The 144,179-nt window shown below is 42.2% G+C and overlaps 7 protein-coding genes across 13 annotated transcripts; 3 read left to right on the top strand and 4 right to left on the bottom strand.

Annotated features, from left to right (window-relative positions):
• The first annotated feature begins 32,025 nt into the window (after nt 1-32,025).
• On the top strand, nt 32,026-39,450 carry ufl1 (UFM1-specific ligase 1). Of its 2 annotated transcripts, none has more exons than XM_070925789.1 (19): nt 32,026-32,165; nt 32,352-32,497; nt 32,639-32,667; nt 32,794-32,891; nt 33,182-33,296; nt 33,418-33,548; nt 33,813-33,871; nt 34,411-34,557; nt 34,855-35,030; nt 35,131-35,310; nt 35,437-35,563; nt 36,181-36,303; nt 36,526-36,646; nt 36,732-36,898; nt 37,541-37,671; nt 37,866-37,946; nt 38,039-38,124; nt 38,230-38,410; nt 38,984-39,450. In XM_070925789.1, exons 1-19 carry the CDS (start codon nt 32,089-32,091, stop codon nt 39,194-39,196), a joined length of 2,388 nt encoding a protein of 795 aa, XP_070781890.1. In that variant the 5' UTR covers nt 32,026-32,088; the 3' UTR covers nt 39,197-39,450. The 2 variants fall into 2 exon arrangements, with proteins under 2 accessions (XP_070781890.1, XP_070781891.1); XM_070925790.1 differs by having other exon boundaries at nt 36,181-36,330; nt 36,547-36,646.
• A 9,083-nt stretch (nt 39,451-48,533) lies between these two features.
• gpr63 (G protein-coupled receptor 63) lies at nt 48,534-49,766 on the bottom strand. The gene has a single exon (XM_070926235.1). The coding sequence runs from the start codon at nt 49,764-49,766 to the stop codon at nt 48,534-48,536; it is 1,233 nt and encodes a 410-aa protein (XP_070782336.1).
• A 7,031-nt stretch (nt 49,767-56,797) lies between these two features.
• On the bottom strand, nt 56,798-58,403 carry ndufaf4 (NADH:ubiquinone oxidoreductase complex assembly factor 4). Of its 2 annotated transcripts, none has more exons than XM_070926244.1 (3): nt 58,241-58,403; nt 58,021-58,118; nt 56,798-57,291 (listed from the first exon to the last, which is right to left on the bottom strand). In XM_070926244.1, the coding sequence occupies exons 1-3, from the start codon at nt 58,401-58,403 to the stop codon at nt 56,995-56,997; spliced, it is 558 nt and encodes a 185-aa protein (XP_070782345.1). In that variant the 3' UTR covers nt 56,798-56,994. The 2 variants fall into 2 exon arrangements, with proteins under 2 accessions (XP_070782345.1, XP_070782344.1); XM_070926243.1 differs by having other exon boundaries at nt 56,798-57,300; nt 58,021-58,127; nt 58,268-58,403.
• A 4,004-nt stretch (nt 58,404-62,407) lies between these two features.
• Nucleotides 62,408-80,055, bottom strand: dse (dermatan sulfate epimerase). Of its 4 annotated transcripts, XM_070926022.1 has the most exons (6): nt 79,951-80,055; nt 77,197-77,677; nt 72,269-72,522; nt 67,192-67,431; nt 65,072-65,279; nt 62,408-64,297 (listed from the first exon to the last, which is right to left on the bottom strand). In XM_070926022.1, the coding sequence occupies exons 2-6, from the start codon at nt 77,631-77,633 to the stop codon at nt 62,551-62,553; spliced, it is 2,886 nt and encodes a 961-aa protein (XP_070782123.1). In that variant the 5' UTR covers nt 77,634-77,677; nt 79,951-80,055; the 3' UTR covers nt 62,408-62,550. The 4 variants fall into 4 exon arrangements, with proteins under 4 accessions (XP_070782123.1, XP_070782126.1, XP_070782125.1 ...); XM_070926025.1 differs by lacking the exons at nt 77,197-77,677; nt 79,951-80,055 and adding an exon at nt 70,658-70,661 and having other exon boundaries at nt 67,192-67,420; nt 72,265-72,479; XM_070926024.1 differs by lacking the exons at nt 77,197-77,677; nt 79,951-80,055 and adding an exon at nt 71,582-71,595 and having other exon boundaries at nt 67,192-67,420; nt 72,269-72,479.
• Nucleotides 80,056-83,117: 3,062 nt separating this feature from the next.
• On the bottom strand, nt 83,118-131,908 carry nt5dc1 (5'-nucleotidase domain containing 1). The gene is made up of 12 exons (XM_070925697.1): nt 131,816-131,908; nt 130,451-130,542; nt 129,733-129,804; nt 129,525-129,634; nt 129,345-129,424; nt 129,170-129,239; nt 104,010-104,184; nt 101,247-101,344; nt 94,791-94,912; nt 88,396-88,569; nt 86,223-86,385; nt 83,118-83,341 (listed from the first exon to the last, which is right to left on the bottom strand). Exons 1-12 carry the CDS (start codon nt 131,906-131,908, stop codon nt 83,229-83,231), a joined length of 1,362 nt encoding a protein of 453 aa, XP_070781798.1. The 3' UTR covers nt 83,118-83,228.
• col10a1b (collagen, type X, alpha 1b) lies at nt 123,033-129,043 on the top strand. The gene is made up of 3 exons (XM_070925696.1): nt 123,033-123,135; nt 123,587-123,719; nt 126,557-129,043. The coding sequence occupies exons 2-3, from the start codon at nt 123,602-123,604 to the stop codon at nt 128,410-128,412; spliced, it is 1,974 nt and encodes a 657-aa protein (XP_070781797.1). The 5' UTR covers nt 123,033-123,135; nt 123,587-123,601; the 3' UTR covers nt 128,413-129,043.
• Nucleotides 131,909-134,301: 2,393 nt separating the features above from the next.
• frk (fyn-related Src family tyrosine kinase) lies at nt 134,302-142,621 on the top strand. 2 transcript variants are annotated; one of them, XM_070926440.1, is made up of 8 exons: nt 134,302-134,863; nt 136,403-136,524; nt 138,165-138,328; nt 138,455-138,623; nt 139,580-139,738; nt 140,586-140,767; nt 141,176-141,341; nt 141,550-142,621. In XM_070926440.1, exons 1-8 carry the CDS (start codon nt 134,466-134,468, stop codon nt 141,756-141,758), a joined length of 1,569 nt encoding a protein of 522 aa, XP_070782541.1. In that variant the 5' UTR covers nt 134,302-134,465; the 3' UTR covers nt 141,759-142,621. The 2 variants fall into 2 exon arrangements, with proteins under 2 accessions (XP_070782541.1, XP_070782542.1); XM_070926441.1 differs by having other exon boundaries at nt 140,586-140,771; nt 141,180-141,341.
• The last annotated feature ends 1,558 nt before the right edge of the window (nt 142,622-144,179 follow it).

Genomic DNA, 144,179 nt, shown 5'->3' with positions numbered 1-144,179 from the left:
TGTCAATAAACTGCTTCTATAAACAACTTCTTCAAGCCAAAGATTACAGTGGCCAGCTGCTTTAGGAGACTTTTTTAAAAATGAAACTATTTATTTGGAGAGTTTCCCACCTGCAGTGTCCCACTAGTCTAAAAGACTACCGCCCTGTGACACTCACCTCCATTCTGATACAGTACTTTTAGAAACTGGTTCTCCAGCACATTGAAGACAACATCCCAGCTAGACTGGACCCTCACCAGTTTGCATACAGAACCAACAGATCCACAGGATGCCATCTATTGTTGTTTGTTGATTTCAGTTCAGATTGACGTTCACACCTCGTCCACTCTAGTGCTGAACACCGGGGGCCCCCCAGGGCTGTGTGCTCAACCCCCTCCTGTTCACGCTCTACACCCACGACTGACACCACAATCATCGGCCGGATCATTTACGACACCCCCCCCCTGTCTACATCAGGGGAGCTGAGGTGGAGCAGGTAAACAGTTTTAGGTTCCTGGGCATCAACATCTCAGAGAACCTGTCACTGACATCTCACATCTCCACGCTGGTAAAGAAAGCTCAGAAACATATTTCTTAAGGAAGCTTAAGAAGGCAAAATTCCTGCGCCAAGTTCTTGTTAACTTTTACAGAGGAGCAATAGAAAGCATCCTGACTGGAAACATTACAAACTGGCATGAGATGTGCACGGCCCGGGACAGGAGGGCTCTGCAGCGGGTGATTAAAACCACCCAGAGCATCATAGGTACCCATCAACTGAGCATCAGTGATATCGGAGAGGTGAGGTGTCTGCACAGAGCTCAAAGGATACTAAGAGACAATACCCACCCCGGCCACGGCCTGTTCACCCTTCTGCCGTCTGGCAAGCGATGCAGAAGTATCCCCTGCCGTACCACCAGACTCCAGAGCAGCTTCTTTCCTCAGGCTGTGAGACTCCTCACCTCATCCTCTGCAGTCCACCATCATTTTCTGTTCAGTGTTTTTCTGTGTGTGGCGTGAAGGGACTACAGCTTGCATTTCGTTGTACAACCCTGATAAATAATGATAATGATAAATAAATTAACTGTTTTTAGAGATTTACGATTTACAGGGTAGGGAAGTCAGATTGAACACATTGTTGGTTTTAGGCTTTTCATTGGATTTGTATGGATGTCTGTTGGTTGTTGATTTGTTCTTGTAACATTCTTGATATTTATTAAAGTTTCTTTTCCAAATCTATTTGCGTGGCATGTCTCTCCTCTCGCCTCACCTCGGACCATATTGGCCTATTTGCATCACATACAAAATGTGATATTTTGCCTTTCAGCTCCATGGTTAAGATCATTTGAGACAGTGACTGTTTGACAACCACAAGAAGCATGAAACATGCACCGTCTTTTGGTGTGGTAGGAAAGTGGCACAAATGCAGCGAGAACATGCAAACCCCCCACTTACAGCACCAGGGCCAAGATTCAAACAAAGGGACCTTGCTGTGAGGAGGCAGCACTAACCACTCAGGCACCATGCTGCCTGTGATCACTGTGTTTAGCAGTGCAAAAGGAGTGTTATATTTTCAAATCTCTTGATCTCTTTATGATTAAAGAAAAGACGACAATAAGTACAGACACCAACTGGCAAATGTTCGTAAATTTGTTCTATTTGCAAGGAAAACTGCATCAACACAACATGAAAGATATTATATATTCGTATATACTCTCTCTGCTATAGAGACATGCTTCACTTCTACACAGCTTAACCACTTGATTTTGGTTGTACTTCGTGGAACAGTAGTGCTATTCATGCTTGTTAATTTTTTTTGTTAATGTTAGTGCTGTGGCTCTAGTGATGGTAATGTTGTCAGTGAAATATCTAAAAAATATTGAACGGGTTGCTATGAAATACGGTGCTGACAGTCATGGTCCCTGGAGGATGAATCCTAATGGTTTTGGTGATCCCCTGATTTTTGGTCTAGCGCCATCAGACTGGTTTACATTTGAAGTTTTAAGTGAAATGTCTCAATAACCGTGGTCGCTCTCCCAGTAGAGCGCGGGTCCCACCTTTCCCTTCAGCCACAGCTGTACTTTGTGTTTAGTGATTTTCATTTAAAATAATGTAGATGTTGGAAGTGGTTTTTGCTCCCCTTTAAAATAATTAAAATTGCTCGCTCTTTACACTCACCATTTGTAACGCGTGTGCATGATTGCATGTGTATCTATTTGTGTATTTAAATGAATGATGGCATGTGCAAGTTTGAGCATTTTATCAGTGTAAATAAATTAATGGCCTTCAGAGCTATTAAAAGGCTGGCTGCCCACGTCAGTCTGGGAGTGTCTGTAATCTCCCGACACCATGCACAGCAAACAGATTCATGCTCCGACAAATCAGCTTCAGGAAATGGCTGTGTCGCCACAATCTGATTGCTCCAACTTCAGCAGCCAAACAGCCACTCGAGTGGCTGATATCAGCTAATGGAAGTGAGTAGCTGTTACTATCAATATGCTGCCGCGCGTCTGAGATCCTACTCACATTATAGGGATGTGGGTGGCTGTGCGGCTTGATAACAATCCCGAACTGACATGCCGCTACACTGTGCAGCAGCACCGGAGATCACTCCCGGTCAGCTACTGGCTGCAGGTACAGTGCTGCCTCCATCATGCCGACAGCAGAGCCGATGCAGACAGTAGTGTCCTAAGATGCAGTATCACTCATAGGCCCTTTCCCAAACACAGACACACCACATGAAAGGGGAGGACCTTGATAAACAAATAAACTGTGGCTACACTCAGGAAACACCTGTCACCACGCTTACCAATAGACCCCTTACCTGTTGAGCTGTCGAGTTACCATATATTTTGTGCGATCAATCAGTATGCTATAACATTAATCATTAACATTAAACATTATTGCTATGGACAAAATGGTGGTTCCTTATATTTTACTTTTTTTAAAGCTACCTCAAAAAACATTGTTATGTGCATGTGCATGACCAAAATAATATTTGCAACGTAGCAAAATGGAGTTTCAAGTGGTGGTTTTATAATAACAATGGCTTAGATAGCTATGTGTAATGTGAAAGGGGTCGCTCGCAGTGATCAACCCACAGAATTATCACCCAACTCTACAGTGACAGCTAGCTATACAGCCAGAGAGCGATTAGCATTTAAAGTTAAAGAACCATATTTTTCTCAGGAGTTGGTGGATCAAAATAGAAAGTGAGTGAGTATTGGACTCACAGGTGTCCAGAAACACAACTCCAAATGAATGCTAATGTTGCTCGGTGTAACACATTAGCCATAACAACTTTATAAGGTGATAATATGTCAATGTTGTGTTTACAGCTTCGCCTAAGTGGCAAAAAAATAAAATTCAGCTCGAGTACCAGCAGCAGGCAGTAAACTCAAAAAGACAACTGTAAACTAGAGAAGAAGTAGAAATGATCGCTTTGCTGATTTGAACATTTTCAGTGCAAAAATTCATAGTCAGTGTTCACAGTGACGATATGCGATTGCATATTTGGTGAAGAGCACATCACTATGCACACCAGGAAGTGATCTGTGACGATAGGATGCTGCTTCTGACAGTCTTCTTTCAGTATTGGATTCTAAGAAAGTTCAGTCTGTTGCCGGTTCCTTCACTTCAGTACGATGCAGGCCTACATAAGCACTGTTTTTAAGGTTAATAGCTCAGCACCCACCTATCTTCTTCAGATTTATTGAGACTGTCCTCCCAAGAAGAACAGTTGTTTCAGCAAGTGCCCCAAAATGTCTGCCAGTCACTAGCGAGTGCAGCTACTGATTTGATCAATGATACCAATTATTTAGTACCCTCAGTTCTGCTTAAGGCTTCTGTGTTATACTGAACACCTAAATTATAAACATCTCTGCAGAAACCTATGGGCAACATCACCAACGCTTTACAGCGTGTTTTTTAAATGCTTGGTGTATCACATTCTTTCTTCAGCTTTCTCGGCTACATGCAAATCAGGGTTGGCCCTCCTCCAGTAGTGAAGGAGGTGGTAATGCTCCTGAAGCTGTTTGGTAACTGCCAAAAACACCGGAAGAAGAATAACTTCTGCACTTTAGCAGTTTAGTTACTACAATAACAACTGTCCAACACAAACACATGAATGAACTGTATTTATGAACTACCGCTCCCTCCCCCATACGGATCATTCAGTGGATGATCTGATCAGGGATCAGATTAACTCTACTGCAGCTCGGTGCGCCTTGTATTTGATCATATATGTTGCTTTTTGCTTTAATGAGACAGAGAACAACGGCTAATTTCTGTTTCATTTTAGCGTAAATTTGGTTGCTGTTATGACAATGACAGAGGAGACAGACCACGGATGTATTAAGAAAACCCACAGACTGTTTACTGACATATAGTCGCACTATGGGAGGAGTAAAGGTTACGTATGTGCTTACACCTTTTCAACCTCTGTCTCAGAATCAGATTTCAATCCATCTTGAATGCTTCTTGGATGCATTTAAACTTAGCTTTCACTTAAACTTGGAGTTATCAGCTAGCTAAATTATTAAGAGTAAATGGGGTCATAGTGTCAGATAAATTGTCAGTTACAGATTGAACAACAGGATCAAATATTATATTGTTACTGTATAAAAATACTGACAATATTAATTTCACGTCTCGTGGTGTGAGGGGTTTTGTAACTTGCAACAACTGAGCGTCAGTAACACGTCATTAGCTTTGACAGTTATATTCCTCCGTTGCTGAATTTATTTGACGGAGTCACCCTTATGTGCATTATGAATCGACTGCATCCAGACTTCATGAATCTCATAACAAAGCGCAAACAAAACCCCACTTGTGTTTATCCACTCTGGATGCTTTATTTGCTTCCTGCTGTGGCTGGTTTCTATACTCCACCAATAAAGAATAAAACCAGAATCAAACTGTCACATTGTCAGGTACTTGATCACAGTGCAGAGACTCACTCCCCTCCTGCTGCCACTTCTCTCTTTAAGTACAGCCCGGCTACAAAAACAAAAGAATTGATTCTTTCCACCAGCTTTTCTCAAAATGACCACAAGCAAGGACACCCAGACAGGATCCCTGGCACACTAAAGTGAATATTAAGTCAAATAATTGGATTTGCTTCCTAAGCCATCGCCACCGAGGAACTGACAATAAGGGAGAGTAATGGAGGATCTCTGTATCTCTGGGCCTCAGTGGGATTAAAAGAGGAGAAATTAATTGAATTCAAATTATATGTGTGTTAATCTTACTCCGAGAAAGGCTGCAACCTTGAATGCAAAAATTGTCTGTGAGTACTTCACAATGAAGTGTGAATTGCTCTAAATGATAATCTGCCAAGTCTAATATGGATCTAGTGATAGAAGTAGCGTTGCCTATTGATGGAAGGAGTGGAGAGAGTGTCTGAAATGTCAATCTGATCGTCAGTATGATTATCTCGTTAAAGCAAAGCTCCCTGGGATAGTCTTGGGTAAGTGAGCAGCAGGGCTTGCATAATGCTGAGAGAGATTAGTGCAGAAATTGAAACCAAAGATAGTCCAGTGTGGGAGGGTGTGAGTTACTTGCAGCGATGTAAAACTGACAGGGAATATTACCTGCATGGTGTCACAGCAGGTAGTGCTTCATCAAGTTATGCCTAAGAGATTATTCTATGGCTATGCATACTAATGTGATGGCCATAGAGACTAAGGGAGAAGAAGTGCTGAGATATCCTTCAGGACACACCTGGCAGGTTCACTTACATTTTGGTGGTCAGTTTTATCCAAAGTGTCTATGTGGCCAGCCTCTGTGGGACTGAAACCCCCCCTAACTTATCGTCATTGAAGAAGTATATCTTAATAAAACTGTGTGCCAATTCCAAGTATTTACTACAATACTACAGTAGTAGTAGTTGTATACATTGAATAAATGAAGTCAGCTGCTGAAATACGCCTACTTCACCACAAACTCTCATCACTACAACACGTAAGTTGCTGCGTTTTGGGTTTTACCGCTTCCGCTCAGAATGACCTACCAACGCGATGTGCGCATGTGCAGTGCGTTTCAGAGGCGAAACAGATATTCCAGAGGACGCGCATCATGCTAGATGATTACCAGTACCAGTGGCAGTGGACCACAAATACCTGGAATCCCTGGAAATCAAAAAACGAACTAAGAGGTTAGAGACTAATTTGCATTTGCGAATTGGTCTGGCGATGCCAGGCTAGACAATTCCATCCGCAACAGCAGACTTTGAGAGGGGCTTCGATGTAATGAAGATGGAGGTCGAGGCTGGGTATGAACACATTGTCTGACCTTCTTCTGGTATAGCTCACATACCCAGACCCTTGTCCTGCAGTCCAACTGTGGCACTCTGACTGCCTCAGAAGTTGGAGATCTAATTTCATGGTCTGAGAGAGAGGTTGTATCTGAAGACGATGAGATTTAAGTCATAGTCGGTTGTGTGGATGATATGCACACAACCATAATATTGAGCATTTTGGAGTTGTTTGCAGAGTGTGTGTGTGTGTGTGTGTGAGTTGTAAGATATAATATCAATTAAAATTTTAAAATGAATGTTGAGTCTCCGTCTGAAATGTTTATTATTATAGTTTCTTTTTAAATGGCCAATCGATGGGTAACTTGTAATTACATTGTTTTTAATGAAATCATAACTTTTTATGGCCGGTTGAAAAATATTTAGGCACAGAAAATCCACCGGTTTTGGCATCAGGTGATGTTGCAAACGTAACGTCACCCAAATTCATCCGTTCCACTGTTTGTCGAGTGTTGCTGTAAACATAATACTTTCAGGGAATGAGGCACAATATGTGCACATCAATACGACAGAAAGCAAAATCTTTCGTTGTCTTCTGAGATCTCTCTGGAGCTTTCTCATCACCACTTCCAATTTATTTTAATGCTGTTGCAGTGAACAGCTCCTTGATTTCCTTTGTGCACATGCACTGTGGGACAATAGGATCCACTGACCGCACACTGAAAAATCAGCTGTGTTTTAGTATGCATATTAAGTTTTCACAAATAATAACGCTGATTAGAATTAGTATGTGGTTTGGAGGTTGGACTCTCTGGTTTAAAGCACAAGTTATGCTTTGTGCATCTGTGTAACCATTAATTTACCTCATTGACCAAACTGATGCACAGTGGTGCTAGATGGAAAAGTCACCAGAATTATTAGGAATAATTCTCTGAGGACCATGAATATCCACCTCTGAACCAATGTGCTTGACTGCCAGCCTGAACAACATTGCTATCTTTTGGACAAACGTTACAGTCTAACCACATTACATAACCACTTTCATCAGGTCAGCAGCATTGTGCTTAAAAAAAAAAGTTGACTTTCATAAGCCAACGCTGTCAGGCTGGAGCTGCATCCTGGAAGACGGAGTCAGGGAAAGTTGAGAAGCACCATCTTCCTCCCTTAGCTCAATTCTCATTAATGTCAATTTCATAGTGCTGGTCCCGGGGCAATGCTCTAGTAAAATGTGTGTCAGGAATATAGTCGCATTTTGAATTCACTTCCAGACATCAAAAGAGTTCTTAGATAAGGCTGTTTTTATAAACTTGTGGCTGTGTTGATTTGCTGAACTTTTACCCTCGCGCCCTTTTGACCTCAAACGTGCGGCGACCCCCGAGATGACAGGGCTGGAGTGTTTGTTAAATCGGAGCGAGAACGTTTAAGATATGACAGGAATTTACAGTAAAAGAACACAGTGGATGGAAATAGCACTAAAATAGGAGTTTACAGATGAGGAGAAAGTTGCTTAGTAACTTTTTAAACCGCTGATATGTGTCACATCAGTAGGCACATATGGATTTGTCACAGAAGGAATAATTCTGCAGTGGGAAATATTTCAAGGGGTGAAATTCAGGTCATCAGTCGTGTGTTTGTGTGTATAAGTGTGTGTGAGTGTGTTCGTCAGCCCCCACACACTCTGGCTGTGGAATGAAAGAAGTCTTCAGCTGCATTATTCTTCCACTTTCCTGCTCAGTGTTGTTCTCTCTCTCTCTCTGCCTGTCCTTTTCCAGTCCACATTTTGACAGCAAACCCTGCTGTGCTCTCTCTAACTTGGTTGCCATGGTCACAGTGAAGTTTTGGTTTTTGCTTGTTGCACTTTGGAGCTGCCATTTATCCTGTCAGAGATGGATATGACTAACTTGCGGGGTGTTTTTTTCTGGAGCGGCGGCTCGGCGGGGGATGAGCTGTGTTGATGGGCTAACCCCTCGGAGCAGCACCCATCCAGGAGACAAAACAGATTTACACCCAGCGGACTCCAGAATCAAGCAGATTGCAGCTTTAAGGGCTTTTTAGACAAGACACGACAGCCGCCTGGTAATCATTCATTTTCAATGAGAGACGGGCAGGGAGGCACAGCACGCAGGAGCTGGCAATCTGGCTGACGAAGCAGCAAGGAGGCTCAGTCCCTGCCCACCCGTCTGCACAGCCAGAGCTGAAGTACATGTATACTGAACCTTGACTCTGTGACATGGAGTTTAACCATACAATTGACCAATCAGTGGATGTTAAGTTGACTGACCAATGAAATTAGTGTCCTGTCAAAGAGTGCTGTCGCAGAGTTTGGAGAATGGTGGAAAATCTAATTATGGTCTGGAAAAAATTAGCTGTGGGCCACTATTGACCCCCCATTTTCACACTCCCTGTGCAATGCGTACGTATTAGTCAGTATTACTTATTTGGTAATTCAATTAATAACACATTTATTTGTGAATGTGCACCATGTAAGAAAAAATAAAAACTTAAAACTGCATTTTAAAAAGGGACCCTTAAGCTCCCTACCATTTCAGTGCATGCAGTGTTTTATTTATTATTAACAAACACATTTAAGGCATCTTAAAAATGATATTCTTTGCTTGTTGTGTCCTATATTATATTATGATAAGCAAATCAGATGTGCATGGGCCATGTCTGTTGTGTCAAAGTACATATAAAGAGCGTCAACATGTTATCGTGTCCTTAAACTTAACAATTCCAGTATAGACGTCCCAGGTCCCAGTTCACATCCCAGACAGCCACAGATCAGGTGTGAGCCCAGCACATCCAGGTCTCTCCAATCACATGAAGACAATCAGATCACACAAGTGGCCAAACCAATTTCTAATCTTACTGGAAGTGTCTAATATCAGATGACTCGTGTAAATCGTTACCTCCTACCTCAACAGATCAACGGGGATCAAACCCCCAACCCACTCTACCTCACGATGAAGTGTTGTGTCAGTCACTATTAAAAGACCGGCCTCGGATCATCAAAGGTTTACAGGCTTACCTCAACATTTGACAGTTTACTCTATTACGCACAAAGACTTACCTCTATTGCTCTCAAATGTGGCCATGAAACTCGCTCATTCTTACATATTTACCCGGGCTGTATCTTGTGACAATGCGAAAGAAGCTTATTTGGTGTTTCTTGTAATCCTTTTCCATTTGATAATGCTAGTTTCAGCATAATTTCACATCTGACTTGCAAGGTGAGAAACTCATTCCAACAGGATATGTGGCATATTGTAGCCCATTTCTAAGGTTTTCAAGTGGTTCTTTTTGGATTTCATCATGACGGATTGGAAGGGAAGCACTCTAGAATAGGTTGCAAGGCATGTAATGGTAGTTATTGCAGTCTGCACGTTGATTGATGTGAAGAAAAACTCTTGACATCCCAATAGGGGTGGAAGTGAGAGCAAAGACATGGATATTGAGACAGAGAACAGAGATGCATGCTGATTATGGGCTTGAACAAACGTAGAGTTCTTTCTGTAGCTCTGCTTTATGTCTGTTGAGCTACAGTTTCACTGCTGCAAAACAAACATGTACATGTCTCTGTTTAAACATATAAAATCCAGACATTGAGGAAAGTCAGTGGGTAAAGCTATGTTTTGTACAGACAGGCTGTGTTTCTAAAAGATTCAAAATAAGAACAGTTGATTGAACAGTGACTAGCTGCTCATTTCACTTCCACTCACCATGTGATTTATTTTGGGGATTCATGGTCTGGTGAAACTTCACGCACCACTGATCAGAATAGGAGAAATGTGCTTTAGGATTTAATGTAAAGTAGCTGGACTTTTTGCAGTTTGCAGTAACATAACAGAACTACCTTTTAAACAGATTTGCACCTAAAGAAAAAAAATCACCAATGGAAAACATGTTTGATATGTTCACATGAATGTCACCCCATGTTCTTAATGAGGACTAACGAGATGAGGATGTCACCTACCACAGCCTCTGGACTTGGATGTCCAGTCCACTATATACATTATTTTCTTTGCGTGGCCTTAATCATAAAAATGATCAGACGGCTGCTGTTCTAAGTGCTCAAAGATGTTCCACATCACTAGTTACAAGCGTCTGCCAAATAAGAAACTGAAGTGTACGTGGCCAACATATGATAAAAGTTTTCCTGCATCAGAGATACCTAAAGGACTATCACTTAAGTAAAGCAACGCTATTAGTGAGTCAATTGGCTTCAATATAGAAGAACATGTAAGACAACGTCTGGTAACGTCACTGCTTCAACCAGCTCCGTGACGTTCCTCAGAGAAAGACCTCTGAAAGGCGACTTGGATTGAGAGATCGCCAGAATTTATACTTCAGTACCTTTTATCCATGCCCCCCTTCTGAATTCTTCACATTTCCTGACCCTCATTTCTTGAGTTTGCAGCTATGATTAGGGTTCCCAGTGGAATATCTTCAGATGCAGACAGACTGCAGTTGGCCAACAAGGCTCTCTGGTTTACAGTGCTCCTCTGAGCCAGCCGATCCCCTTTGGATGTAGAAATAGAAATCTCAATCTGCTTCTAATTGTAGCTGCTCAAAGGCCTGCCCATGCCACGGGCATGCAGGCAGAGAATCAGTGGAGCTATCCAAAGCTCTGACAAACCTTACTGATTAAAAGATAATTACTACGTGACTGCAATATTTTTACATTGTTGCAGAAAAAAAGATGAGTCTTAGACTTGCTATTTTCTGTAATTCAAAAAACATTTCTTACGTTTCTAATGCTAAAGTGCAACTAAAGCTAGATGCTGCATTCGAATGCTTCCCTGAATCGAAATAGCCTACACAACTGACGACATAGCAGAGATGGCTGTATTATGTCTAAAAATACCATGTATCATATAGAACATATAGCATTTGAAATCATCATTATGTCTTCATGAGGCCATAATATATCAAATGTGTGTCATTTATAAGCTTGTTGTGGAGTTCTGCCCCCTAGAGGCCAAAACAACAACAGCAACAACAACAAAAAGGGATTAATGCAGCTTTAAGTAAAAATGTTTACCGAACAAGTTTGATACTTTATACTTCTATATCACTCATTACTTAACAGCTATAGTTATATATATATATAGTACTTTGCAGACCAAGATTGTTACTTACTTATCGAATACGTTTATCTATTGGTTTCCATTTATTTTATTGCGAAACGTTAACCACATTCTAGAAAACTGAAACTTACTTGACCTAGATAATCCATCACAATGAATGTGTACTTTTATATTCATGTCAAAATGAACTTTATGTGGCTTCGCAAGCGCAGACTCTTTTGCAAAGTGTTCTCCTGACCTATGCTGCATTCATGTGCTGGTAAGAGGCTCTGAAATCTGAGAATCATGAGAGTTGGCTGCTGAACAGAGTTCTATTGACAAGCTCTTGTGGGAGAATCAAACCCAGCAGACACACAATAAGCAAACATGGACGTGATGAAAATGTGAATAAAGCAGTATGCGGTTCAGTGCTGCACTGTACGACAAAAGCGGCATTATTTTACTTATTTAACGAACCATTTTTAAAATAGTGTTTTCAACAGTCCTTCCATCTGCAGCCATGCTCACACCTCACATGAAATTTAAGATTCAAGCAATTTTTTTGGATTCCGACACCTTGAAAATACTGTAGTCCCATGAAATATATATGTTGTAGAGAAGATAAAGTTCACCCCCCCTGTGCACTCTTACCCAGAATGATCTTAAAGATTTTGAGATGCACTTTTTGGAAAGCAGGAGAACTGTCCACATAGTGTCCGTACTGTATGTACAGTGTTTGCTTTTTGATTTTCTTTTTTTTTTCTCACTAATATGTATAAATGACAAAACACCCTAAAAAGATATTACTGTGGTCTTTTACTTGCTTTTAAACTAATTATGTTTAGCCTTAACTTTCACAGAGACTATTTTTACATCACGGGAAGTGGTCAATTAAACCTCAGACCCCCCCAGACTTAAGAGACTTGGGGGGAAATGTCCTTCACTTGGATTTGATGAATGGCTGCTCGCAGCAGCTCTCATTTCACACTGAAGGTCAATTATTTTCTATGATATCATAGGCATAAATTAAAGCCTTGTTCATTTTGTTCACACACATGTAAGAAGGAGAGCAACCATCCTCTTGATTTAGAACAGGTTGGTACAAATCCACTGAGCAAAGACAATGTTATTATATGTAATAAATGTGTTAAGAGAAAATCACTTCCTGGATAGTCCTTTAGTGTTTGAGCATTTTATCCCAGACTGCCCCCTTAACACCTTCAGGTATCAATAGCAGGCTAAGTCAATGTCCGTTAGGTTTGTACAAGGTGAAAAATGACCAGATAGTGTTTATCGTGCAGATAATTAGCTAGGTCATTAGCAATGATACACAGCTCTTGGTGCATTAAAGCCTGTGAGTGTTCCCGGCCAGTCAAGCACTCAAACGCCTGAAGCCAAACAGCTGTAATGAAAAAAAGGAACAGAAATCAATACGATATTACCACAATTAAACTTCCATAACTTGCACCCCTTGCTCCAGGTGCATACCTTGAGGTGCAGCACACTGGGCCCAAGGTGAAAACAGCTCTTTTTTCAGCTTTTGAGAGATGAAACAATATGTTCAATTTAGCATTTAGACCCCTAACAACTAATCAGAAACAGATGAAACAAAACACCTCTGGTTGTAAAGAAAATACTGTGACTGATCCAAGATGATCATTAGATTCTAAATTAAATCCGTGTTTTGAGTTGAGTGTGGCAATTGTCCTCACTATATGATATTTAAAAACAGGACAAACTGAATAAAAATGTAGTTCCCTGCAATACACTGTATGCCAGGCTTACCTTTTTAAGCCCAAATTAAAATTCATTCTGTTCTGGGGACCCAAACTAATGAACGCATTATCAAACACCATGATATCTAAATTAGTCTACTATCAATACATTCAAAAATGTTAATTAAAATGTGTATAATTTTATAAATCTTCAGTAAACCATCTCACGTCACAAACCTTGTTTTACATTTTTGAGCAAACACTGCCTGTTAGACAGGGAGTCCACTATCAAACCAACTGCAAGAGTGAAAATGGAAAATCTTGCGGGAATTAAAATACATCTGGAGAAAACGGCAATGCCTGCAAAACACACTGACATTAATGCAAGTCAATAGGTTGTCCATAACACGACAAAAGCTGTGTACATTAATCAGGGGCTCATAAAATGAATTAAAACGGCACACTCTCAACAAGACATCACGGAGGCTTGAGTTAGTGGGGGAAAACTGCACTGTTTGCCTGTAACAAGAGCCTTGCAGGGCACAGACTGCCAGATCAGGCAGCTGCAGTGTGGACATAAAGGTTCGTTCTGTGCATTCCACTTTGAATTTTCTGTTCTCTTTTGTAACTTTTATTTTCTTTGCAAACTCGGACAAAAACATCTTGCTGCTGGACTAGCAATAATGTTCACACGTCACTGACCCATAGCGACGACTTGTTGCTTGTTAGTACCAACAAGTTCTCCAAACGAAACGGCAAAATGCGTAGTTTGTCCACACCTCCTAGAATGGCACATAGAAGCATTTTGCCCTCAAATCTGTAAAGGTACAATCCTTTTTTTGGTATACAGCACCTGAATAGCTGCTTCCCAGTGCCTGTGCTTGTATAAGGGACTGATTACTGACCTACTAAGCTACAACAACCAACAAAAAGTGTCCGCATATTGGAGTACATTTATCACTGCGATGTAAAGAAAATAATTAATTTAGCTTCATGATGACATTTAAAATCGAACCCCTATGAGACACAGAAAAAAATGAGAAACAATTAGCTATGAATTTACCATTAACGTTTCCAGCAATGAGGAAAATGAGTTAGCTTTGCATAAAAGAATACAGCTCTCTCTTTAAAGTTAATTGCAGCTGATTAATGAGCATGATTAATGACCAGACTGTAATAATTTTCCGGCGAGTCATCCAAGGCCCATCTATTTTTCTAAATATATGTGCATTAGGAAAGGCTTCAGTCGAACTTCACTCCTCACCTGATATTTGTCGATTTGACAATACTGTTCATCCTACAACAGTGCATGATGAATGGGCAATCTGCGGTAATGATACATGCTAGAGATTGCTTTGCCTACAAACACAGCAGAAGTATTACTTTTTAATTTGATTTATTGCGCTTTACTCTGAGCATATGTGAGGGCTAAAAGAATCCACACCCACACAGAGGAGCACCTGGCACATACAGTTTTTTCATATAATTGTATACATACACACAAACACACACACACACCACAAATATGTACAAATAAACTGGTAAACAGAGCTAGCAGGATTATATTTCATGCCCCATGTGGTAGTCAAACAGCGTCAATCATTTTCCTGAATATGTTCTAAATATTTTGACATGCTAGCTGCTGCAGAGAAACACCATGTTGCGTACAGTATGGGAAACCAGCAAGCCAGTTGGTCTGTTCCTGCTGTCTTTCTCATGCAGGGCAGAAGTGCCTCGGCAGCAGTTTTCCTCCACAGTACGGCGTGGACAGAGCAGCTCCTCTTTTATGGAGAAACATCTTCCTCAACACGTCCACTGTCATGCTCACTTCAGCTATTGCTTGTCAGCATGATATCCTCCGAGGAGATAAGGGAGGGGTGCCCCATAGAATGACAGTCTGTCAGGCTTGCAGGCAGGAGAGCGGTCGAGCTGACCAGTGGGGAAGAAAAGAGCTCTCTCGCTGCCTCCATCTGCCTTTGATAAAAGTAGTGACGGAGCTTGTAACGAGCCGCATTTGAATATTTGAAAGAGGGCATCCATGACTTTTGATGTACAGACCTTTATGCAAATTAAGTAGAAGAAACAGGTCCCAGCAGGGACCGCATCCCTTTATTCTTCATGCTGGATTTAAAAAAAAAAAAAAAAAAAAATCGAAATGAACTCTTCACACTCCCTTTGAGACCACCCCCCCCCCTCCGAGTGTGGAGTCAAACTCCTCTGCCTCCCACATGTGTGTGAGTGTGTAAGCTTAGTAGTACGTGTGGTCCAAATATACCGACAAGAAAAGAAATCACAGGGATAATTGTGCATGTTGTGTGAGGGTTAACAGTGAAAAGCAGTCGAATTAGACTTCGGTTACAGGTAAGGTCCCGCTGCTCTGGAGGCAGGGAGCATCTCAGCTGAACATTTAAATTTGCAAACTGTGATTTCTTAAATAATGTAGCTTTTCAGACTACTTTATTTATCCCCGGGGGGGAAATTATACAGTGTTTCATGCAGTAACAGTTATGTAATGCCGCGTCTCAAACTAGGAAAAGCCATGTAGGTGGCCTTCGCAAGCTAACGTTAGCAAATCAAGTCTTGAAAATATTAACCATCAAAACATTAACAACCAGGACATAAACTACATCTGCCAGTCTTCTGACTCCTCCCAGCAGACCACGTGGCGGAGCGAATCTGTTTCTATGTACGAGAAGGTTGGTGTGCAGGTGTTAAAGTAAACACTCACTTACTTAGAGACTGTTTTCCTCCTTTCTTCTGGTCAGTGTCTACATCCCACTTCAGGTCTGTGTTAGTGAGGCTCAAACATCCAGTTTTGGGATCTTTAAGAGAACAAATGTCACAAACTGCCAAAATGCAGACAGCACATTAAGTGTCCCACCAGGGATAAAAACACACCTGACCATTGCAAACTGAAATCTGCTGAGACTGTGAGGAGACGGACCAACGAGGCAGAGCAGGAATTACAGGATTGGAGTGTTTTTGAGGTTGCAGCTAGAGACCGAGATGAACTCACTGACACTGTGACACCTTATATCAGCTTTTGTGTGGATTGCTTTTGAAAGGAGGAGGCCAGAAGTGGGCCAAAGAGAAGCTACACAGAGAAGCTGAAAAACAGGTTTCAGCCAATCAATCAATCAATCAATCAACCAACATCCCTGCATCGGTATGGAGAGGCCTGCAGAACATCACCAGCTACAGGAAACCACAGTGTGGAGAACATGAATGAATGAATGAACAGAATAACTTGAAAGATGCTATAGTCACGTAAAAATTCTACATATATATGAAGTCACAGAGCTGCCGTGAGACTCCAAACTCTTCAATTATATATGTGACTATAAGAAGATCTTCATCATAGAGGTAAACAGAGGTGTTCAGAGACTTCAACAACACAAAATCGATGACTTACTTCAGCCTCTCCTCCTTTTCTGTTGTTTGCTTTTCAGCGGCTCCTGGAAGTTCTCAGCAGTCAGCTTGTTTGGGACAGTCTGCACTCACAGAAGAGCTCTTCAGTTTGGTCTGGTCAAGGTCTTCCTCCTCCTCTCCTCAGGGCAGCATTTCAGAGTGTAGAGGCAGCCTTGTGTCTTATTTAAGGAGACTGACCTCTCTGAAAAAATGATTATCTCCCCTCCGACTTCTCAATCCGTCTCATCGTGGATCTTTTTGCTTTTTGTTTTGTTAAGAGATGGAGTTCAGGGCCATAACCTGTAAATGCTTGATCTCCTTTAGTGTAAAGTAACATTATGTAACAGCTGTAGCTTAAAAAAACAGCTTCAGTTTCATTTGGATGGTACATTGATTTCCATTCCCACTCTGCACCCTGAATGCCTGTTCCTGCTCTATGGTACCTGGTTGAACTGGTAATCTCCTGCGAGAAGGGTCTATCGCTTTATGGTACTACGTCACATCACGACATCATGGTAGAGGCGAAGAGACCAAAGAGGACGTTGATGGAGAAAAAGTACACCAAGCAAGAGTAAATCTGGAACCGTCTTTTAGTCGCTGGTGAGAGCTCCATGAAATAAAAGGCTGCAGGACGGATGGCCTTCTTGCCGTTGGACTAGTAAGTAGTATCAGCTGGCTTGTGTCTTGTGTTGTTGCACTTGCTTGATACGTTTGGCTGTGTTGGCAAGTTGTCGCTCGTTTTTGATCATAAGCCGAGTCAGCCCGCCAAATCCAATTTCCCATGCTGGAAATAAGATTGATGATAGTGACGTTTGCGGGCCAATAAACCAAAACAATGAGCTAAAAGAGGCTAAATAGCTCCGTAAAGCTGAGGGGAATTCTCCGTGGGTCCGTCCCTACACATGATTCCTTCTTTTGATAGGTGGTTAACATAGAAAATATTGATGAGTGTGGTTTTAAAAATCTGTTGAGGTTAGGCTTCTTTAAACCTGTATTAATAGATTTTTTTTTTGAGGCCACTTCAGGGCAGCATGACAAGCTGTAAACACAACACTGACGTATTTAGTTGTTATGACGAATGTGCGGATAATGAGCAACATTAGCATTCGTGTTTCTGTCCACCCGATGAATGTAAGTCTACTTTTAGCTCTGTTTTGTCTCCAGTAACCTCTGAGTGTTGGGACCTCAGGGTTGTGTAGTCTCATTGTGTTTGTAGATGTGTATAATGTGTGGATCTCTTTCTCTGCTGTGGGTCTGTGTCTAACGGGCTGCAGATGTAGGTGAGTGTGTAGGTTGTTCCATGAAGCTCATCGGTTCTAATACTGGTATGTGACGCCAGCCTATCTTCCACGGGCTCTTCTCTCTCCACTTCCAGCCCTCCAGCATGCTGTTGTCCACATTTGTAAAATATTGTAAAAGAAAAAAGTATTTTGCAGAATGTAGCAGCTCTGGGATCCACAGGGATGTGTTGTGTTATCATCTGATCTATCTTCATTCCTGTTTGTGTCTTAGGAGTTTAGTGTTCTGAGTCGGTAATTATGTGTTGAAATGATTTAGTTCTGTTTTTGTTTGTTATTTTGCTGTTAGCCCACCCTGAAGCGTAAGTGTCCCAAACATTGTGAGTAATAAATACTTTGAGGGTTGAAATCTCGTGGTGGTTCTTGGGGGCTGAGAAGAGGGGGGGGGGGGGGGGGGGGTCTAATTTTTCATGCTACGCTAGGTTTCCCCTATAGGCCGGAGCATGACATGAGAAAAATATCTGCCTCTTTAGCTGCTAAATGCTCCACTATGTTCACAAGCTAGTCGCTAACACTGTCATTTTGCGCTGGGCAGGTAGTGTCCAGTGGGTTTACTACAGCTGAAAACAGCTGCGTGTGGAGAGCGAAGTTTGTGGGCAGGAAAACCAAAAAGGTCCATAGCTCTGAGAGGAACTCTCTGAGAGTTGGGGGATAACTCAGTATGGTTGTGCCATTACGAGTGAAAACCGTCACATTACTTTTAAATAATTCAGTCATTTTAAAAATAGTGATTAGTGCAACTTTAAAAAATGAGGTTGAGCCATGTTTGATTCTTAAGTGCCACGGAGCTCTTTGTAAATTTCCACTGGGCACAAAAAATTACATTTAACAGCCAGTGAAGTTCTGCTCCTCTGAAAATGAATGTATAATCCTCCAGATACTATCCAAAAGATTTCCATAATCGTCCACCTCACGTAATCCTTACACCGAAGACAGTGATTCTCAATAAGCTCCTGTATTTCACAATAAATGACAGATCCATTGCCAGTCTATCCCCTGATGTAACAGCTATGAAAAATAGATACAGGCTGAGTGGACGACCAAAGATAATGGGTTTAATGTGAATCAGGTGTACTGGCAAGACATTTCATTTAGCTCAACATTCTTTTTGGGTTCATCGACTTCCACCAGTCCTCCCGCACAGGATGGCCAAGAGTCTATTTACGGACGCTTGAACCGCAAGCTTTTCTCGCCATGCAAAAAAGATCTTAGCTAAGGCGCAGTCATGCATAAACATGAAGCCTGAAAGTATTGCCACATTTTATGTATTGATACAAGGGTTGTGAAGAAACAAAGTGCTTCTGAGAGCTGCCCCTTCCATCTCTGATTGTTAGCCTGCAGCTCCACATGTCAAATATACTGTAAGTTAGCATGGAGAGGGCTTGACGTGAATGTGTTCTTTTCCCTAGACCTTGAGGGGGAAGGGTCCTCTAAGTGTAACCCACTCAATCTGAACATTGTGACCTTAGAGTCACATTTACATAAGTGAGTAAAAGTTCAGATGTCACAACTTCACAGGGAAAATATTATTACAGCCGATTCAAAATAATCCTGAAATGCTACACATTCCTGTCTGTATTTCATTATCAGTCCAACATGGCGCAAAACAAGAGCTTGAAAGGACTCAAAAATGCTTCCTTTTGACCTATGCTGGTTTTCTATTGATTACCTGTCAGTTGTTTTTTTTTACAGAATGTAAATGATTCACGCAGTAATCATGTAGTGTTATTTTTCTCTTTTTAGAGAAAGAGAGTCGAATCTTGGATCTTGAACCCCCGGGCACAGACATGTAAAAGACACCCAGATTGAAAGAGACAAGAAACGACTAGTCGTTGTGGTGTCTCTTTGTACTTGTTTTGTGTCTCTACGTCATTATTTTGCATCTCTTTGTAGTCATTTTTGCATCTTTTTGTGGTTGTTGTGCATCTGAGATTGTAGTTGTTTGACTTTACAACAAGAAATGTTCATACAGAGGGTCAGGTCCAGGGTCCCCCCCTGACGTCTTGGGCCTCTGGGCCCCATTCAGTAGTTCCTTCATGCTCTCAAGCCAGGGAACCAAATAAATGACATGAAGAGTCTCCCTGGCTGTCCACATGGCCAGTCAAGAGAATCCTTCAACATGTAGCTATAGAACAGCAATGACATGCAGGGACGCATGAGTGCTGTCACCCGGGATGTCAGTGGAACATATGAAAGGTCTTGTCCTCAATAAATTGCCACAAAAACTGGATTCCTGTGGCTGTGGTCCATGGTGCATATCTACCCAGTTCAAGTAGTGAAATTCTAAAACTTTGAGGCTCTAAAGCCAGAAGCCAACATGTTGTATCTTGCAAGAAACACACTCTAGTCTTGATTATGTTGCACTGCTCTTGGAATTCAGAATATGACGGCGCTTTAAAGGCAGTGTGGAAAAAAAGAAAAATCTCTGGGAGTCTATCTCGTTCTATAAAAGGTAAAATTAACTAAAAAATACAAACAATCTGGGGACTACAAACAAGGTTACGAGGAGCCCTGCTGTCCTCAGGAACGCGATCGATGAGCCACAGTGCCCAAATTCATTCCCAGCGCTGCAGTTAATTGTGCACCAATAAAAAGTGTGTGTCACTGTGCCCGCAGCCAGCCATCGGACCAGCTATCCTCCAGAGACTCAGGAGTTTGTGATGGGTGAAACCTCAGAACATGGGGTTTCGTTCTCTCCTGTCAGCATATGAAAGGATAAGTAGCATTGCAGAGTTCTGCCTGTGTGGGAAAACACCTTAGTGTCAGTTCACGCTCTGCTTTTCCCCAAAGACAGAATGACAGCTCACCCTAGAGGTGATGAACAAATTAATTAGTGTGCTGGATTGGTGGAAAATCATGCATTTTTATTGTAAAATAAAAAGTGGCATGCTGTTACTAGAGAGCTCAGGAAATACTGGAAAGCCTGTCAGCAAACCAGGTCAAGGCTTTTGACGAAATGGTTTCCAGGCGGATTTTTCTTTTGTAGAAAAGAGGGTCAAATAACTGTTCACACTGTGAGACTGACTAAATGTACCCATTAATAACAATATATGTAAGACATTTTAATTGATTATTATTCATTTATCTATTATTGAAAATTAATAAATAAATGAATGGATTGTATTATATTCAGGTTTGCAGTTTTTAAGGGGTAAAAAAACCCTCAAAAGTTGACCAATTATACTAATATGAAAGCCATCCCTTAATATGTACCCTAAAAGGTATTCCATTCATTCATTTCTTTAATTAAGCAAATATTCACAGATGGGTTTCATGCTATTTGTTCAATTTTAAAAGGTTATTACCCCTAAAGAACATATTAAACTGTGGAGATAATCCATTAAAACCCTTAATGTACCTGCAATGTTATTTTGTCAATTTCTAGGTTATTTTTACCTCTTCCTCCCTAGAAAAGCCCATTAAATACTCCTTAATATATTACAAGCACTAATGTATCCATTCATTTACCCCACATCTGGGGTAAACCTATAAATACCTGAATACTGAATAAGAATCTCTTAAAATATTGTTCATTAGCTAATGTAAACCAAAATCCCAGCAACCCTTTAACATCCCTAACAACCTAAACTGATAATGGATATTCCAAATGACTGAAAAGTAAAAGGGAAAGTTGCCTTCCTCTTAAAATGCACTTCGTCTTTTCAAATTAGTGGACGCGTGGAGGTTTACGTAGGGGGTCATCTTTCACTCAGGTGTAATTGTTGGAGAATGTGTGAGATGACACGAAACAATTTGACTGTTCCAACTGCTCAGACATTAGTCTATTTCGAAAGCCGTATTATGAGACTTTTGATTTAAAAAAAGAAGTTCTCAGAGTAAACATAACACTTGCTCATACACAAAACCCCTTAACCAATCTAGCCACGAGCTAATGTTGCTTCCTAGCAGGTAATAATGATGAATGTATTAACACAATACACACATGCATGTATTATTGTGTGCAACAACTGCACAATGGCTTCTTTTTACAAGGTTTGGAAGGGTCCGAAGAAAAATCAGTCCCTATATTACTTGCTAACTAGCTAGTATTAGGAAAGTCGCTTTAGAAATTAGCCTGTATGCTAACGCTTCAAGTATTGGTGTTGGATATTGTAATTGATTTGTGTCCCTAGAGGAAAATTACACCAGGATTTACATGACAGAACCTGAAAAACCAATATGACCATATACTCACTGGTAAATGAATCATGGTCAACCTGTCTCTGAGGTGGTTTACTGCTGAAAACCACGCCACAGCTTTCCTTGGTTGGAAGGTACTGAATCTCGTGGGACTTTGTATTCGTATAAACCTCTACAGAAAGAGATCATTTGAGGTGCTTAAGTTGGTGTTTTCCCATGAATGGCTAATTTATTAAACCAACCTTTCTTAACCTGGTGTTATTGAGGCAATGTAAATGTGGAGTTTCTCCAAATAATGAGAGAGGTTGATCAGTTCTCTGAGATAAGAGATAATTAATCCTGGAGAGGAAGATCAATGGTTACAGCAGCACAGGGAACAGGCAAGAAGAGGTCGATCTAGATCGCTTTCGGCTATAATTCCAAACTATCATCACCAGAAGGAAACGGAGGTGTTAAAATCAACAGCTATGCCTTAGTGTGCTGCAGACACACAGTACAGAACATGCAAAACTGTTAATGAGTTTGTATGAGCAGTGAAAGGTGCCCGAATACAATATTAAGTATATATAGTATATACTAATGAACAAAACACGTATAAAGGAGGAGAGACATCAGCCAATGTCTATTCCATCCCCATCTCCAAAGTCTCAAAAGAGTCTCACCTGTTTCAAGACAAATTAAACGCCATAAAAAAAGCTTTTGTTGCTTTCTAGAACAATGGTCATGTAGTTTACTCTAAGAGGTTTTGTATGCACCCTCCTCCAGACAGTCAGTCACTGTTTAATTCAGCAGTTCAAATCCCACATACAGTAGTAGAAAGTACTTCATTCCGCATATACATTCATTAACATTTAAGTGTATCGTGGTACCAACAGGACAGCTAGCTAATCTGTACCATGGTTGCTTGTAGGGAGCTTGAGGGCTAACACGCTGAACCAAAACAGCAGTAAAAAAAAACTTGATTCCATGATGCTTAAAAAGTCATATTTCAACAAACACAACTAGCTTTTAGGTCTTGTTGCTCAAGAGCTACGTAGAAAAATGCACTGAACTCATTGATATTCAGATATTCAGTCTTGAAATGTAGATTTCAAAGGACGTAGAATTGGGACAGAACAGTCCGTTCAATTCCTTGTTTCAAAGGTGGAGCTTTCTAGTCAGTATATTCTCCGAATATGCACCACAATAATGTTGGTTTTTGTGCAGTTTTGGCAGGTAGCACACATTACTGATGTATAATTTTCTGCTCACATGATGAGAGGCGTGGGCCAACAGACATCAGTCAAGCTGAGACTTGCTAAGGGCAGTTAAAGATTTGCAGATATGCATTACTGATGGCAGAGAGAGGCCATGACCTCAGTATCTCTAAAATCCTGGCTGTGGCCCAAAATGTGTTTCTTGACTAGCTTGTGTTTTATTTGTTTGCAGATTGTCTTTATTGCTGCCTACATGTTGTCAAAGTGATGAACATGTTTTGTCCATTTGCTTTTCAGTTGCAGAGCTCTCTTTGCCGCCAAATGAATTGCATTAAATATGTTAGTTTTCTTTTTCCTTTCTGAACTGCTACCAGAGCCACTGGTCCCTGATTAGCTCCTGGACTCCGGATGCATCTATATTCTGCGTTACTGCACCATTTCTTCTCTATCTTTGCTGTCATTTTAATCCTGTCCTGCTCCCCTTTAAAACAAACACAAGACAGTTCACAGAGCTATCCTTCTGATGTTGCTCGTGTTGTTGTAAGTCATTCTGGAAAGAGTGTGTGGGCTGGATGCCTTACTTTTTGACTAACATAGAACATGCAGCTGATTCTATCTGAACAGCACCAAGACGGTGCTTTGGGGATTTGCGAGGGTAAAAAGTCAATTATGCATTTATTTATAATACAGCCCAATTTGTTTCTTAAGGATTTGTTGATCAACTCCTATTTAGCCCAGGCGTTCAATTGATATTGAATATGATGTAATAATCCAACCTGGTGGTCAGCAGAGGGCACGTTCCTCGTTGTCGGGGTAGTTTATCACCATTGATTTGCAGTAGATTGTTGAGAGCAAATGTTTCACTTTGATTTTGGCTTTTGACTTTCTAGTGGGCCGTATGTGCAGCAGTATAATATGTAACCATCATCCAAGGTCCCTAACCCACAACAGTACCATGACATCTGCTGATGGAATTTGTCTCTTGCCCAGTTTGACAGATCCAAGCAATCTGGAGCCCAAGGACATGGGACGTAGACCATGCCAAAGGAGGATGATAGACTCATCCTCTCATGAACTGAGACTGAACCGGCAAATCACATCTCAAAACCTTTCCTTCCTTTGGCTTTCCTCTCCATACTTACCCTTTCCTTACTCTTACTTCAGTTGCCTTGCCTTTGCCTGTCCTTTCCTTCCATTTGTATTCCATATGTTCCATACCTTCCTTTTCTTTCTTTTACATACGTTTCCTTTCCTTCATCCCTCCCTACCCCCTGCTTTCAGTTCCTTCACTTTCCCCCTTTTTCCTTTCCTTTCTTTTCCTTCCCTTTCCTTAGATAATTTACTGTAGAATAGTGATGGGAGGGAATCTGAATAGCTTCAAAAGAATGGGTTTCTAAGATTGTAAAAAAAACATATCTCTACAATGTTGGGAATTGAAAGTCCAACCTATAATGTGTCTTCAGAGTCTGGTGTCTAGGAGGAGCGCCACAAAAATGCAGCGTGAAGCTCCAAAATCTCCCACAGAAATGTTATCCAAAACTTCATAGGTCAGGGTTTTCAGCTGAGATGACGTCAGCAGCTCGTCGGTGAGATGACGGAAAGCTGTTTCTTTATATGACATCTTCAAATGAGCGGGTATTTTTAGTCGATTGTCTGAAATGATCTTTTGAGAAGCACTTGTGTGATGTGTTATGGGGTCAGGGGAGTGTTCCCCAACAGGACGAAGTTTAGTGAAATTATTGAAGCCTGTGTGTGTGTGTGTGGATTCGTGGTCATTGTGTTGCACCCTCATTACACTTGGCAGCAGCGTGTACACCCATAACCTCTCCAGCTATAGCAGCACTTGGACAGCTGACACGTTCTCCCTGTTCCCCTCTCTCAGATTGTCTGCCTCGCTCCCACTTGCTGCTTCTCTCGCCAGCTACCGCCGCCGCTCTGTCTGATTCGGAGGATACGCTACACAGATTGAAATACTGCTAAATTAGCTAAGTATACAGTAAAATGTCTCCTCTAAAAGAGCTGTTTGTATATGCTGTGACCTCAACACACCTTTTTATATTGCAATCAGTGAAGTTAGCCCACGGCTAAAGGCACTCTGATGCTTTTCTTTTTAAATTCTGACCTAACTGGGGCTCTTAGCCGTGGGGCAGCAAACATTTTGCACTGCTGTCTTTTGAAGTGGGTATGAAAGGACCTAAATTTAACTTGGGTGAGCTCAGTCTTTCATGAAAATATACTTTGAAAGAAACACACTAAAATGTGTTTTCTACTTGTTTGTTTCAGCACATTTTTCAGAGCTGAATTCAGTTTGAGTCTGTTCTGCAATAGACTGACTGTTTGGCCTGAATATATAAGTTCCACCTACGTGTGGGCACCACCACCGACCGCTATAATCACCGTCAGAGAGCTACCACCACCCACCTTCACCACGAGGAATCAGAGAGAGATGAGAACTGAAGTGTCAACGCCATTGGGAGGCAGGGGAAGTCAAAGAATCCACCTGGAGCTGCCTGGTGTCAGTATCAGGCCTCATGCTAGCTCTGCTTCTGTACCTGCTGTATTTTTAGCCTAAAACGATGGGGCGCAAGACTGAGTCAGATTCGAGTTGGATGAACTTTCATAACTCGAATAAACAACAACACACAATGAAAGTCTGTGTGTTTCCATGAACTCCAAGAAAACTACGGGTTATTACAACTTGGGTTTCATTTCTGTGTCTCCATTGGTTCTATCAGTCTAATATTTACTCTTTTTAGCTCTCTTTTGGTCTCCACCAACTCCCGAGGAAATGACCTGGCTCTTTATCTGCTAAATGCTCTACTATGTTCTTGTCAGAGCTTTTTAGCTTAAAACAGCTGCTGCTGGAAACGACACTGATGAGAACGGTGAGACTTTCTGTGGGTTCGTCACTACAAGCAACCTCTTTCACATTACACATTATTTATTTGATGTGTTGTTAGCACAAAAATGTTGTTTAATGCAGCTTTATACATCAGGTATATGAAAAACCTGGCTTCCATATTACTAATAAACTAATATCCCCAACTATATTTCTCCAGGAAAAAGCTGAATCTCTGCCATGTGTATGCACAACCAGGTTTCTAATCTGCTTTTTACATGTGTGCATGTGGACAACAAAGGCTTGTGGGAAAGGGAATGTATCTGTGTGATCTGTGTGCAATGCAGCAGCAGCCCCTGAGGCTAATTTGTGATACGTGATATTGGGCTCTATGAATAAAATTGACTTGACTTGACAGGATGAAAAGAAAGATCATTAACAATGCATCCTGATATTAGAAATAATCGAATTCAAACTTTGACTAAAACTGAAATTCTATGCATGGCTGTGCTTCAAACAAAGCGCTCGTCGGAACATCAAACAGCGTCTGAATCCCTCCGCTCGCCACTCCACCATTCTGACATCGGATGTGAGGGGTCGCGTCCAACAATCACGCCCACTTGAAACAACGATTGGCCAGATGTGCAGAGGTGAGAAAGTAGGCAGGATTTGAACGCCATTATACCGCCACTATTTCAATGCGCACGAGCGAGTGCAACGCCATGAATGCCTTCGAGGAGAGGCCGACTGGAAGTGCACGCCGTTGGTAACATCGAGCCTTCAGAGAGGGACACAGTGTCTTTTATCACCAGAACGCTCTTGAAATAAGCAAGCCATGGTTTCAAAATAAAGTCAGGGGTAGGAGAGAAATAGTATTACTGATCTGCTGTATGTATACATGGATTGCACAGGTAATTATAGTGCATCCTGCATTTTCCAACATGCCTTGTTGAGTGTAAACCGTAGACTATATACTATATAAAGATGGACGACGCGTCTCCACTTCCTCCCAAAAATGAAGCGCTGGTGATTTTGGAGCCAGAGTCTGTGAAGTAGAGATCAGGGGTGGAGGTATCGAGGTCCCGCATTCAATCGTGACGTTTCAGCCCATTTTTATAGCATCAAATAACTAACTATAAACCAAAAACAGTATATATACTCTCAGTCATCACTTAATATGCACTAGAAGCGTGTGGCGGTGTCTGTATCTGAATGTCGACAAATCCTACTCATTCTGCCTTTTAGAAAACAAAAAGGATCAATATTAACAAGCATCTTGCTTTTTGTTCAGTGGCATCTTCAAAGCAAATTTCCCACAAAATCAACAGCACAGTATCTTAAGTTCAGCAGTTTGAAGTCACAGGAGAGACGTGTTCGCCGCTGCTGAGACAAAAGTGTTTACTTACGGACCTCAACTTGATTACAATTCAAAGAGGCAGTCTCACAATGCTTATTCACTGTGGAAATATGACCTAAATTTTGTCAGGGAAGCTATGCTTTGAAGTTTGAAATTAGACTGGGGAACTTTTATTCTAACTGTTAGAAGAAGGCAGCTTATCAAACACTTTTTTTTTTTTTTTCATTTAATTCTTAATATCAAAGCTTTTGAAGACTCAATTAGCCACATCTCTGGTCTTGTCATAAAGCTACTTTAGACTTTAGATTTAATAGGGGGTTGTAGAGAACTGAATGGTAGACGGGGCAGCGATACGAACAGGCTGTTAGAGCTGTTTCTGGCCGCTGTGTCACAGGATGCACAGCAGTCTGTTTCAGGAATGGAGCGTGTTTATAAAGCGTTACGGCTCTGTGAATGACATCATTCAGGATTCCCGGGCCATCACACAACAACATAAACCGTGGAGCATCTGGTTGTTGGATGTATGCATAAATCCAATCTGTTAAAGAGAGCATTCTGGTTACTCTGCTGCAAACCAGCGTGACGGAGAGAGAGAGATGTATGGTTCACATGGTAAACAGGATGAAAGAACGACCAAAGAAATCACATTAAATACTGAAAAGTCAATAGTTCCACGTATTATTTGCGCAAATACTGAATTCAGAAGTCTGTAGACGTCTTTACAACATCAAAGAATCATGTAGAATAGGACTACAATTATGACCATTTTGTAAAAGTATATTTAAGTACAGTTGTGTTTAGGCTGAGCATGACCAGCCCTCACCATAAGCAGAGTCACCAGAGGGTAAGTTAAAAGTTTTATACTTTAGGGATAAAGTACTAAACTGTACTAAACAGGTAACCTGGTTGATTTCTGTCTCACAGAGACTTTAATTGCAGTTTAATGTTTTGCACAAAGTTAATTTTAAAACTGATAATTCACTTCACTGAGATATCCATCCATATCCCTGAGATACGATTGAAATGATGGAGGATAAAAATGTAATAAAGCGAAAAATTTACTTCCTTGGTGGTCCTCGTTGGAAAGGTTAAATGGCAGAATGGCAGCACTTTAAGTCAGTCAAGAAAGGGTGTGAAATGTAACCGAGTACATTAACTCGAGTACTGTACTTAAGTACAATTTAGAGGTATTTTGTGCTAATTGTTGTACTTGTATGTGAATGATTGTACTTCTGACTCCGCTGTATTTATTTGACAGCTGTAGTTACTAAGCTTTTACATTTGATCATCTTATGTGATACATTGCTGTAGAAAATACTGACACATTCATCAGTAATCATAATCAAATTACAGAATATGTAATAATATAACACTCACAGCTGCTACCTTTCTACATATATATGTCCCTTGACTTAAGGTACATTAACGCTTATGTACTTTTACTTTAATTTTGAATACAACAGACATTTTGCATGTCTACTTTGACTTTAAAGTAAAGTAAGTAAGTAAAGGGCCTGAATACTTCTTCCTCCACTGGTAACTGTGTAAAAACAGGAAACTGAGTTGATTTACAGCCATTTTAATTGCATTTAAATTGGTCTGCACCTTTCCACATTTGTTTTATTTCATGTATATTTTTATTCAGGCGCAGCAACACAGAGCTCATTTGCAATGCCTGTCCCTAAAGGAACAGGAAAACATAAAACACAAACACTCTTAATACCATAAAAACCTAATGAAAAACACCTGATCATTTATGACTACATGACTGATCCCTGAGCAAAGTTACATTTGTTTACAATAAAGCAATAAAAGATAAAAACAAGGCTTCAACCACGCTTTCCTAATGTTGTCCTCATGGGGAAATGTGAGAGACGGATGTTTAAGTCAGGACAGAAAACGAATCCCAGACAACATTTCCAGCGAACTGTGGCAGTGTATAAAAGTGTGTTTGTGCCAATGATATTCCCAAATCTAAAGCGGCAACATTAATTGTGGTATGTTAAGTTAGGGATATAAATTTACAGTTTTCTTACATTTGGTCCCAAAAAGGTTGTTTTAAGGTTGTAGTTCACCTTTATATGGAACTCTCCTACATTCATTGCGACTGTCCTGACACAAACCTGAGATCATTTTCTTCCAGATTCATGCATCCACAACCCAGGAATAAACCTCTACACACACCAGCACTATGATGATTAACTGGACACATTCATCTTTCCTCCCCGACCAGGTTTAAGTTTTCTGGCTGCACTGAGGCGCCGGAATAGGATGCTTATCTATTAGCTGCCCACACTGGGTCCAACACACTTGAACTTGCGTGGAAAACTCCATTAAAAGGCCCTAAAAGAAGGGAGCTTTGCAACGGCCCACCTTTTTGCTTTTAACAAACGATCTAATATTCAAATAGGTCGGACTAGGACATTCCTCTGCTCCATTTTTCTCCATTTCCAGAGAAGGTGTATCCCACCCCCACACACACTCCTCTGAAACCTGCCTCCTCTGTAACATACTTTAATCTCATAATGTTCCTTTACCTTGACTGGTCATTTAAATCTGAGCTTGAAGGCAGAAATTATATGGAGAGAATCATATAATATATCCTAAAGTTTGAACAAATCTACTTAAAACTTTTGTCCTGACTCTAAAAACTTAGCTTGAGGCTACTGATTAGTTTCTTCTTTACTCTCATAGAAAGTGTGTATTTCATCAAACTGGCAGACCAGGCTACAGCCACACTATATACTGATATGGAGGGTATTTCAAGAAGTTCCTCATCACAGCAGGTTATTAAAGCGAACATGGCTGTGAGACACAGAGGGACAGTTTTCTCATTGAGATTGTGCTTTTTTAAAAATTAACTTGCTATTAATTACATATAGGCCTGCAGTGAATGTGCATATGACATATAATTACAGTATTTCACTCCTACCAGGACTTTGCTGGCATGATGGAGTGCTTCATACAATATAGCACCATCTGTTAAGCTCCCTAGAAAGAACTGAATGTCTTGTAGTCTACTGCTCCCTAGAGTTTACAGATTTGCACTGCAACTTGTGTTTGTTCCATTACCTTTGATATCATGTTTCACTGCAAAGGCAGGATGGGCAAATTTAAGGAGGGGATTTCCAAACGTTTTCATGTCAGGGATTTTCAAATGGGAATGTTTTTGACAACAGCTGGTAAAAATATTAACTTAAAATATGTTTTTAAAGTTTCTGTTTGTGGCTCTGACTCGTTCAGAATGAGGCTACAGTAGGCTAAATGTTAAAAGACATACATGGGTGACAAATTAAAGGTAAAATATGTACATTTTACTTTATTGTCTGGGTAGATTAATTAATTTTTTTTGTATGCCTGCATTGTTATGCACATGTCCACTAATGCTCTCATTCTTCAGATAATGTAGGGTTAAAAACATGCATTATGTGTCCTCAGCAATCTAATGTATGTTTTCAATTTGTTTCTCATTCTTTGGCCTTTTGCTTTGGGGTTGTTATATGAAGGTTGTGGTAAAATGTTGTTGACACTTTTCTCTGTATCTACCTTTTCTCTTTTTCTAATATTTTTTGATAATGTGATGTTTTACAGATTTCTTAAATTAAAAACGCTCTCTTCTTTGTATTTCTTGGGTGGCAGTGGGTGGCATTTCTCAGGGTGATTCATTAGCCAAACCTTTGATTGATTAACTTACCCAGCAACTGTTGTGATGCTTGTGTCCATACTAACTGATGAAGGTCGTGTAGACAAAAACAATGAATTAATACAGTTACCATGTGTGACTGAGACAATGGGCCTCATGCGGGAAGCGATATACGACTTGGGTTCTGTCCAGTCACAAAGTGTTGTCCCACCTTTTCCGTAATCTGAAATGTTGTTGTGTTTTGTGAAATGTCGTGTTTTGAAGTCGTCAATCCACAGTGGCACGTATCGTAGGCCACGTGGTGGATAGAGAGGGTCAAACCCCCTAAAAGTGTCATCTGCTCGGATTCTGTGGCTGCCTTGTTGGCTTTGAGAGATGGGACATCGAGGACCCGCCCAGACCTGCTCCTGGACACTTTCATGCTGCTTGTTTATGACTGAAAATATGGGCCGTCATGTGGGTTTTCTGTAGGTACCTGGATACTCAGGGGTCGAGGGAAATGAAATCTCTGACAAATTGGCATCTCTGATAAGGGAAACTATTGATCTGAAGGTTCAGTTGGGAAAATGTGAATGCTTTAGCAGAAGAATGAAGGGGTGGGCATTATTTCTCTCTGCAGTCTTCTGTTAAAAGTAAGAGGTGGGTGATAAAATCTGGGAGAAGGGATGATGTTGTCCTAACTAGGCTAAGATTGGGGCATTGTGGTCTAGCCAGCTATTTAAAAGAAATTCGGAAACAGTCCAGCATGTTGTGTTCTCATGTAACAAATACAGAAGTGAAAGGCAGTTATTTGACAGTTATATGATATGAATTTTCAACCAGCGGGTAAAGTAATGTAAACATGTCTCCACTGAACTTGACTACATGTGAGAATACAGAGTAAACTGCAAAACCTGTCTGTGGAGGGCACCATTACACTTTTCAGCCTGACGGAAATGTATTCAGAAGAAGAAGAAGAAGAAGAAGAAGAAGAAGAAGAAGAAGAAACGTACCGTATCTGGTAAACTCGAAAGGTGGGAGGAGAAGATTTGGTCCTTGTGGCTCCCGGTTGTACGTCACTATATGTTGACGTGTGGCTAGCTGGCTAGGCAGAGAGGTGCTGTTCCGTTAGCCGGCTAACGCTAGCCCAACAGTTGCTTCTTGATAGTCGCTGGTTAACGAAAGCGCTGACAGCTGACGGGCTGAAAGTTTTTAATAATGGCGGCTGACTGGGAAGAAATCCGACGGCTCGCCGCAGACTTTCAGCGAGCACAGTTTGCTGACACGGTGCAAAGGTAACCGCGCCTTACAAGCTAGCAGCGGCTATTAGCAGCAAAGCTTGTGTTAGCTAGCTTTCAACGTTCACGTTCAAAAGTAGCGCTGTTAGTTGTGAATTGTCTCCTTTCTGTTAACAGCTGTCGTAAGAAAAACACGTATAAGTATAAACGCCACATGTGACACTTGTGTAAACTTTTCCACAGGCTGTCGGAGAGGAATTGCATTGAAATTATTTCAAAGCTGGTCCAAGAAAAGAAGCTAGATGTGGTGCACACACTTGATGGAAAGGAGTACATCACCCCGGCACAAATCAGCAGGGAGATCCGGGACGAGCTCTACGTCCATGGAGGTCAGTTTTATACTCGGTAAAACTAGAAACACAGGTTCCAGAAATGTTTTATAACCTACTAATCAAGCTAAAAAAAAGGTATATGACATTCATATACCTTTTAACGTTGTGGGATTTAATCACTTTTCCTCTATTTCACAGGGCGAATCAACATCGTGGACCTCCAGCAGGTGTGTATTAGCACGTTGACATGTAACTCTGAGAGTTACCAGCTGTATCCTGCACCAGAATTCATGTGATCATAAGTCATTTATTAAAACTTCCTATGTATTGTGCCTCTGTCCTCTTCCTTTCAGATTATCAATGTGGATTGGGTCCATGTTGAAAGTAGAGCAAGTGACATTGCAAAGTCTGATAAAGGGGTTCAGCTCGTACTGGGTCAACTTATTGATGAGTGAGTATTAAGGGACACTTTTACCACAGCCCAAGGCAATGTTAGTCAATCTATCATCTGTCAATAAAGAGTCCAGGCTGCTCAAATACATTCTGTATGATGACATTCATATGGCAAGTTTCTCGGATAGGGATTAAACAAAAAAAAGTCAATAGACATATCCTTTAAAGAACAAAGTTAATCGTAAGTAACTGGTTAAATATCAACTGAAGTGCAAAAACACAGATCTGAAATGAAAAAAAGCAAATGCAAACTTTCTAAACATGTTGATTATCTTGTGCTGTGTGTAGCACGTACCTGAACCGCTTGGCTGAGGAGGTGAATGACAAGCTGCAGGCGGCTGGTTTGATCAGTATTGCAGAACTGTGTAAAGCCTACGACCTCCCAGGAGATGTCTTGTCTGAGGTGAGTCACAGTGTTTATCAAATCTTACGAGAAATTAGGCAATAATGTCATGTTTGCATTTAGATGATTCCTCTTGGCGGACTCCGGAGTTGAAGTGTGTGTGTTTTCTAATATGTCTCAGGAGTTATCAAAGCGTCTTGGGAAGCTTATCCAAGGTGAAATGGACCAGTACAACAGGGGGGTCATATTCACGCCAGCGTTCGTTGCTCGTCACAAAGCCAGGATTCGAGGGCTTTTCAGCGCCATCACAAGGTAAACATTCAGATACTTCACTCGTTGAATTTGAGATCACCACATCTCACAAATATGCAGTCTGCGTGCATTCTGAAACAAGTGATTTACGACAAGTTTGTGCAGTTGAGAGAGTTTGATGAATCCGACTTGGAACACTAGTACGAGCAAACCTTTAAGAAAAAGAGTATGAGAGATTTAGGATAAGAATACAAATGTTTTTGCGTGAGGCTCAGTGTCCTTCTTAATCGTGTTGTTGCCCTCTTGTTTTACGTCATTCTGTAGGCCAACACCTGTCAGCAGCATGATTGGAGCGTTTGGATTTCAGGAACATCTTCTGTACTGTAAGGAGAGACATTTGATATTTGTATAGTTTATAGTTATGATGTGTTGTTGCCAGCTGTCAGTGGTGGAAGAAGTACTCTGATCCTTGACTCAAGTAAAAGTACCAATACCACAACGTGAAAATACTCTATTACAAGTAGAAGTGCTGCTTTTAAAATCCTACTCAAGAGTACAGTAAGTATTATCAGCTAAATTCACTTAAGTGTTAAAAGTAAAAGTACTCGTTTTGCAGAAAAGTGACCCCTGAGACTGATGAGTGTAAGCAGCATTTTACAGTTGAAGTTGGTCGAGATGGAGCTTGTTTTAACTACTTTGTGTTGTACTTTAATGTGTCATATTTTAAAAGATTATTTACTTAAACATAAAAACATTTGTTTTAATCTGAAAAGTACTGAGTAACTAAAGCTGTCAAATAAATGTAGTGGTGTAAAAAGTACAAGACAGAAGTTCAAAGTAGCATGAAATGGAAATAGTAAAGTACAAGTACCTAAAAACTGTACTTGAGTAAATGTACTGAGTTACATTCCACTGTTGGCAGCTGTCCTGGAGGAGTTGGTGAATACTGGACGCCTAAAAGGAAGCGTGGTTGGAGGTCGGCAGGACAAAGCTGTGTACATCCCTGATATTTACGCCAAAACACAGAATGCCTGGGTGGACTCTTTCCTCCAGCAGAACGGATATTTAGGTATGGGTTTTTTTTTAAATTCTTATCCTTATCATATTTCGACTGGGTTGCTCTCGTGAACACACACAGCCTTTTGCTGCTGCTGCTGCTGCTGCCTTGAGTTGATGACGGTTGAACTTTGAACTTTTCAAGTCACAGCTCTCTGCGTCACCATGGCAACCATTTCCTACAGCGAAGGAAACGACACAGGAGCTGATTTTACAGCGTTAGCCTAGGGTTAGGGTTAGAGTAGCAGTGTGACATGTGCGTTTTGTGTGTTGTAGTCTAAATGTGACTGATGAGGTCTTCCTCCTGCAGAGTTTGATGCGTTGGTCAGACTGGGGATCCCTGACCCCCCCAGCTACATTAAGAAGCGCTTCAAGTCCAACAAGTTGCTGTTCCTCAGAGCAGCCTGTGTGGGTCAGACTCTGGTCGACCAGGTGGAGGCCTCTGTGGAGGAAGCTGTCAGTTCTGCCACATGGACTGACATACAGGTGCGCGCACAGCTCAGTCCTGCAGCTCTGTCTTTACTTCCACCCTTACATGAATTGGTAAAAATATTAGTGACTCCTGTTTTTCATTCTGGCCTTGTAGCCGATTTTGCCCAGCTGCCTTTCGATGGAGGACGTCGGGATGTTGATCAACCAGGCTATGAGAAACACTAACGTCCAGTCCTCCGCCAGAGTGCTGGGAGGCACAGTCGTCGTCAGTGAGAAGTTCATCAGCAACTGCCTCTCTTTATTCGATGAAGCCATGCAGCTGAAAGCTCAGAAGGTACAGCCTCCTTTGTCACACATCTCCATGTAAAACTCCCACGTAGAGTCAGTTAGTAAGATGACCAAATGACGTGTAAAACACTTTGGAGGTACAGTATTTTTTTTTGTGATCTCTGGCTCTCAGGAAGTCAAGAACAATCCAGTGTTTCTGATAACTGAAGACGACCTGAAGCAGACATCCATGCTGACGGAGAGCTCTGCACTTTCTAAAAAGGAAAAGAGGGAAGCAGAGCGCAGGAAGAAGGCCACAGGTCGGTCGAACCCCCCCCCCCCCCCCCCAAAAAACCTTCACAGACTGCAATATTTTCATTATTGATCTCAATCGTTTTAAATATTTAGTCTATAAAATATCAATGATTGAAATAACTGCAAACCAGCAGTCCAACAGCAAAATATATTCAGTTTGTGATCATAGGAGACTAAGAAAACCAGAGAATATTCACATTTGAGAAGCTGGAAGGAATAATGTTTTGCCTTCTTTTTGCTGATTATCAAAATAGTCAATTTCCTGTTGATTAATCATTGCGGCTTTAATACACACAGGGCCAAATTTGAAATGGTGCAGGCCACTGGCTAATTATATCATTAATGCAATAATTAAACAAGCTTCTCGACGTTAAATGATGAATCATTTTTAATTTGTTAATGCATCCATATTCTGCCGCTTATCCAGGTCCAGGTCGCATGAACTGAATGAATTATATCATCAGGAATTATTGTTATATGCTAGTTTATATATGAGGTTAGAACGAGGTGCTCTAGCATGACACTAACTCTACCCTACTTACACATGCATCTGTTATTTGACGGACTAAGGGAGGGTGCAGTTCTTGGATTATATATCATCTGTTAACCGTTTGTCTCCCAGAGGGCAGCGGCAGTGTGAAAGCAGGCGGAGGCGGCAACGCCAGAGAGATCCGGATTCGTAAAACCAAGAAGAAAGGGAGGAAAGACGAGGACAGCGATGAGGAAACCGGACCTTCGCAGCAAAGTACAGTCACGGCCACAAAGCCATTTCGTCTTCACAGGACATAATGTCTCTATATGCACATTAAGCCTGTTCACTGAGGCATTTTACATTAACAAGAGCGTAATGGCTGGTTGGCTAGAAATCTCTCCCCTGGGTTGTTAAGCTTTTTTTTCTCCCATGGATGACAAAGGTAACTGTAGTATCCCTGTGAGACTAATTAGCTTGTGTTTTACCTTTGCCAAGATCGCAGCAAACAGACTGCAGCCCCCTTTATGGCCCAGGAGGAGATCGTAGCTGTTTTAGAGGAGAGAGTGAGTGACTGCCCTGAAGAAATCCTCTCTGAGCTGGCAGAGCATTTAGTAAGGTAATACACCGCTTTCTGTCTGTTAGTTAGTTCTCTCTGCTAACACAACTGAGAATAATAAGTCCGTTCTCTCGCTGTTCTTCAGGCCTCTGTCGAAAGCCTATCAGGAGGTGCTGCGGACGGTGTTCATGTCCTCCTCCAGCTGTCCATCAGGGGCCAACAAGAAGAAGAGCATGAAGGATCTACAGGAGGAGATCACCAACCTGTACAACAACATCCGACTCTTCGAAAAAGGCACCAAGTTCTTCTCTGGTAAATCCTGCTCTCGCCACTAAAGTGCAAAAAGTCCCAGATGATTGGCACTTTTCTTTCTTCTCTGAGGAATAACTCAGAACCGACAGATGTCCTACACATACTGCTGGAATGAGTGTGACGCAATCTGTTCCATTGATTCATAAATCTGGTTAAATATATAGAGACTCCTTTTTAGATTCAGATCTTACCAGAAAATTAAGTTGGACCTTGGACGTAACAGTTTGACCAAAAAACGTCTTAACTCGCACTCACAGGCTGCAGTTTGTGGTGCTGTTGAACTGGTGGCATCAGTTTTGCCTAGCTGTACCTAATAAACTGGCAACTGAGTGTATATACCACCTGTTATTACATGTCCAAAGTTCCACACGTAGGCCACGTGATGAAAACTGAGCCAAATGTGGAAAGGAAATCCAAGAGTAATCCAGTTGATTGTTGATTGTTGTCTGTATGTCCATAGTTACAGTGCAAACAGGAGCTGCTAGTAGCTACAACATTACACTTCCTGTTTATATCACACAAAGAATGATTAGAACCATGGTGGCAAAAAGTTAAAAACATATTTATTCCAAATGGAAACGGTGCCATAAATCTGAACAGCCCAGGATAAGTTAACGTAATGGAAATTCTTTGATCATGCAGATGAAACCCAGGTCCACATTGCCAAGCACGTCCTGAAGACCCTGTGCACAGATGTCACCAACATCCTGGTCAACTTCCTGGCGGCTGACCTGATGATGTCTGTGGAGAATTCCAGCACCATCACCAGTGAGGTGAGAGAAAGTTCTTGGTCTGTTCTTGTGTTTCCTCTCAGTACCCTTAAATAACCCTGAAATAACTGTGTTCCAGGAAGATCATATTTATATCAAGTTAGAGTTAATTAGGGCTGCGTGTGATTGTTTGAAATGCACTGTGGGACTTGTTAAAGTTTGGACTTCATCTGAATGTCTCTGATGTGTCGCCTCAGGTCAGAGTGAAGATTTTGGGCAAATTGTCAGAGGAGACCAAGGGACCTCTGATGAAGCTGCACAACTGCCTGAACGGCAAAGTGAGTCTGTTTCCTGTCAGTTACATCATCAGCTGGTCGCTCTAGCTGGAAGGATAAAACTGAAATACAGTGAAACTTTGTGTTCCTCACAGACTATAGAAGACTTCCTGACCAACATAGAGACCTGTGCAGAGGTATGTGGCTTCATGCTGAAGAAGGGAGACAAGAAAAGGGAGAGGTAATGAAAATGTTTTTATTTTTACTTTTAGTATTTCTTTAGTATAAAGTTCAAATCCAGAAAAAAATTCCATTTGAATTGAGGTTTTGGAGTTGTGTCATTCAGACAGGCGCTGTTCCTGCACCGTCAGGCTCTCACTGAGCAGCTGAAGGAGACAGAGGATCCAGCTCTGGTCCTCCACCTGACCAGCGTGCTGCTGTTTCAGGCCAGCACCCACTGTGTGCTGCACGCCCCTGGACGCTGCGTTCCTCAGATCATCGGCACCCTTACGGGCCGAATACCTTCGGTATGTTGGACACTCTGTGACAAGCTAGAGAGGGTTTACATACTTTTTGCCGCTAGTCTCATTTTCAAATTGTAGCTACATGGTGTGAACATTAAAGGATAGGTTAGCATTTCTCTAGTCTGTCTTAAAACAATACTCATATGGACTCGTTCAGTGTAAAAATGCATTCATAACTTTAGCTGAGGTTAATATGAGGCTGCCGAATCAAGTGGATATCTTCCAAAGTTACAGTCTTTGTAGTGTGAAGTAGTTCCAGACTGCTGAAGCCTAATATTAACCTGTTTGTTGTAAGGTAAGACGTGTAGTGACCTTAGTTAAGAGACAGTTGTGTATTTCCATGACAACCTACAACAGTGCAGCTTAAACTCAAGTCATAATAGACGTGTTTATTTGTGCTTCAGTGTGGTCTGAATGCTTCATCAAATGTTAGCAACACACTGATTCGTTTTAGGAGTTTCTTTTACTTCCAGTCGTCAGACTCAGCAGCTGGATAATCTCCATCTGCTGCCGCGTCAGCGTACCAGAGCGAGTTTAACTGCTGATATGTTGACGTGCGTCCGCGTGTCGTTGCAGGAGCAGCAGCAGCTGCTGTCCGCCTACCAGAGCCTGGTGGTGAAACAGCTGGTGAGCCAGAGCCAGAGCAGGAAGCAGGAGGAGGCCGAGGGCGATAAAGCAGAGGAGCAGGACGAGGAGGTCAGGGGCGTCCGCACGCAGCTCGTGGCCCTGACGCCGCAAGTCAAGGACCTGGTGCTGTCCCAGAGGAAGACGCTGTTCACAGAGGACTGAACGTTTGAAAGACGAGAGCAATGTATGTCGGAACTGACGCAGTGAATCTTTTTATGGTCTTACATGCTCAGATGAATACTTTTAACTCTGCTAGATCAGCTGTTAATACAGTATTTTTGTGATTTATCCATGTGGACATGATTCTAAATTATTAAAGGAAATTCCTGTGTGGGATGTCTCCCTGTAAACCCAATTAACATGAAAATCCTCAATGAGGTTCTGATTTTCATGCATTCATTAAAGCTCTCCTCTCACTCGTGTGTTCGACTTGTTTATTGTAAAAGGCTGCAGAGTCTCTACGGCTCGCTGTTAATTCATGTAGTTACAGTATAGCAGCACTCGTGTTCCTACGCAGACATGGAAAGTTTATTCTTAACCTTGTTAACAGAAATTAATGCTGGTTCTGATAGACAGGTGTCAGAATACGCAGTGCATCGCAGTTTGATGCGTATGGGGCTGCACAGCCGCAGACCAGTCAGGGTGCCCATGCTGACCCCTGTCCACTGCCGAGAGCACCAACAATGGGCACGTGAGCATCAGAACTGGACCACGGTTTCTTTTACATCACGTGGACGGCCGGGTGCGTGTGCGTCGCTTACCTGGGGAGCACGTGGCACGAGGATGCACTATGGGAAGAAGGCAAGCCGGCGGAGGCAGTGTGACGCTGGGAAACCTTGGGTCCTGCATTGTTGCAGACCATGTACACCCTTTCATGGAAATGATATTCCCTGATGGCTATGGCCTCTTTCAGCAGGATAATGCGCCCTGCCACAAAGCAAAAATGGTTCAGGAATGGTTTGAGGAGCACAACAATGAGTTTGAGGTGTCGACCAAATTCCCCAGATCTCAATCCAATCGAGCATCTGTGGGAAGTGCTGGACAAACGAGTCCGATCCACGGAGGTCCCACCTGGCAGCATACAGGACTTAAAGGATCTGCTGCTAACATCTTGGTGCCAGATACCACAGCACACCTTCAGGGGTCCAGTGGAGTCCAGGCCTCGACGGGTCAGGGCTGTTTTGGCAGCAAAAGGGGGACCAACACAATATTAGGCAGGCGGTCATAATGTTATGCCAGATCGGTGTATATCCCCATGATACATAACCAATGTGCAATATCTCTGTATACACTTAAATCCTCCTTCTCAACACTTCTCGCTGTCTCGTTGACCCTGCGTATATGTGAAAAGGGAAAGACACTGGGAAATATGAATAGTGTGTCTCCCTCTTGTGGCCACTTATGAAACTTCACACAAGGGCTGTCTTTCTATGTGTAATTCTACTTTGTAACACTGGGGGGCAGCAAACACTACAGTAATATTTATCCAGTTGTAGAAGGCCGGAAAAAAGACTCTCTACCTGACATTTGTCTACATTTCAGCCCAAACCAAATTTAGATCACACCATCAATCAAACGTGTGTGGACACCCTAACATTACACACTTACTGTATGTGACTGTTGAACGCCTCCACTCTTCTGGGAAGGTTTTCCACCAGACTGTGGCTCCTGGCTGCAAGGATTTGCTATAAATTCCAGTTCAACTCAAAGGCTCTGTGCAGGCCAGTCAAGGTCTTCCACACCAAACTGGGAAAACTTTTTTCTTTATGAACCTGCCTTTGTCCATGCAGGGCAAACACTGTCATGTTGTAACAGGAAAGGGGTTTCCCAAAACTGTTGCTGGAAGGCACACTAACGTATGTCGTTCAGTCAGTGCAAACTATTACGTTACATTCATGTCTAGGTGAAGTAACTGGGACCACAAGTGACAATTACTGGACAATGGGAACTGTTAAAACATATTCCAATAGTAGCTTATGAGGAGAAGTGTCATTAAAGCTAACAGAGTGAGGAAGTAGCTGGCGAACATCGTGGCGCATTTAGCAGCTAAAGAGAGCTGGTGGAGCTAAAGGGAGAGTAAATATTGGACTTACATTTATAAGGTGGACACAAACGTGACTCCCTGCCTCAGTAATGTTTCTAACATTAGCCATTATAAGCTCCTGGTCATACCAGACCAAGGATGCTATTGCTTACAGTTCAGCTTTTTATTTCAGTCTTGCTTTACAGAGGCTGAGATCATGTATATATTCACTGTTTAGACCTGATATTCGAACTCCTTCCTGGGTCATTAATGGTTTCCACCTCAGGAGAGGCAGAAAAGAGGGGTGCAGTCTGGGTCAAGGCAAAATGACATAAAAATAAATGTATTAAACAGCTGAAAACCACCATCAAATGTAATGATGTGTGAAACAAGTTCCACAATACAGCGTGGTTCAGTATGTTTTGTACACTGAATGAGAATTGAAGCACCACCATGACGGAAGGAAACCTGAGCTATAGGTGGCCGACAATGATCGACATCCTCACTAAATGGTAAAACTTGAGCTGGTGACTTCCTCCTGTAGATTCCTCACGTTTTGAACACAAAGTCCTGCTGTGATCTGGAGCCTGACATGTGACTGCACCATGTGCCGTGTGGAGGCAGGCACACGGTCCACATCCTGGCAGAAGAAGAGGCTGGCGAGGAGGATATGCACGCGTGAGGTCATCATACACACGAGCACATGCTCCACATCACCATGGAAACAAGCATCTCCTCACAGAGGCTGGATTCTTTTTCTTTCTTTTTTGCTTTTTTCTGTTTTTCCTCCGAGGCCTCTGGCTTTGGCAAGTGAGAGATGTCAAATGAGGAATTTCATTCTAAACTGAGAGAGTCAAAAACAGAGCCTCCTACTCTCAGAATATGATTCATACCGATACAGAACCACACAGATCCCTTCAGACTGTAGAAAAATAAACTCATCTCCCAAATAGGGTATACCTCTCAGTGCAGGCAGTGGTGGATAAAGATAAAATTAATATCTGTGCTTAATTCAAACCAGCTGGACCACCGCTGGGTTGTATCAGGCCGATGATGTCACAGGCCTGAACAATTGTTCTTAACTCATTAAGATTAATACTTGTCAATACATCCTTGTTTCAGCTGTCAAGTCCGATTAATCAGGACGCTCCATAATATCAGTCAGACGTTTCAGATGCATTACTGGCTGTCAAATATTCAAACACAGTACGCAGACTAAACTGTTGACAGTGAAACTGCCACGATTAGTCAATCAATCGAAAATTAATCGGCAGCTATTTTGAAGTGATTCATCTTTTTGAGAATTCTTTTGTCATTTTTGTTTGTCGTTTTCACAAGGATTTGTTGCTTTTCTCTGTTTTATATCTTTGTAAACTAAATAGTTTAAGTTTATTCTTTTCATATTGCCAATAAAACGTACTTATCTACGTATTTACTTACGTACTTAAGTACTCATGTTTGTTGCCGCTCTGATTTGGTTGAGTTGATCGTGTTTTTAACAAACCATTCAGCGTATCAGTCCACCCAAATACAAACAAAAAGAAAAAAGATAGATAAAGTTTGCTCAGTTGTCATGGAGATGGAGTTTACTGAGCCTTTAAAAAAATAAACTATATATAAGTGACCATTATTAAGGAGTTACATCGTCAGTAAGAACCAATGGGCTCGGAGACGGACGAACACTTTTTCTTTTGGTCTTGTCAGTAAGATATAGAATAACACCAGCCCGATCCTTTAATTCTCCAAAAATGGAAAAACTCAAATGCAAAATATGATAATATATAACAGAAAATAGAAAATAAAGTGCCAGAAGCTGAAAACTGTGGTGGACTCCTTGAGTAAATTCATTTAGCTACCTCTGTATAGACGTGGTTTGTGAAAGCATGTTAGAATAACATAAATGGGTCCATTTTAATCACATTTGGCCCCAGTGGGAATCAGCCATTAATGATAGCCGTGAGTCCCACACTCACCATTAAATTATACAGGACTGTGTAAATGGCTCAGACAGTCAATATAAGCCATGTTTATCCAGTCAATATAACTGATGTTGTTTGTGTGAAACTAAAAGCCCCTTCTAAACTCACCTTTGTGCACCATGTACTAATGGTTTTAGGGACGCTGGGTGACTCATACGTATACAAGCATTTCTAAAAATCCAGCGTTGGCCTGAGCAATCACAGTCCCTATATTGATTCGGGAGCTAACGCACCATTGTTCCAGCTGTGCAATCTCACATTTTCTTGACCTTTCAGTTCTGCCCTTGCAAGATAATTTGAGCACTGCATGACTGTCACTACGGGCAACAAGACAGCGAGACTCAACTGAAAACACACTCACAGGCATCTATATTTCATGGAGCGAGGACACGAACCGACTCAGATGATTTCAGATTCTGAGAAGATGCGCTCAAGGTTACCCAGAAATCCCAGTGCTTGTTCCCGTTAGAACTCTTAGAACACCAGCTTCACAACACAGCAGGTGTGAAAGCAACAATTAGCTGCTCTTTTTGTGGAACATCACAGCCTCAGAAGACTGCACTTACACCTCATGTTAAAGTGGTTAAATTGGCTGTGAGATGATTTCAGTGTCATGACATTGTACATTTAGTGTACATTTAGTACACCAGCAATATTAATAGCACATTTTCCCATTCTCAAAGTGGTCATCATCATAAATGTGAATGTATATGTGTATATGTTGACTGAAAGCAGAGACGAAACGATGCAAAGATTTGTTTTAGCCTTGAACTTAAAGGCCCCACAGTGCAGAAAGTGAGATTTCCATGTCTTTTCTGATTATTATATATAATATTATATTTCCTTATTCAAGCCAGGAAGCAAAGATGAAAATCAAACGACAGATCGATGGAGAACAGTTCAACTTCAGTAACACCAGGCTTTTATTGTTGTTCAAAAAACACAAAACTGGCATCTGTTAACATCAGTCACAAATGCTCCATGCTCCACATCTTTCACCTGCATGAGTGATGGATCACCACAAGTGCTTCTTGTGTCCTTAGATGAACATCACTCCATCCACCGACAGCATGCACTCTCCTGAGACATCTGCAAGTTGCTGTTGCTTAGTAATAGTCTTCAGTGGTATGATTAAAGTGAGCTTCAAAGCTCTGGGCACGCTCATTACTCACTGCTGGCTGCATAATGAATCCCAGGGAGGAAGCTGATTAAGAACGCCGTCCTTTTTAATCAGAAGACCGGAGTCAAATCAAACTCAACTACGTCTCAGTGCTCATTGGAAGTATCTGTACCTGACCCGGCTGCAAAGGGGGGTCACGGAGGTCGTTAAGAGGTCTCGTCAGATTTCTGCTTCAAAAACAACCTGCTGACCTTTCTTCTGGGCGGGCGATGTTTTCCACGTGACGCTACGAGCTGCCAGCAACCTCATTTGCTCGGCTTTCATGTCTCACAGTCCACACAGATTAACTTCTCTTTGATCCGTCTTTTGGGCCGACATTAAAGGTGGGCAGCTTTGAAAGGCCTTCTATGTTGACTTCATCGGTCACATTCATCGCACAAGCAACATAATATGGGCGTGTAGTTGTGCCAGCAGGTATCGTATTAGACTATGGTACAGTACATTTGCATCTTATATAGATCAAGTTTCGAAATTGGATTGGATTTTTTAAAAAAAAAGAAGAAGAATTTAAATACATTACGTGCATTTAAAGGAATCCTGTGGAGTTTTGCTGTAAACAAACACAGATCTTTACATTAAGTGTTGCAGTGTTGTCTTGCGTCGTCAGACGGAGAACGCTGACTGAAATAGTCGGCCAATGGCAGACTTATCCCAACAGCCAGTCTATAGACTGGCAAACGTGTTGAATGCATTTCCATCCTCATAAAACATTTGCAAAGCCATTTTTATCGAGAGTTTTTAAAAACCTGCTTTGTTTAAACCCGCTGAGAGTTGAGAGCTCTTCTGCCTGCTTTTTGCTAAACCTGGTTCTTGAATCTGGGTCTGAATCGTTCAACCGCATCTTAAGATTTGGTCAGTGTCAAAATTCTAATATCTGTATTACATATATTTATTATATTAAAATTATTATTATTATTATTTTGGCATTTCTGCTTTATTATGATAGTGATAGCTGGGGAGAGACGGGAAAGGCAGGGGAGAGAGAGGACGATACATGGTACCCGATTTATTATACAATTTAATTTGTATGTTAGTATCTTTCTAATTCTTTTAGAAAATAAGTCACATCTCAATGTTTCTGATTAAGTGTATTACCATATATCAATTGCAAAAAATGTAAAATACACATTCACTTTAATAAAATTCTAACTCAACATCTGCGGTGCAAGAAACTGTACGCAGAAATCGGAGCTAACGTTTTCTTTAGCACAAACAGAACTGTGAGACTGTAAACAGACTCCAGGCAGCTAATACAGCTCCCTGGCATTTCTATTGTCAGCTGCACCGTGAAGCGTATGACTGGCAGGTCTGGTCAAAGTCAAAGCAGGCTTGGGGAAAATCAGCGTATGGAGGAGTAATGCATGGATGCACTCAGCAGAGACGACGACAGGAAGTGGAGTCCCTGAGTGGAAAGAGGACACACAGGTGACGCATTGGGAGGAGGATAATTAACGCAGAGCGCGCATGGAGGCACCGCATAAAAACACTGGGCTCCCAAACGTGACACCTTTCATATGAAACAAGTTATTTACATGCACACAGCATTGCATAGCCACCCCAACATAAATGACTCAAAAGTGGAGTTGATGAATTACATTGGATGCAGAACTGATCTTAAAGATTCCTTGGGAACTTGAACTCATCATAACAAAAATATGAGGGTGTGTGAATCCTACTGCAACCACATACTGGTGCCTCATATCACAGCTGAAAACAAATCATGAACAGGATGCCGTGTTCCCATGCCTCAGTATCCCAGCTCATAGGAGCATGTGTTTACCCACATGTTTAGGTATCCAGAAGAATGAGATATTAACATCCAGTGTTGTATGGAAGGTGCACTGAGGAAGATAAACATTTGCCTGTAACAACGAGTCTATACATAACAGTCTGCCCTCACCTTGAAAAGCTTTTCCAGATCTTTTATCCATCCAAGTTTCTCTTTACAAACCTCTATAGAGCCGAAATAACTTCACTTTCAGCTTCTGTTCCAGAAGTAAAAACAACCTTATTCATATTCACATTGACATTATATATATATATATATATATATATATATATATATATATATTGTAAATTACCAGTCAGTTTTTCTTTAGACAGCAGAGATGCGGCAGAAAGGTTTTAAAGATGGCATAACAAGGTGGATGTGGGGGGAAACTAATGGTTACAATGACGTAGTATGTAAAACACACAAACAAAAGACCAACTCACGACAGTTTACCAAGGTAAGAAATGTCTATTTCTTTATTACATTCAACAGTACAGTACACTGAAATTGCACATTTTCACCAGATATAGCAGCATTCTGACTGGCAAATGGACTACTCAATAGGCACATCCAAAACATTTAAATAGAAATACACACATCCAAAGTGTCGTGGCCACTTTCTGACCACATTCAAATTCCATTTAAGCTGTTAATTTACATGCCTCGTAAAACAAATTCTACACAGCTAAAACGCAATGTCCTTTCCACTCGACTCGAGATTCCTGTGGCAAGAAAAGACGAACGGTCGAGTCAAACCCAGCAGCGCCTGCCTTCATAGTACCATATTACAAGTACAGTACAGGTTAAAATGCCCCAGTTTATACTCTCACACATGTATGTGCCATTCAGTGCATTCCAGGAGTTATAAAGTGTTTTAATCTACTTTTATAGTTTCCTTCAGTTGACTGCTTCCCTTAAAGGTTTCTTTTATTACCCAGAATGATACGGTATCACTCTCAGAGAAGAAGTGAGTACTGTGGAGAAAGAACCCGAGCTATGTGATAGCATGAGAGAAAGACAGCAAGTTTATTCAAGTTGTTTTTCTGCTATTTGAGACTGAGTCAAAAACAGCCAGCGCAGCTGCCTTTGAGTTGGTACTTCTTGATATATGATGACCTGAATGAAAGAATCTTCAAAAGGCAACTGGACTTCCTGTGTAGTCTGCAAGACGAGCACGAAGTTTGCATCAAGGTTCAAGTCTCAAAAACATCAACTGAGAATCAAATGAAGCCAGTAGATACATGCGGGACCATCTACTGTATGAGGAGCGATTCTAAATGACCTGCTACCAACTGTAACTCCTGAGTGGTACAGCCACAATGGGGTTTTTTCTCCTTTCAAAATGGAGAATGAAAAGAGAGACAATGAGAGAAATGTAGGTTTCACCAGTGATGAAGCCTCCGATGCAAAAATGTCCAGTTGCCTTTAACCTATTTGATATCCAATGACCTACTGAGAAACACTGCAGGGGTTTCAATGCAGAACCTCCAGCAGGAAAACTCAAAGTCAACTGCAACATCGTCTGGCAATGCACTACACTGGCCAATATGTAGCACACACAGGTAGACTATTCTGCAATGAGAACGGCATCATTCTACAGTTTACCTCATCAAGATCATCAAGATAGAGGAGAGAATGACTGCTGCTGTGATAACTTTATAGACTCGGGCCGGGTACTGAACCTCAATACCTTTTAGTGCCGTCTATATTGTGTCTGTAGCCTCGTAAATCTGTCAAGTACCGGAAGCTGACATCAATCGTCAGGCCAGATTTAAAATGTTGTTTACTTGTTCTTTGATCAAATAGTACCATGAACCTCAAGGTTCACTTACTAGCTATTTCTGGACCTTTCAACCATACCCAAAAGCCTGAACAGAGACCGGGGTTACAAACTCCCCACCTTATAAAACCTTTTGTTATCACGCGGCAGAAGTTCCGTGTTTTGGTCTCACCTGAGCAAGTTCCATTATTAAAAATCTAGTAAGTGAACCCTGAGTTTAGAATATTTTATCACATTAAAGTGTAGCCAATTTTAATTAAGGCAAAGCTCTAGTTATAATTCAAGTTCTTGTCAAGATTTAAAAGTTGTCGAAATACAAACAGCTAGACAAGTTTGGCTTCTTTTGTAAATGACAAAAGAGTTTTGTAGAAAATCTGAAACTCAGGTATGATATCGGAACTAGTATTGAACCATTTCAAACAGTAGCCAGCCCTATTCCAAAGCTGTGAAACCCTGTCTAATAAACCACGATGCACAGGTGTTTTGGTATCTGCTGAGCCTTAGAGCTCGAACTCATGGGTGTTTGCCATGAACTGGACTTCCTGGATTGTATTTCATCTTCTCACCTGGTACCTGCAGCAAGACGCCCCCCCCTCCCCCACCAACGCGGCCACTTGTCTGTTTTAATGCGCCGTTGTTTTTGCTCTGAACACCTGCCAAAGAGAAGTATACCACCAAACAAGAAAACAGGCCCAGAACTGCAACAGTACATTATGTAAAGATGTGTTTTTAACAGTGTTGATGTGTTTGAGGGTGGATTCCTCTTTTAAACCACAGAGCGATGCTCTCCGCACACATACACTGCGCTCGGCTGTATGCGCCTCTTTGTGTTGCCTGGCAGCTGAGGAAGAAACTTGAAGTACTTGGGCATCAGATCAAGGCAGGCATCGCGGAACTTCTTGATCCGCCAGTAGTAAATAAGAGGGTTAAGGGCTGACTTGAGGTAGCACAACCACAGGACCCATGTGCTGATTTGAAAAAAGCTGTCTTTATGGTAGAAGCCGTCACTGAAGGTAGCTACCAGACTGTAGGCAGTGAAGGGCGCCCAGCACACTGTAAACACAGAGAAGAGGATGAGGATGGTGGTGAAGGCACGGGTTTTGAAGCTCATGTCTATGTTCATTTGGAAGGGCCTCTGGAGGCTCAGCAGGCCCAGTTTGCTGGCCTGGCTCAGACAGATGCTGTCTGGGTGGCTATGGATGCGGATGGCGTTGTGGCGGATGGTGTTCAGGATCCCCATAAATGTGTACAGCATGACCATGAAAGGTATGAAGAAGAAGACTAGCATTAGTACTAATACATAGGCGTGGTAACCAGGCTCAATGCTGTAGCCAAATACACACTGAGGGGCCCTGGGAGGGATCTGTAGGGGAGGGGAACCTACAGCCAGGGGGAAAGAGAAAATGAAAGAGAGTCCCCATGTGACCACTATGAGCACTTTAGCTCTCTGTGGGCTCAGCTTATCTTGCTTCTGGACAATAATGAGAAAACGATCTATGCTTATTATAAGCAGTATAGCCACGCCCTCCATCACAAAGAACCAAAAGAGCATGGCCGAAACCCGACAGAAAACGTCTCCGAAAATCCACTGGGTGGTCATGACGGTAACCAGAGCAAAGGGCATGTTCAGGATGGCCAGCATCATGTCTGCAAACGCCAGGCTCGCCAAGAGGATGTTGATGGCCGAGCGCATGGCAGATCTCTGGTACACCATCAGGCACACCACCACGTTTCCCAACAGAGCCAAAAGCAGGATGGCGACCATGATGAAGCAGAAGAAGACCTGCAGAGGTAGGCTGATGCCTTGCAGGCTCTCCAGGGCCTCCGCTGTTGGCGTGACTGGCTCCGGCGGTGACCTGGAGCTCAGGGAAACGTTCACCATGGCGATGTTCTCCATCGACGGCCTCTCGGAAAGGCTCAGCAGCCCCGTAACGAGGCAGCAGAGACTGGCGTTAACGTCCCCTGCCTCTGGAAGGGGAACAGTAGTGGAGTGAACCATTCTTCCCCAGGGTGAATAGGCATCGTTAGTGGTGAGCTCACGCTAAACATGGTGCCGTAGATGCAGATACTCCCAGCTCAACGCAACATGGCGGCGTCTTCATGGCTGCAAGACCCTAAGACGTATACAAAAATGTAGTGAATTCCAAGGGCATGTGAAAGAGCATTACAAAACCAGATTAAAGCAGCATCACTTCCTAAAATCCATTCAGGGTTATATGCCTGCATCTCCCCCAATTAATTCACACCGCCATGATCTCTCTCAAACCTGCAGAATCTACCAGAATGAGACAAATGATTAATATTGACAACAACAAAAAAAAGCAGTGTGAATTTGAATTGCAGCCATTTCCAATTGATTTACATGCAGACTACTTCCCTTCCTTCAACAGAAGCTAATCACAACTTGGTTAACTTACAGCTACGATTTTGTATGCATCAAAGCGTGACGGATTCAGTTAGTGTTACGATTAAAAATAAAATGAACCGTGGAAGCTGCACACTTCAGTCTTCCCTCTGTTTTTTGTTGCTTCTCTACAACTCAGCACATCAGAAAATGTGGGTAAGCTGAATGAGTTTGATGACCTGCTTGAAAGTAAGTCAGTAAGGCACAGTGGACAACATTTTGGGGAAACTATTCACTTTCTTTCTGACCGTGAGATGAAAAGATCAATATCAATCTCATGTCATTAAGTAGAGCTGGAGTCCGACTGGAACAACTCGTCTGGCTCCAAAGTTCAAAAATAAACCTTCCAACTCCTCTGCACTTACAAATACTGTTTAATCTGTACATGGAGAGAATCTGAATCAGTCATTTTAGAGGGAGCTGCAGGGTGTAATTATTGTACTGCTGCACAGCTTCCTAGAGTGTTGTTGTCACAGTGAACTTGCCGGGTTTGGTACCATCGAACCTGTACAGACACCAAAACCAAAACCTGTGCTCACTGACCATATCTGGGAAAACCACACTGTAGCCAGAGATGCTACACAGAAGTGTCTCAGAGAATACTCTGCTGTTCATCAGGTAGTAGTTACTTTGCATTACTGCAGCTAAAAATACTAAATACATATTGTGTTAATATAAATATTAACAAACGATGTTAATCAGTGGGCTTTAGAGGTGCCGGTAGGTGGATTTTGTTAGCTTTTGTTAGGATGGAGCCAGGCTAGCTGTTTCTCCTTGCTTCCAGTCTTTATGCTAAGCTAGGCTCTGCTAAGCAGAGTGCTATTAATCTTCTCATTTCATCTCAGAGAGAAAGAGAAAGAAGGTGTATTCCCCAAAATGCTTCAGAACAATATAAACGAGTAGAATATAAACGAAAATGCAACTGGAAAACATTCGTCTAAAGAGATATAAAAAAAAAATTCTCTTCTGTTTGCCTGAAATGCGATAAGAAATCCTGTTAAAGTGCTTTTCTTAACCGCTGCCAGTAACCAACAGCCAGTGTTCAACTGGGGACAAGTCAAATACTGCAATAAAAACGCTTATCACTTGTTTAAACATTAGACACTGTTATTTCAGACTGCCTGGTATCATTTACAATGGCTGAGCAGCAAATGCCAAATAATAAATGTGGTCCATTTGAGAGTCCGTTTGTAAGTACTTTAAATGATTAATTCGCATAAATTAAGCTTTTCCATTCATTTTCAGTGTGGGTGGAAGAGTCAAGCAAATAAAATGATCATGAGAACGGTGCATGCGAGCCTTTTATGTAGCCATGTTAAACCACAAGGTCGGATGCGGCTGATACCTGGATACGTAGCCAGTTAACAGATAGTGTTATCAACACAGTCTAGAGAGAAAAGGCTGCTGTAAGGAGATAAACAGGCGGGCAGCAGTGAAGCTGGGAAGACGTTGCTTTGATGACAAGCATATTGTCTGCTGCAATTACCCACCGCTTCATCACAATGAAGAGCAAATAAGAAACTGGTTGAAATCTCGGCCTACTTCCTGCTCCATTCACCTCCCATCCACACACGGCACATTTTCTAAAAGGGCCTTGTGGATCACAATACTGAACCGTGCGGTAGTCTAGCTCTGCGCGGGGGGGGTGGGGGGGGGGGGTGGGGGTAATGACATATCTCTTTCCCTTCATTTAGGAGCGGAGTGACCTCAAATGTTGAAATAGCCACTTCAGCCTCCAGGCAATCAAGTAAACCTGCAGTAAAGACGGATGATCGGCCACTTGGCATTCTAAAACGACTGGGAATTGTTCAAACACTGTGTGTGGCAACGCAATTATGCAATGGAGAGTTGCAGAGAGAATATGCGCAGTGTGTGTGTGTGTGTGTGTGAGAGTTTTTCATCTTATAACCTTGAATCACAAAATGAGACAAAGGGTGTACTGGAAACCTGCCTAGTAAATGCATGATTTACAAGTTTATGGCAATAACAACCTGTCAGAGTGTACCTTGTTTATGTCAGATGGCATTGTTGTTGTATCTGTAAATGACATGATTTCTGCATATTTGCCAATGTAAGTTTGATGGAAATGAATAGTTACAGCTTATTCGATAATACAGTATCTGTGGAAAGAAATCGAATACACTGAGGGTTAAATGTTGGATTGGGTTTAGTCAAATCGCATACTAACTCGAACATTATGTACTGCATGCTGCGTACTAGAATAACAATCAAGTACCAGCAGAGTGTTCACACTGAAGTACTTGAGCAATACGTCTGCCCTGCATCACATGACTGTATCGATCGCATGGCGGGTCCCAGCTACCAATGAAACGTCTTCCACTAAATCTAAATATTCTAGTTTTCATTTTTTATTTTTTCTACAGTACATTACATATGTGAGCTCCCGCGTCTTTTCCTCTTTACCTTAACGCCCCGGGTCCTGAGGAGCCACTGCACAGTCTTAAGAGACGCAATGCATTTTGGGGCAGCTGAGTACGTTTCCAGCTCACATCGCGTACTCCATACGTTATACATATGTTCCTAAAATGCCCTGTCTGTCTGACCCACTGCATGCCCTGAAGCCTTATCAGTACATGAGGCTATAGTTGCTTCCTTTGCTCACGCACAATGGACAAAACTAACTAACCAACCACGTCGAACAGAAAATCTTAACCCCAAACCACTTTAACGCTAACGTGTGGAAGCGTTTTGGATTAGAAAAAGTTGAAGATAAAGGCAAGGCAGCTCGCTGCCTCTTTAAAATGCAAGTGCCTTAAAGTAAAGTTAGCTTTTCAGTTGCGTGAGGGAGTGAAGGCGAGCGTTGAACGTTGACTCTCCGGCCTAGTTTCAGCTTGAATTTACTCAAACGAATGACGCGTTAGTTCAGATTCATTCAAAGGTTTGAAAAGGTGACATCACAACTGAATATTCATTCATTTGAAAAACCACTAAAATATTAAAATTTTGAATTTGAATCTGTGAATTTTTGAAATTGAATAAATTGAGATGACCAAACAAATTTGCATAACTTGATCCACATATTTTCCTCTAATACTAACCACTTAAATCGTCATGTATTGCATTGGTGGACCCTTTTGCGAAACTTACCTTCTGGGAATTCAAACCACATACAGTCAGAAAGATGGAAAAGTGGAACATCTCAATGCTATACACTCGTGCAACATTTAGGGATTCAGTAGAGATTAAATTGCACAAACTGCTGATAATGTGTAGGAACTGTCTTTGCTTGAATAATAGTCATTTAATTCTCCATACAGGAAATGACTAGCTTTTGTTCACTTTCTGTACTAAGTTTGGCACATGTGTTGTTACACACAGAACATGTAAATCAGTGCAGTTTTCCAACTATAAAACAAGTCTAATAAGGGAGCAAGTTGCCATATGTTAGAGACATGGCGGTGGTGTCACTGGAAGATGGATTCAGACTGAACTCTATTCATTAAGCAAATCTCAGAGGTGTCCTGGAAATTGATCCAAACGTTGGGAAAAATCAATGCCGAACGGAATCACACCTCATTCAGACCTCAAATAAGAGCCGGTCGGGCCAAACCCCGCAGCTCGCCGCTCGCCGCTCGCCATTTAGCGTTAAAGAGCTTGTTTTGATTCGGTAGTTCGGTAGCCCGGACTGTCGCGTTGTTGTGCCACCAAAATGGTTGAGACGACAAACGCAGTGATTCACGGGGGGGTCGGTGGGAGAGATACAGACACATTGACGTCTCCGTTTCGGCATTTAGGAAAACATGTGTGGCTGATAATATGTGAAGCTGACCGACTCTGTGATGTTCAGTTACCTGCTTCACTCTCCCATGTTGGAGCTCCGGAGGGGGGGGGGGTGAAGAGCTGGAGCTCAGTCCTCCAAATGGTGCATCTCGCCGCCCAAAATGTTTCCTCCTCCTCGCCGGAGTTAAAAACAGTTCTTCTGTCAAACACAAGTAGGCCAGCTGTGCTTTTTCAAAACGCAGGCCCCGCAGCGGTGCGGTTTTAAATCAACAGCCGCTGCCGACACACAACCGGAGCCGGAGATGAAGTAGAATCCGCATTTGGTCAGTCTCGCTTTGTTTCCAGAGGAGCCCGAGAGACTCAGCACCGCTTACCCACGCACACCACAGCAAATGTTAATTTTTGCGTTTTCCAGGCGTCTTTTTTTTCTTCTCCATCCTTTTCCTTCACGCAGATGTGCGGTGTGCGCGGCTCATCCTCCAGCACCAAATGTGTCGGGGCTGTGTACTGAGTGGCCCAAATTGTCACAAACTGCACTTCACTGCACTTCACTGCACTTCACTGTGGGCTCCCTGCGGCAAGGCGGCGAGAGCGAGCTCACACCGCTTCCTGTCCGGCCTTTCAAAATAAAGTCATCTAAAGAAGTGCATTTATGCGGAAGATATTCAGAAATACAAACGAGACATTTCTGCCACTACTTTTGGCTAAACCCCAAAATATTTTTAAAATAATAGACACTCTTGTGCTATGGGGAAGGAAACAGGGCAGTTGCTACCGAGTCTCAGACGGCTGATTCTGAATTTCTACTGTTTTTAGACAAGAAAAAACAAACAAATAAAAACATTTTAATGTAATTTAAGTTTAATATTCTCCACAAGATTGACATGCATGGCAGTATAGACCATGATGTAGGGAGATAAAATGTACTGAAAATGTAATACAACAGTTAAATTATTTATTTAAATATATGTGAGTGAGGTTGAACTAAGAGAATTAAGACCCATGACCTCAGAAAACTAGGCTACTTAAGTAAAAGTACAAAAAGTTTGACTTTTTAACAGCTGCATATAGTCAGCATGACAGGGCCAACGTACTGTAGTAAGGATGTAAATATACTTCAGACTATTGTAACAGTGCAAGTGAAGACTCGTTGACTAGAATCCTTTTTGTTAAAGTGAATATAATTATATAATATAATTTAGGTTTTACTGCTCTGGCAAAAAAAACTGAAAATGTGCACCAGAAAGGGGTTCAATTACTATTAATTCCAACTATTTTCAAACAACACACCGTATACCAATATATATGTTTTAAAGATATCAATAGGCCAGCTGCAGCTTTTATTTGTATTAACTGCCATGATGCCACTGAGCACAGTGATGCTGATGTAGTTTTCTGGACACTTTCTTTCTTTCTGTAATCTGACTGCCTTATTTTGAAGGCGAGAACAGCGCAGCTTCGTGCTGTCTCTGGTCAGTTTGACGCAGCTTTGAACATCCAGTGATAACTGACACCGACAGAAGCCAGTTGCATGAGCAAAAGTGGACTTTTCGTGCGTTACGCCTCATTTCCAGCGTCGTCCAATAGAAACGACAAACTACACTCAATGGTCGACGCTTGGTTGGAGGAAGTGCTGTGTTTGGGCACGTGCGGGTGTGTGTGTGTGTGTGTGTGTGTGGTGGTAAAAATGACAAACGGATCCTGTTATTGCAAAAGCAAAAATATTAAAATATGATTTCAACACAATACTGCTGAGTTGAAAGTGAAACATTGTGCTAATTCATAAAACCCACACAACCACTTTACATTAGGGATCCAACACCACAAATAACATTAAAGACAAAATAGTCTTTTATTTTCAAAAGGTGTGCCACAAGGCCAACCTCATCCACAAGTGGAGTTTTATTTTGCGCCGCCATGAGACGACAGGAGAAGGCCTTCAGACTTATATTTGTACACAGCTGTAGTCAAAATGTCTGCTGGGAAAAAGACCTTCAACTTCCTACCAACTGACAAACACGCCAATATATCAATGAGACGCTAAGATCGTGTCGTCGAAAATAATAATACAATTTTTAGAGAAAAACTCACGATTGTCTCTAAAATAAGTTGAAATTAACAAATGTACTTGGTTTTCACAAATCTTTATTTCACTGTTAATAGTACAGTAACTTTAACAGATCCGTTTAAATCATAAAATAAAACTTTATTAAACTAAATTATTGACACGCTAGATGTAATATTTGGTAGCACAGCTTTTGGAGCACTTCCTATACTTTCTAACGCTTATCATAATGAAATAAATGGCTATGTATCATAAAGAATACTGTTTCCACTGGACAGGTATACATACTGTATAGTCTATTGTCCTCTGCACCATAAAGCAATAATTCAGCATTTTGTGACGTATGCTTATTTGCTTTCTTTCTGAGAGTGAGCTGTGTAGAGTACAGAGCTGGAGTCAGGACACGATTAGCCTAGCTTAGCAAAAAGACTGGAAGCAGGGGGGAAACAGCTAGCCTGGTTCTGTCAAAAGGGAAAAAGATACACCTACACATCTAAAGCTCACTAACTGACAGGTTATCTCAACTGTAAAAAGGATTTTAGAGGATGTTGCGTCCTGGAACTATTCTTCCTTCCAGTCTTTATGCTAAGCTAGGCTAACCACATCCTTAACACACATGGAGATTGATCCATCTTCGCATCTCACTCTCAGAAGGACAGCTAATAATCATATTTTGCTAAATTATTCCTTTAAAACCAGGGTTTCATCAACCTTCTTTTGGACCTCTGGTCCCGTTTCAAGATCCTAAAAATCTCATGAGAATTGGCCTACGAATAGTTTTGCATTTTATTAAATATCATAGAGGAATCTTCAGAACTTATTTATTCATTTTATTACTCCAATTTGTCTTAGGTTTGTTTCACAAATATCAACGTATCAACCTATGATATGTTCCATGATTTCATCGACATATCAAACAACCTCACATGAGGTCCAAACCCAAGGCTTGAAAAACTCTACATAAATAAATCAGGTAATATTTTATCTACTGTCTATCATTCACCAACAATCCAGTCCTTAAGAAGCCTTTATCTGCTTGGCATTTGCGGCCTTGGGTGGTATGATCTGAACATGGAAGGGGATGAAGAACTCTATTAGAGCTTTTGTGTCTTTCAAGTCCAGGCAATATTCCTGAGCGATCGTTTCCGGCGTCCACGTCTGAGGCTTGTTCTGGTGGCTGCTCAGGGCCTTCAGGGCCTCAGTGATTGTCAGTTTGCCTTTAGGAACATCGGTGAGCTCCACCAAGCCGTACGGGTCCCCTGGTAAGCTGAACCTTAGCGGCCGCCGCTCCACTTCTTTATCCACGGTCACTTCCTTAAATGTCTGTGGGAAGATTAAGCAGGAGGAAATTAGTCTAAAATAAAAGTCTAAAAGTCTTAAATCCCCCTACCACCCAACTCTGCAGTTCCCCACAGCTCTACGGAGCGTTTTAGCTTCTTTCAGCTCTTTGTTTTGGTTTTCTGGCCCTCAACGTTACTGTTCTGGTTCAGTCTCACCGCTCTCATCGACCACAGTTAGCGGCTGGCACAGCGGAGCATTTAGCAGCTAAAGAGCTAGATATTTTTCTCAGGAGTTGGTGGGAAAACAGAGTTAAAAGAGAGCGTTACATTCAGGGGGACACAAACATGACTCGCTGTCTGCTGGATGTGTGATTAAGCAGCTATACCAACTTCAGGAGGCCATTAAATGTGTGTGGTTTTCAGATTGGTGTGGAGTTCTGCCCCCAAGTGGCCAAAAATGACAAACATCATTTTACATCACTTATTACGAAACGTGAGGGCACAACACCGTTGCATCATTGTCACACACACACTTCATATAAGTGTATTTAGTTCCTGCATCCAGTCACAGACTTTAATGCTTTCTATCATTTCAAATGTTTGGAACAGACTCAGGGCTGAGCAGAGAGACCAGAGATGACCGGAAAAGTGTTCTTAATGTCATTATAGGCTAATAATGAAATAGCGACTGAAATTAAATCAAATAAAACACCAGCCATCATCAGAGCCACTCATACAAACGGACACAGTGTCCCAGTCTGACCTCTGCTGCCGCTGCTGCCGCTGCTGGATCTTGGGACTCCACATAGACCGACTTCAGGTGGGCCAGCAGAGGGTCATTCTTCTGGTTGACCGGATCCGCTGTCTCCGCTGCAGAAACACACACCATGCTCGTCAACAGGGAAACTGTTCCCGAGGTTTCATTGGAAGGCTTAATTTCCCGAGGAATCAGCCCGGCATGACCCTCCAGGAGACAGTTACACAAAGCAGCAGAGGTGTCGGACACTCACCTTCAGGGCGGCCGGCGGCCGGCGGGACGCTGACCGCGTGTCGAGGCGCTGCTAGCGGCTTCTCCTTAGAGATTTCTCGGTGTACCCGGTTTTCGAGGTTGAAGTTTCGGAACATACGCGCAACCCGTGCCCCCATGTTTCTTTCACCAAGTTACCAAAGACCCAGCTGACAATAAAGTTTAGTCAAACTGTCGACGGCGAGCGAGAAGGTTCATTTCACAATGGAAAGGCGAACACAGCGATTAACAGCGACACCATGTGGTTGGAAGATTGTATTAAGCCTCATTTCTTTATTTTCAAAGCACACAATTGTAAAAGTTTCTACTGGCAACACATTTCAGACAGAAAATCGATCATAAGTCCTCAAAAATGTATAATTATAATTTTTAGATAGAAGTCGAAATTCTGCAAAGATTTGGTCTACGATAAAATAGCAAGTCCAAACTTAACTATCTTCTAAGTCTGATTTACTACGTCTTTTCCTTGTTGTGTTGTTTAGATTTATACTTTTGATATATAAAGAATAAAATCTTCTTTTACCTACTTATGTACATTATAGCTGAATGTTTGTTTACCTTAGTTGAGCTTTGTTGTCCTTGTTGTTAGCTGCGTCTCTATTTCTGTGTAAAGACATTACAACCAGAAACACACATACTTCAGCTGATTCTGATCATTCTGACTTAATACCTTATAGTTATATTATTATTATTATTATTACTTGTTGTCTGTCATTACTATGTGCATTGGTCTTAGATCATTTCATTTTTTTCTTTTTCTGCTTAATTTGAGTTGCTTTGAGTTTCCGACCTAGAAGTTATATATGAGAAACTGGTGCACACAGCAGAATAAATTTATAAAAATGAAACACAAATTAATTTTCTCAAATAAAAATCAATAGACATATAAATATATTAAGATTTCAGATACACAAAAGACAATGTTTGTGTATGAAATATGATCCACTGATCAGAAATCAGTCATTGATCATTTGACATCCCTATCCTCTAATAATAACCTACGTTAATCATTTGGCACTTTACTCTGAGTGTGCGATCCTGGGAACGCACTAAATTGAGAAATCCTTCAAAATAATTTAACAATGTCAAAAGAAAACCCTTGCAATGTTGTTTCAGAGTCTGAATTTCTTTGAATGGTCTTGATTGTGGTAAATTGCAATATTAGAAATTGTTATGGGGAATTAATTCAGAATCCTGAGATGAAATCACTTATATATATAATATGTAGCTCTTGATCTCCAGTTTAAAACAAGTTGCAGTTGCATGGCCAGCAGATGGCAGGATTTCATATCCTAACACATTAATAAAACGCCTCATCATAGAAACAGGTTTCAAATACAAACCGAGCCTCCGTCTGTTTGTCACAGTGAGGTTTAATTTGTTAGTAAGACAAAGTAAATAAAGCAGTCGTCACTTCAAGTGGTTTGATCAGGCCAGAAAACAGAGGTCACTTTTTTTATGTAAGGGAAGCCATATGGAGCACATCTGGAAGTTATTATCTGCTCAATCATAACAAAACAACCCACAACATTTTTATGAGAAGGGGAATGGAAAGACATTCTTTTCATTTTACTCACTTACTGGTATACAACTCCTGAGTTAGGAGCTCCTGAGAGTCACAAAGTCAACAAAAGGCCAGCGGCTCTCAGCCAATGATGCAACAATGAGTTTATTTAGTTGATGATAAAATACAGTACTAATCCCTGACTGGTTACTTGCATGGGAGTGTTCTTCAGTCCATCCTTTCTATCCAATGTGGAGCCGGTGGATTTAGCAACACTTCAGTGATACAGCTCTGAGGCACGTTGCTGCATGTGAGGCTTTGAGGGCAAGGAGTCGAGTGTCTAGACCACGTTGACATGTAGAGTTACAACAGATGTGTATGAGCATCATTAAATAAATAAAACCCTCCACTGTTCAGCAATCCCTCGTTGCTTCTACAGGTTTAGTGAATTACTCAAGAAAATCTGTTTGTCTGCAACAATGCATTTTTACAATGCGGCACCGATTCCACCGCTAAAAAGTGTGACTGCTTAGCTGTGCTTTATAACCATTTTAGCTTAGAAATGATACATATATACATACATACATGGGATATGGTGGCCAGGAGAGCTCAGTGCACTACAACTTGAAAGGATAAGTCTCATGATATTCTATATTTTTCTTGTTGTCATTGTTGTCCAGAAACTAAAAAAACAACACATCAATGAGCCACACTGTTGCACTGGGTGACATGTTCCTTCATCACCATGAACACACACACTGTAGTTTATTTTGACTCAATCCCACATACGTGCGTCCCGCTGCTCCAAATACTCACTAGAGCACAAAATGTGTATTAATCCGCTGCTGAAAATAGTCCCCAACAAATGCATTATTTCCTCCTGTTTGAGTAACGTTTGTTAGAAAAGTAAAGCACCAGAACATTTTGAAAAACATCCACCAGTGTAACAAAACACATGGAGCATAAAGGAATGTGCTGCACATAGGTCGCTCGCACGCTGGACACGGCAAGTGAACTAAATTACGACCCAGAAGAAGTTTGCGAGGGACACTCATGCTGCGTTCAAGTCATATCGAAGTTATCGTTGTACTGAGTTTCCTACTTGTAAATAGCATTTACGTCAACATCCAAGTCCACACAGACTGAAAGCTACCCTCATAGCACACAGAGATGCCTCATGTCAGCCAAAGTCTGTCATTCAATGCATGTAAAGCCTTATATTGTCAATGCACAGTATTTTTCACACTCACACGACCAACTCTGTTGTCATACAACCACCATCCCCCATCCATCCCATGTGACGTGGCTGCAGCATCGAAACAGATGAGCATGCCAGTAATCAGGGAAAAGATAGTAACTTCTAATAGTATGAAAAGCACAGGTTTAATTAATAACATCAAGGGTGGCTCTGTTCTATTAAAGCGTGAAAGTGGGACAGTGAGCCAGTATGAACAATACCAGCACCCTTAAACTGAAGCAGCTAAATGGAATTCAGCCTTCATTTTATTGTTTACACCGGTACCTTTTTTCTACAGTGACAAGTCAAAATGTCTGCTGTGAAAAAGGCCTATTAACAAGACGTCAACAATTATAAATTTCATATCATTACAGCTCTCTAGTGTGATATAAACCATGTATTCAGTGTTTGTATACTGCTTATAAATGGTAAATATGGGGGACTTGAATGCTAAATGCACTGCACGTGTTGTCAAAGTCGTGAAGATATTGTCTTGTCTCTAGCTCTCTTGGCCACCGTAATCAACATATATTGTCCTTTAGTTTTTGAGTTCACACATTCACTTGACACAACACACACACTGGATGCCCACCTATGCATGTAGTAATTTTATTCACAAATAAAAAAAAAAAGACCATAAAAATATATCTTGCTTTCACATATATACATTTAAATGTGTTTCTATGAACTATGTAGACAGGACAAATCTCAAGTACAGATGAGGCAACTGCATTATAGTGGCTAACCTTGAGGTCTTTGATACAAGGCAGGACCTCTGAACACTACAAAGACTCAGCTCTAAAGCTCCACAGAAGCTTATTACATCAGAGGTGGTCTGGTTTTATCTTGGCAATTCATCAATTCCTATTTGGAATCAGTTGTTTTTCCTGAACACCCATTATGGTAGATCTGATGAGTATTAGGGCCACTGTTAGAAAAAAAAAATCTGAGGCTTCAAGAATAAAGTCATAATGTTTTGGGGGGAAAAAACAATATCATGAGAATAAAAGTCATAACATTATACGGATACAAGTCTTAATATAGAAATAGAAATCATAATATTATAATATGATGAGAATACAGTCGTGATTTCTAGTGAAGTGAATTTACTATCCATAAGCCCCACTGAGGCAAATTTAAATAAAATTGACTTAACTAGAAAAAGTCATAATATTACGAGTAAAAGCCATAAAATTCAATATTACAAGAATAAAATTCATATTATGGAAATAAAATTCATAATCTTACTAACACAACAAAATTTGGGTAAAAAAAGTCGAGAATAAGATTGTGATTTAACGAGAACAGTCTGCACAGACTGCGTATGACTAAGATATAAGTAGAAGTAAGTATTGCGTAACGTTACGACTTTTTTCCTCAAAATATCAGGTTTTTTTTTTTCCAACGGTGGCCTTAATATTCTGTCGTAAGATCTGGCTCAGAGTGAGGTGCGGGTGCATTTAGCGCCCCATGAACAACAGGTCATTCGATCTGTAGTCGGACGACCCCTTTCACGATCAAGATGTTAACACTGTGTGTGAGAGCAGGAGGAGTAGAGGTACAGTAAGATGAAGCAGTCAATCAGAAGGATGGTGTAGAAACATCTCTGCGTGTGCAAGCTCCGACCCCTCTGAAAGCGAGTCAGTAACACAGCCAGCAGCAAAAAGAAGGTGGCAGTGTTCAGGAGGAGAAAGAGTCTAATGTAGGAGGCTGTGCTGGAGAGACCCTCGCTCCCTGCAGTGGCCACCATGTGAACCTCCTTGAATTTGCGGCCCTTGACAAATCCCCCCTTTCTGTTTTTGCGGCCGTCTGTATAATCTGTAAAGGCCCGCGAGTCTGCATCCCCCTCCTCTGGACTGTCCTCATACGTACGCTTTGAAGTCCTCTGTCTCTCCTTCTTCTCATTGACCTCAATCTGTGCAAAAATGTCAGGAAGACTCTCAGAAAGCTTCTCCCCAAGGTTCACTTTCTTCCCCCCTTTACCCTTGCCCTGTTTTTTAGACATAGAAAACATCTTCTCGATGACCTCCTCTGTCTTCTTCTTGTCGGAGAACTGGAGGAGACGCTCTGCAGTCTTACGGAAGCTAGCAGTGTTGAGAACCCGTCCTAGGATGTGTCTCTCCATCTGCTGGAAGACCGGCTTGACGTGCTGGAGGTTGTCATCCATCACGTTGACGTATTCCTCTACTTCCTCAGGTGAGCTGTCCACTGCAGCCGCCGCCTTCTCGAATACAATCTTCTTGTGGTCCAGCAGCACCATGGCAAACAGAGGCTTGCTGGTGACCTCCCCGGTCAGCAGGTAGATTGTGTAGGTGTGATCCTTGGTGGCCAGGTAAATATCCACTCTCTGGTCATCGCCACGCAGGCTGAAGCTCTGTACATCCACGCCTGGTCCAAAGAAAATGTAGGCCACCCTGGTGTGAGGGTACCTCAATGGCATTGTGACGTTCACAAAGTTAGAGCCATTGTACGGGTACCCTCGAGGGTAATTCCAGTAACCTACCATTCCTTTGTTACTGTAGCCTGTGTCATCCATCCAGAACATCTTATACTTGTCTTCACCGTGTGATACAAACGCTCCATGAACACCATCTACCTTTGTCCCCTGGAATGGAAGTTCTGTGTTGTGAAAGAAGGCACTAATGACCCTGGTTGGGCTGTCTGGCTCCAGGTGGATGTGGTCCACGAGGAGCAGGAGCTGTGGGTGAAGAAGGAGCAGGTTTCTCTGGAAGTTCCTGATCTTCAGCTCTGGATTATAAGCAGAACGTCCCTCGCCACGGATGAAGACAATTCCCTGTCTCTCCATAGCCGCTTCTACTCTGCCCTCGGCATCAGCCGCCAGCCCCACCTTGTACTTCAACCACTTGGAATCGCAGGCTTCCGTAACCTGTCCAACCCACGGCTTAAAGCAACTCCCGGACACGGTCGAGCCAAACAACACCACATTGTTCAACAAAGTGTACTTGGGTCCGTACAGTGCCTCAGTGATAAATGGGACACCATTGGGTGCGAAAGTGAAAGTGTTCTGATCAGGGTGCTCGTGGCCAGCATTAAAGTTCCTCCACCCTTTGATCCACTCTTTGTACTTGTTCCTGTGAACGATGTCGAAGATGGCGCGTCCCCCGAGCTTCCCCGACTTGAAGGAGAGAAAGGAGCAGTTGGTGTCTGCAGGTAAAGCACTGCCGTACGTCACCACGCCCCAGTCCTCAAAGTGGTGGAGTTGGGATGTTCCAAAATCTGATGGAGGCTTGGGAATCAAGCCCGGGTCATACCTGCAAAATACAGAGGACGGATATCAGATGGATAAAATACCAATATGGACATCAAATTCAAAAGCAACCACTGACTGAAATTTTCATCAGTTTAAAGATATTCCAGAGCTTATTTTGCCATGACATGTTGCAATAGATTTTTTTGCCTTTTGACAAACCTAAAACAACAGCTGTGATATCGCTGCTTTCAAGGAATAGTTCAGATTAATAGTACAGGTCAAGATCAACAGCTGTCCGTCTCATGTCTGTCTGTTAAACCTGAAACATCGAAATAAGCTAAAGCCAGCAGGTGATTAACGTAGCTTAACTTAAAGACTGGAAGCAGGGGGGAAACATTTAGTTTGGCTTTGTCTGTACAAAACACAGGTACAGTATCATAGGGAGTTACGTGCTGGTATTAATTCTTGGCCCGACCAGTGACTTCCTGGAGTGTAGTCATCATCGTGAGGTTCCCGGGCAACCAGCGGAGACTCCAGGAAGTCACTGGAAGGGCCAAGAAAAAGTTCCACTATGCTACAACCTGCAGAACCACAACATGTCATTTTTACATTTTGTTTTTTAGACAAACGAGAGTTCTGGGAAGTGTTTTTTCTGACACAAGATAAAATGACTAATGAAAAAAATATAATAATAATTGATAAAAATAATCACTAAGAGCAGATTCAAATATCCCGACCATTGCAAGTCATCTGATTATCCCCTTTGATAATGGCTTTAAACAGAAATAATTGCAGTCATATATTTCACATCATGAAACCAAATTCAGCAGCTCACCAGATGAACTCTGTGTGGAGAGTACACCATCGCTGGCCCTTTCCAGCCTGCCCAGGCCCTTCCATCACCCTGTTTTGATGAATCAGATCTGCCAGCCAGTTTCCACTGCCATTACGCAACACGTAGCGGTCCAAGAAGACCAGCTGGCTCTCTGGCCCGTAGAACCAGTTGTAGTTGGAGTCTGCAATGGCTACAGTCCGCTGAAATCCTGGTGAGACAGTTAAAACACACAGAGAGGACAACTTCAGTGGTGGCCGTAGAGGTGTCACGCAGAAATATTTGATATCATAACTAATGGGCAACAGAGCTCAATATAATAGGCCTGTGGTCACAAATATGTAACAAATGTGCCCCTCCCCCCCAAGACCACATGCAAATTGTTCGCACCGTTTTGTTGTCTGTAATTATGTAAGAGGAAATTTGCACTCTGGTGGTGAGAGGCTTCTTGGAAACCAGCTATAGTAACTACAGTATGTAATCACAGTCAATGATTTGTCAACCAAAAACAGTCATAAACAGAAATTGCTACAGAAACACTCAAGAAAAGTCTCTTTGCACTGTTCCTGTGAGCATAAACAATGAACAGTTTCTTCAAGATGTTTATTACAAGGAATTGAGGTAATGCTATCGCAGTTTTGGCACGGATTACTTGCGATGAGTCGAAATGAGCAGCGTTGCTGACATTCAGTACTGTCTTGGAGTTATGATGTTAGCTGTACATTTGCTTCCTGTCAGCTGTATGTAAACACATCAATGTACGTCATATAACTGACACTTCAAATCAATTTCATGTCAACGGACATTTCAAACTCCTTTTGTCACTTGCAGTGTCAACTGACATTTCAGCTCCCTTCAGTGCTCTTCAACTATGTTAGTACCACTATTGTGCTTTCAACTGACATTCCAGAGATCTTATAGCACTTTTGACACTTGCCCTGCTTTCACTCGAACAGACAGTATCTTCTTTCAGCAGACACTTCCAACTCCTTCTATCATTAACACATCAACTGACATTTCAGTTCCTTTCGGTGCTTACATTTTGAGCATACAGCAATGTCACACTCGTTTTACCATTAGCCTTCTGTCATCTGTCAAAGCGGAGCGATCATCCAACTGACACCTCCATTCAGTGCTTACACTTCAACTGACACTTCTTTTTGTGCTCACACATCCATTGACATTTTAACTGCTTTAAGTGCTTACACTTCAACTGACTTTTCAACTATGTTAGTTACACTACTATATCATACAGCTGACGCTTCAACTCCATTCAGGACTTGCACTTCGACTGACACTTCAATTGACAGTAACGTCTTTCAGTTTGATTTGACAACTTAGCTGAGTTCTTCAACTTCAGTTCCTTTAAGTGCTTCAATTTGAAGTTATTGCAGTTGTTTCAATTGTTTCAACTGCAATGTTTTGGCAAAAGTGAGCACACATGTTCTTGATAATATTACATCTTTTCTATTGTTAGTTTCACTCTGATTACCATTGGCTTTCTGTCAACTGTCTGTGAACACACAACCAAAAACACACACACAGACAGTGAGGGGACAGCAATCATCTAGGCTGCTAAGGGGACAGTTTATGATAATCTGGCCTTGTCTTCCTGTCTTAGGGGGTGAAAGCTGCTATTGTGGCTCCGGATCCGAGGCTCTCCTGGCTGATGTAATTAGGGGTGCTTTCTGAGTGTAGCAGTGCTGCTCAGCCACAATACAGAAACTGTTGGCAGGGGGCTGTGAAATGTCCGAGCCTGACCTAGGGGCCCCTCCTCCGCTGCTGCCCTCCCCCTGACCTTCAGACAAAACTTCCAGGACACCACAGATCCCTGCAGGTCTCAGCTCAGCTTTCAAAGGCATCCAGGAGGGTAATAACTACACGCATGCATACCCCACATCAGCTCAGAGGAGAAGCTACTCTTCAATGTGGCAGCCTAAGGTTATTTTCACGTCTAATCTAATATATTCAACTTTTGGCATAGAGCATTCTAGTGTGGACTAACTGGATGTTTCAGCCATTCATAGCTAAGTAAACACTTACTCACGGATTGTTGACCTGCTCTGTATTTGGCTGCCTAAATATAATCAATGCAGTATCACAGCAGGTGAAGTGACAGTTACCGGGCAGGATAGTCCTGTACAGGAAGGCGAAGTGTTTAAGGAGCCAGGGGTGGTCAAAGTGGCTGATGGCAAAGTGGCGCTGCACCAGAAACATGTACTGGAACAGAGAGCGGGTGGTGTAAGTCCCGTAGGCCACTCCTTCATACAGGGAGCCATCTGTCACATCCTGCAGAAGGATCATGGACTTCTCCATGATGGACAGGACCTGCTTGGTCCACAAGTAGGCCTCCTGGAGGTAACCTGGAACACAGGAAGTTGATATGGTTAAATACAGTCTGAAATCACTAGTCCCTCCAATATTTATTTATTTTGGGTTGCACTGATGTTTCTGTATGTTTTTATTATTTTTCTATTCAGTTTTTGCCCATATACTGAAATCATACATACTTAACATTGCTGAACAATTTTCCAAAACATACCGTAGTGTTTTGACTGTGTGACTGTGTTTTTTCTACCTTTCTGGCAGTCTTTAGTTTCAGTGTGTTAAGAAAATAACTGAGAGCAGCTTTCAAAGTATGGGTGTTGACATGTATGAATTAATTAATGATTTCAAACGCATATTTTGCACATAATTTGGTCCAGACCTCCTAACCTTGTAGGAATTCAAGGACTAAGCCAAAGTTGTAGGAGAAGTGGTGATAAGCAAAGTTTGAGAAACAATTTAAATAATCAAAATCTAATTAGGGTCAAATGGAAATGGCCAATGGCAATAGGATATCCAAGGAATCCAGTGAATCCTTTCACTATCCGCATGGTGGCACACTTTTTGTTTTTTTGCCATTGTAATTTTCTAATCACAAAAAATGTGTTATTTATTGTTATTATATTGCTGTGGCAGATATCAAAATAAAACGCGACTGAAAGCATTTTGCAAATTTGACAGTTGAAATAGTTTCTATCTTAAACTGTGCCAGCAGTCACACTAATTAAAACACAACAACATGCTTTAAAAAATGGCTAGCAATGTATAGTATACATAATTTGTAGTGTAGGCTAAATGAGACAAATGCAAATTGACTGCTCTAAATGGCAGCAAATGGTTACTGCTTAAAAACTTTGCTTATCTATATTTCTTGTATTATAACTGCAGAAAACAGAAGGAAGTTGGGAAATGCGAAAAACATTCCAGTTCAGCTTTCTTTGGACAGAACGCTCCATTGTTTCTGTTTCTGTTCTACCCATTTACGACTTATCATTTACTCTGTTCAAGCCAGAGAAATGTCCATGCTGGAGAGTAGAATTACATATTTGGCACCAGGGTAACTAGTGTGTTGTTTCTATCTGGATGAATCTGATTAAAAGAGCCACTTTTACACATTTCTTCTCCAGTGTAACTTGTTAGCCAGGCAGCCTACCATGACACTAAAGTAGAATGCAGCATCATGACAATCACAAAAGCTGTAGGCAAGTATTATACAACATTCCTGGCCAATAATAGATTTCTCCTGTTTTGCATAAAATGGGAGAGCAGTAATCCTCCTTGCAAGCATGGGCCATGAAAGTGCTTAGCTTATTGAGAATATGTTCACACCAGGACTTGATGAGAGTCTGTGCATTACAAAGTGACCAGGGCCTCATGTTTTAGAGTATATAAGTGAGTGTGTTGTGAATTAATAAAAAAAACCAATACTTTCTTGGTCTATTACTTAAAGAAACCTTCCACACACAGCATTTAGCTGTGGCTATGGAAAGCATGACACCACTATGGCACACTACACCATCTATACTCTCTCTCTCACACACACACACGCACACACACACACACTGGATCACACACATCGAGTTTACTAGGAAAAACAAGCGACCACATAAACACTCCAGCCACAGTTCACTGAAGTATCCCGGGGCCATGGGCGGTGACTGGCCGGCACCCGCCCAGCCTGGCGGAGTCCGCCCACTGGAGCCGTCCCCAACAGTGTTTGGTTTTGTCTTGGGGACTACGCAGAGCTGGTATTTACCATCAAACATGTACAGAGTCAATAATGAAATACAATGTTTCCTGACAGCTCAATTGCGGAGGAGGTGCATTCATGTGTTGTGGATATAGGTTGGCCAAGTGACTGTCCTACTAGGACATTTGATTTGATTCATGAATCGTTGTCAATGTTTTATTGTTGCTCCCAGTTTGATTTGTGACAATTGTAGAATAATGTTATATGCTAAAGTAGTAGAGAGGAGTCATAAAATCAGCAAAATAAGTCATGAATGTCCCCTAAGCAGCGTTAGCTATCAAAAGTGTGCTAACATTAGCCACCATAAGCTTTTTTTTCTTTCCAAGAGAAAATAAAATGTGTTTAAGGAGTGTTTGGTTGCGCTAGGCTTCTATTTTAGTGGTAAAAATAGCTTGCTACCTGAAACATAATTACATAATTTTGCAAGCAGTACTTCAACGGCAACTGAAATGTAACTAAACTACTAGCGTCGCTGCATGAAGCACTGCCTGAGCAAATAAGAGCATAATCTCTGTTTAATTTTGATAGTCAAGATATATTCTTACAGTTCATTAAATAAAAAAAAAACATGGAATATGGGGGCTTGACATTACAGTATCTTTACTTGACTTTCCAATTTTCTTAACAGGATGCCATACTGTTTCGTCATTCGACATTCATAGCAGCGTGGGTGGCCAGTGGGGAAGGATGTGGCAGACAGGGGAGTTGGGTTCACTACTGATAACTGAGGGTGAACTGTGCAGTTCTGTCAGACGAAACATTCAGCTTCAAGGCACCAACAAGCCAACACCTGTACCTGGAATGCTCTTCTAAGCTGCTGTTGCCTTCTTATCTGAAAATCAAAACCAAAGTCTGTCAGAACTTCATATGAACCAAACTCACAGACTGCATGGGAATTTCTAATTTAAGTGAGAGGCACATGAATTGTTCCTTGTCAGAGCATGTTATTTCAGGGCACAAAATAATGAAAAAATATTCCAACATATTCCAAGATGTCAGCAATGGGCTTAAAGCTTGTGTCAGATAACCAATGAAGAAGAAGAAGAAGAAGAAGACAGACAGTTTGTTCTTCATTTCTGGCAGTGCTTCTTGGAAACTTTCCATTCATTCACAGCCATCTTGACAGAATAATATTTGGACATAATGTCATCCCTTTGCACAGGAAATGAATGATACATATACGATAATGGAATGCAGTCAGGCCTCTGCACAGTGTTAGACGTGAAACCTGAGTGAGGCTGATAAGTGAAGCAGTTAAAATTAGGCTTTGTTTTTTTTTGGATCACTGCAAATACATCTTTTAAGTGTTTGCAATGATTCATTTTCTCACCCCAGCTAGGTATGAAAATGTAACCTCTGCATGAGGTCGGCTGAAAGGCACACTTTTAACAAATAAAATCTGTCATAAACGAAGCACCCAAGCATTGGCTGAGCAAACTCACTTTTTCCTGGGCTCGACACAGAAAGAAATGAAGCAAAAAAGAGGTCAGGCTGTAACTCTCCTGAGCATTCACGGGGCTTTGCGTCTGTTCTTGCCCTCTACAAAAAAAGCCTCAAATAAAACCACTGTGACCACAGCGGTTCTCTGTAAAGGCAGCGGTCATTTAGCTCACACCAGGACTGGAGCTTTTTGACCAGAAATCAAATCCCTGTAAGCAAAGCAAGCTGCACTCCAGGCATTCACCTTCACATAGCCTTTCTCTGCTGCTACACAAAATATTGTGCAGGATATTGAGGCAGACAGAAGCAACATTAAGTAGTGAATAGTCATGAAATACTTGAGAGAATAAGGACATCAAGCCTTAATGCAGTATGTGACAGAGTTATGTGGAGATCTTCATATGGAGAATAATTACAAAGGATAAAGTACAGCTATGGCAGATAAACTAAGCCTGACTACACATTTCTCATAAGCAACCTGGGGTTGGCAAGTCTCACCATACAAAGAATTAATTATTACTAATTAATCAATTAAAGCCTCTCATTAGGAGACAAAAGTTTCTGGGGACACTAAAAAGTGAGGAATGCCTGGACACGGCTGGGACATGCTTGTTGTCCCACTGAAAAAATTTTCCAACACCACTTCGACCCCAATAACTTAATGAGTCATAAACCACGGCAACAAGCGTGTCCCAGCCATGTTCATCACACAGGGCCACTGCAGAAATCATGAAGAAAAAGCCTCAGAAAGCAACAGTGAGCAAATATTACTTCACATTCACCAAGCAGTATTGGCAATGAAGATGACATGGTTTATCAGTCACCAGCCCCTTTACAGAGTTGCTAAAGGAGTCTGCTAAAGGTAACATCGGAGGTAGATGAGAATGAGTATTTCTAAAATACAGTTACAATCGTTACTGTGATTCTAAGACAATATTCAATAGCTCAAAATCTGGCATTGTATGTTAAAAACATTTTTACTGTAACCCCTCCACAACAGGATGGAAATCCTCTAAATCAGCCTTTAGACCATGTGAGACTAAACCTCTGCAGTAAAAACCACACTAATGAAATTCCATTAGTTGAGTTTTTAATGCGGCGCACACAGAGCTGGAACGAGTTCACTGGCTGAGTGAGGGAGGTCAAAAACGCTCGGTAACATCGTATCAGAGACCACAGTGAACCCACGGTGAAAGTGCTGATTGTTAACCAACAAAACTAAAAGGTATAAAACTCTTCTATACAGGCTGCCATGTTCAATACATCTCACAATACAAACAACAATATTTGAACAATATATCGATGTTTTTGCCATTTTTAAACCTTTACCGAATTGGAAAGGGTCAAGAAAGGTCATGGAGTGTTCAAAATGCAAACTTTGCAATTCATCCTCTGAGGAGTATAAATGTGCTCAGTAAATCTCCTTTGAATTTGATATTTCTTGTGCACGATTGGGAATTTTGGCCACATGTTGGTGCTAGAGGATGGGTCAGGGGATCGTGGAAAACACTGGGAATCATCCTCTGGGAAATCTGAATAACTAAACCAAGTTTCATGTCAATCTTAGCCACTTTCTTGTTCTGGTCCAAAGTGTTGGACATACTGACCAACATTCCCATCTTTAGGCCCAGCCACCATGAGGGAAAAAAAAAAAACACATTCACATTACAAAGACATCCACTAACCTTGGGTCATGTAAACCAGGCTTCCTGTCAGCAGAGCCACACAGTTGGTGGGCTGGTGGTTGTGCAGGTACTGGAACCCCCAGCCTCGGACGTAGGACTTCTCGTACATCAGGCGTGACGCGTTGCCGATCACCTGGAGGAAACGCTCCTGTTGGTCCTTGTTCAAGTACTCGTACAGAAAGTCGTAAGCGGTGGCAAACCCGACCAAAGAGTGCGCCAAAGGAACTTCATCCCAGGGGGCATCTTTGACCAACCTGAAACACAAACAACAACACAAAGCTAAAGGCAAGGCATCAGACATATGTGGAGCACGTGGAAAATAAACATTCAATGGAAAGCAGGTGTGAATTTTTCACTCTTTAAATGAAGCTCTGGCAAATGGTTTGTCATGAACAAGAAGACTTTTTTTATTTGCAACGCCTTTTAATTATCTTTAACACAGCTGTAAATAATCTATTCACTTTGAAAACAAAAGTAAAGACGCTAAGTAGCATTTTACGCCACAATTACAGCTGCACCATCGCTTACCAATAAAGAGACACAAAGTGTAGCGTGAGCGAATTCTCTCGTGGTTAACAGGCGCTGGGATCTAAGAACGCTGACTTCTGTGGATTTTAGAGGTGCAAACTGTTGTATAAAAAAAAAGTGAAAGGTGTTCTGTAATCAGTCTGCTCACTTTAACTGCATGAAGAAATGAACTGCAGATGTGGTGATGAAACCAAGCGACGTATTCTAAACTGCCATGAGTTGACTGAATTAAATATGCTGAGATACACACAAGAGCTCTGTGGAAATCTAGCACAGCACCAAAGTCGTGACGTCATCTCCAGTCTAGCCTCTGTTCACTGAGGCTTTCTTTCGAAGGAGTTTATGAAAAGGTGAAACACCTTGTTGGGGTTTACTATCCATTCAGCAGATACTAGTTTAAGTTTAATTGATTAATTCGTTAGCATTCAAAACACCACAGCTCCCATGAAAACTAACTGGTGCAGCAGTGCTCATAATACCCTCATAAGAGTTTCTCCCACATCCATGATATCCACCCACAGTCTTCTAATGTCATCTTCACAACTTTTAGGCTGTACTCCCTGCGGTCTAAAAAAACGTCTACACCATTCAGGCCACTATGAAGTACTGAGACTGGCAAGTGTCATATAAAAAAGTTAAATAAATAAACACAAACGTAATATTTCAGTATTTGAAGGCATTGCAATACCAAATCATAGCTGTGAACCTGCCTAGTTGTGAACGTTAATGCAGTGTTAACAATGCCATTTCCTTTCAAGTTCCTTTAATCCAAGAACACAAGTTTGCACAAATTATTAATTTGAGAGCACGACTAATCATTTTGTGCACACAAATGTTTTTTTCCTTTATGACAGCTCCATACTAGAAATGACAAGCTGTTACCGTAATTTGTGTATTATTGCAAATGTCATTGTGATTTTGAATGAGTCTTCTTTCTTACATCTAGTGTGGTTCCAATCAGCTCTTTCTCCATTTGATGCTGGTAATCCGTGGTTTCCACATGTTAAGTGGCAGCTAAGGTTAATTTGAAAATCACTTCCTGTCTGGTCATGCAAATGAACACCCAACGGATTAAAAAGCTTCTTTATGTTTCAGTTTGCCCATATGGCAAAAAAGGAAGACTATAATACAATGAATGCCAAGTCACAGTTGGACTGTATATTGAATTATGCCAAAGCACACAAAATCTCACTTCTGTATGTTTGCACAGACTGTGTAAAAAGAAAAAAAGAAAAAAGACGCAGGACCCAGTATGCCACAAAGTAGAAGTTCTCCATCGGAACATGGTCCCTGGAGTTGTCGGAGACATAATTGAAGGTCATGAATACCACAGCTGACTGATTCCTGGAGCCACTCTGCACAAACCCTCAGAGGTTCAGCGACCATAATAAAAGCGCGGCCAAGGAGAAAACTCATAGTGTGTTCTAAAGACGTGAAAACACATGCTCAGTGGCTTCTCCTTTTCTGCACTGTGGCACACATACTGATATTGTGAAAAATGTCCTGCAAATTGCACTAATACTACACCGTCTAAACCCCCCCAGATATGAGCTGCTGGAAAAAAAATCCCCTTCCTCCTGTTCAATGGCTGCAGGCAACACAGCAGCCATGCAGCAAAATGAGGTTGAGGATTAAGCTGCTAGACCCCCCCCCCCCACCTCCTTTTCTCCACATGAATGAGGAGGGGGTGTACCTGTAAGAGAGAGGGGATTGTCCCAGAGTTTAGCCAAAAAGCAAATGTTCTTCTGCTGCTGTCATACACAGCCTAACAGTAGAACAAAGACATGTTTTATGACTTGTCAGTTTTTAGAAAAAGAGAAAACTGTGTTTATACTGTGAGCAACACAACGTCACTCTATCCTGACCACTGGGAACAAGCCCTGCGAGAGTCTCCAACTGCATTTGTGTAGCAGCGAAGTGGAGCTATTCGAGCTTACATTCTGTTTCTCTAGTACTATTTTCAGACAGGAGAATACGGCGGCAGAGATTCTATTTTGTTCAGAAATGAAAAATAACTAACGCAGTAAGGCTGCCCTCTAGTCGACCAAACTGTTAGCTAATGAAAAGAGTCTTTAGTCGACCAAGTTTTCATTGGTCGGTTAGTCACGGAAAAAAGAATCCCCCCCCGAACTCCAATCGGGTGCTGCGTCTTGGGACGAAAGTATCAGGGGGACATTTTCCTCTTGTAAGTATCAGTATCAGTGAAGGTTTAATTTCTCATGTGGTCAAAAACTCTGCTTATGTGAGATTATGTGAACATATGTGAATGAACAGTAGCGGGTTACCATGGACCCCAACACTGGGTGCAACCATTCTCCAAGCATCATTTCTGAGACCTTCATTCCTTTAGTCTTTGAAAGCAGTGGAGAACTGGGAAGAGAAGTGAATGGCTGTAATCTACTTATCAGCCACTTTGCACTTGCCAGGCAGAGCTAATGTTCATTGAACTTAATCAAATTGTTGGGGAAATAAGGAAGGCCGATGCCTGCATGATGTTCAGCCATGGCTGACCAAACATGGGCTGAATGGTTGGATTCAGCTGACTTGTTGAAGTATGGTATGGGTGTTTTTTTTTTGCAACAACTTCCTATAGAATCTTATTTTTGTATATATATGTGATTAATATCTATGGAACTGTGGTGTTTCAGGGAGTACTATAAATCAATACAGACAATACTCTATCCTGTTAACTTTGCAATCTGTTCCAAGAGGACCTATGGTATTTATGTATGTATTATGGTGAAGTTAACAGAAGGGGATGTGACCTTTGATTATGAGCTAAACTGAGAGAAAAGCCTGGGAGCACCTCCCACTTTTTTGTTTCTCATTATGGTGTTTAAATGCAGAAAAAAAATATAACCATGCATTATTTTTGAAAGAGAGCAATGAGATTCATGGCAACAATTTCCTTGTCAGCAGTCTAACATGTGTTCAAAAACACAGATTCACTTGTTGAACTGTTTCCGAGGTCAAGAATGAACTTTTCAGCCAAGATGGATGATGGAAATTTGAACTTTCGATCGACTTGTGATGCGATTGTAAGCTCAAGAATAGCTACTAAATGGATCTTGTGGTGAGATTGCTTTGTCAACAAACTCACAAGTTCCAAATGACGGAAGCTAAAGTTCACATCACATTTATTAAGAATCGCTTAATGGTTTAGTCAGGAAGCTTTAAAGGTGATGGTGGTGTTGAACCACTTCAATACCACAGACTCATAAGTTTCATTTGAATGCAGCTAATGTTCATGTTACACTTGGAATCTAAATGTGATTTAGTCATATGTAAACTGAAGTTAGTATGTGGTGGAAACACATTCTTCAGGATTAAGTGCAGCTCAAACTCAGACAAGGCATATTGGAAAAGCTTCATTACCAACAGGGTAAAGTGGGCAGCTGCCCTGGTCCCCAGTGGCCCCCAAAACCCTGGTTTAATGTGTTGCAATTGTATCAATACCTAGCTTTAAGACTGGCATTATTTTAGCTATTTATGTGCACTCTTTGTAAATTAAATTGTGTTCAATCAGATTACCACACAGCGATCACAGGGCCATATTCAAAGCATAGCAATATTGTAAACCAGTGGTTCCAAGGAGAACAAAGGTTAATCTCAGGAGTCGCCAAATGATTAACAGGACAGCGAAGCAGAAAACACATTACTAGATAATTTAATCTCCCCAGGCCTCTGAAAAAATGGCTGGCTTCTACAATGTGAGGACTCTCACTTTTGTCTTTTTTCTAATCATTATAAAGTGAATATCTTTGGTTTTGGGAGTGTTGTTGGACCAAAACAAGCAATCTGAAGATACCACCTGGATTCTGGAAAATTGCCATGAACATTTGTCACTATTTTCAGACATTATATCGGCAAAATAATTGACAGATCACAGATTACAGAAAATAATCACTAGTTGTAGCCCTTCACACAAATAGGCTAATTAGATTTTACCCTGGCTAAATCTCATGCTTCCCAGAGTGAAGTCAATCCCGGTCTGGTCACCTGGACCCTGACCCTAAGTTTCAGCCCAGGCCCCTGCAGAGCGCCATTCAGCTCACATCTGAACATTTCATTTCCTTTCATCGGGGGGCTGAGAGTGGGGGGTTCATGCTCAGCAAACAGCTGCTAAACATATTTCCTGGACCACAGACTTATCGGCCCACAATACATCTTTACCAGAGCTGTGCCCACAGAGACAAACACTCGGGACTGACTAGAAAGCCTGTAAATTCTGAATAAATTCAAAGCAATACATTTCTATTTTTCTCCGTAAAAAAGAAAACAGGCAAAAAGGTAAGAAAAGTAAATCCTAATAAAAAAAAAAAACCCTTCACAATAAGCAGACTGTTGCGCATGGCCTGTCAAATCACATAGATGAAATAATAAAAAGACAGAAAATGTACCAACTAGGCTGAGCCGCCATCCTCTCCATGTAGTCCTTGGCCAGGTCGAGGGCCCCGGCCCTGTGTGGGTACAGCAGGCAGAACATCGACAGCACACCCAGGTTGTTTCCGTACACCTCATTCCAGCGGGCGCTGAACTCTGCGGGGCTCCAGGGGGGCAGGTACTCCTCGGGGTGCTCCAGCATGGTTTCACCAGCCTCGCGGATCCTCCTCGCCATGTCCCGGTGAGTCCCTGCAGCTGCATACTGCATCTCCTCCACATTGCCCCGACTGAAGTACAGCATGGGATGACCATCGTAGTTGCCTCCCATGAAGGGGATTCCTCCGCTGGGGTCCACTTCCGTTGCTGCCGCCACCACCACCACCACCGGGGCGAGCAGGGGCCACAGCAGACTTATGAGGAAGACTGTGGGGGCCCCACGGGTGTGGGTTCTCATCGTCTCATCAGAGAGGGGACTGTGGCATAGCCGAAGGAGCTCAGCTGAGAGGGAGAAGTGGGGGGAAGAGAAGGATTTGAGAAAGCCAGCCCATATTCTGCACAGCCTTTTCTTACAAAAGCCCTGCATTCCTTGAATAATTAGATACAGCTGTAGTCCTGATGATGCAGGCTTTCCATACTGATGTAGGCCATTATTGAGCAGCACAGTTAAGAACTAATCACAGAACTTAAAACTTCTTTCTTTCTAGTTACCAAGAATACGATGATACCAATCTGCCATTATATCTTCACTTACTATATCCACGTAACAGCCAAATCCGGAGGTTGTATTACACCTCTGCACACTGTGTTACCTAATATTCACTTCCTAAGATTTATTTCTGAGTTGCTGTTGTCAGACAAGTCTAGCCATGCACACCCAGATGGCCAGACGAGCAGGCCTGGAGGTCATAAATGGCCCATTACTGCAGTAACATTGCTCTGGTCTGCTGAACCAACCTCTAAACCAAACTGCTGTGCTCTACAGAAAGACAAGAGTTGGCCCAGCGTCTCTGCTCTGAACATGAGAGCAAGTTCCATGACCTTAGTGGAGCTCTTGGCAAAGGCCCGGGTGGAAAACCCTTTGGTAGTGATTTAAACGGTGTCTAGACTGGAGTCCATTCTAATGCAGTGGGCTGTCCAGGGTGTGCATGTATTTTGTGTTGTGTTTGATAAACAAGGAAAACTCAAGTTAGTGCAAACTAAACTAAAATAAAATACCACCTCTCCTGAGTTTCATTCTGACATTTGACCAAATGAGACGTCACATTCCTCTGAGGTGAACATGAGGACGGTCAACTCGTAGCCAAGACGAAACCATCAGGACAACTCTGGTCTAATTTATCATACCAAAGCTGTAACTCTGTCAGGAGCCACGGATCTATTTTTACCGAGGATCCCTGTAAGCCTGAATTAGACTGATCTAAAACGTACTTCACGTACTTTGGGCTTTTTCATTAAATTCAATGCACTTTTTATCTATTATAGCATCACTGTAATGCATTCTTATGGGTACTTATTACCAGGGGTGTAGCTAGAGGTTTAGAAACACTGAGGCCCCATGCTCCCCCATTTATATCCTATTCATTCAGTCAAATGTTTAATTATATTTTCTATAAGTTATGAAGTGCTGAAACATTTTTTTCATTTGACAGAAAATGAATAGCAAACTATGTAATAGATTAATTGTCAAACTATTTATCAAACAAAAATGAAGTCTGTTTTATTTCACTGTAAATTAAATACCTTTGGGTTTCGGACTGTTGTGATGTTTTCTGACATTTTATGTGTTAATCAATTGGAAAAAAAACAAGTAATAGATTAGTGGACAATGGAAATAACTTTAAGTTGCAGCCCTAAAAAGTTAAAAATGGAGGTGTAAATGTTGTTTCAAAGCTGTTTCCACTGTGCCAAGATTTGCCAATTTTAGCGGAGAAGCTGGGGATCAAACCTCTAATATTTATATATTAAGTGTCTGCAGCAGAGAGTATCGAAAAATCAAAAGATTTCAAGCAATTCTTTGTCAGATTCTTTGTTTAATCTTGAAACTTCTCGTTTGAAGCTTAGAGCAGTTATACAGCTATAAAACATATAACAAAAGGGAGTTGTATATGGATTAATTATACCTTTCTCTAGTTCACCCCCCCCCTCCCATTCCCAGGAAAAAACACAGGACATGACCTCAGGCTCCTTAATGTTAGCTCCGCTCTGCATTTAGAGACAAGTCACTGTGTTGTCACTGTAAGAACTATTAGCCAACAGCAATGCAAACTTAAATCAAGACTTGTAGCTTGCCTCAGGCCTCAGCAGCTCCTTCCGAGTCAACTTCTGAGCAAACCGAGTGCAAGGAAGTAGCCACGACCGATTAACATCTGTCACCCAACACTGTTCCTCAGTTGTAAGAAGGTAAAAGAGGACAGGTTTCACTGCCATGGTTGAACCCGTAAAAAGGCGGTCCTCCCTCCACAGATAACGTTACTGATGCCTCCTCTGCTACATCCTACATTTGCTTTTTTTTTTTCAAACTTTAAGCTAACTAGTCTCATTAAAACGTGTCTTATCACAACGACCGTTGGTGTTCCAGTTTTAGAAACACCTCTCTACGGAAAAAGTGATTTTTTTTTTTTTAAATATATATTTTTTTTACAGTAATATCAGTTATCGATGATATTGATAATCCAAATCTGCGTACAAAAGTAGCCTTGTTCCCGTCGACCCCCGAATTAAAAGACGACGTGAAAGAGGGTGCAGCGAAGGGAAAAGCCGTCTAACGTTACCTGTCAGAAACGGTGCTCACAAATCCGAATTCCCGTCGTCGACGCAACGGTCATGTCTTCCCGTCACAGCGGCGTCTTTCTCTCCTTTCAGGGAGGTTATCGATGGGGTTGAAAAAGTTTTGTTTTCAGGGACGAAACAAAGTTAGGGAGCTGAGGGAAAGAATGTGTGAGCGCGGAGGGAGCGTCATGCTGGCGAATGAGGAGGGGCAGCAGGGGGGAGGGAGGCTTAAAGGAGACCTAATGAATTAAGTGGCGGCTCCCCTCCCACTCGGCTAGTTTGACAGGTGAATAAAAAAGCGACCGGAGATACAATATGGAGTCCACTTCTTCTACATGACTCAAATGTCTCCTGACTTATATTGGTTATACATTTAAGACTGCGTCATAACCCCACCCCCCCCTCCTCCTCCAGCATCATTATTGTACGTTTGGCTATGCGGCTTGAGTAATGGCGCTATGCTAGCTCGCCCTTTCAAACTCCTTAAAGTATTGTCACTTTTGAAAGAGGAAATAACACATTCTTCCTCTTAGAAATGAAAAGTTGTACATATATTATGTAATAAAACACACCGTTTCTCTATTCAGTACATTCAGGTGTGAGTGTACTGAATTGGTATGACCGCTATGGCTAATGCTATTAGCTTATTGTTAGCAAAACGAGATAGATATTGCTGTGTGAGTTTGCTAACTTCATGACTCTTCTCAAATCAGTTTTAATCACTTAATCAATAATATGACTTCAACCAAATATGTCAATGTGTACCACAAGAAAAAAAAAATATTGATGTTGAGCTGTGCAGTTCTACTTTACTGTAAACTAGACAGAATATTGTTTACACCGCTGTGGTAGAAGAGTCATTGGATTTCAGAAATGTCTTCAAACTGTAATAAGGGTCGACACACAACATGGGTCGTTTAACATCAGTCCATGTTCCAGCAAATTGTAACACAAAAAAAAGAAGCTAATAATGCTGTTGTCTGACAAGTGTTAAAGGTCAATGGGAAAACATTTATGATTATTCATAATCAGAAAGTGAATGGGTTTTGCTAAGTTATCACAAAAGCTGGTAACTACAGCTGAACTCTAATGGGGGACAGACTTGAGACAGGGCTTTGACTCTACAGGTCTCTGCTTTTCCTATAAGATATACTGTTGAACAGTTCAATGTCCTGTGTTGCTTCTCTTACCATCCATCCATTTTCACATCTACATAAACTAGCTGTTGTCATGAATGGGAGTGAACTATATCTTGGCGTCATGCGTTTTCCTTTAAACCTGTGCAATTCAACTGTATACTCAGTGTATGTACAGTAACAAGTCTTGTAAAGAAAACTCAAAAAGAGAAAACCTTATGTAAGAAAATTGTAGAACATTTTTATTTCATTGACAGCACTTCAACACTTGAACACAGACGTGAACTTTCCCTGTGTTTTCAAGAACTTAAGACCACAAATGAATCCAACATAAGGCAAATGCGAATGTCAAATTTTCCAGGTCCGATGAGCACAAGTAATAATTCACTTTGGATGACCAGTCTCACATACACGCCGACAGCTGTTTATCATCAAAATATCTCTCTTCATTTGTGAGATGATGGTCATCTTAAAGGAACACTTTGACATTTGGGAAATCCTCTTGTTTGATGACTTAGGCCAGATGAGAGGACTGAAACCACTATCATCTTTGTGTGGTTAGCATAGAGATCGGGGATGTTTAGCCCAGCTAAGCACAAACACTAAAAGAAACTAGACTGACTCTGTCAAAAGTACTTCCAAAAAACTCCAAACTAGTTTTATTTAAATGTTGTGTTTTAACAACAGCTAGGTGCAGTAATGGTATGCTGTAGTGCAGACACTTTTTATTTTAAATTCAAACTACAGTTTGGACATAAAAGTAAGCATTTGGTATGTAATGATCTTTTTGAAACTATAATTCACAGTGCATGAGCGCGACCCGGACCCAATTAGACAGAATATAATTTGCACCTAGCACGACAGGTGTCCTGGTTTGATTCTCAGTTACAATGAACCAAGTGGACCAGTGAAGACCTCTAGTTTGCACACAGTCCTGACACTGCTGTCAAATAAACACAAGTAACTACTGGAGGTGACTCTTGGTTGGCATTTCAGTTTTGGAGTTGTTATTACAAGTTGTATTTTTCCACGTTGGACTGAGGCTAACAATTGTGCTGTGGTCCAGTCTTAGTGCTAAGCTAGGCTAAACTACTTTGCCTGTGTCCTGGATGCACAGAGATAAACGTGATATCAATCTAGTGTGATGCGAAAGCAACGAGCAAACTTCCACAGATTTTTCCCAAACTGAGTGTTCCTTAAGCTTTATGGCACAACTTGTCTAAGCACACCGACAAAACAACCATTCAGAAGTCGGTTAAAGTATATCTCAAACTGGTACTGCATATGAATGAAGCACAAGTAGTCCACATTTTTACACATGTCACTGTTGCACCAAAAATAATACAGAGAACATCTAGCATAGTCGTCATCATCCATTATTATTATTATTATTATTGTTTCCCAAAGTTGTGTTTTTTGAAACAGCCAACACAAAGGACAGCATTGTGCCAGTTCTTTAGCAACAATGACCTGAAGATTAACACCATCTACAAAACTGAAACGGGGGAAACATTAGACCTTAAACATTTAGTTAAGGTTACTAAAATGCATACAGTAAACTATATTTAAAAAAAAAAAAAAAAGAAGACTTCACAATAACAGTGTTATACAGAAATACTGACACAATGATTCCAACTGATTTTTTTAGGGAGAAACACACTGTGGCCACTTGGGTACAGCTTAGAGTACATAACGTTCTTGAGGTAATCACTTCAGGGATAAAGAGACAGTAAAATGCTCACTTTATTTCGGAAAAGTTTTAAAACAACCTACCATAGAAAACAATAGGGGGCCTCACACATGAAACAATAAAAACACTACATTTCCTATTATTACTGTATGCAGACACACACACACACACACACACATATTTTGTCGTATTTCCACGGGTACACTAAACCACGAAACAACGTTCAAAGGTAGGCGTTACTACACAGAGATACTGTGGCTTACATTCACTTAGTTTCTCTGAATGGGCGAGGAGTGTATGCTTCCTGTGCTCCACAGATGGCTGCAGGGTCAGGTGGGAAACTACAGGCAAAAATGGAGGCACATTCCTCTCCTGAGGCAGAGGGGTAAGGGATTTTTTTTATTTATTTTTTTGTTTTACTTTTCCCTTTTTTTTCTCTCTCTTTTTTTTTTATTTACGACAGACTCTCGCACCTCTTCAGCAAAGAATCCGGGGGCCTGGGGTAGTAGCCGGTGGTGCAGGGCTTGTCGGGAGAAAACCTGGGGAACTTGTAATCCAGAGGGAGGTCTAGAAAGAGTCAAATCAAACAGGAAAGTCAAGTTATCCAGTGTACATGTGCAGGCCGCCTGTACGTTTCACGCACCATGGCAGCATTGATTCATTATTCAGTGGAAAAGCACACTTTGTTTGAAACAGCAGGCAGTAATCACTCAGGCCAAAAGAATGTTGGACTCATTCCTGTTTGATGTTTTGCCTCCAAAGAGACAACTCTGGCATTAAACAATCATAAATTACAGGCCTGCAAACTAAGAAAGGATGAAAAAGTGACCCCAGCCCCCCAAAAATATTTCAGCTGTTTTTGTTTTTTTTACTTTTGAGCTGCTATGAGTATCTTACATAAGGTCAATAGAACAGGACAGTGGCGCAGGGCTTGCCAACACATCCATCCTCTTGAGCAGACAGAGGGATTCTGTATTATGTTTAAGTGCCTCATTTCTCAACTAGGATTTTAAACTCTCATTGTCAGCCTCACGTGCCTGATTCCAACTATTTTTTCTACCTTGACTACTTGTCTCTGTTGCACAACAGATAGGTTGGCCATGAGTATGCATTCAAACGCAGTGATTTAAGGATTGGCAAACAGCATCCAAAACCCCCTCCCACACACCTGCCATTGAGTGTCATTCAACATACAATACAATGCCTTGAGAAGCATTCATGTCCCTTAGTAAATGATCAGTGTTCAGCAGGTCTTCACCCTGACTATTGTTGGACAACGTTAAAGTTAGTTTGAGTTTGCAGGAGTAAAATTATCTGGATGATGAAGATGGGCACAACTTGAGTCCTTGATATGGACTTACTGACTTGATGGTACTTACATTTTTCAAATAGCAACCTCTTGCTGCCATGTGGAGCTGCCAATGTTTACTTTACCAGTGGTGTGACAAGTTCCTTTACAAATTGTGTAAATGTTTTGTTTTTTTTTAAATATTACCACACTTTTCCTGCCTTCCAGGCAACTATCTGTGCTATCACACATAATTTACAGGAACTGTCTGCAATGCCTGTGAGTAACTGATTACTCATATATCTTTCTCCTTACGTCTGTAAAGTTACAGCAGCTCTGTCAAACCAAATCTTCCAAAGACGAAAGAATGGAGCCTAAAGTGTTTTTTCTTTAATAAGGTGATGATTAAAGAAGATGAAACAGGAGGAGTGTTAGCTTGTTCTGAGCCCAGGTGCAGACCAAACAACTTGAGCACCACTTGAATAAAGGCCTCAGTATACTTAAAACAAACCTATCGGATCATCAAACAATTGTCGCAACTTATCTGACAATCACGCTCACTTTTCACTTTTCTCATTCTTTACACAACTACTTCCCTTTAGCAACACCATGAATGTCTTCGAGGAGAGACCCTTTTTCCCATTTGAACAATTTATTGTGTCAAGATGACACAGACATGTAAAAGAGTTCTTGGGGAGACATCAGGAGGGAATGGGATGCAGCCAGGAGGAGGCTATGACGGTAGGGTTTTCCTTAGACCCTTAGACCCTTACCTTAGACCTAGTTCGTTTGAAGCATACTGAACCCTTAAAGCTGTCTGACGCGATGGGAGCACTAGACAAACGGATTGCATCAGCAACAGTTTCACCCAAGTTCAGACTCAAAAACAATGATCCCAGTGTGAAAACAGCCCTAAGCACATCGTTATATGGAGACTGGTACCATTTTCCCAGGAACTGCTCTGCAGCAGTGGTGGTTGGAGTTCATTCTAACTTTGGCTCCACATCTGTGTCTGGTTCAGTCCCTGTTTTGATTCTTGTGAATGTTTCAATGTTGAAATGATGGAGAAAATGTTTGATGTGGGAATAGAGATTTTTAAAAGTTCAACGTCGGATTGTTTTTACAACACTCAGTCATGTTCTTTGTCCCATGTGGGAGCATTTACAGGAATACACTGCCAAACATACTCACTAATGAATATGAAACTTAAGAATATAAAATATGAGTTCAGGATAATGCATTAATGTATTTACAGTATGTATTTGCATAACATTCCTTCCAACAGTCATGTCATACTTATTGCTCTCTTGTTCTAATTTTTCAAATTTTTGGCATTGCCCTAAATTGATTATCCCGCTACCTAGAAAACAGAAAATTCTCAGTTTCCATTGGCCAAAGTCAGATTTGGAGAGCCACAAAGGGTCCCGTTTTATTTGATCTACATATGCTCCCTCTGGGCAATATTATTTGCCTTCCTATCAATTCCACTGAAGGTGAAATGCTGCATTCTTGCTCATGTTAAAAACTGGATGGCAAATCATTTTCTTCATTTATACATTCTTTATATTTGAAATTGACCTTCACCCTATTTCGGAACAGGTGTGGCTTAATCCAGGACTTTTACCTCGTAGCATTAACATCGCAGCTAAAAACATTTTAATCACCATGTCACTAAGTTAGTTCAGTCATTTGTTTTTCAAACATCGTTCAGATTCTACAGATGCTTAGTTTTAAACCTACACGCTTTCACAATTGCCTGTTTATTTTAGATTTTTCAGTTAAAACATTTTATTGCTCACTTTTGAAGCATTTCATGACCTGACACAGTTGCATTGCTGAAATGTTAAGTTCTCCTGAGCCTTCACATAATCTGAGATCCTTCAGCAGTGGCCTCTCTAAGATAAGGACCAGGAGACAAAACCTTTTCTCTCTCAGGGCCCTGAAACTCCGGAACCATCTAATTTCTCATTTTGTAATTGTTTAACATGTCACACGTGCTTTTTACAGATGTTTTTAAGTTGTAAAGCACTTTGTACATTTGTTTAGAGAAGAGCTCTTGAAAGTTTATTAGGATTATTACTCGTATTATTATTTGGACCTGATTTTTTGCTTTCTTATCTCCATCAAACCTGGTGCAGCGTGTTGTCTACTTCCACATACCTGCTATGTGCTCCACACTAGGGATGGCCATGGCGCTGTATTTGTGAATGCAGTTACAACACCAGGTCAGTTTCTGGCTCTCCTCGTCCCCTCCTCCGCCTCTATGTACGTCGACAAAGTAGGAGCCCCACTGCTTGGACACATCAGAGGGTGACTTCATGCCCTGCTCCTGTCGAGACAGCCAACACACAAACCAAACTATGTAACTGTGTGTTAAGATTCATTTTCAGACATGTGCAGACCTGATAAAAGGAGGTGGGAATTCTACCCTGAACAGGGAATATAGCAAGACTTCAAACTGGCTTCAACCCAAGCAGCGTTGTGGGTTATTTTGACTACTGCATGAATCATCATTTCTGAGAAATCCCCCGCTGTGTTACTCATAATCACTCATAAAACATCAATACATTTCATAAGCAGAAAGTGCTGCGATCGCTGGAACAACAGGATGTGGTGTTTAAGAAGGATGTGGTAATATACACACCGCACAAACCGAAATGATAAACTAGTGTTTTGAGCAGAATCAACTAATGTCATCAGGAACTGTGCAGAGAGGATAAAAAAAAAATCTGTGATCATCATATTGTCATGGAGATTTGTACCAAATATTTCTAAATATAATATTTCAAAAGGAGCCAAAACAGAATGAAGTAGGATTGCCTGAGATATTCTGGAGATGGGGAATTAATAGACTTCAGCAAGCTGAAGCAGGAAGCTCTGACCTAAATCAACACAGATGACGGGGATCAAACTCATCACAAAAGACACAGAACAGCTCTTAAACAGAATATACTGCTCTTTATCTGCCTACTCTGCAGTTTTAAGTGCATGCACGGGAATTAGACCAATCAGATTGGCTCTTCAAGATAATGCTGATAAATGAAAAGCGAGAGACACAGGAAGCGGAAGTCATCTTTCTCATCACCGTCAAGATTTCATCTGCGTCAGAAATGTTGTTCTCATCCGGATCGATCTAATTAACCTAACGTCCACATTCAGGGGGATAATCTGCAAGTTTGGTATCGGGAGCCGATATGAGCATACTTTCATTTTCTTTCTGGGGATACTGTCAAGCAGTGGAAAGAGCACTTTGATCAAAATACCACAAACTAGTAGTAAGTATTATTCCAGCATAGTAGTACTGGTTGTGCTGGGCTTAATGGGACCTTGGAGACGTACATACACATTGCACAGAGGGCAGCAGGTTGGCGAGGTCTATAGGGGTTGAGTTTTGAGTTACAGAGGGTTTAGGGTATATGTGACTGCTAAACTACATCTGGGGAGATCACGCTTTGCCCTCTTTTTTTTGCTGTTCCAAAATTCAAAAGACAGAATAGGACAGCCCTGGATAGCCTTCTGTATTTTGGGGAAAAAAAAGAGGTCAGGCCTGCTCCCGGCGTTTCTTGCCAAAAGATGTGCTGACTGCTCACTTTTTGTCAGGATCACAACATCCTGATGGTTAAAATCTGCTCTGTGAGGGAGGGAAGCACCGACTGATATTATATCCTCATTCTCCTCGTACTCCACCGATTGAGCGTTACGCTGTCGGACTCACGATGGACAGTTAAAACAAAAGGATCAAAATCGATGCAGCAGAACCAGAGATACCATCTTTTTTTCTCTCCACAAATTCTTCGTCCTTGTCAAAACCTGGCAGCAACCCACAATGCAACTCGACCACAGACAATTCAGTCGGAGATTGGGGTGTGTTATGTTATGCTAGTAGAAGCTAATCTAGCCTCTAGCCTGCAGCAGAGGTCTGGTCAGCTCCCTCTGGAGCCACATAATGCTTTAAACAACTTTTTCCACATATGCAGTAGAACCCCCCAACACCTGTAAACAAACTCCCCTTTAATGTGTCATTTCTACATGCTGGAGGTTAAATGCCTGACATGTTTCACAAACTGCCTTCCAGCACATCTTTAACATAAACTTGGGTCAACGTGCCTGATTTTACACATTTCTCCGTCACCTGTGACAGTGTGAAAACGTACCCATAGAGCCGATGCACAAATGGTGACGTGAAAGGCACGTATCAAGTGACACAAAGGGTATAGGGTGGCATTAGGCCAGAGGACGGGGGAAGAGGCTCACAGAGTTGGGGGTGGGGATTTGAGGATTGGAGGATGGGTGAACGTCTGGTAAACGGAAACAGCTGCGTCCGTGAACTTACCTCAAACTTTCCCTTTTTCTCCAGAGGCTCCACTTGGGCCTCATTGGACATGGCTGCGTCGCTCTTCGGGACGCCCTCCCCCTCCATTTCCTCCACGATCATCACTGTCTCCCACTTCCCAAAGCTGCTGGCAGGGAACATGTCCGACCTCATGCTATCTCCAAAATACACTACCTGCAGGGTGAGGAAAAAAAGAAAAGGTGACCGAGAGGACAGCTTGTTTACTTTCAAAGTCTATACAACAGTTTAAGTGCTGTGATAAAGGCGCACTTAAGCCGAATTCTTCTCTTAGCAGCAGTCAAAGTCAGCTGGGATATGTCTTATGGCCCCCCAGGGGGGGACCAGACACGGTGTCTGCAAAACTCATCGCAACCTTTTTGACCGCTGCATCTCTTTTGTCCCCCACGTCTGGAAAGTAAAGCAAGCTGGGGCAGGCTTTACTGAGATGCATTCCAAAACTGAAGCGCAAGAGCTCGAAGCTTCAAATCCATTTTCGACAGCCATTTATTTCTATTCTCACCGCATGGGAGAGGAAATGGAGTGAGGAGTGGAGAATGCTGGAGATTAAAATGACAAGACACAGAAGTCTGCTTACATTCTGAACTTTACAGTAAGAAGAGGCTAAAAAGTTCACAGGAATACTGGAAAATTAGTTTTGAATATGTATAATGCTTACAAATGAATCCACGTGTAAGTGCAAGGGATCAATAAAAGCTATTGACATCTATCAGTGCTGGCATTACTAATACTGCACTGGCGTACCTGAAAAACGCAGTATCACATGCAGTGCTCAATTTCTGCTGACCATTTGTGAGTGTATTCTATCCAGGTTTAGATTCTACCATTCAAGGCACCCATTGGTTTCTATTGATTTCAATATGTTTGCAGACTCCCGAAGGTTTCTTGACTAGCGTAACACATCAAAGTGACTACAGAATTTGCACTCGCTTTTGTCAACTAGCAATTAGTGCAGGTTAATGTGAACAGTATGACTAATAGAACTACGATTTGTAATAATGTCATGCTAACACGAGGAAAGTCAATGGTGTGGTCCTTTAAGAAGTTTAAACATCCCTCAACGTTCTGCACAATTTGTTGCCACAACATTATTTTAAAATGAAATTATTTGATTTTATAGTTGTTGTTTTTTTGAGTTGTGGACTTGAAAACCAAAATGCTCGGTACATCACTACCAGTGACTCACATCCACATGTCCATTTGAGCCCTTGTTCCTCAAAAAAAAATGTGATTAGTGCAGGTTTAAGTACAAGATACTTAAAAACAGTTACTGAAACAGTAAAATTCAAATGAAAGAATAATAGCATGTTCAAAAGTACACACCATTTTAAAGTGAGGCCTTCAGTGTGTGATTAAAATGTGCTCTCTCTTGCTGCCTGGATCTCATATTCAGGTTCTGGCTTGAGGCTGAAAATTTTAATATTTCCCAACCAAAGCCCATATCCCATCTTAATGAAATAAAGATCTAAAGCTTACATTTAGGCCCACTAATGTGTGTGCAACTTAGCTGTGTGGGAGAGTCATTCAGTGGAAACCATGTTGTTTTTCATCAGCTGAAATCTCAAGGATGAACTTGAACACGCAGAAAAACTAAAGGTTTTATGCAAGATGAACCTCACTGAATAAAACCTCTCTACAGGATTCAGAAGGCCATTAAGTGGATGCAGGGCTGCGTCTCGTCCCTCCCCCTCACAGAGCTGTGCTGTGTCTCAGGCCGGGCCCTCCACATGTAAACAAACTGACGGACTAATCGGGGAGGCTGTGGGCCAGGCCTGTAGGGAGGGGGCTGCAGGAATTACGTTTCCACCAGACTTTCCCAGAACTGCCCACCTCTCATTGCTCAGCAGTCCTGCTGCCAGAGTCACAGGATCAATATGATAAATATTTACAGAGGCCAGGGATTCCAGCACAGAGGCAACACATTATAGAAGAGCTTCATTGTGGACAGATACAGATACATTAGCCTGAACCAGACTGAGCTCTGCATGAGGGAAAGCACCATGAAGTGAATCAGACGAGCAGACGCTTCACTGTTACTTCAAAACACATCCACACAGGATGACACTTTTCATTGGTGGTAAATGCAGCCTTTAGTTGTTGTCTTTTATCCTTAACGTCGAACACGACTTGCTATGCCACAGTGCAGATTATATTGGCTAAGAAAAGTCTGGGACTGCTGAAGACAAAGAAGTTCTGACTGTCATACATGGCCATTTACTAAATGGATTAAAATCAATTCTAGTATAATACACAGTGTAGTAATTTGTTACACACTCTACAAATAATGTACAAGATGTTTCTGCGTTCTTCATGTTTAATTACCACTGATGGAGCTGGTGAATCTGACTTCTTTCCCATGTTGATTTGCTGCTCTATAGATTTTTCTTGGAACTAAGGAAAGTATCTTGGACTAGAGTCATTAAACCTCTTTCCAAGATTTCTATATTTTATGTACTTAAGAATTAAGCTAAAATTATCTGAATGGCGTATTAGCTTTCTGTCAGTCAATAGCAGAGCTGTAGACTTTAGAGGTCCCACATATGAGCACTTAAGACTTGTAGCAAAGGGTAGGCAAATATACCCAATCAAATAGAGGTATTTTCTATGTTTGTGAAAATGATTTGTTTTCTGGAGATGTCAGTCATATATTATGGCCAATTAAAAGTCTGGAGTATCCGTGTGGGCAGGCTGACTGCTGACGTCGTGCGCTCGCTGGTGTCCAGTGTCTCGAGGAGTTGAGGTTCGGAAATGTTCAGACAGAACACGTTACACACTAATCTACCAGGAATGTGCGCTGCCAAATGATTGCAGTCCCGTGTCCGGACGACCCTTTGGTTTCTTTTTGCCGGAGCCCCCCTGCATCAGCTCCCCTGCTGTAGCAACGCACTGGTCTCATTGAATAAATGAGGGGGTTAGTAAATGAGTCACAAAGGGTGTCACTGACTCCTGATGATGAAGAGCTGATGTAAAGGAACAGATGGTGAAGACAGTCCAACATCTGGAGAAGCCAAACCAGGGATTATTGGTTTATTATACAGTGGACAGGTCAAAGACAAGGACTCCAGCGGGACGCCCCTGTGGCTCAGTGTCTGCTGGATGATATAGGTCATCAAGGCTCATTGATGAGAAACAGCTTACTGCAGCTTTAAGATGGCATGTAGTGTGGGCCAGTGGACCCCCGTCTCTTATCAGCTCATCACTCAGAGGAGCAGTTGAAGCTAAAGCCAGGCCCAGGTAAACAGAGCTGCAGGCATGCAGGGGGGCCTTAATGAGCCCATTGTGCTGCACACTGTGTGGGGCCTGGAGCACAAGGAGAGCAGGGGGCCAACAAGGCAGCAGGACCAAACCCCATTTTGTCATCTTAAGCGCCTTTTATGCAGCCTGTTCAAGACGGAAATATTGCACCGTTATCCCGCCTCGCCGTTTGTACAAAACGTACAAACACGTAATGTAGGAGGCATTGTTGTTGCGCCGTTAAGGTAGTAACAGACAGTATGTCATGTGCGCCACCACGGGGGGATTTAAAAAGCACTTAGCAGCTAACTCGAAGAAGAAGAAGTTAGCAGCTAATCTACAGCAAAGAAAATGTCTGCTAACTGGGGAGACAACGAGCTCCTTACCCTCCGAGCAGAGGACAGGATCAACCTAACCCCACGTGTATGCGATACGTCACACTAGACTAGTCTGTTGTGTTACACGTCATGCCTCTTGTGCTTCCGTGGTTCAGTGTAAAAAAAAAAGCTGGCGTGATGACGGGTCTTCTTTATCTGTGGCTTTAGTCTCATATTCGGTCCCAAAATGTTATATTCATCTTAAGTTGTGAAAGATTCTGCCAACAGAATGAGCAGAATAGGACAGATCCCCCTCCTAGTTTAAAGGAAATTTATTAGCAAGTTATTAGGAAGTTATTTGCATTAAAAACATATTCAATTTTGTCTTTGAGATCTTTTGACTTGGTTTACAAAGTAGGATAAATACTAAAAAAGAATACGAAATGAGATAGAGCATTGTCTTGGATTAAAAGATCCAGTGCCACTTGAAATTTTGAGAATAACTAATTTATCTTGTAAAATATCAGCCAATTAAGCTTATTTTCAAACGGCTGTGACTCACTGGGACAGTGCAATATCCTGGGCTTCCAAGGTATTTATTAAGAAGTCCTTACGCCTCAGAATGATCACAACAACCCGTATTCAGGTCCGAATCTCCATGATCTCGTCCCATCAGCTCCACCATGACCCCGTCAGTTTCAGCACTGTGCTGAGAGGGGATTGTAATCTTCCCTGAATGCCTCTATTCAGCCCACCTGCATTAAGTCCTGTCAGGTGAAAGTGGAGAGAAGTGAAAACACAGAGTGCCTCAGGTCACCCCGGAGGAGTGTTTAAAGCAGCTATAAGTGCAGGTTGACACTAAATTCCACGAGGGCTTTCTCCACGTGGCCGAGGAACAGAGGGGGCATTGAGCAGAGGGCTGGGAGGAGGGGGAGAGGAGCTGGGGGTGTGGACGATGACGGGTTCTGCTGGCCGGACTTCGGCTGGGTGCAGCTCTGCCTGTGCTTGATCTGTAACATCAGGTTTTTTAACTGTTGCGTTTCCTTCTTGTAATATTTAGCCCCCGGGGATCCAACAGTAACGTCCCTGCTACCAGAAGTTTTACCCGCTAAAAACCTGGACATGGTTGGTAGACCAAAGTGAAGCAACATTCACTGGCAGGGACAATCTTCTTACATGTCCCCACAATATAGATGGTGCTGGAAACGTGTCATCTCTTGTGGGGGGTAACTGACAAGCTTCTGTGACTGTCAGGCCATGCTAAATAAAAAAATTGAAGGGGGGGGGGGGGCTAAATAAGCATTTTGTTGTTGGAAATGATTGAAGGTATATATGAAACTACAGCTTCTGATTTTTGGAGAGAATACACATGGTTAAAGATTGCAGTTTGGTTATGTTTTGGTTTGGGTTCAAATAAGTACGTTAGTTACAAGTTAAGTTATGTACTTAAGTTAAGTTACGTCACGTCACTCACTAACGTAACATAAGTACGTAAATGAACTTGCGTACGTGAGTTAAAATGAGTCACTGTTGACTTTTGGTTTCACAGAAACGTAAATATGAGCCGTAATAAGCTGCTTGCGCAGACGACCTATACAGCCGTATTTTTGGGGGGAGGGCGGTCTGGAAAATTCAGATGCATTCTTTCATTAAACAAGGGAATTAAACACGAATCAGGAACAACTCAATGTTGGTGGGACTGTGGAGAGAGTCACACCCATCTTAGCCATATTCTCTGGTCCTGTTGGGAAAACAAACACAAAGAAACAGAGCTATCGTTTTGTATTACCAATAATTTTCAGTGATTGCCTTTTAAGTCAGACATGATGCATGAAACCAGCAGGCACTTTTATATTTAGGGCACACGTAAATATTCTCATCTTTGTCACATCTGACAGACACAATTGTACATTTTCATTAAAAACATTTTCACAGACATAAACGCACTCCTCCTACTCTGGACCACTGCACCATTTGATATTTTCCCTACAGATGAGGGATTCCAGTGTGGGACAGCAAGCTTCCCCTCCCCGCACACAGCCGTCTGCCAAGAAGCTTTCACGAGACCGTCTAATGTGACTTTCTGTGGCTGGCTCAAATTCAGACTGCTGAAGGCTCAGATGATTCAGCAATTTTTCAAATCTATTCGCTGTGACATTGTTTTGCCCTTCTATTTGTACTCTGCAGTCTTGTGTCTTTGGCTTACTACAACAAATACTTAGTTGTAGCTTTCCTCATTGAACTTCATCGTGAAGCTGGCCGGCCCCCAGATCAGTCATGGAGTTGATGATAGAACAGTTTATCATAACTGATAGGAATGATTGCGGAAAAATTAGAAAAGTATAAAATAAAGTTTTTCTTTAACTCAGGTTTTCAGTTGGCTTGTACTGTATCACAATATTGCTGTCATGTAAACACAACCACTGTTATGCAGGACTCTTAGCTTTTAAGCTAAGGTCTCGACGATACCTGAGAGGTAAGAAAGAGGTCTTTGATCTGTGTAGAAATGATCCCTAAGAAGGGGCTGCATTGTATACGCAGTGAGACGTATGAGGGGAGCTGGCTGCACTGTTTGGCCTGTTTTATCAGTGAACTCCCAGCTTGCTGGCACACAGCAGCCCCGTCGACAGTCGTGCCAAGGCCCATGTTCCTCCTCTCCATCACATCAGTGTGAATCTCCCTCAGCTGATTTATCGTGAAGCCCTGATTTCTTTCAGCCTCTGCCAAAAACCAAAGTTGGAGTCAACCTCAAAGCGAGCCGATGTTGTTCAGCCAGAGGTCTGACTGCTCACTCCGGTGATATACGGTACGAGGCGGCGGGCCTACCTTGGGCTCTGGTTTCCCCGTCATGGTCTTGAGCAGCTCATGGAGGTGCGGCCAGTTGCCCTGGGAGTACCAGCCCGGTTTATCCAGCGACGGCAGCCCCTCGCTCTCCTCCACGTCGCTCACTGGAGGAGAGGAAAGAGAACTCAGACACCACAGTTTAACCAAACATCCAGCTGCTAAATGACCACACAGGCCTCTAGTCCTCCGGTCCGAAACCTCGTCAGCTAAACCTCACCACAGCACTCCCCAGCAGGCCCACAAGGAAACAGAACAGCAGAGGCACCGTGTGAATTATATGGACCGCGAGACTGCTCCCAATATGTATAGTCATTTTAGGAATTGATGTGTTTTTTTATTTTATTTTATAGTATCCGTATAACTGCAAGTAATAAAAGCACACTGCAGTACGTTGATCACCATTTTACAGCCTTTTATAACATTAGCTTTCATTATTTACAACTGAACATGGGAAGCTTTCACCTTAGGTACTATAAAGGGTTGAAGGTGGAAAAAATGAATAAGAGCGAGCTGTTGGACGCAATAAAATAATATATATTCATTCATTCTATTAAGTCTGACCTTGTAGGTTTAATGGTCTAAGTATGGAAAATGTCAACCTTTCCATAATATATATTTCATATATTATATCTATCCATTCATCAATAGCGAGGGGCTCTTTTAGCCACTTCCTCGTGACAGCCTTTTTGTTTTTTCAGTCACACAGTAGAGAGAGAGAGACATGACAGGTGGGAGGGAGGGAAGGGATGACATGCAGCAAAGGACCCTGGGACCAGGTAAGGACTCAGCCTTGATATATGTACATGCTCTACCGGGTGAGCTACCGGGGTGAGCTACCCCCTCATCGCTGATATTCCACCGTTCAATGCCATGTACACAGAATCAGATCTAAAAACAAATACATTAATATGTTTATGAATATCCAGCCAATAAGGCACAATAACCTGGCAATTCCAGAAAATACGATCGGTGTCTTTTATCCCACATAGTCTCCAACATCTACCACCGCATCGTTTTTGCAAGGGGCGTAATAATAAACCTTGCAATATTTTTCAAACAGAATTCTCGCCATGTGGTTGAACTAGTTGAATTCCTTTGTGCTTGACACATTCTTCTCCAGCCCTCCTCCTTTTCCCCACTTCTCTTCTATATACAGTGTATTCTTGGCCTTGGACTGGAGAATGGCATCACACGTTCTGGAGATAATCATGTTACTGTCTCCTGCCGGGTTTTCAATAACATATTAATCCAAGGGTTATCTTTGTTTACCATCTTATTTTGTAATGCAGTACCTGCTAGCATCGCTGCTACTGGTACCCCTTCTGTCTCCTTTCTTTCCATCTTGCAGAGTATGCTGGTGTGCACAAGCAAATGAATGGCCTTAACTGTGCTGCATCGTCGTATTCATGTAAGCAGGGGAGGTCTATGCCACCACATTCCTTTCTTAATTGTTTTATGCCTGATCGCGGGTTTTTTCTATACGGATATCAACCCATTTGGGAATAGCTGTGTTTTAATGGTATACATTTATTTCATCAGTCTTATTGTGTCCATTTCCTCAATAAAAACTATGCCGAAAAAAATGAATTGACGACATTTTACCCTTGAAGAAAACAAAGAAGAAAACGAAACAAAAACATCTCCTTCGATGAATAAAAACTAAACGATAATGTGGAGGACGGACAAACAGACGAATTACTGTTTGAATGCAACATTTTATTCAATGGCCTGAATGCATCTGTGCGAGTGATAAACTGTATGCTCCTGATTAGTCTATCCAAGTTTGCTGTTTGACCTGTTGCACTAATAAGCAGAATCCTGCATTTCAGTAAGGTTCTGGTCTCTGCCAGTAATGTCAGCTAATGTTACTGGTTCTAGCGTGGAACGAAGTAACAGATTTACGGACTAAATTCATCCACAATTCAAGGGAACTGGGACAAACCCCAAAAATATGCAGTCCAGCACGGCAACATGAAAACATATTTCTATATCTCTGTTGAGTACCGTTCAAATAAATAATGACCAATATGATATGTATGATGTAATGATATGTAATGTATTCCAGCAGCCATCAGCTCAGCTCTGCAGTGGAGGGGAAAACCAGGCTGTGAGCGAAAGCAGAGCAGTGGTGACTTGGTCCGCTCAGACCCAGCCATGCCCCCCTCTCGTCAGGCCAACCCCACTATGCACCACGTGTCAGCCAGGAACACTTCCAAAACCTCGCATTTACCCTCCAGAAATGGCGTAGCCACACGCGTTCAGCCACGCAGAACACCCAGTCATTCTGAGCTCATGAATAATGACCGAGGATTTTCCACTTGTTGGCTACAAGTTTTATGTTTGCAAAGAAGAAAAAGTGATTCATTGAAATGAATCCAGAGAAGTCCAACTGATGATAAGAGTGCAGTTTCTTCTGGTGTTACAGTTAATGCCAGTTAAGGGACCCTATTTTCAGCATTGCAGAGATGCAAGCGGCGTGTTTGAACAAAACAGTAAATCTGAAACAGTAAATTAAGTCAGGCAGCTTTCAGTCCTTTATTAGGCTGTTTCAGCATTCTGTCCTGAGATTTTGTGGTTATTTACTTGATGTTTTTCTTTATGACAAACAGGAATGACTTATTTATGGAGCTGGTGCAGACATGTTATATTTTTGCCCCACACGTTTTGCTTCGAGTCTCGCCTCTGCGCTGTGATTGGCTAGCTTGTTGCTTCGACGTGTCTTTGCGATTGGAAGCTCCATCGTTTTTTTTTCTGTTGAATATTCGGCTACTGCTGACTTTGATGATGACGTAATAATAACAGAAAGACTGTGTTACAAACTGATGGCGTGGAGTTTAAGATATGTGGGCCTTCACTAAGCACAGAAAGGTCTAGTAGGAGTCTAGGTGACGCTATTCAGTTGGATTGTGGGAAATGGAGTCTCATTCATACTAGAGACAAAAGTCATTATGACCATTCTTGTTTTAATCCCTGTCTGGTGAGTCCCGTAACTTTATGTGTTGGTACTTCCATTTTAGCCGGGACTCTCTCCGACAAGAGATTTTTATTTACTAGCTGACAAATTACGACAAACCACATTCTCAAATGGGCTGAAATTCGTAATGGAAAAGGAAAAACATCAGGGGAATATGAAAATAGTCAATGTTATGCAATCTATATGATGGTAGTTATAATGGTATGCTGTGAGGCCTCTTTAATTAAACTAATGAATAGCCTTTTAAATGTGGTGTGCTTTCCTTGGCTGGGATCTTGGAATCAATAGAGCAACTTCTTTGAAGTAGGTAATTGCTCTTCTTGACAGGCAGTGGTCCTTAAGTTGACTGACTGGTATTTAAGAGCAGCAGCAGCAGTTTAAAAGAAGATCCTCAACTCTCACTGACAAAACCACGGTGATCTACAGAGTATAGGCCGCCACGGGTTCAAACTGAGGTTAAATACGCTATAAATATTGTAACAGGAGAGAGAGTGAAAGAACAGGGATGAGCACCTTCACATTTGGGAGTGTACACACACACACACACACACTCGTGGTAACAGCTGTGAGGACGCTGGACGTTGAGGGAGAGAGGAATGAGTGGTACGTGGTCTGGAGCTCAAGCTTCCTATTTTTTCGGCACAAGCCAACGAAATCCTGAAAGATGACATTTTTGTATATTGTGCACACAAAATGACAATTTGCCCACACAAGATAAAAAAAAATCTATACATTATTTTTTCAGGACTTTGGGGCTCCTTACATACCTAAAATAAAACGGTTACTGATGTTGAACCCTTTTGAATACAGTCATGAAGTTAATTCTTTGGTCAGAATTAGTGACGTGGAAGTCAATTCACAGACAAACAGTTTTTAATCTGTTATGTATGCACCCCTCTCACAAAATAAGCAACTGTTGTGGCAGTCACACTGAGATCTCAACATGGTTTAAACAATTACAATTTGTGTAAGGTTTTGAATTAGAATTATATCATGTATGTAGCCATCAAGTGAAAATCTAAGATGCTGTCACGCAGGTTCTTGTTTTAAAGCCAGTCAGTCAGTCGGATGGAGCGGATGCTGATTAGCTGGCTAGCTACAGCTGAGCAAGAACAGAGCATCGTGGGGCGGGGCTTGAATAAATCCGAAATTGTGAAGGGAGTCTTGTGTTAAATGTGTTGTTCTTGGTGGGACCCAAAACCAGGTCTGGCAATGAAAGCCACTTCACTACACCTGTGTGACATTAAAATCATAATGTGGAAAAGTGCCATTTTCAACTTTTCCACAAGTCTATCCATATATCTATTTGCTGATTATCTTGATCAGGATTGCAGGGCGTCCATCTTTATATACAGTCTATGGGGCTCACACATTCACACATACGGATAATGCAGAGTTACCTATTCACCTTACCTGCATGTCTTTGGACTGGAAGGAAACCCACACAGGCAAGGACCGAACTCCACACAGAAAAAGGCTCCAGATAATGATTACTTTTATATAACAAGTTCTCCTAAGTAGTTCTCAGAGCTGTATGTACTGCATTCCATCTCTACAAATGCTTGGGAAGTGTTGAAAATCATCAGTCTTAAATTACTAAACGTTCAGTGTCAAATTCTCCTAAATAAACCTTATAAGCTAATAAACAAAAAAAGACATTTTGCAGAATGTGCAGAATAACAAGTGATGTTTCCAACTAAAATAGGAGTGGCCAGTATGTGTGGAGGCCAGAGGAAGAGCAGATGCTGATGCTATTTCTACTAACGTGGCAAAACTCAGGAAGAGCGAGGGAGAGGGAGAGAGAGAAGAGAATATTTCAGAGAGTGGATCATCCCGTCTTCACACATAATGTATCCCCAGTGTTATTGCTGGCAAGAAGACAAACCAGATGAGCGGAGCATTCCAGAAAGGCTGCCCCTGCCAGTGCACACCTTCTGCGTGAGCATGCAGGACGCGATGGCCGGCCTAACGAGAGAGGGAAGGCAGCCCAGGAAGGTAACTGTGGAGTTACGTGGACTGCTGATGACGAGGATCCGGGGCCAATGAAAAGTTGGCAGCTGATATTAATCTCACTAACACGAGTAACAGCTGTTTGAAATCTTCCCATTAAATTTAGAGTTTGCGGAGGTTACAGCTGGACTGACCTACGATATACTCCTAAAATAATACTTGGGATGTACCATATTGCAAATGTCTAAAAAACACTGCGTTATTAAAGGGTCAGTTCACTGAAATTACAAAAAAAACCCCACATGATATTACTTACCTTACGTGTTGTCTAGCTATGCAGATAGCTTTGATTTTATGTGCCCAGGTTTTAAGTTGTCTGTCCCTAAGACTTCTTGCTCCACCTCAGTACAGTGGAGGTGAATGGAATTTAGTTTGTGCTGCTAAAAGTTTAAAGCACTGCTTCCAGGTATCTGCAGGCACTAAAGGGCATGAGCACAAACTACTTCACTTCAAATGTGGAGAGTTTGAATTATTTTTGGCTTCCAAGGAAGAGTTCAACACTTTGAGAGATACGCCTATTCGCTTTCTTTTTAAGAGCTTAGCCTAGCTTATCATAAAGAGTTCAAAAATAGACCTACCAGCGGCTGCGAAGCTCACAAATGAACATGTATTTTGTTTGTTTCATCTGTACACAAACAGAAATTATTCACGGTTTTAGGGGGAGAGAACTATTTCTCGACAAATTCATCCACCCAGTGTGCCGCGTCTCTGGCTACAGCACATGTTGCCAGATATGGTCAGTGAGCACGGGTTTTGGTTTTGGTCTCTGTAGAGGCATGATAGTGTCAAACCTGACAACAAGACATTAGGAAGCTGTGTCACTGCACCACAATGTAGGTTGTTACGGTACATAACTCCCCCTAAACCGCAAAATGTCATTTCAACCTCTGTTTGTGTACAGATTAAACAAACTAGATACAACGTGCTAATCAGTGAGCTTTACATGTGTTGGTAGGTGTTCGGACAGAGCCAGGCTAGCTGTTTCCCAGCTGCTTCCATCTCTGTACTGAAGCTATGAACTGATATGAAAGTGAGATTGATCTTCTCATCTCACACTATTCCTTCTGGAGCTTTTCTTGAAAGTTTCCCTTTAAGATGCCGACTAACGGAACCAGACTGGCTAGTTTTTAGTTAGATATTCACTGTATACGTTCAAGATTTGGCAAGTCGTTTTCACATTTGCACAGAAACTGCCCTATACCGGTAAAATAAAGGCATCATCTATGTCAGGAGTCACAATGGTCCAACATATCAATTATTGCCTGGTAGTGATAAATTGGGCAATCCTAAATACAAATTTGGATAATTTCCATCATGTTTGTTTGGAAAGTCAACCATCAGGCTCACCAAATGTTTTCTTTAAATGTGCTGAAATTGTCAGATTTTTGATTTGCCACCGGCAGAAAACAAATCAACCAATATTTTGATAATGGATTAATGGTCTAAGTACTCACCGAGGGTCCTAAAGGGCCTCTGCTGGGGCACCAAGGAGAAGAAACCGGGCTTCAGGGCGTTTGTGATGATGACGTCAAACAGCTCTTCGAAATCCTTCCTGTAATGGCCAAAAAAACAACATTAATCTCTGCGATAGCCGCCTGGCGCCTGACAATGCCTGGACGGCATCCAAAAATACACGGAGTTATAAAAACACAAATAGCTCAGTGAAGCTAAACAGTGTGTACAGATGATGGAAAACACGGAGACGACAGTGTACACATACAGTGCTGTGGAGGGGGATACTTGGACTAATGAAGTAAACACTTTGAGGGCAGTATACACTCCCACACAGCGACAGTCATGAAGTGATAGCGAGCATGCTGAGAGCTGGATGGTGTCTCCAGGGAGACCTACAGTACTGTATGTATATGGACAGTATATGTGAGGGAATCTCTGTGGAATCTTCCATATAAGGTAAGAAGCAAACGGCAGCCTTATGAAACAGGAAGGACTTCTTAATGGGAACTTGGGAGTATGGGGGGGGGTGCAGTCGCACCCGGGTCGGGTATGGGGTATGGTTATGGTTAGCATTACTGCACCTCTGCATAGTTATTTTTGTTTAATTGCCTGAGTTTTTCCTGGTTGATGCAATTTATTGTACTGCAGTAATGAGTACATTTTAACTTGTATTTGAGTAAATCTTAATTTTGCTTGAGTAAAATTTCATTAAAGTAACTTGAACATAGTATTCTACTATTCTTTCCATTCCTGGTTCCGCCCCATTTAAATTATACATATCTTGAAAGGAGTTCTGAATCATTCGATGTATGGATATACAAACATCCAGCAGATTTTCTATCATCATCAATCTGACTTTTCAGATTGTAACTGCAGCTAATTTCACACAGTTGGAGGAGACTCTCCGCCCTGTCTGGGCTGTTATCACTTCATTTAAGCCTGAAAAGAAGTTCAACACATCAGTGGACTTAACAACAACTAACAAGTCAATAAACTATGCAGCACTCCAGCGATGAATGCCTTCATCTAGTCGTGCCAAATAGTAACAGCAGCTTCTCTCGACAGCTTGTTGGGTTTTGGCCAGTAGCTTCCTGTCAAACAGCTCTGGCCTTGTTGTGCTACTTCTGACAGCTGACCGTCACTGGCCTCCAGCCGGCTCACCACACTAACGTGTCTTTCGGTTTTCTCTGGAAATGAAGGCGCCGTGCAGTGACGCAGGAGACGCCGTCTTTCACGAGCGCTGACACTAACCCTTGAAGCGGGCCGACCCAATCTGTGAACAAAGCACACTTCTCCGCAAACAACCTCTGGCAAGACGAAGCTGGCCTGACTTCCTCTTGTAGATATCACAACATAAATCTGCTTCCCCTGACCTTGTAAAGCAGTGACTTGAACATGAGTTTGAGCACACACACTCATACACAGCTGGGGCTCTGACTGCTCTCCTTGTGAGGCGACACATGCTGCGGTGCTGGAGGTCAAAGGACACAGGAGGGCAGGGGGGCCCGGCGATACAGCAGGGGAGCAGGGGAAAGGGGTGAGGAACAACAGGAACGACCAGGCTGCTTGCTGCTTAACAGGAAATGGTGAGATGGGTTGGGGCGGGGAGGGGGAGCCCTGAGCCACAAGAGGCCCCCTGGGACAAACTGGCATCCAGAGCAAAACAGCTTTACCTCGACCTGCTTTTCGCCTCTGCTGGACTACAGAGAACAATCAGCTCTGAGCATGAAGAGTAAAAAAGCAGACCACCTAACCAGGCGAGTGCAGTGTGAGATAACAACACCTTACACAGAACAAGGAGGGCTTATGTTTGTTAAAGCAACACGGACATTGTGTTTTTTCAAGGCTCTCTTGCTGCTTGGTCGAGTGTATAACAGGACTTAGGCTACGAAAATAACCCTAAACCACAGTGTGCACTGCAAACAGGGGGAGGCCAGTAACGCACAAAGCCAGAGCGCTTGGACAATAATCCCAGCATTTGCTGCACACACGTAAACTGAAGGTGTGCAGCAATGCTAGGTGCTAATTGTGGACTGGTACGAAAAATAGCTAACTGCGAGCATACAGACTCCAGCCATCATATGCCTTACCAAATGAGGAAATATGACTCAGTAAAGTTGACTCAGTAGTTGGCAACATGGTGGCAGCTCAACAAGCTAAAAACACCACATCTATATCATCACCTTATAAAGTTTATAAAGGCTACCTTGTTGTTAGCAAGCAGTTGCCTATTTACACATCCAGCAGACATAAAGCACTGGAGTCCAACAGCCTCTCTCCACGTAGCTCTGCTTTGGTCTCCACCAACTCTTTAACTGAAAAAAGCTAAGTGGATCTCAGCTATTAAGCTTTTCCGCTCAAGAATTGACATTTACGTGATAAATGGAGTCTTGTCGGTGAGGAATGTGTAATGTTTTATCTCTAAGTTAAAAATTAAGTGAGTAGCTTAATGCTCAGCGTTGGCTGCTGAAGGTTGCTGGGATGTATGTGAGTGTAACATATGTGTGTGATGATGATGATGGTGGTAACTCGAGGCGAACCTGTGAGCCGGCGTTGACTAAAGGAATGACTGATGGCATGTGAGAGCTGTAAGGAATGTTGTGAGTTGAGGGAAAATCAAAAACTCTGCTGCCAGCTCGGACTGAGCAGAGACTTTCAGGTTATAAATCCTGTGGGGGCTGTTACGGGACTGTAAGAACTGCAGACCAGGTCCTGGTCTTAAGGAGAGGGCCAGTCTGTGGTCCCTATGTGGGCAGTCTTACCCCAGGATGTGTTCACAGATTAGCCTACAGTAGTCACTGTGGGAGCTGGTGATGAGGAGGAGGACCTTCCCAGCGCTCTTCATGCTGCGTAGCCAGGTCTTGACGGAGTCGGAGCAGGGCTGCAGGTAACGGCTCGGGTCCCTCTTCACGCTGGGGAAGTACGTCCCTGTATCCTCTGTACAGAGACACAAACACAGTCAGACATCTGGCTTTCGTGGGACGAGATCAACCCAGTTGAACAATGGGTTCAAGGAGCAGTAACTTAAAATAGGAGATTCCCTAATATTTAATTTCTTGTTCGGTTTTGGAATAAATGTGCTTTATACAGCATTAAGTTACACTTAAAATATCATTTATTTGGCATATAATTAAGTCAGTAAATCAATTTGCAAGAGAATCTGCAGAGCATTTATCTGGAGCCACATAAAAACAAGAAAAAAATGCACATTTTGGAGCTTAAGATGAGACTTTAGATGGGTGAAATAAACCAATAACAATGGATTAGCTTCTCCACAGAACCCCATAAAACTTGCAATGAGGGGTTTTTCTCTTTAGGAGACAGACATCAAAGGACACATGTTTCCATGTCTCTCATTACAAACTACTGTAAATGTTTACAGATTGAGCGAAGGCTGAACAATGGCTAAAGGCCTTTTAGAAGAGCTGCTGGGTTTATATGTTGAACATGCCCTCAGTGGACGGATTCTGCTTACAAATCACAAAATATATCGAGGTCTGCGGGGTCAACATTTTTACAGCCCGAGTAAATTAAACATGTTGTTGTCTCTACAAGCTAGGCTCTGGTGTGTTGTTTTAGTTGTGTTCTTCTTAATCCTTCAAATCCATATTCACAGAGGTAACTGTTCCTCACTTCTGAGGCACCGTCAATGGGCTTTCCTCACTTTGAAGCCCCTGGACAGAGTTAAATATGGCAACGCTCTGATCTTTGTTACACAATCCCAGTCCTCCACAGAACTAACTCTCGACCTTATGTTCTCAGCAAAGCCTCGTGAATATAAAAACCCATGAATAAAACCTATAACAAACAGAGGCACTTGATGCTGATTGGCAATATATATAATGGTACGTCTATGTGTGAACACTAGGTTACAAAATAGTGCAATCTTTCTTGGTAATGAGAGGGCAGTTGATAAAATGGTATCTTGAGGGTTTTTAATTACAGGAAATAGGACTTTTTTGTAAGCCTAGTGATTTACATAGAAAAGCACTACCGTCTCCTCTGCTATGCAATTACTTTTAAATGGCATAATCTGATGATGTGAAGCGCGGAACAAAATTTGAATTCAACCTTGAGACATGTGCAAAACCGAAAAAACGAGGCCACCTATGCATGGTGTTTGCTCGCAAGCTGAAGAAGGTGAGCAATAAGCGAGAAGAGGCGTTGCTTCTTTCGCTTGCAGGAGAAAACAGGGCTTAGGAAAACAGGGCACGGTGGGGATGAGTGGTGTGTATTCATGAGCTTTGGTGTTTACCCTGGCAGAGAGTCCCGGCCTCTCAGGAGCATCCTTGGGCAACACAGTCACAAACAGAGACTTTTACACTGCGGTCCAACTGTCCTAATCCTGTTTTTGCCTGACACATAACACAGTTCTTGTGTTTTCTTATCAGTGTGAACACCAAAAAGCTCCACGTAGCTGCATTTTTGTGGCAAACCAAGGCTAGAAATCTGAAGCTCCGCTGACGGCCAATCAAAGCTGCAATGTTCATTTCACCCCACATTAGAAACGTTTTAGACCAAACGAACATCCCACTGACAGTGATGCCATTGTATTCTTCGAGGGGTTCAAGTAGTCGAGCTAAAAAAAAGAATTTCTGAAGGTGGTGCAAGAGGAAAGGTCATTGGGATGTGAAGGAAGAGGACATCTGAGGATGGATTTGAATTCAGCCGGTGACTTCTGTTGGATGTCATCCCTCTCTCTCGCAATCCTTTGCGTGTTTCTTAACTCAATTGTAAAGTCTGGGTTTACAAAACATGTTCAAAATAGACGTAAAAGAGTCAGTACTTACAGTTATTTGATACTTTACAAACAATACAGGCTTTTATCAACCTCCTACATCTATCATGCCACCTATAGATTCCTGGTGGGGCCAAACATATTTCTTTTTAATGCTTAAAATCACCTTAAAGAGACAACGTTTCTCAAAGTTTGTTAAACATTTGTAGAAATGAGATTAACCCTCTGGAAAACTTGAACTTGACCTGAGTGACTTTGGTTCTTGAGGATTTTTTGGAGTCTGTATTGAGAGTCCACTAGTTGGACTGTATTTTATGGCACCTCTGCTTTAAGGTGGTGGCCTATTGATCCTAAAGTTTAAAAAAAGGCCTGCTGTGATACTGGTACTGAGCCCAACGCCCCTCAAGTCCTTTGACATCTACTCAGTTCTTGTGTGTGAGCCTGAAATGTGGAGGATGAATTTAAACAGCTCGTGAAAATTGTGCGGTGAGAGTTAGAAAAGTTTGTACATGCTGCCCTCCTGTGGTGGAGCACGAGAGCAGCTGCAGGAAGGAAAAGACTCATTTCGGTTCTAAGGAGGCAGTAGAGGGTTCTAACCAGAAGATGGCGACACAAACAAGCAATCCCTTAGATCCCAATCAGAAGCCCCAAATTCACACCTTTGAAAATGTCCCAGACGTTTACATCTAGTTCTAATTTTAAACACATTTCTTCAGAAGTTTTAATTGTATCCACAGACCATTACACCTTCAGTTAAACAGAAAAAGCCAGTCGGCACATCAACGCTTGGCCCCGTGTTTGTGGGACTGTTCCTCCTCTGGGACCCTGCAGTGGAGCACCCGTCCTGCCTCATTACCCACAGCCAGGGAGGTCAGCTGAGGGGGGTTAAGAGAGCTCCCCTGGCAGCAAAATCCCATGTCGCACTTATGTGTGTGAGAGGATAGAACAAGAACAACTGACCGCGCCACCATCCTTTGTGTTACGTTTGATCAAATACCACGCTGAGATGTGGAGCAGAAGTTGTTTTATTCCACTGGGACCTGAAATGTGCCACCCAAGTACGCAGCTGAAACAAGGGCCGGGGAAAGGGTCTCTACTCTTGTTGCAAAGCATCAAAGTGAATGTGGATTTCAATGAAAATCGCCAAAATACCCGACCAAGGAACACAAGAAGGATAAATGTTGCACAAGTATGTTTCTAATTGTGGAGGGATTGTGTGAGACTGGTACCTCTGCCTCTTCTATGATTCATTTCAACCTATAATTGTCCAACATCTATGAAAAATTAGTCTTGCTTGTGAGAACGTTAGCCATGTATGACTTCCGATGAAAACGTCCTCTAACTTTGGAAACAGCTTCAGTTTGTTTGGTTTGGTCGACTCCAGCCCTGACGTGGCCTCAATGAAACATCCCAAAGAAAACTTCCTATTTGCATAAATGCTGTCCTGTCACCTGTTATCTCCTCAGCCCTCTGTCTGGCATCAGGGTGAGAGTAGAGAGCAACATGTGATCGATCTACAAGTCCCGCAGAGAAGAGCATATCTAAGACTCTCTTCGGGCCATCACCAGTGCCAGCTTACTACAGCGTGTGTGTGCGGTGGAGTGAAATGTGCTTCTGCAGGCTCTGGCTGTGAATGTAGGATTAAAGTGCCCCGAGGGCCCGCAGGCCTGCGGCTGGGCACCGCGCCTTGCAGGCCGGGCGCCGGGCCTGCTCAGCTGGAGAGCTGCCCAGCGTCAGAGAGAGAACCGCGACCGGCAGCAGCTCAATCTCTCACACACATCAAAGGGGCCTGACAGGATACACAAATCAACAGTTGCAGTGCAAATTAGGGCCGAGCACGGGAGCGTTTCACAAACAGCCACACCAAATATGATGAGAGGACAGAATCTAGAAGCTCGTTCGCTTTCTTTATCGCCCAGTGAATGAGCAGGGAAGATAAAGGCTATCAAAACAAAAACGAAAAAAAGATACAGCTATCCATTTTATCATTATTCTCAATGTGCATCAAGGCACATGGAGAGGATCTCGAAAGAGAAGCTACAATCTCAAGTGTTTTCTCTTAAAAAGGCATCCAGACTGTGTTCTCCAGCACCTGTTTGAACCACATGGAAAACACTGGCCGGGCCATTTTGTCTGTGGACTTTCCATTTTTAGCAGACCAACCGCAAATTGCTGCATCATGTCCCTCACGGTGCACACAGGGTTTTTTTTTTGTCTTTGGTCTGTGACAGAGGAGGAAAATGATAACAAAAATGCAATGAAACAAAACCCTGGCCAAAGGGGACGTTCTACGCCCATGAAATCTCCGTCTTAAGATAGCAGAATATATACAATGGGATATTAAAGTACAAAGGTGTTTTCTGTTTTCTAACTAATCAGTAGTGAGCTGTGTTGGGTGACTTAAAAAATCAATTACTCTCTGAAAAAGTAAATACATTACATTACAAAGCAAAAATAATGAGTTAGCTACTCGTTACATTACTTTCCGTTACTCCTCCCAGCTTGGTCAAAAATGAATTCCAAAAACTCCAAAGCCTCTTCTGTATTTAACACTGTGTAGAATATAGATCAACACAATGGGGTTTAATAAGCAGCCAGCCTTTAGTATTTACTGACCATCAGTAGCTAGCTAAGATCGCAGCCCGCCGGAGGTCCCGTCCTCACAGTGCTGTTTCCCCTTCAAATAGTGTTGTCCTCCGTGGTTAGGTTAGGGTTAAGTTATGGTTTTGCGTAGCATTACAAAAGACGACTGGGTCGGGGTTGGAGCCAAGGCTTTGGGTTATCTAAGAGAAAATGCCCTTTGATGGGGGACAGTACTTCGACACTGGTGGCTTCACACACCCTCCCATATTAGAGAAAAACCCAGGTGATTCCTGAATGGCTAGCTAGCCACATAAGTAGATTCAACATATGACAACTTTGTAACCTGAGGGCAAGTGCTTCCTCTTTTGGTTGAGGCTAGTCACCTACAGTGCCCTCAAAAGGTAACAGCAAGGTCAAATGTATTGACTGTTCAAAGGTAAAAAAGCTGTGAATGTGAGAAAAACAACAGAAACATCTTGCCAGTGACATAACCAACAACCTCCAGAAGGCAGGGGTGAAAGTATCAGACTACCTGCTCTCAGAAGGATACAGCAAAAGATGCAAACCTCACATCAGTAGCAAGAATCCGAAGGCCAGATTAGAATTTGCAAAGTAGTACAGAAACGAGCCGGAAAAGATCCGAAGGTTTTATGGACAGATGAGACCAAGACAAAAGTTGTGGAAAGTGTAGAGAAAGGAAGGACCTGCACATGATCCAAAGCACACTAGCCCATCCTTGAAGCATGGAAGAGGTAATGTCACGGCTTGGGCTCGCATGGCTGCTTCTGGAACTGGCTCACTCATCTAGTCTACCGAAACATTTCGTCTCAATATAAGTAGGCACTTCACCTTGCGGCGAGCCAGCGACCCAAAGCATACTGCCAAAGCAACCAAGAAGTTCATGAAGGGGGAAACTTTGATGACTTCACTAAGTTTGTCTTTGTTTTATCTTGATTATTTCTAATTCCAAAGGGATCCTACCATGTGAAGAAATGCTACTGAAGCAGAAAGAAAAGGCGGCACAAAGAACAATGGCAGCTGAGGAAAAAGGGACAGTGGTTTTTTTGGACACCCATGTGCAGATCACTGTGGGGGACAGTGACGCCAGTAGCACAGTCACTCTCCCCTCAGAGCAAGTGTGAGGGACACTGCAATCTGTCATTATACCAAACCAGAGCTATATTTAGCTAGAGCTATCTTAAGAAAACAGCTGGATTCATCCTTCAAGGTCTGATCTCAGGAAGATCACATCATGAAGTATGAATCCTCACTAACTGTACATTAAGGTGCAGAAGCATCCAAAATACCAAAAAATATCCCTGCCCATTTTAATACAGAAGTTAAATAGAGAAGTTAAATTGCCCTTCGACTCGAATATATTTGAGCGTATCCAGCCCGGCTGCATCTTGCTGACTCACGGAAGAACAATAAAGAAAGCACAGAAAGCGAAATGTGTAAATCCCCGAGCAAGTCCAGCCAGGTTTGCTTTAATCATAGGGGGTTTATGGCACTTCATGATGAATGATCCTCCTATCGCAAGGTGCAATCTCCATAAACAATAGCTTACCATCAGGCCACCAGGAGCATGCTGGGAGTCGTCTTTATACGGGACTCTTAGCATGTGGAAAGCAAGGAATTTTATGGTTTTACTTCCCTACAGTCCTGTTTTGTTTGTTGTTGTTGTTGTTTCTAGTGTAGCCGTGTCCGTTAATTCACACGTATATAATCCCACTTACCCAAATAATCTAATCTTATCTAATCCATTTTTCAATGTGTTCAAAAACCTTTTTTTATCATTTACATTTTTTATTCCAACCATGACCTTCCTTCTTTATTTTGCCTTTTACATCTTTTCTCTGTATTATTTTTTGGTTGTGCGAGAAGTGGCTTTCTGATTCCCGGTGCAAAATACCCCAACACACATCCAAATCCTGTCCAGATGTGCAGTTTATAGCCCTCTCGTGGTCACAGTGACCACGTCTCCTCGTGTGACGTAGCAGCAAGACCAAAACAAACAGGTATTAGTCTTAAAAAACATTGTTTAGTGGGGATGTCCCCATCAAGTTACGTATCCAGTCCTTAATTAGTACTGTATGTTTGATAATTAAATAACTCCGTATTAATACGAAAGGCATCATCACAGCTCTCTTATAACTGTTTTCATTTCATTTTTACAGCACCGAAATGATAACACAGAACTCAAATGAAGCACTGACCAAAACATACGGCACTCCAAAGGTTAACACTCAATCATTTTACACATTTGAAATGCTCGCATTGTAGAGCAGATTTGCAACGCAGGCTGCGGAAAACAAAAGCAAATAAAGGATCGGCATTTGCTCAGCTTTGCTATAGCCGACACCAATCTCTATTATTTAGGTGTGTTACAAGCTCGTAGTTATCCTTCTAGCTCAGGTAGAAGGGCTCACACTTAGAATGGGGGAGGGCAGGAGGACAAGCAGGTTTCGCAAAGTCACTGTCCCTCCAAAACTAGCAAGAATCCCAACCTGCAAGGTCAATTCCCTCAAAGGACGCTGGAAATAAGAAGGTGTTGCATGGAACTAAAAACATACAGACTTACTCTGTAAAATATTAGAGCCACATCATCATTTTTTACAAAAGTGTAATATTGTTTATCTAACTAGAAACATAACTGCGCTCAGTAAATGTTGCCACAATCTAGTTCAACATGGCAACTACCTCAGAAAATCATTGTGTTGTTCCCAACCTCAAAAACACTGAGACGGGCTCTTAAAGGCAAATTAAACTGACTGCAACTAATGTCTTAAATAAGGTCTTTGGTGTAACCAGCTTTCATCAGACTCAAAGTGCAGCCGAACAGTTCAGTCTCAGACATGATGTCAAGTGTAAATATATATATATTCCTCCTAAAGACTGAAATGTACAGATCAATCGTTAACAACCAACTATATGATTAATTATGGTTGCATATCACTCTATCCTTGCGTGTGATGCAACGGTGCCATCCATCCTCCACAGGGCAAACCTGATGTAACCCAACCTACCAGTTCATTACGAGAGTGTTTGTTTATTTGACATTGTACAGAATGTGCTCGAACTGTTATTGTTGCATGCAAAACAGAAATTTGGCTTATCTGAGAGCAAACATAGGCCAGATCAAAGGCACAGGCATCGCTACGACATCATTTAGAAAGTCAGACATAACAGTGGACATCCCCACCCTGACCAGTGACGTCTCACCGTGGAACCTATGTATACATTTGTGACAACGCTGCGGGACTGACAATGGGACTCAAATAGAAAAAAAAAGAGATAATTTTATACATGAAAATAGGTTGACGCCGATCCTAACAGAGGAGAACTGGCATTTAAATCTCACTTGTGGATTTGTGGTGTTTACACGCAGCCCTGTCCTCAGAGACAGACGGCAGAGACAGGAGGGGTGAAGGTAAATGTTGCCTTTCCTGAACACACATTGAGCACATTGGGAGCAGCAAATTGTAAACATTTAAACATCAAGCTGCATCACGTCTCCCCGTTCATCAAACAGATGGATGGCGTGCAAAGCTGGCCTGGCGTCAAGTTGTACTACTTTTGTTTTACACGTCTCACACTTGTCTAACGGCTTGAAGAGGTTGATTCACCCACAAAACAAGAAAAAAAACGTTCTCACTTACCTCTGCTGGTATCTACTTTCTACTAAATAAATAGTCCCTACGTCTGTGGATTATTCATAGTTATACTTCAAGTGGTTAAAGCAGTTATGGAGCCTATAAATGAGGCCGCCAGTTTTCACCAATTTCAACCCTCTATTAAGGATAATATCTTTCTATTGTGGCCAAATAAATTCAAGGACTTAGACAATATATTCGCTTCATTTCAACAACTTGTCATCTATCCTGTCACTAGAGCACAGCTCATCAATTTGTGCTCGACGCGGCCTCATCCAGTTCAAAAGAGTCCCGGCTGTCAAGATGTATTCGTCAGTGGACGTCAACACTCGCCAGCCACATCAGCTCACACATTCTGGGTCTGTCCCAAGCTCTCGGGTTTCTGGAGTTCCATATTTAGAGTTTTTCTTACTAAAATATTTGGAAAACCTACTGAATCCAACCCCCCTCACAGCTCCTTTTGATATTCAGCCTGATGATATACCCCCCCGAGCAAACAGCCACTCAAAATGTGTTGCATACACGATTCTTCTAGCAAGAAGATGAACCCTGTTAAACTGGAAAAAAGCCCATTTGATGAAAAGAGTCCATTATCATTTCTACTCACTCGCTGTCAAACGAGTAAATGAACAACTAGAGACTATCTTACGGACCACACCCAAATACTAACATACTGGAATAGTGATCCGTAACTTAAAACAAATGTGGGCCAGGGGGTACTCCCTACTTGGGCCACACCCATCTTCGAACTCGTCTCTTGAGGGGATGCGATAGCCGGGCTCAGTGAGGTACAGTAGCTCACGAAATCCCTCACAGTCCACCCCGTTTATCGGCTTCCTGTCTTTTATCCACCACAAATCCACTTTCACTTTGCTCTGCAACCGTCAGGCGCCGACTTTTCAGGTGGTCCGACAACGTTGTAGTGGGGCTGTATTTTAAGACGGTGTCGAGATATTTACAATAATGCTCCCACGCTGGACTACGTCCTTTTTTCTTCATCTTGCCTCACCATTTACCCCTGACCGCTTCTTCCGTTTGTTGAGCCAGTAGTGTTTTCTGAACTGCAAAGGTGAGGCACGCCCTCTTGGTGGTGTAAAAGTTAACACGCGAGCGCCGGAGAAACGGCACACAAAACATACGATGTTGGTTACTCACGTTGACGAAATCTTTCCACAGGCAGACAGACGTGTAAACACCACACAGTACCAGCCACGTGCTGTCACGGCTGGTAACTACGGCAACGAAAGACAGTATATGTAGAGAATAGAGAATGTGGCGCAAGTGCCCAAATATTTCAGATACTATCACTAATGTACGGTGATGGTTCATCCGTCTATACATGGCCCTCATTAAGAGAATGTTCCTCTTATTTCAAAGCCATCGGTGGGGGCACATTTACAATGCAAACAAAGACATCAAATTAACTTAACTTGCCACTTTCCAGACTCATTTAGGTCAAAGGCTGGTGGCATGGATGACTTCATCATCTAACTTAAATCTTTATGAAGCTGTGAAAACATGGATACAGTTGCTATGTCAACATACGAGTGGCACATGTACATGCTCCCTTCTTGACAAGGTCATTTAAGACAGCTGTGTGTTTAACGTATAGAAAAACCATCTACTGTGACAAAACTAAAATCGCCATGAAGATGCAAGTTTCCAAGTAAAGACGTTGTAGACTGTTATGGTATATAACAGTGCAGACTGCTTGGTTGGTTCTCTAGAAAGGCAGGTTGCCTATAAGGCAGGGATCTGGGGAAAACGCTGCAAAATTGCAAAGGGGTTTTATTGTGCAGGAGGAGAATCAAACGATAAACCACAGCTTTATGGTTAAAGGAGCTTCCACTGCATCCAGAAAGCAGCCAGGCTATCAGACATAGGACGCTCAGAACGTTTGCTCTGTGTGGAGCTAAACGAATTCAGCAGACAATTTAGCAGTGGACGCTGAGGTGAATGAGTGGTCGGAGACGTGGTGGATTTGATGGGAGCATTTTGGTATTTTTGCAGCTTAATACCATGTTTGAAATGAAACTGCTGACTTTAAAGCCATCTTATTTTGGATTTGCTGGATTACCATAAAAACCAGTGCACATGTCTCTTCACCAAGGCTGTCCCATAGTTTACTGAGAAAATTAAGCATTACTTTTCTTCAGTTGCTCCACCTAGCTGGGAGATATTCACTGACTTCAAACTAACAGCTGAATCACACATGTGCATATTGCTGAAAAAAATGCTTTATTTTCTGCAATAAAACCAAATCCAGGGATTTAAAAAAAAAGTTCAATATAAGAATCAGTTCCTTTTACTCCTCCCTATCACTCTCAGCAGCAGCTACGTAGTATTCTCCTATAAGCGTGCATCACATCTAAAGTGTGTTGTCTTCATACACAAATCCAATGGCCCAAAAAATCTGTTTTGATTTTCTTTCTCAAAAGTCTCAGAAAATATGGCTTTAGTTTCCTCCCAGTAATTATAGTGTAGAAGAGGGGGGTGGCTGAGGTCACCTCACCAGTGCTCATTACACTCTGCAGACAGCCCCCTGTATGATACATGGACTGAGTCAAATGCTATTTGCCAAATGATGCAGGGATATTTTTTACTGAAGAAAGTTTGACTGACAGCTTTAGTCTAATGGCCTGGTAACACGCTCAGAATCCACCTGAAATAGCTTGGTGACGTAGTGACTACTTGTGAGGCCAGTTAGTGAGCTACTGTGGTAACAGGCTAACTAGCCAGTAGTCTCGCATAGCCCGACGTTTCACATTTCGGAGAAAGGTCTGGATCAACCATCATTCTGGGATAGGGGAGAAAAAAACGTTGTGGCTTGTTTGTATTTCTTTAAACCGATCACAATCGTCTTGGGCGGCGCTGAGCTCAGGATGCAGCGACGGTGCCGTTACAAAACAGAGATTTATCCCAACAGCCTACATCCAGTGAGTCAGACCAGCTAGCCGGTTACATTCTAGCACCAGCCAGTTACAATATTCCACCAAGCTAGCTGGCTCGCTAACTGTCAGCAATAGCACTCGCATTTACATGTGTGAATGCTTTACGCACACGACGACCAACCAACCGTTTTATCAAGATCACTGTGAATGAATGTGTTGGCTTTTCTTTATGTTCCAAGTCCAGTGTCTCTTTATTATGAGGAGTACATTATGATGATGCCTTCTCACTGTCACGTTAGTTTTACTCCCTTTTCAAGAAAATAAGCCACCATCTCATTGTCTTACATTTAATGGCTTATATAGGAACATAATCCTTCTTATCTCCATGTAGCCGTACTGGACTTTTACATTTTAAGACGATAAAAGACATCAATTAATCAAACTTGCTGTTGTTGGCATCGCTTAACTTATTTTTACCACTCTGGTCAGAAAGTGTCTGCGAGTCTTACGATGGAGCATTACTGACATTTATCTAATTCTTTTTTTCTTGTTGACAATATGCCAGTGTTCGAGTGCATTCGTTGTCACAGTAGGAATTATGGCCACTGTTTGATGTTTACATATTTAAAAATAAATCCAGAAAACGTATCGAACCGTGACCCCAGAACCGAGGTTCAGACCGAACCGTACATTTTGTGCACCGTCTCAGCCCTAACATTGAATGCCTTCGTGCTTAATGTGTTCACGTTGACGGGAAACACTGCAGCATGTAGAGAATAAGTGTATTTAGACACAGTACCCTGTAAATTATACCACTCAGTGTTGGTGTCATCAGCGTAAGATTCAAGGCCATAAAACTAAAGAGCAGGAATCTTCACACTGTGTTTACATGTCTGCAAAGACTGCAGTGCCTGAGCTGTGTCGCATTCTTCCACAACCTCGCTGTGTTCTTTCTCAAATACCCTTATAAACAACACACACTTTTTAAACAGTTTAACTGACTGCGGCCAAAAGCTACAGAGGGAGTATGGAACTATTTAAAATATTTCACAACAATGCTGATAAAATAGATCCCTTTAGATGCTAATCTAAGTCCAGATGTTGCCTTTTCTGTGGCGCAGGACCACAAATATAAAGAAAAACACGATTCAGCTCATTTTGCATTATGCACATTGAATCTTATTTAACTTACCACTCTAATATATATGTATGAATGTCCGCTTGTACTATTCTAGTCATCAGCTGTGATAAAAATCAAGCCAGAGATATTTATACTGCTCGTGAGATAAATGCTATTCGTGACTTGCTCCTTATTCATTTCCACTGAGGGATGCTGGGTTTCTTTGGATTGGAGGGGGAAAAAAAGAGCCAAGGGCTTCTGAACTTCCTTACGCATTCTTCCCACCGTACTAAGAATGGTTCTCAGGGATCCTTCCCAGCCCAACACCTAAAATAAAATCTCAACCGACAAAAACAACAACAGACCTGAGCTAGGAGAGCAACCCGGCAGGGGAAAATCCACACAGACTCCAGTATATTTAGGACACGGGCCACCACGGCTGATAAGCACTGGGTTCACAATACCATGAAGACCTCTTAAAGCACATATTTCTACGCCAGGACCTGAGTTCATTGGTAGTACATTAATTAAAAACAAACACCCACAACAGGTTAAGGCTTCCAGTGAGGCTATTTACGGCTAAGGAGAAGGTTCAGTCCTACATTAAAAAGATTCCTTACTGCCACAATAAATGTCAAGTCAAGGCCATTTTATTTATATACTCCAAAAATTAAGAAGTCAGTTGTATGCTGAACTCGCTGCTAACAGGAGTCACATATGGAATAATGACATGGGTAGAAATGTGACAGTAACATGACATGTAATAGAGCCAGAGAGAGTTTAGGATACACCATCGTTTACACATAAATTATATATATTATTACATATATCATTTTTCTTATTTTTTCAAAATTATAAAAAAATATATATATATGAATTTCCTCTTTCTTTGCCATCTTTCTCTCCAGGTGTTTATTTGTTGTACCGCTGTTGACTGTAAAGGGAGTGTTTCCTTATATATACATAAATGCTGTGATATTTTCCCATGTGTACTTTCACAACATATCTATGCGATGTGTCGTCTCTTCGAGTGTATTATGTGCTATGTACATCATATATCATGGGTCTAAGTCAGATGTTTAGTTCTTGCGTATTGTTGGATCTGTCTGTGTTTGTGTTCACGCATTGAAAAGCATAATAAAAATATTGTTTCAAAAAATAATCGCAAGCTAGTCTCTTTACAATCTGTACAATATATGACACCTTATTCGGATACGGAAGGACTTTATGAAAAATCTATCCAGACCATCAAAACTTTGGATCTTTAAAACAAAATGTGAGTGCTAAGTTCTGACATCCTGATGCTTCTTCTATACAACAGCCATGTAAGGAAAGCAGCACGTCAGCAGCACAACAGCTGCAGCTATGGTTCTATTCAGACTATTCAGCGCTTGCAGCTCAATACAAAATCGATGTAGCGACGTAGCGAAGTCGAAAGAAAACAGACTTGAACCGCGATAGTACACTTTGGGTTGCAGTGACGACACATAAAGCCGTTACAGGGCCACAGCTGTATTGATCATTTAGCAAGAAAACATAAAAGAAATCAGGTGACAGAAATTAGTATCACCCCGGTGCCGGTGTAAACAAACCACTGTTCCTGTCTGTATCGACCTGCTTCTGGTGTTTCATCAGTCTGCGTGGAAAAGAAACCACAGCAGAACCAGAACTTCTCCGAAAATCACGTTCATGACATCTTAAAATATAGTCATTGATGTTAAAAACAGCCAAATCGATATCTGTTTATTCTGCTTTGATCGAAATGTACACATGTGGAACATGGCTGATGATTGGCGATTTGTCTTCACCAATTTTGTGTTCATTTGAATGTGGAGACATAACTTTTAGGATCTGACAACATGTTTTGGAGTTGACACCTTTGATTCAGTCGACAGAATCGAGGAGGAGGGGAAAAGGAATGTAAAAGGAATTTGAAAACAACAACAACACTGTGAAATGACCCAATCAGTGATGGGTCAGTACGGATCCACCCTTCAACCAGAGATCGTCTCTTCTGTGTCTCGCTTGAAGTTTCCATAGTGTCTCAAAATCAATAAAAGGTTGTTGTTTTTTTACGGATGACTCTTATAATTGCCTATGATGTCTGCAGGAGCTGCCAGTGTCACTCTTTCCATTTTTGTCTTTGTGCACCATAATTATTTTGAGCGCTGCGTAATTTGGTAAACACTGGCGCTCCATCTAGAAAAACATAAACATAACAGCGTCGGGGCTGTTTAAGATGTTGGGTTTGGCCTCCAACACCTTTTCTCACCACTAACACCACCTCCATAGTCCGTCAGTCAGTCAGTCAGTCAGCAGTCCTCTGTGCTACCCTGAGACACTGGAGGACCGGGGGACGGGATGTGAGGAGGGACAAACCATGACAACCCTAGTGTGCTATATATCGGCTACTTTGTATTCCACTTTGGGGTCTCGATCACCCTGCGGGCTGCTTCGTAACTTTATCCCTCACATGTAGTCTGCAGAATAGGGCTGCCCCCTGAAAGTGGAAGATTCGGTTCATCAGTCGGACACCCCCTCAGTCGTTCTTTCAGTCAGCGTGCAGTGTGTGTTTCTGAAGTAGCTTTCTGATCCGTCGCTAGCGTAGTTAGCACGTATTAGCTCAGAGGGCTAGCTTGGCTTGTTTACTACACTACTGAGCGGCCCTGTCACCCTGAACGTCCCGCCGCACCTCAAAGACCAGGCAGTTCAATAAAGCATAGCTTGACAGTCTATATGAAAAAAAAGAGAACAAATAGTGTAATGTTCATATTGAACAGTAAAATCCAATTCGACTGACACAATTCTGAGTTGGGTACCGTAGAAAATACATTCCGACTATGGAGTCCTGTACACTGGGTAATTCCCAGTTTAGGAACAATGGAAGCAGATGGTGACCATTTCCGAAAGATGTGGGATCCTTCACATAAAGCATGTAGAGTATTGTAACATAGATTTGTTTGCAGTGGCTATCAACCCTTCAGTTTGCAAGCGTGTCACTTCTCAATGTAAAACTGCAAGAAGAAGCTAGTTTCACTTGCTCATCAAATAAACATAGCTGGTGAAGCTTTTCTCTTGTATATCCAACTGATTGGACATTAAAGGAAAACGTACAAAGAGTTGTATTCGTTTTTAATTATGTTTTAACTATTTAACGAACATCCTTCTGTTCTGTCGGTGTTGGGCCTCCACACTATCCATCCCAGGCGAGATTAAATATACAGTATGTGCAACATATCATAACATATCAAAGACCCAGATGTGCGATTGTATAAGAGGATTAAAGATCTCCTACAGTTGCAGCGATAGATTGCAACACCACCCCTGTAAAACCTGCTGATTATGATCTGGTGTTGGAGGTACAGTAAAAATGAAAAGTACTGGTCATTAAAGCACTTACTCAGCTTTGATTAAGATGATGGGCTTTAAAGTAACCCATTACCTGCACCTAAAATAAATCCTAAAATGAGAGCGAAATCTGATTTGGTAAGCAAGAAATCCAGCGTCTCTGGCTTTAATTCCTCTTTCTCATGAGACCAACCTTTCCATAATTTCATAATGACTTGGGCAAGATTCTGTCATGACGGGGGGAAAAAAAAAAGAGAAGAAAATCCAGAAAGATGCACTGAAGGCTTTTGGTTGCTATTCTGAATTACAGTTAGCCTCAGGTTGGTCAGACTTCCAACCATGATTTTTGTCTTTGTGTCCCTGTAATTGCAGCTAACACTCAGCCAGGAGGTCTAGCTTCAGTGCTTCCATTCATAAAGCTGCAAGTGCCTCTTAGTGGCATATTTGGTTTATTAAAACGTTAAATCTGAGCCACCGTCACTTCCCAGCTCAAACACTCTACTATCTTTAGCTCCTGCTTTCCACTCTTCCCCGCTGGCATAGGCACATCAACCTGCAATTACTTTCTCCTCTCGCTCTCAGGCGCCATGACATCCTCAAATCTCTGGGACCAAATGGAGACGGTCCAAAAAGAGACAAATACAAAGCAAGCCGTAAACATTACAGACAAGAAAAAAGAAATCTATATTGTACATCCCTGCCAGAAACAAACCAGTGACGTTGGAATTATTGTTTTACTGTCAGAAGTTTGTCAACGTTGACCTGTTATATTGCCACAGATACTATTTATGTATTACACTGCAGTTAAAAGTTTCTGTTTTAAGCAAGTGAATGCAAAATAACCAGAAGTATCTATTAACTGGAAATATAGAAAATAAAGTTTAGGGGATCGTAACCAAAAATGTTTATCTTTATCTGTGTCAAAGATGAACAAAATAAACAACAACACTGCGTAAACCAGAAAATGTAAAAAAAAGGTAATGCGTAATCTTTACAAGATATATTTCTTCAGAATCATTTAAGACACACAAGAGTGACTTCAGCATATATAGTGTTTAAGATAATGTGGAAAACAGAGGCTGTGCATGTTGGGGGACGACCCCCGTCATCCCCAGAGTTAATTAAAGCCACTGAAGGAGCATTAAGTCACGTCTGGAGCGTGTGAAGATGTTTGGAGGGGCAAAACAATGGTTACTGCAGACCCTTCCCAGAAATACCACCCACCCTGCCGTCAGGAACTCCATATCATGCTCTGTCTGTACTGCTTTCCATACTGCACACTTCCCATCATAATTACATGTTTATGTACTGCGACTGCCTTTTGCCATAGACCCAGAAACAGCATGTGAATCTAAGTAGCCGTTTACATTAAACCTCACAATGGCCAGATTTAGATAGGGAGGCATTAATTCTGACACGCCAAAAAAAAAGAAGAAAAAAGAGCCATGCCTCACTGCGGTCAAAGCCACTTTCATGGTGAGATGCCGTGGCATATCTGCAGCTTAGAAAGTTGTTAAATGTCGACTCCACCCCCCCCCACCCCCCCACACTACTCTGTCATTTAATTCAAAGAGTTTACCAAAGATGCCCACGGCTCACTGAGCGGTCGCTGAGACGTTGGCAGTTTTAAATGATACGGGTAAACTTTTCTAAAACCAAAGGTATATTACATGGAGCCTGGGCCAATCATGGCTGTTATATACTGTAGATTTAAGGTTAATGTTAGCATTGAAAACATTTGATTGAGACTTACTTCAAGACCACTTTCTAATTGCTTTGATTTCTTATTTCAATCTTTCTTATCATTCGTCATCTCAGCCAGTTCTTTTATCCGTTCATTGCTGTGTTCTCATCCTATTGGTGGATCGGTAGAAGACGGCAAAGTGGATCCACGCTTGTGGGTGAAGCGATACGCAGTCCTGCCGATGGTTTCATGTCATTGCTCTGATGGACAGTCGGTTGTGGTAATGTGCCAAGAAACATAGCAAAGGAACCATGGACCATTGGGCATTAAGTAACAATACTTTGCAGCACAGAACTAAAACAAACCATGTTTTTGAGAAAGTTTAGACACAGTGTTTTCGCCATTACATAGTTTGTCCACCAGAGAGCACTGTACAATCTCCTGCTTAGTAACAAAAAACTAAATTGTTAAAAGAATTCTAATCAAAAATGTTTGGTTATGTTATGCATGTACAAAACATAAAGAGGACAAATCATTTAACTCAATTAATGAATAAAAATCAATGATCGATATCGGTATCTGCCTCTAAAATCCAGTGTCAGCTGGCTTTGGACCATAGCCTTCTGAGCACTTAACTCAATATAATTAGTTCATTATGATTTGATTCTACTGAAAGATGATACAGTGAATGCCGCAGAGCAGTGTTTATATCCCATGTACACACAGTACTACATGACCTCACTATTATAGTGAGTGATACTTGCTGGGAGGATGGCATCACAACTGTGAGCCCTCCAGTGCAACGACAGCCATGTATAAGTTCCTCTGCTGCTGCAACTCAAGTGAATCTGCTCCTCAGAGGATGAAGCAGGCAGCAAATTAGAGCATAACCTCACGTCCGCCTCCTGGTGTCTTAAAGCCGCACTGTGGATCTCTGCAGCAAAACCACAACGCAGTTTGTAAAAATCTACAGACGATACGGCGACATAAACCTGAAAGAATCGTGACGATGCCTCGCTATGAGAAATTTAAATCTGAACACAAATCAAGCTGCTGGTGAGTTTAGAACCGCTTCTGAATTAGTCAACACGGCCTGCTGTCTTTTCAACCCAGAAATTACAGATAAAAAAAGAAATTCCACAACTTTCCAGCATCCATTAAACAAAAAAACTGGGTGTAATTTCAGATTGAACCAAAACTGACCAAATAGCTGTCTGGTACGTGTAGTCTACCGCAGCGTCACAAGTATAGAGTCTTCAGACAGGACCGTCTTTACTTTTCCAGAAAAACACCCTGTCACAAGCCACTTCGTCAATAACATGACGTTTTTAGCAATAGACACCTGTGTTTGTGCAGTTCAAAATGCAAATCCAACCTAAAAAAAGGGACACTAAGGCAGGGAGTGTGATGATCCTGTGTTGTTAACTTTAAGAGCTGCACAGCCACGTGCCACAAATTTAACTGCAGACCTCCCAAACAAGATAAATCAAGAAACTTATGAAAATGTCACCCACAGGGAATTTGACAGGATGCCCCTCGCTGGTGCTCAGTGCAGACAGAGACAACCAGATGAAGAGAGAGAGAGGAGACATGGAGGAGAGGGAGGACCGTCACCCTGAAGTGACAGGCCTCTTGAGGACATGGCACCCGTCATTAAAGATGACATCAGAGCAGGGAGGGCCTTGAAGGCGAGGTAGATCCTCCACAATGCTGGAGACCGACTCAGTATAAATACCTTGAGCCCAGTGCCCTGGGAAGCAGCAGCTGTCGCTCAGACAGGCAGACTCCACAACTAAGGATATAACAGCGCAGCGCCGGGACAGCAGCCTCCTAACCCCCCCACAGTTTCTTTGGAGCGTAAACCTCTACCGGTAAGGTGGATTTTTTTTTTCTGATTTCAGGTTAGTGTACACGGGATTCCCAACTGCAGCCTGGCTCTTACTGAGGGGAGGGATGCTGGTGGAGTGCTGATGGTTGCTGGCATTACAAGTGTAATGAGCCATGTACTATGACTGGGCTTACACTGGGAGAGAGTTTGTGACTGTGACTGTTTTTATTTAGATTAAAATACATATTTTGAATTCTTCTATGAGCCACGTTGCTTGTGTGCATTTGTTTCTTTACATAATACGTTTTCACAGAAGCTGTTCACTGTTTTGCAGCTGATACACCTACCATACTGCACTTCATTACCACTGTCAAGTGCCAGTGAAGTGCAGGAGAGGCGCTTGCCACTGTGAGGCACGGTCTTTTGGTTACTGAAAAAGTCAAAAAGAGATGCTATGCCTGCGTTTTCTCATGACTTGATTGTGTCTTTTGCAGGTTTAGCTTCACAAGATGGACCTGAGGGTAACAAGCATCCTCCTCGTCCTCCTAGCTTTGGCTGAGGCAACCCCTGAGAGGTACTACCATGTGCCAAAAGTGAGCAAGACTCCCTACCCTGTCAAGAGCCATGGTGAGTCACACGTCTTCTCTCACCAGGGTTCATGTAAAAACTTGTCTTTTTTTTTTTTTCTATAATAACAATCATGACAATCTAGTGGTGAGGGGAAATTGCTGCAATTAACACAAACACAGGTGGTTGAAATTCAACTAAGGGAAACAAGCAGGAATGGAAAAAATGCCTGCATCTCTTCATGTTAAGTATAATCATTCAAGTCTAGCCAAGCCCAGTGTTCATTCTGAATCCCTGCAGGCTGCACAGTTAAACTCGTCTAGACACAGTTAGACTGTATCAACTCCACAATCCATAATCTGTTTTTATTAAACAATTAAAACAAATGAAAGTGCAAAATAGCACCAGATGACACTTGTGGTGGAATTTACAGGACACACGCTTACAGCAGGGGAGCAGTCGCACGCCAAAGATGTTTTAAAGCAATCCACAAGTGAAATATAGAGTTTGAGCCTACAATTACATATCACTGCTCTGTGACCCACAGTCAAATCAAATTAAGACCATCATTTTAACCACCGATCTGAAGGTTATGATAACTATATGAACCCTGGAAATATGGCAGCTTACTCCATCATTTAAAGAACCTGATAAATTAGACATTATCCTAATCATCATTATCATCACCACTACTCTGACCTTTTAATAAGATCCCCTCTTATGCAACCTGGCAGACTGTTGGCTCATACACATCAGTAAAATGAAGCTGCCAAAACACCACCACCTCCTTCATTAACTATCAAGGTGCACACCCAGCAGGTCAGCAGCGCAACGTCTCATTGGCTGAGAGCAGAAGGCTGTGGTTGAACTGGCTGAACTGCTGTGAATGTGTATAACTGTATATAACTGTGAGGTGGGGTATAGCTGTAAAAGAGCACTTGTGCTCTGAATAAATAAAGGTTAAAGAAGGAAACTGTCACTTTTGCACGTGTCATAAGAAAAACCCCAAAGCAGTGGTCATGATGCAACTGCCAGGATGATGTATAACACTATATTTATATCCCACTTAAACAATGATTCTGCGTTCGACAGTTTGGTTTTTGAAGAGGTTCTGATGTGGTTCGACTGTGTGCGTCGACATAAAAATAGAATAGAAAGCCGACAATGAGGGCTCAAATTTGACAAATCTCCAAAACAGATGTTGTTACCACATTGCAGGCACGCCCTAACAAACTGCTTTGTGGTATTAAAATAACATCACCCAATTAGTGTGACAAAAAAAACCCGAGACTGTGTAGAAACACTCTCACAAGTTCAAACAGTAAATCTAACGAGCAAAAGAAAAAACAACAAAGCAAATTTACTCTGTAGCTGTAGCTGTTTTTCCAGTATAAAGGACAATGAGTAAGAAAAGAATTACTGAAAAGTCTCCGACTACGGGAGCGTTTATTGGAGAGAACCACATTTTTAGAATAGATATTGGTACTACACTGAACATAAGCATAATCGTACTTTACAGTGTTAACAGGTCACACGTGGTTCAGCTGCTGTGGCCAGTATCACCGTTAGTTTGTGGTGTTTCTGGCTGCCAAAAAGTCCAGTTCTGGCACAAATATCCTCTGCGGGCTTTCAGGCACGGACTTATGTGGCTTGACAATGACAGCCCTGTCAGAACGTTTTCTCCTCAAAACAACAAGCATTTAAAAAGAGAGGCCAACACTATTGGATCCGATTCTTTGACAGGTCATACTTCTCTTTTGGCAAAGACGCATCCAGAATGATGGTGTATAAAGGAAACCAGTGTGACGCTCTTTGTGCACAGTTAAAAATTAGGATAGTTCCAGTTAATGCCCTTTTAATGTTAAAAATATAACTCTACCATGGCAGAAGAGATTATTATTGCAATACCTAAATGGTGCCTATATTCTTAACATAGTTACCAATTCATATAAAGGCAGGCTTAAGATTTCCATTGTGACTTTACACAGAAATTAAACATGTTTAAAGTCACATTTGGGCTATGTAAATTAGCTTCAAGCTAACTAGTAGAATACATAAAGTGCATGTTTAATTTTGTAAGCAGTCCCTCACAAATAAAATGAAATAAAATCCTGGCAAACAACTTAAGTGAGAAAACAACTGGGTGCCCTGTTGTTTACCTCCAGTAAAACAACAAACTGACGTTATACACCAGTATATATATATATATATATATATATATATATATACATGCACTCATTTGACCTTGTGCATAAACTCTACGCTATGTGGCAGGAAATGCATCAAGGTGATGTTGACAACTTGCAGACCACTAACTATACATTCACGGCCAGAGCAGGAAATTAAAGGGTGTAGTATAGTGCGGTCAAATTAAACTGAGATACACAGGGGCTGGTGTGTTGGGTCCCATGCCAGCAGACATAAGCTTGGTGAGTACATCACCTCATCCAGTGGTGCTACGTAAACAGTCCTGGGAAAAAAAGGAGTGCTGCCCCACAATCATAGGGAGTAGCGTTTTAAGTCAGGTTGTGGTCTTATGGAGAACCCCAAACCTTGGGTTATTCAAGGACCAAGGAGGCATCTTACTTAAAGCACTGAAAAGGCACAAGGAATAATGTGGACAGAAATGTGGAGGATGTTTATTGTCTGTCTCAGTTGTTGTATGCTTGAATGTGTATTTTCTATATCCACTTACAACATCATGTGGAAAACTGTGCAGTACCATCTTTACATTAAAGCTCATGATTCAGTACTAGACACAGACAGTTCACTAAATCCAACTATAAACATGTAACTGAACCAAAGTGATCTAACATAGATACCCGTGACATTATCACCTGTCCACTGTATTACCTGCATAATTACATTATATGTATCTGTATTTATGTATTCCCTAGCCGTCGTAGGCCAGACAGGTCCTCCAGGTCCTCAGGGTGAGCCAGGACCAATGGGACCACCTGGATCTCCTGGAAAGAGTGGTACAGGACATACTGGACCACAAGGCCCAGCAGGACCTCCAGGACCCCCTGGCTACTCTCAATCAGGTAAACCTGGTTCCCCAGGTGGCCATGGAAAACCAGGTAGCCCTGGTCTCCCTGGTGAGAGAGGTGCTTCTGGTGCAACTGGACCAATGGGTCCCAGAGGTGCACCTGGTACACCTGGAACACCTGGACCTGCTGGATTTTCTTCTGTTGGAAAACCTGGACCAGCTGGAATCACTGGGGCAATGGGACCAAGAGGAGAGCCTGGTTTGAAGGGACATCCTGGTATTCCTGGTATTCCTGGCTCCAAAGGAGAGAGAGGCATTGGAGTTCCTGGGGTTCAAGGACCACCAGGTGCAGTTGGACCAATGGGCCCATCTGGTATGCCAGGCAAACCTGGAGTTGGTAAATCTGGTGCCCCTGGCTATCCTGGAGAACCTGGCAAGGGTGGCATGCCAGGAAGAGATGGTACTCCTGGGCAAATGGGTATGCCAGGGCCAAAGGGTCACACAGGGGCTCCAGGCACAGGAGCATCAGGGAAACCAGGCCAGAATGGTACCCCAGGTATGCCTGGACCTATGGGGCCTAAAGGTCCACAGGGTCCTGCTGGTCAGCCAGGCTCCCCTGGCATGCCAGGTGTTGGCAAAACAGGTGAACCTGGAATACCAGGTAGCAGAGGATCCCCCGGTACTTCAGGAACCACTGGTCAGAAAGGAGAGCCAGGCCCAAGTGGTTTTACTGGTCAACCAGGCGCTCCTGGTCCTATTGGCCCAGCTGGACCACAAGGTGCAAGAGGATTCCAGGGTGAGGCAGGCCCACATGGACCCAAAGGCGACATTGGTATGGTAGGTGCACCTGGCCCAAGGGGAACCAAAGGTGAGCAGGGAGCTCAGGGTTTCACTGGAAAACCAGGAGTCCCTGGGGCAGTTGGTCCTTCAGGAATTCCAGGTCATAATGGTCCTCAGGGTCAAAAGGGTACACAAGGCCATGCTGGTGCCCCAGGACTCCCAGGTGCAAATGGCGCCCCAGGACTAAAAGGACACACAGGAAGTCCAGGAGCACCAGGAAAAAGTGGTGAAAACGGAAGGCCAGGACCCATGGGACCAAGTGGCCCCTCCGGCCAATCAGGTCCTACTGGGCTTAAGGGCCATCCAGGTCTTCCAGGCCCACCTGGTCCAGCTGGCCTGACAGCTAAGGGAATTTCTGGTCCTCACGGCGCACCTGGAATTCCAGGTGCCAGAGGTCAAGATGGTCTCCCAGGCCCATCCGGTCCTCCTGGTCCACCTGGCCCACCAGGAGAGGTGATTTACCACCACGAGAAGAGCATGCCAATCAAATCCCACGAGGTTGTGATGTCTCATGAGATGATGAAGGCCCCCATGTCCGCCTTCAGTGCTGTGCTGACCAGGGCCTACCCTTCAGCTGCAACCCCTATTCAGTTCAACCAGGTTCTGTACAATGGGGAGCACCATTATGACGAGCACAGTGGTGTGTTTACCTGCCAGATCCCAGGCCTCTACTATTTCAGCTATCATGTGCATGTCAATGGTGCCAATGCACTGGTGGCCCTCTACAAAAACGAGGAGCCAGTTGTTTTCACCTACGACGAGTACAACAAGGGCTTCCTGGATCAGATGTCAGGCAGTGCCGTTCTTATGCTGCATGCCGGTGACAGAGTCTTTGTTCAGGTGCCTGATGAGGAGAGTAATGGTATATTTGCAGCCGATAACGTTCACTGCTCTTTCTCTGGGTTCTTGATTGCCTCAACGTGATTTCACAAATCCAAATAAACCTCATAACCTTACAAAACATTGAACTACTCAGAGAAATAGATCAGTTTACAAAATTCCAATTTGAGATTGTAGATTAAAGAAAAATATGGTTGTAATTTTTTTAAAGTTTAACTGCCTCATTCGAATCTACAACGATTAAAAAAAAAAAAAGGTCTTCAATTTGCTAACAAATTATTCAACTGACAGAGGTATTAATTCTGAGAACAGTTTTAAAATATATGGTTCAAATTAATCCCTTTCCCCAGTTTACCATGTGTGTGCCTTTGCATTTTTAAGAAACATTAAACAATATTGGAAGATATCTTAAGTGGTGCTTTACAACTGCCTGTAACATTTACAGCATGTCTTTTATTTGTGTTTGTTTTTATTAATGTCTGTTGTTTAAGAATCTTCCTGTAATATACATACAAAAGACACACAAAACTGTTGTACTATATGTTATAAGACATCAGCACATTCTCACAAGCACTGTGACCAGCCAAACGACACAGGATGAGAAATTCAAACTGCATTTTATTTTCAAAACAACTATGTCCCATTGGATGTGTTAAGTTATGTGCCACTTAATGACCAAAACACAGAATAAAAGTTCTAGTTTGAAAAAGAAAAATATCCTTTGCATATATTGTGTGTGTGTGTGTGTGTTGTTCTTCTTTACAACATGGGTCCTTGACAATAAGACATTAGACATAAGCAATAAACTAAAATAAGCGCCGATTTGGAATAAAAGACGTACCTTTGAATGCAGATGTGTTGTAATTGTGGTCGATGGCAGCAACCATGTCTTTCCAAAAGTCGGAATTCACCTCATTCCCTCGCTATTCACAAAAACAGACAGTTACACTTCAACATGGTTTTCCCACATGAAAGTCTAAACCACTAATATGAAACCAACCCTTACAAAATATTACCTTATGCAACATGTCCACAACTCTTCCGCAGAGGAGAGCCCCGGGTAGATCAAAGTAGTTGTCATAGAAATAGTATTTTGCTGCAAAGACCAAAACAAAAGATAAGTACATCAATGAAATCTGGTGACAGGTGATGTGAAGAAAATCATTAGGTAATAAAGATGGATATAAACATTATACCAGATCTTGTGAAGGAGGTATTGAGGCTGTTGAAGTGCTTCCACTCCCTTTTTGGACCATAATGTTTGATGATCTCTTCTGTGCTGAGGTCATTGGATCCATGAGTCGCTCTAATCAAGCAAGAAATAAAAAGTCAATGTGAAAACACTGGCAAAAGGAATTGAAGAGATGTTTTGGGAAGCAGATCAAATATATTCCCTGAGCTTACCGCAAGACGGTTCCATCTTCGGCCAGCTTCACAAGGTTTCCATCCTCCAGATCCACCACTAGCCCTTTAAAACTGGACACAAGATGGAGCATGTTATAAATGCAGTGTGAACCAGGCCTGTTAGCATTCGCTTGCAGAGCCACCGCAGATCATTTTAAGTAACATTTTAAAGTGATGCCTTGCTCATAACTAATCAGCTAGTGTTAATAAGAGTGTCACTTATCAGATGTGGGATTCTGGGCACTAAATGGAGCCCGTGTCAGTATTTACATAAGCATGTCATACAGTGTAAATAACAAATAGCCTACATAGAGATCTGTTTAAAACAAATCTGTGTGATCCTTAACACAGTAAAAGGCTCTGTCAGTGCAGTATTTATTCATGTGTACATTTAGCCTATATCTGCGTGCTAAAAGCTTGTGAATATTGAAATGAAGAAGACAGATTTTAGGAATGCTTCGGGGTCCTAATAGAGTGACATCCCGGTGTGAATATTGATTATGGGGTTTGGGTTGGGTAACGGCCTACTGACAGGCGACAACGCAAAGGAAGAGTTCATCACTGATGACGTGCAGGTTGGTACACCGTGATTCAAAGACTGTATTTTCAGCCACACGTATTAGATGGATATAGTCTTAATGTCCCTGAGAGACAATTAGGCATTCATTATACCGCTTTATGTCATAGCCCCCCCTGCAGACTGCGGCTGCTGACTCACCAGAAATCCCAGGTAGCGGGGGTTAGGTTCAGCAGGTCCTTGTCATAGCCTTTATACTCCACCAGATACCTGGCGAAGCTCTCATAGATCAGCTGCAAAAGCAATGAAGAGATAACATCACTCACTGCAATGAGCAGCGCAGCCACAGTGCAAATAACAACCACAGTAAAATGCAACCACGCGCCACTGAATGCCAAGAACAGGTTTTTCTTCCGACCAAAGACGACAACGGATGATTTGCTGATCCTTTCCTCCTCATCTGGTTGAAGGCAGGATGAACCCGCCTTCCAGCTCACGAATGCTTTGACACTTTCACAGTTTCAAGACATGATAGTATTAACAGTAATACTTTTCTGCAGTTTTTTTTTTCATGCATAAATTGAAAACAGGTGGCTGGAAACACATGTTTGTTTACAACTAAGGAATATATAATTCCAATATTTACGCTTCATTCTAGCTCTGTTTCGCTCTTCTCCAACTCCTGAGAAAAATATAGTCGCTAACTTTTTCTGCCTGCTGACCATTTGGTGCTGATAGCAAAGCAATGAACTAAAGAGGCTAAAAAGCTCCATGTGGCTGACAGTAACGACAGAAGTAGGGTTCATTCTCTATGATCAATTAGTGCAGCTCTGAGCAAGTTATTTCTGTTGGTTATGAAGACCAAGTTACTTATGACTGGAAAGTTAGCATCTCTGTAATCTCCATGATAAATTGCAGTATGTGTTCGTCTTTAATACACACTGGATTTTCAGAGAAATATCTGGCATGACTGCATCTGCATAGGGGCACGTTTTTCCAATTAAATCAACCAATTAGTGAAAGTATCAGTAGTAGTGAAGTGAGGATTTGGGGTCCCTTATCTCGGGCTACAGGATTATTAGTCATACATGTGACATGCACGGCACAACAGAGGGCATGATGAACTCCAGGCCTGATAAACCAAAGCCATACTGATCGGCTCATTCGGCTGTGTACCTGTACAGTCTGCGGTGACTGTAGCTCACAACGACAGCAGATGCGTTAACGGCACGAGAAGATGCGGTCGCCGATAAGCGTGAAAGGGTATATATATATATATATATATATAAAGACACGCATGATGAAAACCGCCGACGTTCAGCCTGTGAGTCACGCAGAGTGACTGCAGCATCAGCAGCATCTTCTCGCCTCCTTTCCACCACTAACCCCCCCGCTCCTCTGCATGCTGTTGACGGGTGACGGCGGAGCGCATCGACATCTCCGTGCTATTTTTAATGCAATGTGTTGCGGATCGAAGCGCCGCGGCCACCGCGTGATTATGTGCTGGAGCTAGCTGCACGCGCTATACACACGCACATACACGCACACACGCACACGCGCACTCACCCTGGAGGTCTCCTTCAGACGGTAGCGGCAGAGCGTGTGGTCCAGGTCGAAGCCGATAACATCACAGTCCGACAGGCTGAAGTATTCGCTCATTGTGGCTGAAGCTGGTGTGTGTGTGTGTGTGTGTGTGTGTGTGTGTGAGGGGGGGGGGGGGGCTGCAGGGGAAAGCGCTCCGGAGCCTGTCGCTACTGTACACACATTGACTCGTGCACGGCTGCACAACACTACAGATGTGTCAATGTCACTGTGCACGCGCTGCTCTGTCTCCACTTACGGTGCCGCGAGGAAGAATTCACCGAGCCGGTTTTTCCAAAAGCCCCGAATCCGGTTTGTCTGAGCGGTCAACGGTCAGTGAGCTGCCCAGACGGGGCCAGAAGTTAAACTCCCGTGTGCCAGAGGAAGGCGGCAGAGGCGCGAGTGCGCGAGCGTGCAGTGCTTCCGGGTATGGGAGGAAACCGTAACAGACGGTGTATATGCGCAAAGTGAATATGGAGAAGTTTGCAGGGCTGCACGAAACGGCTCGAAGCCCTGGGCCCCTATTAACCCCCCCCCCCCTCACCCTCCTGTGTACAAGGCGGAAAGCCATTGTCAATATAAAAAAGCATTGATTATGGCTTCTTTAAAGCTGCACTGCTTCATATTGTTACATGAACAATGAGTGAAATGAATGAGTGTAATGTTGAAGGAGTGGCTCCTGCTGATGAGCCCACAATCATCACTCATGTCTGCGATTTCCCCCGGCCAGCGTTTTAGAGCCTTTCAGATCATTGTTTTGGTTTTTCAGCAACTTTGATATTTTGGCAGCTTTTGGCAAACTGTACTATTTTTGGTTCTCATCAACCTTCGAGCAGCAGCTGATCAGTGATGATGTTAATAATGATGTGGAGGCCCATTCCCACCAGCGGAACAAAACAAAAAAAAAAAAGGAATCATAAATTAAAAAGACAAAATTATGAGATAGCAGGTCAAAACGTTGACTCTAGCTCAGAGCCCCAGGCTTCCCAAACGTCCCTCAGGTTCACTGAATGGCAGACACACTCTCTACTTTTAAGAGTAGGCAGAAAACTTTGCTTTTTGCTTATAGTTAAGGGCTGGCTCAGGCCTGCCTGGACCAGCACCTAGTTATGCTGCTATAGGCCTACACTGCTGGGGGAGACTTCCCATGATGCACTGAGCTTTCCTCCTCTCCCTCTTCATCTTTACACACTCATCACAGTCCAATGCATGTTACTAACTTTATTTCTTTGTGCTTTCTCGTCTGGCAGGTTGCTGTGGATCGTGGTCCTGGTACGCCTGGGTGCTGCTGCTGCTGCCTGACTCTCATCACTACAGTTAATATGTTTAGTCGTAGTTCTGTTACTATTAAAGCTGTTATTGCTATTATTAATCTCAGCTATTATTACAGATGTAACTATTATTATCAGTCATATTTCCATTATTATTATAATTATAGCTGCTATTTCTACTGCTGGTGCTGCCACACATCTCTGCCTGTCTGCTTGTCTGCCTGTCTGTCTGTGTCTCCACGTCTATTTCTCTCTCTTTCTGTCTGTCTGTCTATCTGTCTCTCCCCCTCTCTATGTCTCTCTCTCCAACCCAACCGGTCAAAGCAGATGACTCTGTTTCTGCCTCTTAAAAGGAAGTTCTTCCTCGCCGCTGTCATCAAAGTGCTTCTCATGGTGGGAAGTGTCGGGTCTCTGTAATCACAGTATAAAGAGTCGGTCTAGACCTGCTCTATTTGTAAAGTGTCATGAGATGACCTTTGCTGTGATTTGGCGCTATACAAATAAAATTGAATTGAACTGAATGTCATTTAGTTTTGAATGATTTGATTAACTGCCAGTATTTGCAGGATCACGACATCCACATGTGGATCCTGTTTTGTTACCTGATATGTTGTGGCACCTCTATGTGCACCCCCAGAGCCTCCTTAATCTGCCCATGATTTTGAGTTATTATCCCATGAACTGGATTTATTATCTCATAATTGTGACTTCAGTGAACATTTTACTTACTTAAACCACAGACGTCTTTCTTGCTATCCCATAACTTTTACTTAGTGTCTCATAATTGTGATTTACTATGATTATTTTCACTTTAGGGCCTGTGTCCTCAGGGCTGAGCTTCAGTTGTTCCCAGTGAAGAGAGAGACAACAAGGCTCCCTGATAGAAATGACTTCATAGTTATGAGAAAACCATTATGAATGATCCAAACATATGATAACGGAAAATGATGACACATTTTGTCCTAATCCGGAGTCGTCAGCCTTGTTACCTCACAGGTGCTCTCCTCCAATAGGGCCCCCAGAGGGCACGTGACGTCAGTGAAAGCCAGCCGCTCCCCATTCCTCAGCAGGTGCAGGTGATTGGCGCACCGGAACGTGAACCGTGGCCTCCCGAACCAAATCTCTACAAGGAAACCTCACATTTAAGTGGCAGCCACTTCCCTCTGCCTGGTTTGTTAGCTGTGTGTGTGTGTGTGTGTGTGTGTGCTGAGTTCAAAGACCACTGCTGGGATCATTAAAGTGACTCTTTATTTTATGTGAATGTGGATCATGAGCGAGGAGGAAGGGATTCCCCAGACCAGCCTCTTTCTCCATCTTTATTCCCGAGTCACGGAATGACCCGCTGTGATTGACGACCGCGCACCATGGAGATCAGGAACAGGTTTGCTTCGTGTTGGGAGAACTTTCTGGGATGTTTTAAAAAGCCGAACCGATCCGGAGGTGAGACCGGGCGTGAGGAGAAATCTGCCACCGTTTTTGAAAATCACGGTGCTGTTAAAAACGCAGAGCCGGACTTTCATTCAAAGAGATGTTTGCCGTCGCTCGCAGTGGAGAAAGCCGGGGACTATTACATCGCCCTGTATGATTACTCCGCCCGCACTGGGGAGGACCTGAGCTTCAACACTGGGGACACTTTGGAGGCTCTGGATAAGAGCACTGGTGAATGGTGGTTCGCGAAAGCCCTCGACGGGGTCTCGGCCTCCAAACAGGGATACATCCCCGCTAATTATGTGGCACCTGTGGAGAGCATTGATGCTGAACCGTAAGTCATCATAATCATCATCCTTGCCGTCAGATGTATTTTAGTATTGTCTGAAACAGTGACCCCCCCCCCTTTTCCAAAACGCCATGGTCCAAGATTTATTGCCCATCCTTACAGATATGCAGTCCTGTGATTGTGATTTCACAGATGTGACGTCTCCACAGTAAAGATGTGGGTTAATGATTGTCTGTGACCAGGAAATGTAGCCTCACAGGTTAATAATTCCCATGAAGGAAATGTCCAAAACCGTGCATTAAGATGCATTAGCTGGCATTTCATAGACAAGTGCATGTTATTCTGAAGAGTTACAGAATTTGGTTTTGCATCAAACTTCACTTTGGCTGCAGGTAGCCACATAGTCAGATACCATAGTACATGGTAACCTATCCAGACATTGTTTTCACTAATAAAAGTAAAATAAAAGTACTGTTTTCTTTAGTGCTGCGTGTAGAAAAGGTCCAGCACGTATTTGTGATTCTGGTGATTCTCAGCCGACCAGGCGTCTGAGTGAAACCTGTTTCTTCTCAGCTGTACTCTGGTTTTTCCTGTTTTTTTTGTTTTGTTTACTGGGATAAAAATAGCTTTGCTTCCCTGTGATCAGTCAAGGCGTCACGTTTGTCATAGTTTCGCTAAATCACAAACTTGATGGACATGATGTGAGACTAGATGGAGATCTGTGGACTGTGTAATGTTAAAGGTCAGGCCTTTCTGCAGTTCAATTGTACCCTACACTGATGAATGTAACACCATTTCCTGATACATGTATTGTTTTATTTAACAGGGGCAGTGCACATTAATAAACATCGCTGTAAATACGCCGGATTTAGCCATTTTTCATCTGTAGTCCTTGGACAGACGTTACAGAGTCGCCCTGAAAACAGAACATAAGATTAAAGAGACAACGTTATTGAGATCGTTTCAAAGCATGTGGAGCAGTAATAAAAAGAAAAGAGAATATTAATGTTGACCCTCCCTCCTAATGTCTTTATTAGTTAGATGCATCACGTAAGATCAACACATAATAAAGGCCTTAAGGGATAAGGTTGCAAACAGTAATTAGTCTCCTACCTGTGGCCTACTGGTTCCTACTGAAGATGTTGATGTTGTGCTTTTTTAAAGACTAAAGCAGCTGGGTACTGCAGTTTTTAAGATATTGGATTTGATTGATACACGTTTGGTGCTCCAGTGAACGTTTATGGAGGCAGGATGGTGTGTATGGAATTGAGTCAAAATAAACTACAGTGTGTGTGTGTGTGTGTGTGTGTGTGTGTGTGTGTGTGTGTGTGTGTGTGTGTTCATGGTAATGAAGCTCATTGATGTGTTTTTAATAGTTTCTGGGCAACAGTGGAGCTCTATGGCACAGAGGAAGGAGATACATCAGGCTGTGATACACAATACTTGTTAGTGGGATCAATATATTGTAGGTGAACCTTTGGGCCCCCCGACTGCTTGATGGGTTTTTAAAATTATGCTTTATATTCAGAAACTGCTGTTATGTTTGCCCAGCTCTGCTCCTTCGCCTAAATTCTTTATTTGCAGATGGTATTTCCCCGACACCAAGAGGCTGGATGCAGAGAAGATGCTGTTGGCTGGAGAGAACCAGCATGGCGCCTTCCTCATCAGAAACTGTGAAAGTCAGAGAGGGGAGCTCTCCCTATCAGGTAAGCTACGATAAGAAGCTACAGCAGCAGCTTCGCACCCGGTGGCAGACAGAATTGCGCCGTCAAAGCGAGGCTTATAGGGAACCAATCCAAACGCTGATGCTGTCAATATTCTGCCACATTTCCTTCATAATGACGACAAGTTAAAGCAAAAAACTTGTCATTGCTGGGTCTTTATGACTCTCCTGCACTTGTGATACTGTTGCACTATATTTTAGCACTTACCAATATCTCATGATTGCCACAATTATTACTACAACACGGAACTGAACAAAAACATGTGCCATTTCTTTTAAATTATTACCCTGTAATGAATAACTGAAGAACCTGTGCAGTAATGTCTGAATAACATTCCTATACTAGTGTATTATTCCAATAGAATATTATTTTCTCAGATGAAGTCACGCTAGTTAGTTAGCATTCTGCTGTCTGCAACAAAACACACATTCCTGACAGCACTAGCATTGTCCAGTGACTCACTTGTTCCCTCAATTGACTCAAATGATTAATGGTTTCAAGGTCATCAAGTTAAATAAACGGAGGTCTCTGCTCCCATAAAAGCGGTGTGACTTTATTTCTCTCTGTCCTAATCTGTCTTTCCACTCTGGCCTCGCTCTTTCCATTATGACCAGATTCTTTCCATGTTCGTTTATTGAAGCCAGCTCGAAGTCACTCGAGTTAAAACCAGATTTTACAGATTTTAATTAAATGAAATGTGGGGGGAAAAAAGTCACGCCAATATTTGCATTTGTTCGGACTTGTGTGTGTTAATAAAGCGGTTATTGTTTTTTATGATATTGGCCACCATTCAACTTCAGCCTTTGAATCTGTGTCTGCGATTAATAACCCCTGATACGAACACATGTGATCAGTTTGAAACAGTTATGAAAAGAGTTGTTGTTCTATCACAACACGTTGTTCTAATTCTTACAGTTCATGTTAATTTCATTCAACTATTCCCTCTGCAAGAAAAACACATGAAGCAACATCAGATGTTTTAAATATTAGATGTAAGTTGGTGATTCTGATTAAGTGCCAACTTTTCCTGTCAGATTTCTTTATGAACTTCTGAATAGAAACTAAACAAAACTTTGTACATTATGTATTTACGTATATTTGTAATCAACATCCTCGGTCAACTCCTTAACTTTAAAACTGCACCAATCAAAATGTTCATATCAACGGTGGATCAAATCACTGCAATATGAAAGGTGGCGCTCGGACTTTGCACTTCCCTGGCGTGTTTCAGCTCCTGTGTTTTGGTTTTACAGCATCTTTTACTGGTTTGGTTCAGTCACTGTTTTCCAACTGCAGCAGGCAGCTGGTGCAGTCGTAGACCAAGGTGGAGCAATGTCAGCGTTTTGTTTAAAGCGTGCTGCTTTAAACAGTTAGTACAGTAAATACAAACACACTTCTCTTAATGACGACATGCTATAATGACAGTAGCATAAATGAATTAGAAATGAATGGAGCGGTAAAATTCTTTGCACATTAAGCCTTAGATTGTCACATGCTGGTTGTGTAAACAAGACTATGGCAAACTAGCGTTGACTTGCTTTAGTCCAACTGTACCATGAAGAAACCTTAGTTATACACTTCTTGACTCTTGAATATATCACTGATGTTGACTTGTCTTTCAGTGCTGGACGGTGGGAAGGTGAAGCATTACAAGCTGAAAAAATTGGACAATGGTCACTACTTCGTGTCGAAGACTAGATCCTTTCAAACACTGAAGGAGTTAGTGGAACACTACCGCAGACAGTCCGACGGCCTCTGTGTACGTCTGAGCGAACCATGTAAAAAGGTACGTTCTGTTTATTTTCTAAACTCCATTATTGCCTTGTTTCTCATCACCACGTTCAGTTTTTCATACGGCGTGAAGTCACATTGTCATCTCAGTAAACGCTGACTCCTTTTCCTGTCCGTGTAGATGGAGGCTCCGCAGACTCACGGTCTGTCCTACAACACCGTGGACCAATGGGAGATTGACCGCAACTCCATCAAGCTGCTGAGGAAGCTGGGGGCCGGCCAGTTTGGAGAAGTGTTCGAGGGCCTGTGGAACGAAACCACGGCAGTCGCAGTGAAGACCCTCAAACCTGGTACACGAATGCCTCCTTCTCTCTGACTGAAGGTGTTTATTTAGGACCGAGTAAAAATGAGTTAAGTTCAAGTTGGTTTTACTGAACATGTCAACAGTAAAGAATGTGAGCAGTAAAATCTGAAAATGTATTTAATATCAAACTAGTATGGTACCATCTCTTTGCTGAGAGAAACACGTTTAAATTGCACTTACCGAGACAGGAAATGACAAAACCAGGAACCTGTCTGAAAGGGACTTCTGAGACCAGTCCTAGTTGTCTGCACACAGGTTTAGTGTAAGAAGCGAAAGAACCGAAATCCTAAAGATCCCAAAATGCCAATCGGTGCAGGAAATTGGAAATTTTGTATCTCAGTGGAGTTTGTATGTCTGTGCATTATACTACCAAGAAATAGTTTTTAAAAGGAAAAGATGATGGGACTTAAAGTAAAAAATATGCAGTATGTCAAAAACACCCGGATGTCGTACTGATTTGGAAAAATCTCCAGTCTGCATCGGACCAGTCTACCTCGCGGGTGGTGGTTTGCCATTAACCTTAACGTCACTTATTTCACCTCAGCAGTCCACCAAGATTTGTTTCTGAACAAATTTGAGGCGAGAAATAAGCAACCCAGTTACTGAATCTTCACTCACATGAGATCTACAAGACTTTCGTAAGGATACCTGCATGATTAGTTCCTCTTTACAAACCGGAAAGCGGCTAAGCACATACTGCAAAATAAATCCATTTGACAGTTTCATACTGCGTACAGATAAGAAAAGCAGCATGCTGCATGTACTGCGTTCAGGATGCTTGGACAGCGTCCTCTTCTCTGTCACGCCTCCAGAGGGTCTAGCTCCACTCCTCCGATCACTGAGCCGGCCTTTCTAACTAGCTTGTTAAGCTTTAAGATGCTTTAAGCTTGTAAGATGGCACATTTCCTTGTTTAATATCCCATCACTGACCACCCCTCGCAGGTACCATGGACCCGGAGGACTTCCTGAGAGAGGCTCAGATCATGAAGAGGCTGCGTCATGCCAAGCTGATCCAGCTGTACGCTGTCTGCACCATGGAGCAGCCCATCTACATCATCACAGAGCTGATGAAGAATGGCAGCCTGTTGGAGTACCTCCAGAGTAAGACCACCTCACTTTCATCTTACACATGCAGCTGGACAGGATCAGACTACGGTAGTCTGTCCCCACCTGCACATATTCCACATTATGAATTTTATTGTCATGCAGTCTCGGTCAGTGTCAGAGGATAGTTCACTGGCTTATAAATCATTTTCCTTGTGTACAAAATCCGTTCCAGGTTCCGGGTCTGTCCACTTTCCCATTGAGTTAATCTTCAACCTGTAGGGTTTTTTTAGATGTACACGTGGTCTGTCAGACCTTTAGTCTAGTTTAATTTAGCTGACATGAATGTGAAGGAAGAACAGTGCAGATCAAACTCTGAGCCTGACTGAGATCTTACTGATGTCTTGAGACTTCCTCATTCTTCTTTTTTTGTGTATGATTACATGTGACAAATAAAACCTGATTGATTGACTTGATATGAAAAGACAAGGACACGCACTAATGTTGACCTAGCTTTATCTGTTGGCGTCACTTTTAGTTCCTATAAAATGTTAATGCCCTCTAGAGCTGCAATGATTAATTAATTATTCGATGGAAAGAACACTAGTACTATTTTGATAATCGATAAATTGTTTCAGTCATTTTTCAAGCAAAAATGTAAAACATTTGCTGCTTCCAGCTTCTTAAATGTGAGGATTTTCTGCTTTTCTTTGTAATTTGATTTGTTTGTTTGGGGCAAAGGGTAGGAGGAGTCACCTGCCTCTAAGGTTGAAACACACAAACAAATTGTTCTTCACCGCCATATAATGCAAACCTTATCGCCTTCCTTCCTGTGCCACCTATGATGCCTCAAACATGGTAGGACTGGGACTGATTATGTGCCCCCCCCTCCTTTTGCTTACAGAGGATAAGGGCACCACGCTGCGCATCTCTGACCAGATTGAGATGGCTGCCCAGGTGGCATCAGGCATGGCGTTCCTGGAGTTGCAGAACTACATCCACAGAGACCTGGCCGCCAGGAACGTCCTGGTGGGCGAGAACAACATCTGCAAGGTGGCCGACTTTGGCCTCGCCAGGGTCTTCATGGTGGGTTTGATACTCTGAGTGGTGTTGTGTACTGTGTGGAGCAAGTGCGATACTTCTTCTCACTGATCACAAAGCTATAAATGTACACCAAACGGAAGAAATACTTTTGGTAAATGAACGTATCATACGCTGAGGCTTGGTAGGTGTCGGAGTGTTTTAATGGCTGCCTTGAAGTGCAACTAATGTCAGCATGCTCCAGTAATTATACACACAACCCTCATTTACTGGCACACACCGTTTTATTGACAGGTTTGTCATCAGTGCCTTCTGGTAACGCCTGGGCCCCTCTCCCACCCTGCAGGCGCCTCTTCGGTTATGGTGGTGGCGTTTGTTCCTCCTCTGTTTCCTTTTTGTTTATTTTATGCACTTTACAACGTTCTCACCCCACATGTATGTGCCTTTTTCCAGAAAGAGAATGAAAATGTGTATGAAGCCAAAGAAGGCACTAAATTCCCCGTGAAGTGGACCGCTCCAGAGGCCATCCACGAGAACAAGTTCAGTATCAAATCTGACGTCTGGTCCTTTGGGATTTTGCTGTATGAGATCATGACGTTTGGGCAAATGCCTTACCCAGGTGAGACTTTGATCAGCGTTGTCATGAGTCATTTATAAATGATTCTCTGAATGTGGAGATTAACAGAAAAATGGAAGTGATTTTTATTCCGAATTTTCCAAAAGGATTGATTCTTTACGTATTTATCAAAAAGTCTCAAAAACCTTTTGCGTGCGAAATATTCGTGTCCTGCAAGATAAGTTACAGTGTCCTCCTGTGATTCTTCCAGCCATGACGAACTACCAGGTGGTCCAGAGGCTTCCCCAGGGCTACAGGATGGCGTGCCCCCCCAACTGCCCCAAAGTCATGTATGACATAATGATGGACTGCTGGAAGGAGAACGAACAGGATCGGCCCACATTCGAGACCCTGCAGTGGAAGCTGGAGGACTTCTTCGACCTGGACGTGACCTCCTATGACGACGCCGGCCGTTACTAACACTGACCGGACTTAAAACATATATTCTCTCTGCACTGAAGCAAAATCAAAATCGCCTGCCTCCAAACATGATGAAACCGTTGATGTTTTTATGAAGTAACAGATTCAAACATTTAAAAATTCCACTACAAATGAAGGATCTAAATCGTTTTGATCTGCACGTGATAGAATACTTTGACTGTGACTGACATGTAGAGAGGAAGCAACAGTTGGTTGCTGCACTCCTGGACAACTGAACGCACTTTCAGATGAGCTGTCTGTCCTGTCTCTTTTAAAGCGCACTTGACTGGAAGAGGCGTCTTTCAGCAGAGACGGAAAGCTGAAATCTGTTCATCTCAACCAACCGGTTCTTCTTGCACTCAGCATAGCAAACATTCTTTCCACAGGCAACCTGTTATTATTATTACCGGCAAGGTCCCCGACAGGATCAGTGAGTCATCAAACTGTTTGGCTTTGTGTTTTATAGAGGGGGAGACTGACAGGGTGGCAGGTGTTATGATCTGGGCTCATTCCTGATTGCATATGTAGCAGCCAGAAGTGATTTTTTTTTTTAAAACATCATTCAAAGGTAGGTGACTCTCTTTGGCCCCAGCAGCCAGAGGGGCCCACAATAAGATGTGCTTCTTATTGACAAGCTACTACTGCAGGTGTCATGGAGGGGGAAAAAAATAATAAAGTCATGCACAATTCTTAAAAATATTTTTCTCAAATTACCTAATTTCTTTCTTCAAACTGAATTATTTGTGCACAAATGCCTGGAACATAACATTAAATGATATTAACATTTGTAACAAGTATTTAAAGCTGCGGCTAAGTTGAGAACTGTGTTGGCAAACAACTTTATTTACACATCCAGCAAACACACCAGCAGTAGCAGCCGTCTGTTGCTCTGTTCTGGTAAATGTTCACCAGCTAGTTGTGAACTTTGACTGTTTGGTGTCGCACAGGCACAGTTGCTTTACCAGAGGGCGGGCTGTAAAATCAAAACACTGAGTTGACTGATGCTACAACCCTCTGTAGCGCTGAGGGGAACAGCAGAGTTGGTGATAATTCTCTGTGGGTTCATCGCCACGAGGGACCCCTTTCACTTTTACACATCGTCATTTTATCCACCGTTAATCTAATAATATTGATTAAAGCAGCTTTAAGGGATGTCATCGATAGCTTTCAAAGTACATCCATGTAACCGCATAATTTTCGGCAATCCAGGGGCCAAATACCTTTTTTCTTTTTTTTCCCTCTAGAGCCCCCGAATCATCTAGTCTGCCCCTGGGAGCTGGGAGCTTTCAAAACGGGGTACATTTAGTTGAATGCATTTTTTTCCGTAGTCTTACTCGTGCTGGACTTGCAGTACAACGGCTCAATGACTGAACAATGTGACTTTTTTTTTTTAATGAATTTTGTAAAAAGCTGCAGAGCTGCTCTCAGGTCTGTGGCCACAACACTGCAGAGATGGCTCGCCTAACCAGACGCTCGACACATACTGTGTAGCTAAGTGGTTGAATCTAGTGGATTATCTCGTGCTCTGATGATTTTGTGTGTTTTTTAGTCACAAACAAAATCTTGTTAATTGTACATTATAACCATGGCAGTGTTTATATAATCGTATTGTATTTTAGCATAATTATCCTTTTTATCCAGAACATAATTAAAGGACTTATATTGACTGTGATCTTGGTTGGGTTATTAGTTATGATTCAGAGCTAAGCTGCTATTGTAAACCTGAAGTACATCAACAGATCAATCAGGAGACTTGAGAAAACTAGAAATTAATGTAAAGGATGAGTGCATTAGATGAGCAAAGCTTTGGCATACTCTATTACAGTATCTATTACACCTTTCTATAGACAAATGTCCCTGCTGACGTCAGTCTGCGGAGTCATTTGAACTTTAAACTCACCTTTTCAATTCAACTTTATTTATAGAGCACCAAATCACAACAGAGGCTATCTCAGGTCCGTCCTCTTTATAATATCACTCACAGAGACCCAACAGTTCCCACCATGAGCAAGCACTTGGTGACAGTTGCGAGGAAAAAACTTCCTTTTTAAGAGGCAGAACTCTTGTTTGAATGCCCCCATACGTGTTACCATTATCCTTCCATTGGATTGATCTCACTCTGTTTTTAAGGCCTTTAGTAATCAAAGTCCATGAACGTTGAACTTCCTGAAAAACATTATATGACTCTGTTTGTTTGAGTGGCCAAGCTGTGGTGTGCCTACTGCCTCTCCTCTTTGTCTCTCTCTGTCTCTGTCTGTCCCACTGGGGACCTTTTGTTGCTTGTCATACCCATGGCTCACTGTTAAGTGAAGGCAAAAAAAACCCCAAAAGAAATATTTGCACTCCAAAGTATTACAGGGCTTCAGGTCATAAATTCTTAAGCGGAGGGGGAAAAAAAAAACTCCAGCACACTAAATAAAT

Source organism: Enoplosus armatus, chromosome 19 (assembly GCF_043641665.1).
Source record: "Enoplosus armatus isolate fEnoArm2 chromosome 19, fEnoArm2.hap1, whole genome shotgun sequence".
In the NCBI taxonomy this organism is placed as follows: Eukaryota; Metazoa; Chordata; class Actinopteri; order Centrarchiformes; family Enoplosidae; genus Enoplosus; species Enoplosus armatus.
Note: the sequence above shows the minus strand (reverse complement) of the source record. Positions and strands in the feature narration are given on the sequence as shown.

Coding starts and splice junctions, on each gene's coding strand:
- ndufaf4 (XM_070926244.1), bottom strand. CDS start 58,403: ATGGGGGCACGGGTTGCGCGTATGTTCCGAAACTTCAACCTCGAAAAC. Junction 58,119..58,240: donor TCCGACACCTCTGCTGCTTT/GTGTAACTGTCT, acceptor CAGCGGAGACAG/CGGATCCGGTCAACCAGAAG. Junction 57,292..58,020: donor CGGCAGCAGCGGCAGCAGAG/GTCAGACTGGGA, acceptor CAGACATTTAAG/GAAGTGACCGTGGATAAAGA.
- gpr63 (XM_070926235.1), bottom strand. CDS start 49,766: ATGGTTCACTCCACTACTGTTCCCCTTCCAGAGGCAGGGGACGTTAAC.
- dse (XM_070926022.1), bottom strand. CDS start 77,633: ATGAGAACCCACACCCGTGGGGCCCCCACAGTCTTCCTCATAAGTCTG. Junction 67,432..72,268: donor CCTGGTTTACATGACCCAAG/GTTAGTGGATGT, acceptor CCTGTGTTCCAG/GTTACCTCCAGGAGGCCTAC. Junction 64,298..65,071: donor CTCCACACAGAGTTCATCTG/GTGAGCTGCTGA, acceptor TGTATTTTGCAG/GTATGACCCGGGCTTGATTC.
- col10a1b (XM_070925696.1), top strand. CDS start 123,602: ATGGACCTGAGGGTAACAAGCATCCTCCTCGTCCTCCTAGCTTTGGCT. Junction 123,720..126,556: donor CTACCCTGTCAAGAGCCATG/GTGAGTCACACG, acceptor TGTATTCCCTAG/CCGTCGTAGGCCAGACAGGT.
- frk (XM_070926440.1), top strand. CDS start 134,466: ATGGAGATCAGGAACAGGTTTGCTTCGTGTTGGGAGAACTTTCTGGGA. Junction 136,525..138,164: donor AGGGGAGCTCTCCCTATCAG/GTAAGCTACGAT, acceptor CTTGTCTTTCAG/TGCTGGACGGTGGGAAGGTG. Junction 138,624..139,579: donor AGTGAAGACCCTCAAACCTG/GTACACGAATGC, acceptor CACCCCTCGCAG/GTACCATGGACCCGGAGGAC.
- nt5dc1 (XM_070925697.1), bottom strand. CDS start 131,908: ATGAGCGAATACTTCAGCCTGTCGGACTGTGATGTTATCGGCTTCGAC. Junction 129,240..129,344: donor TTGTGGACATGTTGCATAAG/GTAATATTTTGT, acceptor CGAGGGAATGAG/GTGAATTCCGACTTTTGGAA. Junction 94,913..101,246: donor GAGGCCCTTTAGGACCCTCG/GTGAGTACTTAG, acceptor CCTCTCCTCCAG/TGAGCGACGTGGAGGAGAGC.
- ufl1 (XM_070925790.1), top strand. CDS start 32,089: ATGGCGGCTGACTGGGAAGAAATCCGACGGCTCGCCGCAGACTTTCAG. Junction 33,297..33,417: donor CAGGAGATGTCTTGTCTGAG/GTGAGTCACAGT, acceptor AATATGTCTCAG/GAGTTATCAAAGCGTCTTGG. Junction 37,672..37,865: donor CCAGCACCATCACCAGTGAG/GTGAGAGAAAGT, acceptor GTGTCGCCTCAG/GTCAGAGTGAAGATTTTGGG.